At 40.0% G+C, this 141,633-nt stretch overlaps 10 protein-coding genes across 15 annotated transcripts in view; 9 read left to right on the forward strand and 1 right to left on the reverse strand.

The window, feature by feature from the left end:
* Positions 1 to 6,146, forward strand: part of syt8 (synaptotagmin VIII) — an 11,587-nt gene extending 5,441 nt beyond the window's left edge. The window contains exons 5-9 of the mRNA XM_079162819.1: positions 850 to 1,017; positions 1,576 to 1,743; positions 2,500 to 2,617; positions 4,028 to 4,161; positions 4,847 to 6,146. Coding sequence (XP_079018945.1) covers positions 850 to 1,017; positions 1,576 to 1,743; positions 2,500 to 2,617; positions 4,028 to 4,161; positions 4,847 to 5,083 — 825 coding nt within the window. The 3' untranslated portion in view covers positions 5,084 to 6,146. The remainder of the gene's footprint in view (positions 1 to 849; positions 1,018 to 1,575; positions 1,744 to 2,499; positions 2,618 to 4,027; positions 4,162 to 4,846) is intronic.
* Positions 6,147 to 12,678: 6,532 nt separating this feature from the next.
* LOC306698502 (uncharacterized protein) lies at positions 12,679 to 19,005 on the forward strand. The gene is made up of 4 exons (XM_079162820.1): positions 12,679 to 12,811; positions 13,856 to 13,939; positions 14,594 to 14,778; positions 14,889 to 19,005. The coding sequence occupies exons 1-4, from the start codon at positions 12,718 to 12,720 to the stop codon at positions 15,735 to 15,737; spliced, it is 1,212 nt and encodes a 403-aa protein (XP_079018946.1). The 5' UTR covers positions 12,679 to 12,717; the 3' UTR covers positions 15,738 to 19,005.
* A 4,047-nt stretch (positions 19,006 to 23,052) lies between these two features.
* LOC306698938 (uncharacterized protein) lies at positions 23,053 to 37,984 on the forward strand. The gene is made up of 12 exons (XM_079163439.1): positions 23,053 to 23,075; positions 23,673 to 23,709; positions 23,902 to 24,030; positions 24,471 to 24,560; positions 24,929 to 25,105; positions 25,866 to 25,955; positions 33,236 to 33,267; positions 33,504 to 33,540; positions 33,643 to 33,771; positions 34,566 to 34,655; positions 35,206 to 35,382; positions 36,709 to 37,984. The coding sequence occupies exons 1-12, from the start codon at positions 23,068 to 23,070 to the stop codon at positions 36,787 to 36,789; spliced, it is 1,077 nt and encodes a 358-aa protein (XP_079019565.1). The 5' UTR covers positions 23,053 to 23,067; the 3' UTR covers positions 36,790 to 37,984.
* Positions 37,985 to 46,591: 8,607 nt separating this feature from the next.
* Positions 46,592 to 52,897, forward strand: LOC306698524 (troponin I, fast skeletal muscle-like). 2 transcript variants are annotated; one of them, XM_079162847.1, is made up of 7 exons: positions 46,592 to 46,677; positions 48,032 to 48,066; positions 49,545 to 49,581; positions 50,952 to 51,080; positions 51,527 to 51,616; positions 52,431 to 52,604; positions 52,706 to 52,897. In XM_079162847.1, exons 2-7 carry the CDS (start codon positions 48,059 to 48,061, stop codon positions 52,781 to 52,783), a joined length of 516 nt encoding a protein of 171 aa, XP_079018973.1. In that variant the 5' UTR covers positions 46,592 to 46,677; positions 48,032 to 48,058; the 3' UTR covers positions 52,784 to 52,897. The 2 variants fall into 2 exon arrangements, with proteins under 2 accessions (XP_079018973.1, XP_079018974.1); XM_079162848.1 differs by lacking the exon at positions 46,592 to 46,677 and adding an exon at positions 46,750 to 46,817.
* A 137-nt stretch (positions 52,898 to 53,034) lies between these two features.
* Positions 53,035 to 61,032, forward strand: LOC306698522 (troponin I, fast skeletal muscle-like). Of its 2 annotated transcripts, XM_079162844.1 has the most exons (9): positions 53,035 to 54,084; positions 54,236 to 54,254; positions 55,475 to 55,738; positions 57,179 to 57,210; positions 57,306 to 57,345; positions 58,070 to 58,198; positions 58,298 to 58,387; positions 58,478 to 58,651; positions 58,738 to 58,906. In XM_079162844.1, exons 4-9 carry the CDS (start codon positions 57,203 to 57,205, stop codon positions 58,813 to 58,815), a joined length of 519 nt encoding a protein of 172 aa, XP_079018970.1. In that variant the 5' UTR covers positions 53,035 to 54,084; positions 54,236 to 54,254; positions 55,475 to 55,738; positions 57,179 to 57,202; the 3' UTR covers positions 58,816 to 58,906. The 2 variants fall into 2 exon arrangements, with proteins under 2 accessions (XP_079018970.1, XP_079018971.1); XM_079162845.1 differs by lacking the exons at positions 53,035 to 54,084; positions 54,236 to 54,254; positions 55,475 to 55,738 and having other exon boundaries at positions 55,773 to 57,210; positions 58,738 to 61,032.
* Positions 61,033 to 61,332: 300 nt separating this feature from the next.
* LOC306698525 (troponin I, fast skeletal muscle-like) lies at positions 61,333 to 69,947 on the forward strand. The gene is made up of 6 exons (XM_079162849.1): positions 61,333 to 62,264; positions 65,331 to 65,370; positions 65,477 to 65,605; positions 65,998 to 66,087; positions 68,087 to 68,260; positions 69,751 to 69,947. The coding sequence occupies exons 1-6, from the start codon at positions 62,257 to 62,259 to the stop codon at positions 69,823 to 69,825; spliced, it is 516 nt and encodes a 171-aa protein (XP_079018975.1). The 5' UTR covers positions 61,333 to 62,256; the 3' UTR covers positions 69,826 to 69,947.
* Positions 69,948 to 71,637: 1,690 nt separating this feature from the next.
* LOC306698523 (troponin I, fast skeletal muscle-like) lies at positions 71,638 to 77,541 on the forward strand. The gene is made up of 7 exons (XM_079162846.1): positions 71,638 to 71,741; positions 72,927 to 72,962; positions 73,659 to 73,695; positions 74,152 to 74,280; positions 75,368 to 75,457; positions 76,717 to 76,890; positions 77,166 to 77,541. The coding sequence occupies exons 2-7, from the start codon at positions 72,955 to 72,957 to the stop codon at positions 77,241 to 77,243; spliced, it is 516 nt and encodes a 171-aa protein (XP_079018972.1). The 5' UTR covers positions 71,638 to 71,741; positions 72,927 to 72,954; the 3' UTR covers positions 77,244 to 77,541.
* A 12,229-nt stretch (positions 77,542 to 89,770) lies between these two features.
* Positions 89,771 to 114,572, forward strand: lsp1a (lymphocyte specific protein 1 a). Of its 3 annotated transcripts, none has more exons than XM_079162783.1 (13): positions 89,771 to 90,068; positions 98,996 to 99,142; positions 101,868 to 102,261; positions 102,612 to 102,754; positions 102,866 to 103,106; positions 104,128 to 104,283; positions 105,114 to 105,157; positions 105,438 to 105,519; positions 106,262 to 106,399; positions 106,608 to 106,703; positions 107,643 to 107,729; positions 108,068 to 108,149; positions 113,822 to 114,572. In XM_079162783.1, the coding sequence occupies exons 1-13, from the start codon at positions 90,010 to 90,012 to the stop codon at positions 113,842 to 113,844; spliced, it is 1,692 nt and encodes a 563-aa protein (XP_079018909.1). In that variant the 5' UTR covers positions 89,771 to 90,009; the 3' UTR covers positions 113,845 to 114,572. The 3 variants fall into 3 exon arrangements, with proteins under 3 accessions (XP_079018909.1, XP_079018910.1, XP_079018911.1); XM_079162784.1 differs by having other exon boundaries at positions 102,869 to 103,106; XM_079162785.1 differs by lacking the exon at positions 89,771 to 90,068 and adding an exon at positions 95,770 to 95,883.
* Positions 109,780 to 118,141, reverse strand: prr33 (proline rich 33). Its single transcript, XM_079162766.1, has 3 exons — positions 118,054 to 118,141; positions 117,618 to 117,667; positions 109,780 to 113,248 (listed from the first exon to the last, which is right to left on the reverse strand). The coding sequence occupies exon 3, from the start codon at positions 113,231 to 113,233 to the stop codon at positions 110,183 to 110,185; it is 3,051 nt and encodes a 1,016-aa protein (XP_079018892.1). The 5' UTR covers positions 113,234 to 113,248; positions 117,618 to 117,667; positions 118,054 to 118,141; the 3' UTR covers positions 109,780 to 110,182.
* Positions 118,142 to 122,568: 4,427 nt separating this feature from the next.
* On the forward strand, positions 122,569 to 136,203 carry tnnt3a (troponin T type 3a (skeletal, fast)). Of its 2 annotated transcripts, XM_079162838.1 has the most exons (10): positions 122,571 to 122,652; positions 124,435 to 124,505; positions 128,589 to 128,634; positions 128,729 to 128,845; positions 129,614 to 129,691; positions 130,071 to 130,184; positions 131,071 to 131,183; positions 131,298 to 131,388; positions 132,419 to 132,459; positions 136,013 to 136,203. In XM_079162838.1, coding segments are annotated over exons 2-10 (636 nt in total). In that variant the 5' UTR covers positions 122,571 to 122,652; positions 124,435 to 124,503; the 3' UTR covers positions 136,047 to 136,203. The 2 variants fall into 2 exon arrangements, with proteins under 2 accessions (XP_079018963.1, XP_079018964.1); XM_079162837.1 differs by lacking the exons at positions 132,419 to 132,459; positions 136,013 to 136,203 and adding an exon at positions 131,468 to 131,593 and having other exon boundaries at positions 122,569 to 122,652; positions 131,298 to 131,418.
* Positions 136,204 to 141,633: the final 5,430 nt, after the last annotated feature.

Genomic DNA, 141,633 nt, shown 5'->3' on the forward strand with positions numbered 1-141,633 from the left:
CGGACGGTTTAAAACAAAAAAGAGTCGAAATCGATTGCAGCAGAATCAGAGATATCTTGTTCCACGTATTCTTCTTCCTTGTCAAAACAAGGCGCCTACATTACCCACAGTGCAACTTGTAAGTGCAGGTGTGTTGTGCTCGTTAGCGGCTAATGTAGCCTGGAGCCTGATCAGCGGCTACAGAGGTCTCACTTCTTTCTAAATCCAAACCTTCCAGATTATTTTATTTTGAAAAGACTTGTAGTCTTTAAGCGACGCTGACTCAAGTGACATCACTTGACGTTACTAAACGCCTACTTGTCTGGTTCATATCATCATCCGTGAATTTCACCGAGCTGTATTCACTGAAGCTAGTGAGCTACATCGGCTGTTTACTACAGCTGTATGAACCCAAAATAAGAAGGTTTTGCTATAATTTAATTGCATTAAACATATAAAAATGATGCCAAAATAACAACATAATAATACTAATTTGTAAAAGTCAGAATTCACGTTTTGTTAGTTTTCTCCGCAAGACGAAAAGCAAACAATTTTTAAAATGCTTGTTTTCTGAATGGAGTCTGGATCGATCGTGGCTAGGCTATGCTAACATTGTAGCTGCTCCATCAGCACTCAGAATACCGTCATATAGCCGTAAATACGGCAGAGTCGACTCTGGTTTATACAGCTACATCTTTACACATAGTTTCGACTGTACAAATATGACACAGTGTCATTCGCACCACCCAGCAAGATTTCGCGTCTTTGCCTTGACTTTGTATGAAATTGCATACAGCTTAAGACTTCCCCTTTAACTCATGGTGTCACTAAAGGTTAATCTCCTGTCTGTTTCCTGTCCGTCTGTCACAGCTCGCGGTCGGAATTAAACAAGCCGACGGCCTGAAGGCCATGGACCTCGGAGGAAGCTCGGACCCGTACGTCAAAGTCTACACCTGCCCCGACAAATCCAAAACCTTTGAGACCAAAGTGTTCAAAAACACGCTGAACCCCGCCTTCAACGAACGGTTCAGCTTCCAGGTACGAGGCGGTCGAGGAAAGTATCGGCAGGTCTGGAATCAGAATCGGTTTTTTACGCACCAGGAAGTCTTTGACGTGTTGGGGCCATTGCATCTGAAAGAGAAAAGAGTTCTCGAGCCGTAGAAGAGGGGTATTATTCAGAGAAGAAGAGAATAGACAATATCTGTTATTGTTCTTTATTCTAAATTTACCACTAAAATCTCAGCAAATATCTAAATTTGTTCTCCTTAATTTACCACTTTCATCCAAGAGAATATTCAAGTTTTTTTTCTTGTAAATTTGACCACGATAATCTCAGAGAATATCTTTTATATATATTTTAGTTTTCTCTTAATTTGACCACTTTAATCTCAGAGATTATCCAAATTCTTGTTCATAAATTTCTTTTTGAAATTTCTAAATTTGAATCTTGGAAATTCTTTAAGTTCTATTTTTGGAACTCTGTTTTTTTGGGGATATTGAACAATATCTAGCAGTCTAAGGCATCAATAAATGGTGGTGATCTGGAGTCATATTTAACCCGAGACTCTTTCTCCTCTGGGATTATTATTTCCTCAGATATCAAAGTCGTCGCTGCTGAAGTCGACGGTGGTGATGCAGATTTTTGACTTCAACAGATTCTCCAAACACAACATCATCGGTGAGCTCAGAGTCGAGCTCTGCGACGTGGACTGGAACCACGTCATCGAGGAGTGGCAGGACCTCGCCGAGCCCGCCAAGTTTGAGGTTTTTCTTTGTCGTTGTTCCCGTCGTTCACTCTAGATTGTTGTTTTGTTTTTTTTACAACCTAGTTGCTGTTTTTGTAGTTTGAATACTTTGTACTGTTATTTTCAGATCTACAGTGTTCTTCTGAAAGATTAATCTCTAGTGTTTGACAGCACCTCCTACTGTTGTGAAGGTGTTCATAGAATCCTTAAAAACTAACCGTCTGCTTCAGAAAATACTCTACTGCACATCAGAAGACATGTTTAACCTCTTTGAACTCCACTCAGACTCAGATGGTAGCCAGACGTGACTCCTTTCTGCAAAAAAAGTGAAATAACGAAGTTAAAAAGTGAAATTTAAATACCGTCTACGCCTCCACCCTCATTAATAAATCCACAATCTGTGAATATGCTAATTAATTTGTCCTCGCTTTAAAAAAGTTGCTCTGATGGCCGCGTCAAAAACTGCCATAAAATTATATATTAATAGATTAAATAGAGATTAATGGAGTCAAATCTTTTCATAAACTTCATTTTCAGAATTGTAACCGTTTGAATTCCATCTGACATAAAACAACTGCTGTATTTATATGAAAGAAAAAACAAACAGAATGTAATTAGTCTCGAGTCTCCGATATAAAATAATAGTAATAATAATTAAATAATCATAATAATGACAATAATACTAATATTCATAATAGTATTCATATTAATAAAGATATTAATTGTATTGACATAGCACCTGTAATTGCACATTTCCTTCTCATGTGTGCTGCAGGAGGAGAACCTGGGCGACATCTGCTTCTCTCTGCGTTACGTTCCCACCGCCTCCAAGCTGACCCTGGTGGTGCTGGAGGCCAAAGGCCTGAAGAGCATGGACACCGGAGGGTCTTCAGGTCAGACTTCATCCAAATCATTCAGTCCTCCAAAAGAGAAGTTTAGGGTCACTGCAAAGCTTCTTTCAGCAAGTCAGCAAGATTTATAAATTACTATTGAATATTTGAAATGAGCAAAGGATGAGGTCCGATTTCTTTTAAACGGGACGTAAGCGGCAACGGGACGTGGGGGCGACGATGGGATGAAGGCAATGACGACAGGTTGGAGGCAACGACGGGATTCAGGCGCCAACGGTTCGTAGGCAACAGCGAAAATCAGTCGGCGATCGGTCGTAGGCGACGGCGACAAGGACGACAGGTCGTAGGCGACGACGACAGGTCGTAGGCGACGTCGTAGGCGACGACGACAGGTCGTAGGCGACGACGACAGGTCGTAGGCGACGGCGACAAGGACGACAGGTCGTAGGCGACGACGACAGGTCGTAGGCGACGGCGACAGGTCGTAGGCGACGGCGACAGGTCGTAGGCGACGGCGACAGGTCGTAGGCGACGGCGACAGGTCGTAGGCGACGGCGACAGGTCGTAGGCGACGGCGACAGGTCGTAGGCGACGACGACAGGTCGTAGGCGACGACGACAGGTCGTAGGCGACGACGACAGGTCGTAGGCGACGGCGACAGGTCGTAGGCGATGACGTAGGCGGTGATGACGATGACAGTGGGACGTTGGCGTGACGCAGTTGGTGTCGTGTATAATTCTTTAACTCGTTCGCATTAATGTGGAACGAAAACTAATGGACTGAAATGTTACAATGTGACAGAAAGCAGAACCTCGGTTCACATCTGAAGGTGAGGAAAGTCGCTCTGAGCTGCTGGCGTTTGATTCTCTGATTCAGCCGTAGAGAAATGTGACATTAACAGTCTGAGTTCATTGAGCGTGAACAGAAGTCCTCAGTGCCTTTAACCAAACCTTCACCGCTGGCTAACATCATCTTCCTCCATCACATTTCTTTGTGCAATCCAGCGAATATCAATCAAACTGGTGTTGGGTTGTTTTGATGAGGTATCGATAATAAATCTTCTCTTTTTAATGGTGGAATTCAGGGATTACAATCAAACTTGGTGTTTAATCTGTTTTAATTGTCGACACATCGAAGAATAAAAACATGAATTATTACCTTCTTCAGTTGAAAATCTAAACCTGTCAATAAACAATCAATCAAATTGAGAGAAACCAAAGAATAATGAGCTTTTGGTGTAAATCCCAAAATATTTCTAATTATTTCAAAACATTGTGAGATTTTAAATCATTTACATATTTTATTAAAATGTGTATTTTCTTGTCTTTTTATTTGAGTTCCAGGCTCTATTACTCCTCAGACAAGTAAAGAGACATTTCATCTTTTTGAACAATTATTAATTCATTTCCATTTAGTTTCTACGCGTGAATCTCACGAGCTCTTCGTCTGCAGATCCGTACGTGAAGGTGCAGCTGGCTCTGGACAAGAGAAAGTGGAAGAAAAGGAAGACGTCGATTAAGAAGAAGACGCTGAACCCGTATTACAACGAGTCCTTCACCTTCGACGTGTCCTTCGACCAAATCCAGGTGAGCGTTTAGAAATACAAGCCGACAGATTTAATCATCTTTGTTTTGAACGTTTACACGTTTACACAGTCCAACGTGTTTAATAAGGATCTATTTAGTGACGAGGACCAGACATTTACTAACTTCTTCACAATAAAAATCATCCAGTTTAATGCTTTTATTGTGAAGCAGCAGGAAGTGTTGTGTTTTGCTTAATGTTGGTCACATGAATATTGTTTGAATGTCGCCTCATAGAATATTTAATATTCTTTAATATCTTCAGGTATCTGTAAGGAATTCAGCAAATATCACCCTTTTCATATATTAATAGTTTTTTACAATCTGAAAAGATTTGACCTCCTTAAAAAGCTCCTAAACATGGAATTGATCTCTTCATTTATTATTATTCATAATACCATGAATTTGCATCTTTATTTTACTCTTTAAAAAAACTTTATTCACATAAAAAATAACTTGTCATCCATTAAACATTATCTCCTTAAAATACCTTTAAAGAAATCCCGGAATTACATTTTATTTTTAGTTTACTGTTAATTCTGCTTTAAAGTGAGCTAAGTTACTCAAATCCAACGGCTGCCTGAGGAACGGAAGAACATTAAAATGAACGTATTAATAAGAAACAACCCCAGACAAACAGCTGTTTAGTGGATCTTGATCTAAAGAGACGACCTCTCCTGCTCCCCAGAGGGTGCACCTGGTGATCTCCGTGTGGGACCACGACGCCGTGTCCCGGAACGACGCCATGGGGAAGATCTTCCTGGGCTGCGACGCCTCGGGGAACCAGCTGAGGCACTGGGCCGACATGTTGTCCAACCCGCGGCGGCCGGTCGCTCAGTGGCACACCCTGCTGTCGGCCGAGCAGGTCAACTCCACCCTGACCCTGAAGAGGAAGCTGCCCCTCCAAAGTAAACTGCCCTTCTGATGCCATGAAGACGCCTCCAACGCATCAGAGCACGGAGACTGAAAACTCTCTTTAAAGATCATTTCTGCTGCTCTTCTTCAATCTATTTACACTCAAGATTAATTCAAATTAATCACATTTTAATTTTGAGCACTTCCTGTATGAATTGTATGATACAAAACAAATGTCATGCCTCAAACTTATGATGATTAGTATTATCTCACATCTCTGTGTTTCAAATCAGAATATCTTTTATGCACCTTATTTCAAATGTTTAAACTTTGAAAACTTTCTAGAAAGTTATTTTATTTTGAAGTGACGAATGTTTGTGGGGATTTTTGTATTAACTTGAATATAAAAAAAAATGTTTTGATGATAATTAATTTCTATTTTTCAGCTTTAAAAAAACATTTTTTAATCAAATGAAATCACTTCTCTGTCTTTTTAAGTGTATTTAATCCCAATATAAACAGAATACAGCTCACCTGAAATGAAAGAACCCTGAAGTGATGAAGTGATGAAGTGATGAAGTGAGGAAGTGAGGAACTGAGGAAGTGAGGAAGTGATGAAGTGATGAAGTGATGAAGTGCCCTCGTGTGGACAAAGGATAGAATTGGATCCGTTTAACACTGAGATAGAAAAAATCAATATAAATCAATAAAATGGAGAAAATCAATCAATAAAAGTCAAAAGAGTAAAATTAACACCAGAGATTAAAAATAAAGTAAAAACCAAAGATTAGATTTATAAACTAAGAACATGTATCACATAACAAAACATAACTTTAATCTGCAAAGTGACTAAAGTTTTCAGATAAATGTCGTGCAATAATAAGTACAATAGTTCAATAGATGAGTATAAATATATAGTAGCATGAAAAGAAGAGACTTAAATTAATTTGGAAATATATAAATAGTATATATATACATATAATATTTACAACATTTACAATATTTAAAACAATTTGCTTTAAATTACTTACATTTGTTTGGTATGTATATTTTTTTACAAGCATTTATTTAATTTGATAATTAATTATTTTTAACGCTTTACTTTTGTTATTCCTTGAAGGGCCGAGCTGTCAATCAACTGACTTTGGGCGGGTTTATTTGCAAAAATATATTATTAAATAAATATATAAATAAATATTCACATGAAAAAAATGAACAAATAAATGTGGAAAAAAAACTGAAAAAGCTTATAATTATTATTTTATTATTTGTCTTAAATTTGCAAATTTATTTTCTTCTTCTACAGATTTACTCTGTTTTTTGACTCCATAACACATTTATTTTTTCTGGAACGTATTCTGGAAATATTGGTACTTGAGTCATTTTAAACTTTTACCACAAACCTGCAGAGTGAGACAGTAAGAGTGAGACACTCATGTGCTGAGGTTGTGAGGTGGTGAGGAGGTTGTGGTAAGGTGGTGAGGTTGAGGTTGAGAGGTGGTGAGGTGGTGAGGTTGAGAGGTTGTGAGGTTGAGAGGTTGAGAGGAGGTGGTGAGGTGGAGAGGTGGTGAGGAGGTGGAGAGGTTGAGAGGTTGTGAGGTTGAGAGGTTGAGAGGTTGTGAGGAGGTGGAGAGGTTGAGAGGTTGAGAGGTGGTGAGGAGGTGGTGAGGTTGAGAGGTTGTGAGGTTGAGAGGTTGTGAGGAGGTGGTGAGGTGGAGAGGTGGTGAGGAGGTGGAGAGGTTGAGAGGTTGTGAGGTTGAGAGGTTGAGTGGTTGTGAGGAGGTGGAGAGGTTGAGAGGTTGAGAGGTTGTGAGGAGGTGGTGAGGTGGAGAGGTTGAGAGGTGATGAGGTTGAGAGGTTGAGAGGTGATGAGGAGGTTGAGAGGTTGTGAGGTTGAGAGGTGGTGAGGAGGTGGTGAGGTTGAGAGGTTGTGAGGAGGTGGTGAGGTGGAGAGGTTGAGAGGTTGTGAGGTTGAGAGGTGGTGAGGAGGTGGTGAGGTTGAGAGGTTGAGAGGTGATGAGGAGGTTGAGAGGTTGAGAGGTTGAGAGGTGGTGAGGAGGTGGTGAGGTGGAGAGGTTGAGAGGTTGTGAGGTTGAGAGGTTGTGAGGAGGTGGTGAGGTGGAGAGGTTGAGAGGTTGTGAGGTTGAGAGGTTGTGAGGAGGTGCAGAGGTTGAGAGGTTGTGAGGAGGTGGTGAGGTGGAGAGGTTGAGAGGTGGTGAGGAGGTGGTGAGGTTGAGAGGTTGAGAGGTGATGAGGAGGTTGAGAGGTTGAGAGGTTGAGAGGTTGTGAGGAGGTGGTGAGGTGGAGAGGTTGAGAGGTTGTGAGGTTGAGAGGTTGTGAGGAGGTGGTGAGGTGGAGAGGTTGAGAGGTTGTGAGGTTGAGAGGTTGAGAGGTTGTGAGGAGGTGGAGAGGTTGAGAGGTTGTGAGGAGGTGGTGAGGTGGAGAGGTTGAGAGGTGATGAGGTTGAGAGGTTGAGAGGTGATGAGGTTGAGAGGTTGAGAGGTGATGAGGAGGTTGAGAGGTTGTGAGGTTGAGAGGTGGTGAGGAGGTGAGGAGGTTGAGAGGTGGTGAGTTTGTGAAGTGATGAGGTGGTGAGGTTGAGAGGTGATGAGGTGGTGAGTTTGTGAAGTGGTGAGGTGGTGAGGTTGAGAGGTGGTGAGTTTGTGAAGTGGTGAGGTTGTGAGGTGGTGAGGTTGAGAGGTGGTGAGGTTGAGAGGTGGTGAGTTTGTGAAGTGGTGAGGTTGAGAGGTGGTGAGGTTGTGAGTTTGTGAAGTGGTGAGGTGGTGAGGTGGAGAGGTTGGAGCTCTGCGCTCGCTCGTCTTTCCCCAGATACACGAAGGACTTAAACCCGGACTGGAGACCAATCAAGCTGAGTTCAGCAGGCGAGTGTTCCTGCTGCTTCAGGCCTCCAGAGATCAGACTCGTTAGACGTACCTGAGCTTTGACTTTCTCTCTGCACCTGCTGCTGACACCTGATCTCCTTTCACCTGGAGGAGGAAATAAACAAGGAGACAGGAGACACACCTAGAACACTTAAATACTGGAAATAGGAAATGAGGAGCAACATTCACAAAACCAACCAAGAAACATTATTAACATACACATGAACCGTATGTCTGAACTATTCTATGATACATAAGACAGATTTTAGAGATGAATAAGACTTCTTCGTAAAAAGAGAGCAGAAATACTCAGTTGCAAGTAAAAGTGCTGCATTCACAGACTCAAGTAAAAATACAAAACGTATCGGCATCAAACTATACTTAAAGTACCAAAAGAAAAAGGACTCATTGTGCCCATTTCAGAATAATATATATTATACTATTGTATTGTAATTATTGATGCATTAATGTATTTATAATGTTCATGTTGCAGCTCATCTAATACACTTTATATACTACAAAGTTTGTGAATATCCTCCTACGATCAATAAAGTTACAAGATCATTTAATTGTTGATTATATCTTTGTATTCAGAGTCAGAATCTGGAAAGTAACAAAAATCAGACAAATGTAGTACAATAAGTACAATATGTACCTCTGAGATGTAGTACAGTAAAAAGTACAATATTTACCTCTGAGATGTAGTACAGTAAAAAGTACAATATTTACCTCTGAGATGTAGTACAGCAAAAAGTACAATATATACCTCTGAGATGTAGTACAGTAAAAAGTACAATATTTACCTCTGAGATGTAGTACAGTAAAAAGTACAATATTTACCTCTGAGATGTAGTACAGTAAAAAGTACAATATGTATCTCTGAGACGTAGTACAGCAAAAAGTACAATATATACCTCTGAGACGTAGTACAGTAAAAAGTACAATATGTACCTCTGAGACGTAGTACAGCAAAAAGTACAATATGTACCTCTGAGATGTAGTGAACTAGAAGTAGAATGTAGCAGAAAATTGAAACACTTAAATAAAGTACCTCAAAATAGTACTTAAATACAGTACTCGAGTAAATGTACTTTATTACTTTCCATCAATGCTGCCGATTCAAGTAACGACATCATCTTCTCTCTGGCGCCACCTTCAGGAAAAACTATATTTATAAAGATCACAGAGAAAAGAAAGGGAGTCTTTTCTTGTATTTAACTTTTTTTATTTGTTTGTTTTGTTTGTCGGACCCGTTCACTTCCTGCCCCGCCCACCATACGTGGTCTTTTTTTAATAATTAGTACTACATCACCAGCTCCATGCATTTAGTCCGTATATTTCTATAGACTATATATATATATATATATATATATATATATATATATATACACACTACCGTTCAAAAGTTTGGGGTCACCCAGACAAATTTTCAGTTTCTTCCCAATTTCTCTCATGGAATAGCTTCATTTCTAAGAACAAGAATAGACGGCGAGTTTCACATGAAAGTTCTCTTTTTCTGGCCATGTTGAGAGTATAATCCAACCCACAAATGTGATGCTCCAGATACTCAACTAGCTCAAAGGAAGGCTAGTTTTATAGCTTCTCTCACCAGCAGAACTGTTTTCAGCTGTGCTAACATATTTGCACAAGGGTTTTCTAATCATCAATTAGTCTTCTAAGGCGATTAGCAAACACAATGTACCATTAGAACTCTGGAGTGATAGTTGCTGGAAATGGGCCTCTATACACCGATGTAGATATTTCATTAAAAACCAGACGTTTCCACCTAGAATAGTCATTAACCACATTAACAATGTATAGAGTGTATTTCTGATTAATTTAATGTTATCTTCATTGAAAGAAACAGTGCTTTTCTTTGAGAAATAAGGACATTTCTAAGTGACCCCAAACTTTTGAACGGTAGTGTATGTAGTATAGTCTTTATTTACTCAGGCAGGTGTTTGTCAACATCACAGTTAAGGTCCAACAGGAATGAGCCGAGGAGCTCAAGGGGTCTCTTTGAAATGCAGATGTCCCGCCCATCCATCCAGCTATTCAACACATCATTTATTTAACGTTTAAATAAAAAAGGTTCACTCGTAGATAAACGGACCTTTAGATAACTATCACCTGTTTAAGGAGTTAAACCAAATAAAATAAAAGTCATCACGTAAATGTTGCCTTACGTGAAAAATGAAAACCCACATAAGATATTAATTATTTGGTTTTCACAGTTTTAATGGGTTTTACTTTGTGAAAGTAATCCATTAACAACCCTTTATTCACTATAATCCATTAATTCATCCTAATGATGATCCTCATAATTTAGACTTCTTTAAAGTGTTACAACTCATGTAATTATTCATGTAACATGATGCACTTAAAATACATCAACTGCATCATTTGAATTGATACATTTGTGGATGTTTAAGATGAAAGAAATAAGAGATTTCATTTCATATCGAGGGAAGTGAATGGAAACCAAAGGCTAAACAGTTTTAGTAAGTATAAATAATAATGTGGTAAATATAAATATAACTGCTGTATATGTCCAGATTAGGGGATCTGAATGTAAATGAGACTAAAGCTGAAACCCACAGAGTGAACGCTCGTAAAGGTAAAATAATTTGAGGCTTGATGGGAGATAATAAGCGCGTCGGTGCAGACGTGGCTCGTTGTCGCTCTTATCTCCTGTGAATTTCCCGGCCTGGTTATTGACAAAAGGCAGAGACACACACTCACACTTCATTATGAGCCGTGACATCAGCGGCTCGGTGGGTTACTAAGATACCCGGAGAGAGAACCCCGGACATCCAATTAAACACAAGAAGAAGAAACAGGCTCCAGATCAGCTCCCAGATAATTGTTCTTCAGACCTTCAGTCGGTCCGCTGACACACACACACACACACACACACACACACGGTGAGTCCTTTACTGATATCTCAGCTTTCTTTAGCTTTATTCTTTAAAGCGTTTCTTTATTCGGCAGCTTATTTAACAACTAAAGCTGAATGTGTGATGTATGTGACAGCTGTGTAGGATGCTTTGAGTATTTAAACCAGACTGTAAGTTTGTTTCTGTGCAGATTTAAGTTCACATGAATGTATAATTATTATAATATTCTCTCACAGTGGACAGTTTAACCGTTGATCTTCATAACGTTGCTCTGATGTGTTCTGTCAGTTAAGTATTTCATCAACTGACAATGACGTTTTTTGGAAATAGAGACAAATTTTGAAGTAATTTATCAAAATTTTATTTAAAATTTTTTAATTTAAAAAAATGCCAAATATTTCCTCATGTGAGGAGTTGCTGCTTTTACTCATATTTATTTTATGGGATCAGATTAAATCAACTTTTCCTGGATAACACTCAATGTGAAAGTTGTGGAAAAATGTATTTATACTCATTACTTAAGTGAAATAACTAATACAACAATATCAAAATACTCCATTACAAGTAGAACTGTGAGCGTACTCTGAGTATAAAAAGTAAAAGTACTCATTCTGCAGGACGTCTTCCTCTGTGACTGATGTATAATAAATGAGATTATTAATACTGAAGCATCGATGCTAGATCTTTTATCTACTTTAAACACATCAGATAGTTTAGTTTAGTGGGTCTAAACATAGGGGTCGGGCCCCTCCAAAGGGTCACCAGATAACTCTGAGGGGTCGTGAGACGATCAATGGAAGAGAGAAGAAGAAACTAAGCTCTGATATATCAACTGTTGTTTTATTTTTCTAACTTTTCTCTAATGTTTTTATTTGTTCGAAGAGTTATTTAAATTAAAATATTTAGAGGAGGAAACATCTCTTTGTTGGAACTGCTAACAACATATAGACGTGTGAAACATCGTATGTTTTTCATTTTAATTGTTTATTTTAAATATTACTATTTAATATATGTATGAAATACATATAATGCAGTAAAAAGTAGAACATTTCACGCTGAAATGTCATGAGTAGAAGTAAAGAAATTTAAGATATATATATAATATATAATGTATAAATATGATATTATAAAAATATTAAGAGGAAATAAAAAAATAAAAGCAAACATCTGCGAAAGTCAAGACACAAACATATAATAGAAGAATTACAATAAAATGTATTTGAAAGAATACTATAAAACTTTATCTGTAGTTTCACCTTAATATCATTACTGTAATTATATCAAATTGTGTTTTTTAATTTGCTAAATATTAGATTTAATCATTATATATATAATATCCTTGAGACGTTGAATTGTTTGAGGCGTTAGTTTTAATGTACTGTATCAGACGTTAGGGAACAAAACCGGCTCAGTTGAAATTTAATTCATTGAGAAACTGACTAACTCCGCCTTTTTCAGAGATGCCCGTATCTGTATCGAGCAACCCTACAGAGTGTTAGTTACACCGCAGAGCGAAGCCTTACAGGTTAGTTTTTCCTCTCAAGATGCGAATAACTTGTGCTTTAATTCACAAGAGCTGAACTGCAACAATATCTCGCTCCATCGTAATAACGTTAAACCTGTATTATTTGATTAGTAGTCTGTAATGAGGTTTTAACACAACCTGGGAGGCTGACTCCAGGGAAAGAATTGAACCACAATTGCTGTGGTAGTTGGTCTTTCACGCGCAGGCGCAGTAATACGCTGTTACCCGCAGAGGTAGCAGCGGACGGCGGCTAGCCATGCTAACGAGCGACGGCTAGTTAGTTAGCTCAGCTAGCTAGCTGCCGATGGGATGTGTCCGTCCGATGGAGCTGAGGTGTCGCGCGGCATGCCAAAGATGACGAACCGGGTGTGTTTGTGCCTCTGTCTGCAGGAGGAGGAACATGGAAGCCGAAGAAGAAGAGTGGAACAACAAAGACCCGGATGTACACGAGCCGCTGGATAGAAAGGTGCTCTGCAGGCAGAATGGACGGATCGGTGAGACTTGTTTATTTAGGCCTCAAAACTGTTATTTATATTAAAAATCATAATATATATTTATGATGAGCAATGTCTTCTACGTCATAAGATTCTCGTATTTTTTATTTTATTTTTTTTTATCTTAAATATTACTATTATTACTATATGTGTGGATATATATAGAAATGTCCCTTTGGTGTTTTGGTGCATTCAATACAAATATTAAGAGGAAATAAAAATAAATGAAAGCAAACATGTGCAAAAGTCAAGAAACATAAAATAGAAAAATTCCAATAAAATATATGAAAAAATACTATAAAACTATATCTGTGTAGTTTTATATGTTACTGTAATATCAAGGTGTGTTTTTGATATTTTCTGCATTTGTGTTCATCATATGTTCATCATATGTTCGTCATGTGTTTGTCATATGTTCATCATATGTTCTTCACATGTTTGTCATATGTTCGCCATATGTTTGGCATATGTTCATCATATGTTCGTGTTCGTCATATGTTCGTCATATGTTTGGCATTATGTTCGTGTTTGTCATATGTTCGTCATATGTTTGGCATATGTTCATCATATGTTCTTCATATGTTTGGCATATGTTCGTCGTATGTTTGGCATTATGTTCATCATATGTTTGGCATTATGTTCATCATATGTTTGGCATTATGTTCGTGTTCGTCATGTGTTCGTCATATGTTCATCATATGTTTGGCATTATGTTCATCATATGTTTGGCATTATGTTCGTGTTCGTCATGTGTTCGTCATATGTTCATCATATGTTTGGCATTATGTTCATCATATGTTTGGCATATGTTCGTCATATGTTTGGCATTATGTTCATCATATGTTTGGCATTATGTTCATCATATGTTTGGCATTATGTTCGTGTTCGTCATATGTTCATCATATGTTCGTCATGTGTTCGTCATATGTTTGTCATATGTTTCTATGATAAACATTTGTGTCCTCGCGTCCTCTCCTCACTGGATGAAGCTCAGCGTTGCTGTCCACTCGGCTCGGCTGCAGGCTGACTTCTCTCTCTCTGCAGGTGTAGTGAGAACTCTCCTCAGCCAGTTGAAAACCTCCCACAACACTCTGCAGATTCAGTGCATCGCCCGCTCACAATGTGCTGGTAGGTGAAGTTGATCCTCCATTAGTGTGATGCATCAGCCTCTACATAACATGTGGTCCTGAGTGAACATGTGTGTTTGTGCCTCTCATGTGTTGCATTCAAGTAACACAGCAGAGCGTCGGTTTCTATGAAGGAGACGATCTTTAACATTTGGATGAAGACGTATTTCTTCTGCTCGTGTTGAGACCTTGAGTTAAGATTCATACCGTCAAGAAGGAACTTTCATCCATTCTAGTGCTAAATAAAGTCAGCATGTAGAAGTACAGCTCTGTGTGATACGACGGCTGTGTTGTGTTCTTGTTAATACATGCTTGTTGTGGATGTTGTTGAGTCTTTGCCTGTAATGTGTTCTGGTTCTACTTGTCTGACACTGAAGGACAATAACAGAGTTTAGTTGTGATGTGAAAGTTACTGTTTCATCATCTTAAACGATGGAAAATGTTCTTCAGTGTCGACTTCATCAGACTTGCAGAGAAGTGCGTGAGGTCTGACATGGCTGGCTGCTGTAACGTTAACAGTATTGTTGCTGCGTTCTAGAATAAGTGGCGGTCCAGTGAGAGCTGTTTGTAAATGACACAAACAGGTTTAATGTGCACGTTTCTTCAGCTCTTTCCCCAAACAATCAAAGCTAAACTCCAGCTGATTCCCCCTCAGGCTCCTGTCCAAACCTGATGATGAGTAGGAGCGATCACGCCGATGTTCGGCCCCTCGCCGTGGCCCTCACCCCCCAGCTGCCCCCCCGAGCTCACCGGCCCCTCTGCATGTCGGTCTCCTCCGACAGCAGCGGACGCTTCAGAGCTCTGGAGACGCAGGAGTGGAAGAACAACCTCAAAGCTCAGGTAGGCAAACTGTGCCATGTCCAAGTATACGTGACGTCTGGACATCTGGGGTCTTTGAAATGTGGGTGAAGACGACAAACACTGTGTGTGTGTGTGTGTGTGTGTTGCAGATGGAGCAGGCCCACAGTGCGGGAGCAGCCAGCAGCACCGGATCTCTGGAGCGAGCGTCTCTGTTCTGCGCCTCGGCCTCCACCACGGCCTCCAGCCCGGTGGAGATCCTCAACAAGAGCAAGTCCTCCAGCCGCTTCTCCCTCTTCTCTCCGCCGTGGAACAGCAGCTCCGAGTCGGACTCCAACCCTCCGTCCCGCTCCGGCTCCAAGAAGCTGCGCAACTACAGCAGGAGAGCCGCCACCGGGCCGGCGGGCGCCAGGGGCCCCGACACGCCGGAGCCCAAGCCGGGCGGCGGCCCCGAACACTTCCAGTACTCCGAGCCGGTCATCTCCAAAGTGACGGACTACATCTACGTCGGGAACCTGAACGCGGCGTACAACGGGCGCACCCTGTGCCGCAACAACATCGACGGCATCATCGACATGAGCAGCGCGCCGGGAGAGCCGGGCCCCAGCCTCAACCTCGTGCCGTGCACCTGCTCGCGCGGCGCCCGCCACAGCTGGTCCCGCCTCAAGGTGGACATCGGAGACGTGCCGGAGCTGAAGCAGCGCTGCTTCGAGGACATCAACGAGTGCATCGACGCCTCCACCGAGAAGAGGAAGCGCGTCCTGGTGCACTGTCGAGACGGCTTCTCTCTGGCGCCGACGTGCGTCATCCAGTACCTGATGGTGAAGCAGAACATGAGGCTGATCGCCGCCTACGAGCTGCTGAGGGCCAAGTACCCGGTGAACATCAGGGAGTGCCACCAGAACGTGCTGGTGAGCCTGGAGAGGGCGCTGCGGCCCGGCGGCAACACCGACCCCGAGTGCTTCAAACAGGCTATTTCACGCAAGGTGGCGTGGACCTGACTCTGTACGCCCTCACCCTCCCGTGTTAGATATCTTCCTAAAGACAACCGCCCGTCCACTGGATATCATTGTCCCCACTTGAGTTCAGTGGTTGTAAAAGTTATGAATTTTGATGTATTTCCTCTTCAAAGAACCTGTAAATGTGACCCGGCTGTGACCCTATTCTCAGAAACAGGAGACGCAATAGACTTCACTGTAACATACACAGCGTGGTGGTGTAACGGTGTAACGGTGTAACGGTGTAACGGTGTGCTCGTGTTGGCTGTAGAGTTGATATAGTTCCTGCTTCAGTTGCGTGCCATGCCGTGCTGCTGGTGTGTGTTTAATCAGGGGATCTCAGGAGATTATTGATGTCATTCCAGAACAGGGTGGGACATTACTCATTAGGTTAGTGTGAGGCCTTGGTCACACCTGGCGCTGAAATGCATCTTGGGAAGCTTGTTCTTTACCTGCACCGCCAAAGTCCGCTCTAAGATCCAGAGATTAGTCGTTTAAATGATGTTTTATCAGCTGCTCAGAGCTCGCGTTAGCAAGTTAAACGAGTCATAACTTCCTCTTAAAATCTCCTTCAAACAAATATGTTTCGTCAAGTTTCTTGCCAAAAAACTAAATTTTACAAGAATACACTTGAACGCGTCGTGATGATGGTTTTGTTTACCGTAGAGTCATTTTGACTGAGCAGAGCTTGAACTCATCATCTAACTCGATGCAACCTCCGTTAGCGTTAGCCGTTAGCTCACTTAGAGCCAAGCTGGACTGTTGAGTTGTTTTAACATGTGTGTGGTACTAGTCTCTCCAACGCCATGTTGAGAGCCACATGGAGTCAATCCTACTGTCATAGATATCTATAGATCTATAGATCTAGATATGCTCAGAACCTTTAAGGATGAAGAATGAGTAAAACTCGCTGCTATACAGCATCCTATTGGACAAACCCGTATGACCTCGACAAAATCACTCACACGTGGATTTTGATCTTTTCTTCAAACACAGTTGGAACCTGTTCTTCAAAGCATTGTTCCATTAGGTTAAAGAAACCACGGTTTGTACCTTAAGTGAGTTTTTAAAGAGCTGAACCGCTCCTCGTTCCTCTGCAGCCTGAGTTCTGTCTGAACTTAAAGTGAAAGAGAAACTCTGGAGTCACAGGAGATGCATTCCTAGACGTATTTCTGATGCCAGGTGTGAACTTGCAGTTTTTCTTTCTAATATATTTTGCTGGTAAAAGCAGTTAGTTTGGATGTTGTGGTCGTTGTGGTCAGTGGGGAAACAGACTCTGTACGTTTGAGGATGTGGATCGATCACCACTGACTGGATTACACTGCTGTTGACCTGCTGTTGACCTGCGGTTGACCTGCTGTTGACCTGCTGTTGACCTGCTGTTGACCTGCTGTTGACCTGCTGTTGACCTGCTGTTGACCTGCTGTTGACCTGCTGTTGACCTGCGGTTGACCTGCTGTTGACCTGCTGTTGACCTGCGGTTGACCTGCGGTTGACCTGCTGTTGACCTGCGGTTGACCTGCGGTTGACCTGCTGTTGACCTGCTGTTGACCTGCTGTTGACCTGCTGTTGACCTGCGGTTGACCTGCGGTTGACCTGCTGTTGACCTGCTGTTGACCTGCTGTTGACCTGCTTCGACCGCTTCACGCCGGTTCTTCTCTTCTCTCTGAGTCTGACTCGGTGGAGGAGGAGCGGCCGTCCTCGTCCTCCGTGAGGACTCTGTAGCCGCGTTCCTTCTGGTTGAATCTCTTCGGTGGTGCTCAGACCGACTTTGTGACGTTGAAGCCGGCGGATGTTCGTCTCCGTGGATTATCAGTATTATTGTGTCGGTGCCACTAAACACTGCGAGAGATGATTTTGCACTCGTCACCGGGTTGTCCAAAATGCAAATGTTTGCCTTTTTATTTAGTTTGAACTCTTGTTTTTTGGGAGACGTTTACATTCTCATCACAGCAGCCGGAGGTAAAGTTCATCAAAGTGTTTCCGTGCTTCACTCTGATTACTGATAACTTTACATTAGTACAACACAAACACCACACAATCCAGATCACAACTCTCCCCAGACAATATCTCAAATCAGTGAATAATCACACAACAGTGCTATTATTAGTATTATTAGTATTGATTATTCAAAGGTCTCGTTTTGACCACAAACTCCAAAATATTCAACTTAACAGTGATATCAAACAGGAAATCAGTAAATGCATTACAGAACGTTTGGTATTCATGCTTCCATAAATAAATGCAGTTTACATTTCCAATAGAATTCATCCTGAAAACTGAATAAAACCGACGCACCGCACGTCTTAACTGCAGAATGCCACGTTCATTGGGCCTACTTTGGAACAAAAGACGGAATGTGCTTCACCAGAGTGAAATTGGTCATCTTGTGATATTACTTGTAGTTCAATGATGCGGCTGAGACTTTGATCTGAACTTTGTTCTCGAGACACTTTAGCTCAGCGTGAGTTAGCGAGTGAAGCCTCGTGATGGTTCTGTGAGGCGGCTGCGTTTAGCTATCGCTACGTCATCGCTCATCTATGGAACTTAAAAATGTTTCCCCGTAACTATTCTACTCGTGAATGAAACCTCTGCCTGCAAACATCACGCTGTTGGTCTAAAGAGGACAACGGTGACATTGCAATGGTTTGTTTTCGTTCCATTGAACTGTTTTATTTGATAGTGATCTAGTTCTGATGGGCCTCAGTGAACATCGTACAGGACGTTCGTCACGTTGGTCCATTAAAGAGCGGCACGAGGAAGAGGAAGAGGAAGAGGAAGCTAAACGTGCGCTACCTTCATCTGGTTGTCTTGTGACCGTTTTGGTGACATTTGCACACTTTCTATGACTTTTAACTCTCGATATGTCGTGAAAATGTTGAATATTTTTTTGGATGTTTTTATTTTTTGAGCAAAAAAAGTACGAACTTGACAATTGTGTAAAAAAAAGGTCTTTGCTGTAATCTATTTGTACCAGTGTTTAACTAATGCAGGCGATGAGACCGAAGAAGAGGAAATATATATATATATATATATTTCTCCACATAGTTCATAATGTGGCGCTGTAGTAGACAAACGTATCGGTATATTTTGCTTTATCTCGCTGTAAAGTCCCATCATATCAATCTGAACGGGGCTAACTCGTTCTCTCAGGTGATTTCTCAGTGGCCCAGAATGTTCTCAATGAATATGATATTCAGAAATGTGAAGCGATGTGTTTCTCATGTCATGTTTCTAAAGTCGGATATAATTTGTACTGTTGAAATATTAAAGAAAAGTATGTATTTAACGCTTGTTTGGTGCTGACTTAGCAAATGAGGGACGTGAAGGTACGAGGCAGACTGAAGGTGTTCGAAGTAGAGAAAGATATCGTATCAGCTGAACACTTTGCTCTGCCAGAGTTCAAACTGTTCCACAAACACAGTGATGGTTAACCTTCAGTCGGGTTTAATTCTCTCGGTTGTCTGCAGAGCGGTTTGTGTTCCGCTCACGTTCTAAGTAACGGAGCGTATTTGAACAGATTGCGGTTCTTTCAGGTATTTCTGTGAGATCATGTTGGTTCTAAACTTCTCTCTTTAGATCTTCACACGACGACTTCTGTCGAGATTTGTGCACAGCATGTTTAGAAACAGCTGTTTCTTAAGACGTGGTTAAGACGACATTGTAAAACGAAGTGTCCCTGTCTCTGTGATTATTGTGGTGGAACATGCTGTACCACCACAATAATCCTAAAATAAATCAAACTGGTTCAGATGAGTTTGTTTACAGGTTTCTCTGACGAGCTGCTTCTTTGGTAAGAAACTAAAAGCGTAAAGAACTCGATGTTAAACTCAGCAGTTACTGTTTAATTCACGGCCGTCGAGTTGAGATGTTTTTGAGAAGAACTCCGTAGAGTTCTGCTTTGAGTCCGTCCGTCATCACTATAATCTGCCGTCCACTTCATTGGGTGACGTCAATTCTTTCTATTTCGGCTGCGTCCTCTCACCACGTCTCTGAGACGGGACATGAAGATCTAGTCCTGTATCCTAAACCCCCCCCCCCCCCAGCAGTTTACCCCAAGAGCCACAAAGAAATACGTTGCAACCACCTGTGATGAGCAACAACTAGCTGCCTCTGCATTGGAGACGTTCATTCATCTTCTAGACCTCAACTGATCAGCTTGAGATGTTAGCTACCAATTTTAAAAGTGCAACGTCGTCAGATTTCTGGTGAAAGCACAGAGCCAACATCAGATGATCCACTTCAGTAGAACTACTTTGACTTCACGATGACCCGGTACAGTCGTGGTTGTGGTTTCAGGGTCTCGTTTGTGTATTCGTGGATTCACATGCTGCAGTTTGTCTGTCACCAGCCGCCATCACCGAACCCTCCATCTGTTAGATTCAGGCTCCCTCAGAGAGAAGCACAGAGCAGATGCTTCCCTGCGTTCACGCCCGTCAGGAAAGCATCTCGATGTTTAGAACGACGTTCACACTAAAACACAAGGTTTCTCACTTGTGCAAGCTATGGATTTATAGTTATTTATGTTCTTACTTTGAATTTTTCCCATTTTATATTGTATATTGATACTGAAGGTTACTGGTGTCCACTGTTACCACTACTGTTCGCTGTATTTCTGTCCATCAATCATCCGTCAGCGAGGAAATTCAGCCGATAACTCAAAACGATCTTCGGAGGCCAAGAGGAACTAAATGGGCCTATTTTGTAAATTGTTCAAATCTCTTAATTAATTCTGTGTAAACAAGTTTTGAGCTTAAAAAAACAATGAAACAAACTTGTCTTTTTTAATCTTGAGACCTTTTCATTCTTCTAGTTCTTTCTCTCCTGCTGCCATCGATCCGTTGTGATCTTCCTCCGTAACGTTCACGGTGAACAGCGTCCACTTAGCGCGTCTTAATGACCGCCGTGAAACTCAACACTTCCTCTCTGACCTTCCACCTGCCGTCCTCTCAGCGTTCATCACTTTCCTTCATGGAGCCCAGCCTTGTTTCTATTAGTGTTCTTATAGGATACTAGTAATCTCTTCATCTAGTCTATCTCTCTATCTAGTTAGTGTTCTTTGGCTCATGAGCAGCTTCCTTTTGGGGGGTCGGGAGGAATAATGCAATCAGTGGAACAATCTAAGAAAGGGTTATTTATAATGCTGCGATAGGGAGGAGATGTGGGGGTCGGATATAAGATTTCAGGTTGTGGTGAGCCCATTGGTCTGAGAGGAAATCCACTTCCATAAAGAGAAAGATGGGGTTTCCTTTGCGTTCGGGGAATGCAATATATACCAACTTCTAGTGGGCGAAACCGAGCTGCTTCTCAAGTCTTCTGCTTCCGTCCACGAACCAAAACGGTGAGAAATCTTTTTCTGCTGATTGTTTTTTTTCATGGACGAGCGTTTTGGATCCGTCGTCACGCAGTTCTGTAAATACGTGTTTTTGGTTGTTGTCTTTGAATGTACAAGCAGAGCAGCTTGTTAGAAACTGTTGCTGTCGGGTGGTGAAGTCCACTGAGGAGGTGTTGGTTGTTAGTGGGGTTCATACTCTGCGTTCAGGGGGTCGATGCTGCAGGTGTGATGAGGTGCGTTTGTGTAAATGGACTCTGGAGTTGTGAAGCGATAGTCTTGAGTGTTTATTAATGTGTTTGAATACATTTTAATATGTCAGAGCTCAGAATGAGTCTGTTATTAATCTGACAGCTTCATGTTTGATTCAGTTGTGCTCATTCACTGATCAAAAATCTGTCCAAGAGAATAAAAAAATAAAAAAAGCTTGGCGTAAAGTTACAAATACATAGACACATGGTTAATAATGTAAACGTAGTACAAATGTACATGTGAGCTGCTGGTCTCAAGCTACAACACAACTAATGAATGTGTTTTGCAGAATTTGGATAAAAGTCATTTTGCAATAAAAACATCTCATTTTGTATTTGTAGAAGGAACAAAACTTTAATGATGTATCAGTTTGAGTAACAGCTAAATGTATCGCAGGTTGAGGATTCACGCCAACAAAAGATTCCATTGTTTTTATTTTGGAGCTTTAGTGATTTCAGGTCATAATATTCCACATTCATCATGTTCCTCGAGAAAGTCTTCCTGCTGAAGAACAATCAGATCATCTCAGGAGGATAAAACTGTCACTGAAGTCAGAAATGTGTATTCTGGTTTTGTTTGGTGACGTTAATAACTGACAGTCTGTACAGAACCTCTTGTGTCTGTAGCTACAGTGAAAAGCTCATTATTATGTGTGTTGCCAAACAATTATGAGAAGATGAGGACTGATTATGAAAAGTTATGGCACTTAAGAAATGTACACATGACAAAGATTTACTTACGCTGACGATACTCTGCTTCAAATTGATAACTTTATGTTTGATCAGGTGTTTATGTCTGAGCAGCAAAACCTACATATGGATAATCAAGTAAAAGGTTGAAGTATAAGGAATTTAAAACCCTGTTTGAAGTTATTTCATCTTTAAATAATTGTGTATAATACAAGTCTAACAGTTATGCCTGAACATGCAAATTACAAAATATGAATGTAAAATGTTACAATACAATTAACGAGTAACAACGTAGCATCATTAGACGAATGAAACACAATCAGGCTATTATAACTCATGAAAATGTCATTTTGTAAAAACTGAGTGAGATGTTTGTGTTTGGACGACACAAAGTCTGATTTTGTAACATTGGCCCCAAAACCCCCAAAATGTTGTTTTCCTTTTAAAATTCCTCAGTCAGGAGTCGCCCCCTGGTGGACATTAGAGAGAATGCAGCTTTAACACATGAAGCTTTGACTTCACCCAGCAGAACCGGAGGTTGCCTTGTGAATGCAGCATTAGTGGAGAAATCATTGTTGTGATGTATTTTAGACATTTCGGCAAAGATTGGCGCATCTTTAGCTTTCCGTTTGGATGCAGTTGTTGTCGATCTGGATTGTTCTGCACGGTCTCTATTTGCGGAGATGTTTGCACCGACGAAGGAGGTGTCGAGTGTTTCCTGATAATCTTCCAGAGACAGACCTTTCATGACTAGGATGCCCAGGAGGGGACAACTGGACCCCAGATCCTTGTCCTGATTTAGACTCGAGGTCTTTCCCTCGGCTGAAGCCCCCTGCTGGTGTCCCGTTTCCTCTAAGTAGAGTTATTATTTCTGAGTCTGACCCCGTCTTCACCGTTTCCTATTCCCATCCGTTTGTGTCACCTGTCCGCTTCATACTTAATGACTTTTCTGTTATTTTCAAATACTATACTAATATACTGTATACTATATGTATACTAATAAACCATTTCAAATGGAAACTTGTGTTTTTCTGCAGGTTTTGAAGCCAAAAACGCCAAGATGTCGGAGTGAGTGATTCTGGGTCTCATTCATCTTTGTGTTCATGTATATATTTTAATTTGGACCAATAACACTAAAGTTAAACTTATTAAGTAATCTATACGATCTAATCAGAAGAACCATATATTGTATTTAAAACAGGATTATAGAAATGTAACAGAAATATTCAGAGAAAACAATTAGAATTCCTGAGATTAAAGTGGTAAATTCACGAGAAAGAATTCACAAATTCTATGAGAACAAAAATTCAAATGGTGTTGTTTCTTCTTCTGATGAAGACCTCACAGCAAAGTCTCTTCAAAGTCCGGATGTTTATGATCATTTGGGATCAAATCAAGAGCATTTCCTTATTGATAAATCTGATTGCAAAGTATAATTTGATGAAGTCATCCACTGCAGGAATAATACACAACCACATCTTATTGTATATGTATATGTAATATGTGAGTTTAATCTCAGAGAAAGTGTTTTCTTGTAAATTTACAATTTGAACCTTTAGAAATTGTAAATATTTTTTTATATATTCATATATTTTTTTACCTGCAATGGCCGTAACACGCTTCTGTAGAGATCCGTGATAATAAACGTTTTCTCAAACCCTTCAGGAAAAAGATGTCATCGAGTCGCAAGCATCACCTGAAGGTAAAATATCTCTCTTTAACATTTTTTACAGTGTTGTACAAAACAAATTGAAAATAATAAAAAATGGAAAAGTGGTCACTTTTTTAATTTACAGCAACTGGCAAACATGTCTTTACATTCACAAAAACAGAGAGAGGCCTCTTCCTGTTGATGTTCAGTAATATCTGATGTTGTGCTGCTGTTGTCGGGCAGAGTCTGATGCTGTCCATCGCCAAAGGTTTACTGGAGGAGGAGGAGAAGGAGCGAGAGGAGGAGAGGGGCCGGTACATGGCAGAGACCTGTCCTCCTGTGTCCATGCCGAGGAGCATGCAGGAGCTGCAGGTGAGTCCTGACAACAGACATGGAATCTATTGTAATCTATTACAACTTTTTTTTCGGGATGATATTACGTCGTTAAGTCAACAGTTAAAAACAGACATTTCCGTGTCCCTGCACACCAAACCAATAGATTGCACTTGGTTACTACCGTGATCCTGGGCTGCCTGTTATGCAGTCAGTTCTGAGCTCAGTGTCATGAGTGATCGGTTTATATCAGCAGAAGATTATTTGCAGTATTTATTCCTCCATAGAACATACAGTTAGTGTTCTTAGCTTGAGTAGATCGGTATATTAATACGGGCATTTTGTATGTGGTATTGAATTTGGCAGAAGACGTCCATAGTAGAATGAACCGGCCTTTGATTTGAGGAAACACGGGGATGTTTGTGGTCCACGGTGCGTCGTTTTGTCATCGTGACTATCTTGCTGCCGTTTGTGTTCAGGAGCTTTGCCGAGAGATCCACCACAAGATCGACGTGAGGGACGAGGAGCGATACGACCTGGATATGAAAGTTAATAAAGCCAACAAGGAGGTAGAATTATTCATCATTTCACCCCCTGCAGAACCTTCAAACTCCTGCTTGGCTACCAAACATTGTCGTAACTTTATTTTTACACCGTTTGGAGGTTCCAGAGTCTCCAAATTTTACATCTTTATCTCCATTTTTAACTGGTGAGGCTTTAAGAACTGTTCATTTTGCAGTGTAATTAAATCGTAGTTTTAAATTGTAGTAAATGGAATAAAAAAAAAACTTCATGGCCCAAAAAAGGTTGAACGTATTGAGAGTTTTTCTCGGCTGTTCTAGGTTGTTAATGTCATTTTGTAGCGTGTTCAAGGCATTTGTAGTAAATCCAGAATCAACTTTTCATCCGTGGTGGCCGCTTTGTTTCCACCTTCCAGATCGACGACCTGAAAATCAAAGTTCAGGACCTGATGGGAAAGTTCAAGAAGCCCGTCCTGAGGAAAGTCCGCATGTCGGCCGACGCCATGCTGAAGGCTCTGCTGGGCTCCAAGCACACGGTGAACATGGAGCTGAGGGCCAACCTGAAGCAGGTCAAGAAGGAGGTCAAGGAGGAGGTGAGGAAGTGGCCTCGTTTTATAAAAATATCGGAATTACTGAGACTTAGAGCTGAAAACGTGAGATGTGTGTGGAGCGATGCGGAGACCGTAACCTTCCTCACATTAATACCTGAAACAGAAATGTCATATTTCCACCATGTCCACATGGTTTTACATAGTTTGAGCTTCTGCTGGAGAATGAGCAGCAACTCACAGTAGTGATGGAAACTGTTTTCTATAGAAACCTGCAGAGTTTATTCCATTGTCTTACTTTTAATCTGATGTTTGAACCATCCGGATTAGATGAATTCTTCCTCCAATGATGTGATAGATCTTTGTAACTTCTTACACTCTGGATTTGATCTTTTTTAGACATTGTGGGAACTAAAAATCATATTTCTTCTACCGTCAATCTCAGAAACGTCTCCAGAGAAGGTTCCACATACTGTAGAGTGGTAGACCTGTTGTAATGCCTTTAACACTAGTTTAATTTTTCTGAATTAAATATATTTCTGAGAAGTCCATACAAGTGTTTGTTGTCACCCAAGAAATCAATATTTATTTGTTCCACCAACCTTCCCTAACAGTGACTTTATAGATATTATATAGCAGATTAAAACAATTATAGTTAAAAAGATGGAGTCAAGCTAAACCTAACTAGTCCTTCAGTCTAAAGTAAAGTAGGACTACTGAACCAGTTGTGTTATTCAGACCATTGCCTGTAACTTTGATAAAAGCCTCGTGGTCCAGCTCTGATTTTGGGTCTTTGGTGTTTCAGGATAAAGAACTGCGAGACGTCGGTGACTGGCGTAAAAACATTGAAGACAAAGCCGGCATGGACGGGAGGAAGAAGATGTTTGAGACCGAGGCTTAAATCAGCTCGTAACAAAGCTGCAGAATCTTAAGTCTCTGTTTTTGTATTGACCGGCAGACCGTTTAGATAGCACAAATATATTAATTATTAATAAACTAACTGTTTGAAGGAGCCCTTTTTAGTCGTGCTTATTTGTCGTAAAAGAAAACCAAATTTGACAACTGGAATCAAAATATTAAGGCAGAAATCAGAAATTAGCACTGTTAGCTATGAGCCGCCGGCTGAGCTGTCGCCATGTTGAGAGCCTTATGGAGTCAATGAGAAATGCTCTGAATTTCGTATTTAGCACCTTTTAAGGAAACTAGCTAGCTGGACCGTGATACGCTAACACATGAAACAGTCACTTAGGTGTTTGTACAATTAATATTAATTAAATCATTATTGATATATTACATCCCACATTGAGTACTTTGAATCTCCAAGTTAAATCTTAAGCATATTATATAAGTATTTAAAATTAACGTTAGCTAACGTTAGCTAGCAGCTAAATCGGAGGCGGAGAGCTCCTCTGACAACAGCATCATTTAGGGGAAGTAGTCGCCTCTTAGAAGTTGTTTTGTTTTACTAGATGATAGCTTTTTAAGTGCCATGATGATTACTTTAAAGAACAATTATTAAATAATATTAGACATAATATCAATAAATGTGTGGAGGTTTCATGGGTAATAGTTCACTGTGAGTTTAAATTGATGCACTACAAATGTAATAATTATTATTTTTTTTTTTTACAGAAGTATGTATAAATTGAATTGAATTTGTATGTATTGAATTGTAATGCTCACGATCGATAGAGCAGGTGGATGTAAGTTAACGAGTCGTGAGAGCGTTAAAAAGCAGTGAACATAACCCGAGTTAAAGTTTCTCGGTTGTTGCAGTTTCATGACGTGTAAATCCTCTCGTGGTGTCGTCTTCAACACGTCGTTGACGTGAGAAATATGACTCCAAATAATGTCATGTAAAAACATTTGTACCCTGAAAGGAACTTTGTGAAGTATATTCATCTTCCTCATGCTGACTTTAAAACACCAAACTAATCCGATCAACAAACGAGAAACAGATCTGAGGTCAGTAAGTTCTTTTAAAATCATTTTATTAATATTTTGTTTTGGTTGATTTTCACCTTTTGTCTCAACAGTTTATTTTAACCCCCTTTTTTACGATTCATAAGAAGTTTAAAAATGTATATTTATACATTATATTATTATTTAACATAATAAAATAGCTATAAGGACATATAAGCGTTTATTAATGTATTTGTGAACAACCTTAACTCAATGACTCATTAACTTTAACTTGTCTCTTTCAGAGCCGCCGCGCTGCAACAACAGCAACACTGTGAGTTCACCTTTATATTAAAGACATAATCCATAATCCACATATAATGAAAAGGGTTTTGATTTAAATACAGGGACAAACATTGATTTCATTTCTTGTTTTGTATCAGTATAGAAAATAATGAGACTAAAGTCTTATTATCAGCTTTCAGCTACATCAACGTCTTCAAAACTGTTTGAAATTCAAACAGCTTGATGTCGGTGGAATAATAATAACTAACAGATATTACTCTATAATTCAGACACCAAATGTTGTATTTACATGTGAACTAGTTTAAATGAAACGATCTAAACTCCCTCACAGAGTCACATGACAGAACAATGTTGAACTTGAATTAGTTTAATTATTGATCAGTAAATATAGATTGAAGAGGTTTAAACTGAGATTAGTTCCGCTGATGTAACTCTCGACGGATCTTCGTCTCTTTCAGTTGAACCGTTGATCGGCGTTTTGTTCTCCATCTACTAAACTAAATAACTTCTATTAGTGAAGAGACGTTCTACAAAATAAAAGCATCCTTCAGACAGAGAGTCGTCCTCTCACACGTCTGACTCTGTGGCAGCAACTTTCATTTACACTTAATATTATTAGCCTTTGATTACAAAATGCCTCTGTGGTTTAATCACTTTCCTGCGTTGTCTCCGTCAGAAGCCGGATGAAACAAGATAATACAGATAACAATCTTAAAGGGCGGGTTATTTATAATGAGGGGCCAGATGACACTGTACTGTATTTCATGACCTTGCCAGCCCATTGGTTTGACCAGTAATCCGCTTCCATAAAGAGAAAGTGGAGGATTTAGAGGGCTATCACAGATTGCAATATATACCTTCTGAACTCTCGGTCCGGTCGGGACTCGGTCTAACGAGCTGAACCCTCCGCCTGGTCTAAAGTAAGGACTCTTTCTCTGTTCTTTGTTTGCGTGCACATTCTTCTGCAGGACAGCAGGCGAACAGATGCTTCATGTGGTCGGTATACGGTTGTTAGGAATTTATGTTTCGTTTGTCCAAAAATCTAATTTTGTCCGTGAAAAAACATCCTAAATGTGACGTTTGGCTGTTCTTTGATCAAGGTGTTCAATAGCAACGGGAAAATGCAGATGTTTGATGTTTTGGGGAATTCTTTCAGAGTGTTTTAGTGATTTGCATCAATAGTTGACGTTTCACTGGCATTAGCTGACTTTAATATACTCTTTTGTGTTGACGCGATTTTAAAACGTGGAAAGTTTTTGGTTTCTTTTATTGGTCCGACCATTGTTCTTGAGATTTATTCCAGGAGTAGTTGGTTGAGCGCGGTGACGTACGGCCTGGTGACATGTCTCTCTGAAAGGCGACACCACTACAAGGCTCGAACCTGAAAGTGGACCCGTCGGTGTTTATCCTCCTGTCAGCACCGCGGGGCGTTCGGAGGAATAACCTGCTTCTAATCTGCAGCCGGCTGCCGACTTCAGTCTCTGTCTTCACTTCACACTCGTCTTTAATCCCCGCTCGCCAAATTTAGCCTGTTTTCCTCGGAAGCATTCAGACGTTAAAGTTTTATTCTACAACAACAGGATTCAAACAATAGATTTAGTTTCATTCTTCTTCTGAATGACAAAGACGGAGCTTCATGTCATTTAAAATACATTACATTCATTTGTCTTTGCTGTATCTGAAGTTTACTTTACATCTACTGATGTAACCCAATACAGTATCGAGGTACTTGTACTTCACTTGAGTTTTTCCGTTCTATTCTACTTCTACTCTACTACATCTCAGAGGAAAGTATTTTACTTTTTACTGCACTTAATAAATCTGACATCATAACGTCCTTTTAGAAATATAATATATATAGTTTGAATTAGCCATGCCAAGACATTAAACTATATATATATATGATTTACGTTTTATTTATTGTCTTTTAAAAACAAGATTCAAACACAATATAAATATAAATTTAAACTACATGACAGTATTTTAAGTTGTTAAAGTTATCCGTGACAACATTAAAGTTATATTTAAATATGTTTACGCAACAGTAACATTTTATTTTAATGTCTTTTAAGATCAAGATTCCTACAATAGAGGAGCTTTTATTTTGGTGTCCCTGAACAGCCAGATATCTGTGTTTTTCTCTGGTTGGGCTTTAAATGCCTTCGTGGCCTCTCGTCTGTATTTCTGTCTGTGTGAAGCAGATCAACTGTTCGGCCCAACAACCAGTTATTTTTTGCGGTATGCGCTAACGTCTTGTTCGTCCGAGGGATGTTCCTCGGTGTTGGGTTACCGCCAACCCGCCCAGCTAAACCCTCCAGAGACAATCCTACACACACACGCACACACACACACACGCACACACACACACACACACACACACACACTTGAGACAAAAAGAATTAGGCCCCAGATTTAACCCTGCCGATATTATTCCGTCTCCAGAGCGACCCGTTGTTTTGTTCGTGGGCCGGCGATGTGTGTTGGGATTCCTGTCTGAGGTCTTTTTAAGACGCGCCCGCTGTCATTTATTTTATTTTTTCTCCTCCATAATGAAGATGTTAGGGACAGCTGAGGCTCCAGGAATAGTATAGTCTTAATCCACCGCTCCGTCACAAGCAGCCAAACACCGTGTGGCCTCACGGTCCTCGAAAACCTGGTCCTGAAAGGGGGTCGGCTTACCCTGATGGGAGGTGTGAATGCAGATAGAACAGTATTTCCATTTGATCTCAGTTTTACTTCACTACATTTTCTGACAATCAGACTTAAGAGTTTTAAATTAAAGAAACATACGATTTATTTATAAAACACAATCCACTTCGATCAGCCAGACCACATCGCGAGGCGGTCTAGTCCTCACTGAGTTCAGATCTCAGTGAGGAGAGGGCAGCATGTGGACACAATCCAGACTATTCATCAAACCACATGGGAGTTCCTCAAAGGGAAGAGAGGAGAGGGAAACCAGGGGGCTGCTGCTTCAAAATAAAAGCTTTTAAAATACCACGTAACAGGGACTTTTATTGTGAAGAATTTTTAGTAAAATGTGTTTACTTCCTATATTAGTGTAGCTTTTGTTAGCGGCTATTTTTCAATAAAGCAAGTCAACTGAAGTTACTTTTATTTTTAATAATTTACAGGAAGTTAAATGTGTTTATCACCGAAATGGCGTAGCATTGTTCGCGGCTACTCTTTAATAAACAAGTCGACTAAAACTGCAGCGAGGAAGATTAATCAGCTAAAATAACTTCTATTGTGAAGAGTTTATAGAGAATGAAATGTGTTTATCCACTGAAAGTAAAAACATTAAAAGTAAAAACAGCTGAGTTCTGATCCGACTCATACGATCACTAAAGTCACATTAAAAAGACCGGACAAGTGTAACCGCGGCGATGGTTTAATTTCAACAACTGTTTGAGGCTCAGAGAAGAAACATGTAGAAATATCTAGTATCAGAATTTCTCTCCCTTTAATCATCTCCGGACCCCTCAGATCCATCTGGTGACCCCTCGGAGGGGCCCGACCCCTCAGGTTAGAACCCACTGGACTAAACTAAACTGTTTAATAAGTATTTAAAAGTAACTCCACTTGGAGCATTAACAACAGTAACGTATCATATCACAATGAACATTTTACTGCGATGTAGTTTGAATGCAGGACTTTGACTTGTAACTGAGTATTCGTACGTCGTAGTACCGGTACTTTGACGTAACATCAGAGGACTTAGATAGTGTTGGTTGTGTTTAACTGTATTTACTTTTAAACGTTCTGCTCGGCTCTCTGAGGTTTCTCTCAATAAAATGGTGGAGAACAAAGTTTCCTCTGAAGTGCTCAAAGCAATAAAAAAACATTTAAATAAATCATCCGTGATGCGGTTTGAAACCTGTTGTACCTGATTAGTTGTGTCTGGGTTGGAGGACTTGTTGTGCAGACTGCTTGTACTTAAACTTACTAAAAGTAATGCACTATAATTTGTATATAATATCTTATTCGTGAGCCGAGACAACCTGGGAAACAAACAAAAACAGGACTTTAAAAGTAGGGCTTTAAAAGGAAAAAGGAAAAGTTTAAAAATCGTAAAATGCGTTGGAAGGATGGTCGTGATATGTCTCTGAGTTTTGGACGAGCTGGAGACAGTAAATGGGTTTTCGGCTGAGCCCCAAATACAATAAAACTACAATAATCCACGAGGTGAGACTTTAGAATACATTACAACCCGTTGGTGGCACAAGAAGAAAAGCCAGAGAGGATCACCAAAGTCCTCATGAGTCACCCTCTGTGGATGCTAATCCGTCCAATAGCCGTGGAGGCATTTTTGCAGCGTGCCACAGGTGTCTGGACCGAGATCCCCTCAGAGCCGCGCTGCTAAAAATAGAGCGGTCCGGTCCTTCAAGGCATTAACGCGGCCTCGGTTACAAAGTTCAGTTCCACTAAATGTCCTGGAGTTAACTTTGAAGTCTTAAGATAGAACTAACATGAACATGAAACGTGAGACAGGTGAGTCTCTACCAGCAGGACGGAGCAGATTAAGTTCTTTATTTATTCATTTTATACAGTTATTTCATTTACAGTACATTTCATAAGAACACATGAAACACTAATAACAAGGACACCAATTTATAAACCAGCAAACAAAGCAAGCTTTTTAACACTGGTCAATATGTCGCAGGACTCTGTCAGCTGATTGGCTGTCGCTCACATGGTGTGTATATAAGGAGTGGACGTTGTCACCGTGACGTCACCCATTGGTTGGCGGGCTGCCGTTCTGAAGCCTGGAGTTCGGTATTTTGGCCGCCGCCATCTTGGTTTTTGCAATCAAGTTTTTACAACTGAACGCTGAATAAGATACTTTTAATTAAGGCGACCAAAATATTACAATTAACTTTAGTGAAGTAAAAACACACGGACAACTCCCAGACCAGACAACGCCGTGGTAGAGACCTGTCAATCACTGTGTAGCCCCGCCCCTAAAGCATCCCCTGCTTTATGGTCTGTGTGACTCTAAATGGACCATTATTTACTAAATGAACATCATGCTGTATTGAAGAAGACTTGAAACTAGAGATTGAGACCATAAACTCATGTTTACAATGTTTACTGAGGTAATAAATCAAGAGAGAAGTAGTCATTTTCTCATAGACGTCTATACAACCAGAGGAGTCGCCCCCTGGTGGACACTAGAGAGAATGCAGTTCACAGGGTTCCATGGTTTAGACTGAAGAAGCCCTCTGCTGTGCTTCAATCCTAAAATGAAATATGGAGCTTAATCCCAGTTAAAATGTACATTGAAGGGTCTTCCATATATTCTCTTAGGTGATTGTAATGTTGTTAAATGTGTGTATCCTTGAAATTAGCTTTTGTCGATGTCGCAAATGGCCTGAAGGACGATAAGCCGACACAAAGATCCCTCGTTTTTCTTAATACTGAACTCCTCAGAAAAAAAAGCCAACACATGACGTCCTCTGTGACTTTAAGCTGCTGCCATCAGGAAAGTGTTTCACATCGTGTTTCATACAAAACAAATAGGAGGAAGTTTGGTTTTATTGACATAGTGTGTCTCTGTGTATGTTTGCCTTGAAATGCCTTTTTGAAGTATTTAATGCATAAAATGTTGAAAGTTAATCCTGAGGGTGTCGGCACACAAAGACTGATTTTGTAAATGGAGAAGAAGAAAATTAGTGTTGTTGTTATTCTTTTCATTCATTAAATTAAATGTACTTTTGCCGTGTCGTATATATATATATATACTGTATATATATATATATATATATATATATACAGTATATATATATGCTCTTAGTGAGACCTGTATTAATAACAGGAAACAGTAAACCAGAGGGGGTCGTGTATATGATTTGTGCATCTACATTTTAAGAACTTTATCCGAAGTGTGATTTTAATTTTTTTTATCATTAATCAAAAGGTACAAATTTCATTTTAATGCTGGTTTTTAATGTTTTTTTCGTCAGATAAAATCCAGTTCCTGCTGCCAAGATGGCTACCGAGTGAGTTAACAGTTTGATATTTATCAATATGTTTATTGTTCGGTTCATATACTCGTTAACAAATGAGGAACTTTTGTACATTTTATGGACTATTCTGTAATTAACTGCAAAACTCATTTGAACAATAAAACACATGTTTCTGATTCAAAAATGTATTTTGTTGGAACAGATTTATGGATTAATTTGTAACATAACAGCTCGAAAGTCTGATTCACATCTTGTGTTTTCACCTGCAGGAAGAGACTGTCTGCGAGGCGTAAGCACACTCTGAAGGTAAGAGATGAGTGCATTTTTATTTTATTATTGATGAAGAAGAGCAGAGACGCTGTTTTGAAGTTGTATCTTAAAATATTTAAACGCCGGTGTCGTCCACAGGGATGTATGCTGCTGGTGGCCACCAACATGTTGGAGGCTGAAGCCGGGGTGAAGGTCGGGGATAGGGAGAAGTTCCTGACTGATAAATGTCCTCCTCTGGAGCTGCCGTACTCCAAAGAAGAGCTCGAGGTGAGACAGGACCAGAACCAGGACCAGAACCAGGACCGGGACAAACTGCTGTCAGCTTTATGTGATGCACTACCTATGAAAAGTGTATTTAGTTTAATAAGAACAGAGATATAAACATTATAAGTCAGACACCAGATGTTTTATTTACATTTGAAATAGTTTGAATCAAACGATCTAAACTTCCTCACAGAGTCACATGACAGAATAATGATGAACTAGTTTCATTATTGATCAGTAAATATAGATTGAAGAGGTTTAAACTGAGTTCAGCTGATGTTCCAACAGTAACTCTAGACTGTGTTTCTGTTGATATTGTGAAGTTCGAAGTTAATTGTTGTTTCCAGCTTGTTCTCGGCTGCTTTTATTGTGAAACTCTTGACAGTGAAACAGGAAGCTGTTTTTTATTTAAATCTCAGCTTCCTGTTTCTTTTACCTGCTGATTTCTTCTCTTCGTATTCAGCTGTTGATCAGAGGATCTTTGTCTCTTTCTGTTGAACCGTTGAACAGAGTTTATTTCTCCATCTACTAAACTAAATCACATCTATTAGTGAAGAGACGTTCTACAAAATAAAAGCATCATTCAGACATGTAGAGTCGTTCTCTAACACATATGACGTATATCATATTCATATGTTTTGTCAAATAACATAATTCCCGCCACACACTTCAGTCGATGTTTTTTGTCTCTGTTCTGTGGGTTTGATGAGAATATTTTAGCCCAACTATGGTTACATCAATTTGCTAAAAGTTTGCAATCAGCCATACAAATGATTAAAATCCTGTTTTCTCTTCAGGAGCTTTGCAAGAAACTCCACGATCAGATTGACATCAGTGAGGAGGAGCGATACAGCATAGAGTTCAAACTCAACCTGGTTCTCAATGAGGTGAGAAACTTTTTATTCAGGTCTGTTTGTGACGTCAGGAAGCAGCTCTATGAGGCGTTCGCCTTGATTTACTTTTGTAGATTAACTCAATTCAAAATAATACATTTGCAGAATGAAGGATGAAAATACACGATGTGCTGTTGTAGTTGTTTTTTTTAAGTTATCAGAATCACATTTATTGTACACATAACAGGAGCTGGTAGAACTCCATTTTTAAGTTTCTTTTTTTGTACCTACACATAGAACATCTACAGGACGATGGTAATAGACATTCAGCTGAACACAAGGACAACAAAAGCTAAAGAAAACACAATAAACTGAACTATTGGTAGTTTTGGAGTAAAGGTCTTGAACCCCCGGGATGTTTTTTTTTTCCTCATGCGATTGATTCGCATCTAAATGTATTTTTTCAAACTATTGTTTTTTTATTATTTATTTTAACTTTATTACTTATTTCAACCTTGACGAAGGAAAACTGTAATGACCACAATAATATATGATTATTTGACCCATAATAAAGCATATTCTTCTGTCCTGAATCCTCCTGAAGGTGAGAGACCTCAACATAAAGATCGTGGACATGAGGGGAAAGTTCAAGAGACCCCGTCTGAAGAAAGTACGCATGTCTGCTGACGCCATGCTGAAGGCTCTGCTGGGCTCCAAGCACACGGTCAACATGGACCTGAGGGCCAACCTGAAGCAGGTCAAGAAGGAGGTCAAGGAGGAGGTGAGCTGCTGCCTGCTTCATCTAAACTTCAGTCCGAAAACAACGAACATTAATATTCTACCGACTTTGTTTTACTGTAGTTTAGTTTGTTGTCTTGGTTTCTTACAGGCTACCTCCTTTGACTTGCAGCAATGGTTTAAAGATTAATCTGGTTTATTACAACTTGTATTTTTGTAGGTTTGGCCTCTATTTATGATAACACTATAGTACTCACCAAGTTTGGTACTGGAATCTGAAGTCTTAACATTTTTATATTATTGCCAATAACGCCTTGTTTTAGTACTGTTAGGTAAACGTTTTTTTCAATTCCTTGTGTTTGTAGTTCTATTTCGTACGTGCTATGGCCTCAATCGGGCGTCGTTAGTGGTTAACCCCATCGAGGCTCATGGGCACCCAATAGCAAAGCCCAAAAAGGGCTACGCACCTACTCATAGATCTGCAGTTACATCCAGTAACTACTAGTTCCCAAATGTTAAATCTTTGCAACCGTTGCCTAAATAGTTGGAGTTATTTATTTCATGAATACACATACAAATAAATAAATAAAAATAAGACATTAAATTAAAGTTTAATAAAAGATATTAAAATATTTACCAGTTTAGTATACTTACCCTTTTTACGTAGCATATTCTAACTATAGACTGTCTAAAAAAAATGGACGCAGTCACCGTGACGTCACCCGTTTTGATGCCTCGAGTTTGGCATCTTGGCCGTCGCTATCTTGGTTTTTGTCCTCACTGGAACACTCGTCCTCCTTTAGCTTATTGGAGGAGACGTGAAGTCATGTGACCGTGGTGGAGTTCCTCTATGGACTAACGTTAGCGTTTTACTTTACGCTTCAAACATCATGAAAGTGCAGTTCATTAGTGAAGATTATCTTGATGAACAAAACCTGGAAGAATCATAAACGTTTGTTTGGCACACAAATTATTTTCTGCAATAATACAAAATCCATTGGATTTTTTTGGAGGGAACCAGTGTGACACTAACTTCCTGTTGGACTACAGAAATTCGTCATCCCTGCAGAACTCTATGTTACAAGTATATTAAACTGTCTGACATTAATGTAAGTGTAATACTGGGAAACATAGGATTACGGTCCCATAGTTTTTGTGGCTTAGAGGCCAGTTTAGGACACAGTTTGAGTTTTACGCTAAATAAAAACCGATGAATTGAGTATTTTCTGAGAAAGCAGTGAACATGAAAATACAACTTGCCACCGTTTACTCGCTCTTTGTAATTTCTTGTTAAACATCTTTTTACACTCTGATTATTTCCCTCTTTTTCTGTAGTTTATCTTTAATGAAATATCATGTGTGTTCACAGGACAAGCAGCTGCGCGATGTGGGCGACTGGCGTAAGAACATTGAAGACAAGTCCGATAGGAAGAAGATGTTTGATAGTTAAAATGTGCCCCGTCGTGGATTGTTGGGCTTAAACGAATGCTTTGTAACCGAAGAGTTTTATTCCAAAATGCTGCATATCCACCGTAAACCTACCATTTACTTTTATTAAACAGATGAGGCGTGACGGTTATGTGTGAATATCTTGGACAATTTGTCAACTGAAGGTTCACATCTTAAGAAATGTTGTTGATAGTGTTTCTAAGCTTCTAGTGTGGCGCAGTAAGTGATGAACGATAATCTCCTCAGTTGGCTTGCAGGATTTTAAAAGTGATGACTGTGCAAACAAATCATTATTTTCAAACCTTTTACGTTTTAATTTAGGCTGTGAAAAGTAAAGTGTTTTATCCAAAGTTAAGATACACAGTTTTTACTTTGTAAAATCTGTAATAAATTAGTAATACATCTGCGGTAGATGCGGCAGGTTTCAGGTAGTTTTTGGATATCTTTCGTTGGAACAAAACTCCTTGAATCTAAGCTGCCTTCTGCTCTTACCTTTATTGACGCTGTACTGTGTTGTGTATTTGTACTGTGTTGTACTGATGTCAGTATTAGTACATGAGTGGTGAATCAAACCTGCTTTTGTATCGTGAAGGCTGACTCATGCTTCTGCATCCAAACATTGTGGTACCTGCGATGTAACTTCTTCAAAACCAAAAAGTTAACATGAATTGTGTTTTTTCTTATGGAGTCAAACTGAAATGCAGAAATAAAATTACTTAATTTGTGTTCACTGAAAACCCTGAGAATAAGTATTATGTTCATCTTTAAACTTAAGTGATATTATTATTATTTTTTTAACCTTTTCCACAGAAAAGACACTTGTTTGGCGAGTTTCTCACACATAAAAAAAGTAAACTAGTATTACATTTACAGTTGATCATGTAAACTATTTCAAAATGCAATCTATGAACAACCTTGTCTCATTCGTACTCTGACTGTAGATTGTCTGCACCCATTCGTGTCTCATGTTAGCGACGTTAGCTACATGTTAGTGTTACGTTAGCTAAAGCGTAGCGTTAGCATTGGTAGTGATGGATGAAATAAAGAGCGACTCCTCTACAGCAGAAGTATAATTCAGCCTTCACTCTGTTCTAACATCATGTCGTCTTTTCTAAACTGTCCAAAACAAGAAGTGTGATGTACTTTCCTCGACTTGTTGCTGTCACATTAAATAAGAAAGCTTCATGTTCATCTTGTTCATAGTCTTGTTGAATTTGTATCACGAGCCCCACAGAGCCCGTAAAGTTTTGCAGTTGAGTGTAATTTGCCCTTTATGTCTGATTGCAGTTATAATTGTATGTATAAATGTTGGCTTTGAATTCAGAGAAATAGTGAGAGAAAAGGAAAATGAGGCAAGAAATGTAACACATGACAGAGTTTAATTTATTTTTAAGTCACCACTGACTCTCTGAAGACGCCAACAATTTCAGTGTAACTGTGGTTATTAGCGCTGATCTTTGTGAAGAGGCCAATTTTACGGCAAATGTGTAAAATATATATCCTAATTTAAATGTGTGTAAATAACACAGAAGCACTAAGAAGTTACTCGCAGCTCTGTTAAGTGACCACAAGTTCATGTTCAAATGCTGTAAATTTAGATCTTAAATTAATCTTAAATTGTCTGTGTTCAGTTAAAGAACTACAACTATTTCATACTGTTGTACAGAAGCTTTAAGATAAGTACTTGTAGCAGCTATAAGACATTTATCTGACAGGTATATGTTCTTAAAATGTCTGCTTTTCTCTCCTGCAAATGATTGCGGCACTCTTTATGCAAATGTAAATTGATGCTAATCCTTAGCTAATGGGACATTTTATGATGATGATTTTAAAAGTCTTTTAAAAACGTTTGTACACTTAAATCACAGAATTTAAAACAATACTAATAATTTTTGATTTTTTTTAAGGTTTACTCACTTTAGCTTAAACTGTAGCCGATAGCTAACGGTTAGCTAACGTTTACTGTAAACGTTAACATGAACAGAGAGCTAAAGGCAGGAATTGTTTGGCTGCCTATCGGTATGCAAACTTAAGTAATTTAACAAATGTAAAATTTAAACTCTCACCTGGAAAGTAAAACAAATTAAATCTTTTTAAACGTTTGTAGTAATGAATAATTTGCCACTTGGTTTTTACAGGTGAATCCTCAATTTTGTTTCTCGAATTGGGTCAAAGTTCTTTTATATTAATATTAATCTGCTGTTGGTTTAATTAAACTTAAACGGAAAAGTTCCTTCCTTCCAGTTAGACAAGATGAGGTGAGTTATTGAATCTAGTGTCATTATTTGTAGTAAAAGTCTTAGTTTTTATTATTTGAATGATAATTACCTGATTTTCTCTTCTTTTTTTGTTCTTGCAGATAAACTTAAATGTGACCTGGTTCTGCAGAGGAAGGTTAGTTAATATTAATGTTTATGTTGTTTTAGATACGATCAGATTTAACTTAATTCATCGCAAGAGAAATTGCTGTGCAGTGGTCGCATCATTCTCGGTGGATTGCATTTATAAACCCTGTTCTATGCTCACACATATATACATTTAAAAATCATTTTTGTGGTTTTGACAGATAGTGAAATAAAACAAACAAACATAATAAAGCTGGAAAAATAATTTATGTGGATGCCAAGAGGGTGTTGGTTTCAGTTTCAGCTGTTACAGAATAAAATGACGTGTCAGCAGGAAACCAAACACTTTAAATATTGAAATATGTTAATTATGAGGTGTCTCCCTCATCTGTATGCTCCCTAATCTCCAACCTGTGGAAAAATGTGTTTTCTATTCAAATAATCTCACATCATGCATAGGGATGCTGGAAGAAAACATAGGCTTGAGTGTCCTGGTTTGTCCCATGATAATCTGGATTACGTGGTTTCATGTCTGAAATAGGCTCCTGTTTTATGGGTAAATAATCTGTATGGTTTTGTTTCACTGGTCTCCTTACAGGAAACACGTTACAGCCTCCACAATGTCTTGGGTATGGCACGTCATTCCTTAATGCCGGTTATATTTGACCTCCGCTGACAGCTGTATCATATCCTCAGATAACAGCTGCCCCGGCTCTCAGACGGGCATCAGACGGAATTAGAAAACGAGTGACAGAGTACGAGAGCCATCTGGAGAGAGGGCAGCCACGGCTGATGGCATTCTTATGATGAATACAGTAAAACTGTGGAAGACCCTCTGACTTAGTGATACAACATCTTCTCCTTCCAGGTAGGAGGTGACCTGGTATCTCATGTGTCCTGCTGAGAGCTCAGAAATGAATGAAAACTGGCATTAGGACGAACAGGTAAAAAAAAAACAGCCGACAGTTTGTCCAATCTAATCTAACTATAAAGCAAAGGAATATCTGTCCGTCTGTCTGTGTGTTCTTCCCATATCTCCAAAAGCGCTCATCTGATCCACTTCACACTTGGTGGTAGTTTAGATGGGGAGCCGAGGGATCGCCGTGTCGAATTTGGTGCAGTTTGGGATAGTTCAATATTAATAAACTTTGAATAAATAAGCCCTCTGTGTAGCGGTGGGGGCGGAGCTTCAGGGCTCTACAGTCCAACAAATCTTCTGCAGCGTGTGAACAGCGGCTCATTTGTGGCCCAGGAGGGGCCACACCCAGCCCAAAGTAAGGGCTTGGTGGGCCTCCACTGGGCTCTATTGTGGGCCCACGCCATGCCATCCCTGAGTCACACTGTGGGCATGTAGTGGGCATACTGTGGGCATACTGTATACTGTGGGCACGCATTTGAACTCCTGCACTGTTCCATGTCTTAGATTCTTATTTTTACTTGTGTGATTTTCTTTTTAATACACATTTAATGAGCGCCGTTGGAGGGAGCCAGAGATCTAATATTGTTTCTGTTCTGTAATGAATAGCTTGAGCTTGAACAGAGATCACTGACAAGTTTATTTTGTAAATGTCAAACGTTAAGCTCCGTATAAATACGTGCACCAGGTAGCAGGAAAGGTTGGTTTGAGAGGTCATCAAAATTTCCTTTTTACTCTTTGACTTTTTCAAAATGTCTCCAGACCTTCTGAGCTTGATAAGACTCCGGCATAATATTCAGTATTAGTTAAGTTTTATTTAACATAGTTTGGCCTTTAGTTTCACTGCAGCCTCAGTCCGACCTTTAGGTTTCTGTTCCAATCAAACGCTGCAGCAGCTGATTTCACTGATTCCTTCTTCCTCTCCAGACGAAGGTTGTTAATCAGTGAAATCAGCTGCTCTCAATGTCACATCCTTTTAGCGCTCCTAAATTAAACAACGTGTTGCAACAGGCTTCGGCATCAAAGCGTTGCAATGACGGTTACTGGGTGACACTTTTAATGACGGTCCAATGTGAGAAATACTTTGTGTTGGTGGTTTCCACGTCAGTTTAGGAAACACAAACAGTTCGTGATGGAGAGCAACAACTGTGTTTACATTTCAGAAAACAAGAAGAAGAAGAAGAAGAAGAAGAAGAAGAGGGAGGTTAAACAGGAGGTGAGTCTCTTCTTTTGAAGTAGGAAACTGACACCAGACACCTGCTGGGAGAACGTTGTAGTTCAGACGAGGTGTCATGAGGACACTGGTGTCCTTTAGTGTTGCAGCTCATATAATTATATCAACCGGCTTCATTGTCTCCTGATTATTAGATCTTTAGAATGAGAAAAAATGTGCTTTGCATTATTAAATTTGTTGAAGCTGAAGTATAAACCTGAAAGCAGCCACTGTCAGAAGTGATTGTGTTCAGCTGCAGCGCCTTCAGTGGCCACTAGGTGCTGCTGCGAGCTCCACACAATGTGACCGAACCCTCAACTTCACGTGTTTTCCACAACACACCAGGCTCTCAACAGACAATTTAAACTTGACCTGACGGTAAAATGAAACATGATCCTGTTGACTGTAAAATAAACCCATCACAGTCCAAACACCCAGAATAGTTCCAGGTGATGATCCCTCACACAGGTCTGGAATAACAGCTCTGAGGCTGTTTTGTGTTTGGCAAAAACATGTTAGATCCTGTCATGTATGCATTTCAGCCGGCAATAACAACTTAAATATTCAAAGGAGGATCTGCGGCTCTGCTTCTGCCAGCGGTGGTTCTGGGACTCTTCTGACAGAGGGAGGTCTAGAGGCCACTAGGGATGTGAACGTGCGCTTGGCACATGTTTTTCTTTAATTATGCATTCATATTCTACTAATAATTGGCTGAAACATAAATGAATAGGCTAAATGCATACACGTAACTGTTGGTGGTCAGTCACCTTCTGCAGAACCTTTATAGTCCAGACCGTGCGTGAGCCGGGTTTGGACTGCAGAAGCTGATCCTGACTCAAATATCTGGTTTCAGATACCAATAAATAACAATTCAGTACATTTATATCTGTTTTTATTATAGTAACAAGGCTAAGAAGAGAATCAGTCGAGCACGTCAAACTATCTTTAGACCAAAATCAGTTTCAGTGGAAGTTAAGTTACTCCATCAGAGTACTTTGTACTGTACTACATCTCAGAGTACTTTGTACTGTACAACATCTCAGAGTACTTTGTACTGTACTACATCTCAGAGGTAAATATTGTACTTTGTACATAAATATACAAAAGTCCTGCATTCAAATATTAAGTAAAAGTGCAATATATTAACATCAAAATATACTTAAAGTACCCAAGTAAAAGTACTAATAGTAGCAAGTATAAGTACCTCAAACTTAAACTACAGTACAATACTCTAGTAGATGTACTTAGTTACTTTCCTCCACTGGCAGCTGCTCAGCAGCTGATTGTCGAGTAACTGGACAGAAGTCATGAATGTTACAGTATTTCTCATAACTCTATAAGATGTGCTGAGTAAAAGCATCAGTCAAAGTGAGTGATGAGATATATATATATATATAAATATACATATATTTATTTTAGAAAAACTTTATTGACGTGCATTAAACCATCCGTGCATCACGAACACTTGGTCCACGATACAAACACAACCAGATGGTGGATGCATTAAACACACTACTACTACTACTACTACTACTACTACTACCACTACTACTACTACTACTACTACTACTACTACTACGACCACTACTACTACTACTACTACTACTACTACTACTACTACTACCACCATCAGTATTATGAATCAAACCTCATGTAAACATAAACATATAGTTATAAACGACGCCACATAGTGAGGAAAGGCCACACGCTTCTCGGACCTTCCGGTCAGAACATTCCGGAGGCTCGAGTAGGAAACACCTCCCCGTCTCTCTGACAGAACCGTGCCCCCCCCCACACGCACACACACACACACACACACACCCCCAACACACACACTCACACTCTCCACAGCTACATACCCAGCATGACTCCACCTCCATCAGCCCCGCTGTCTGCACCTCCCTCTGATCTGTCAGCACCTCCTCAGCTCTCGCTCCTATAGTCCGAGCTGCTGAATGCGTTGAGGTTTATATTTGCTGATGATCACCAGAGATCGATTACTCAGATTCTCTTGTGAATGCAGTTTTCTATTCAAACATTTTGACGTCTAACTTCTCTGTCATTGATTTATTCACTAAAGTAGGGAAAGTATCAGTTGCATGAAAACTGCATTTTCATGCTTTTTCCTTCGAACTTCCAAGCCGCTCTGGTTTTTTTCCTCTCGTTACATGTTTTTCATCTTTTTAAAATAAACTTCTATCTTCACAGAAAACAACTTATTTAGCTTGAGGCAACAAAATAATACTTAGTTAGGTTTAGGAAAATATCCTGATTTGGGTTAAAATAACTACGGAGGGGCGTTACTTTAAGTTACTACAAGGAACTTTCATTTAGTGTTGTTTCTGTCGCCCCCTGTGGACTACAGTGGTAGTGTCTCTGAGCGCCAGACTCCCTTCAGGAAACCTCATGTTACTGCAGCAGGTCTGACAGTCTGCCCCTCTCAGTCCTGGTTCTGGTTCTCCCTTCCCTTCAGCGGGTCCAGCAATTCATCCTGGGTCTCCAGCAGCGTGGTGTCGGTGTTGACTCCCAGAGAGGAGAAGCTCTGCTCCTGGAGGAGGAGGAGGAGGAGGAGACGCTGCTGCTGCTGCCGGGAGCTGAGCTCTCCTCCTCACTCCGGAGCTCCGGATCAGGGTCCGTCCACGGTGGACCGGTACTGACCATCAGGGGGCGACTCTTCTGATTGTATAGAAGTCTATGAGAAAATGACTCTACTAGGTATGCTATCATAGCAGCCCAGAGCTAGCATGTTACTAGCGAAAAGCATCTAGCTGATTGGCGCTGCAGATTGCTACGTAGCCTAATTTTCTGCAAAAATTCAACAGCGCACGAATGCGGGATTGAATTTCGTTGTGTTCTGGTATAACGAGGCGACAACTGAGTTAAAGTGATGCTTCATGTGTTAAAGCTGCATTCTCTCTAGTGTCCACCAGGGGGCGACTCCTCTGGTTGTATAGAAGTCTATGAGAAAATGACTCTACTTCTCTCTTGATTTATTACCTCAGTAAACATTGTAAACATGAGTTTATGGTCTCAATCTCTAGTTTCAAGTCTTCTTCAATACAGCATGATGTTCATTTAGTAAATGATGGTCCATTTAGAGTCAAACAGACCATAAAGCAGGGGATGCTTTAGGGGCGGGGCTACACAGTGATTGACAGGTCTCTACCAGAGACGTATACGGCGTCTCTACGTCACTCCTACGTTCCAAGTTGCATACTTTTTTTTTTATACATACTGGTGCATTCATATAAACCACTCCCTTATAACACGGCACCTTTAACTTTGACCCAACTGCAAAATGCGAACATCCTGGTATTATTTTGTCAATACTGCATTTTACATACTATGAATTGGGACGTGCTAAATATTTATACTTGATATAAGTATGGTAGTATCACCATTGGAACGCACCCGTTGTTGGATGTTCAGCAGGTGTGTTGTAGCATGCTAGCAATTGCTAATTGGTACTAAACACAAAGTATTTTAAAAAGTCATGGTAATCCAGCTGGTTTATTTCCGTCCGTAGAGCCTTCATATGGCTGAAATGAACAATCTTTACCTAACCCTTAAACAAATACTTGTTTTCATAAAGGTCCATCTGTACACACTCTTCTTGCTCTATATGTACTTTCACCCCCCCCCTCTGACAGGAATCTTTAGCAATTAAGTAAGAATTCTTTTTATGAGCGAGTCGCGATGTAACGTTACCCACATTGAAACTCTGTCTTCCTGCCCACCTGAATTCATGCCCACATATTTGTAATAGCGCGAGTGTTAATATGAGAGGACCTCATGCAGCCAGAGAAGGTCTGGAAGCCTTTCTGAAGGGCCCGGATCCACAATCCAAGATGAAACGCTAACCAAGCCAGCCGGGAGCCGTTTATATTTATAGAGGGCAGAAATGTGAGCTTGCTAAGCACTTTTTATTTGGAGCAATGAATAGTTAAAAGTGATATCAAAGTTTCTCTGTTTTGAACCCGTTTCTGAACTCAGGAAATATTCCCCAAATATTAAAATGAACTTTCTTAAAAAATGTCAATAATGTAGGAAACGCTGTGGATAGAGAGGCGAAGGACTCCTGGAACTTTGCTCTTACGTTCGGATAATCGTAAAACGTCTTGTGAAATCTAAAGATGTCTTTGTTTCTCTTTATTGTTATTCTGCTCTTCTCCAGGAAGCAAACATCCCTTTAAAGCTCTTAAATCATTGTTAATCTATCTACACATACCTACGGGTAAAGTCAGGCTGCTTAAATATGACGTGAACAGCACACGTTAACATTCAGGACTTCATTCTAGTCAAACTGCTGTAACAGTTGCTTGTTCCGCGCACGTTAAAGGTGTTTTTTGTGCGTGTATATGTCAAACAATTTAAACTCGACAGCGTTAAAGCTCCTCGTTAGCTCGCCGGCAGCTGTGGAGACGGAGGATCAAACCAGCACAGCTGAGGCGGGTGAGACGGGTGAGACGGGTGAGGCCGGGACTCGACCTCTCGCCAACTTTTAAAGGACGAGAAAATCTAATTAGTGATGAAGCGTTCGTGTTTGTGACGTGATCGCGTCCTGCAGGAGGTTGACTCGGTTAAATCCACTCGTTCCTGAAAGGGTTAAAGGTTCGTGATGCAGATTAATAGTAACGATGCAAAGTTGGCGTCTTTGCTTGTGGATCTTTTTCAAAAATGCTTTCACGTTTTTTTTTCGGCTCTCAAGTTTCACCAAAGGAGGCTTTGTGCCGCATTTAGATTTCAATAAAAATTGTATTTGTAGAGCCCAATTTCACAAATCATAGATGAGCCTTTAGAGGGCTTTACCATCTGTTCAGCATCTTTGGACCCTCGCATTGGAGAAGGAAAACCTCCCCAAAAGACCCTTTAACAGTGGGGGGGGGGATTTATCTGTTCTCATGATAAAACTGTCAAATCTTCAAACGTGTGAATTGGAAGCTGGAGCCTGAACAGAACAACTCTTTATTTGGGACACAAGGGGAGAAGTTAAGGGATCCTGACTTTGTGTCCAGACGGATGAAAGATGACTTTACATACGACTCTTTTATTCGCTCTTCATCACTGAAGCACAAAGACCCACAGAAACGACTCCAGGACTTGATCTGGTTAGAGGTCTTGGACTGGTAGGTTTTATTGCCCTATTCCTCCCTGTTTACAGCGACCCCGGTGGCCCCCAGCGGAGTCCTAAAAGGATCCGAGGCTCCTCCTCGGCGATGCCTCGTTGCTTCGACGTTGGCGAAGAGATGACGATGATATTTCAGGAGCTCACCGGCCGATTGGTCTGAGGATCCTGCATTTCCATAAACAGGAGCTCCATATCCATGTCGGAGCCCTCGTGTATATAAAGAACCCGGGGCGACGATTTCCTCCCACTGCCGCCCTCCTCCTCCTCCACTCTCTGTCTCGTCTTAGGTGAGACCAGTTTCTCTTCCTTCCTCCTCCTCTTCCTCACTAACGAAGCCTGTGAACGGATACAAAGCAGCTGAGTGGAGACAGAGTGGGGTTTTTTTGGTGGGGGGGGTCCTGTTGGTGATGAAGTCCTGATCTCTGAGGTTTGTTAGTGAAGTGAAGGGACACATGCGGTCCAGGGTGAAGGACTGCAGGATGGTTTGAGACTTCAGCTGATTTGTTTGTTTCTGACTTTTTATGTTTGTAGATTCTGAATCGTTTCGGCTTCTGAAGCTTTTGGCTGTTTTTGACTGATTCCTGTAACGTCAAGGTTTCTTGATGTTTTTTGGTCGATCTTGTGGATTTGAGAGTTATTGTTTGAGAGTATTCTGTAAAAGAGTTAGTTTGGAGTCAAATTTAGCCATCGAGACTTTCAGTTTCAGACTGAAATATTTCTCAGAGTTCAGTTTCAGAGCCTGAAAGCGAGACGAGCGACGAATGATTCAATAGTTTAAAATAACAGAAATAAGTTGAGTTTGTCGTGGAAACAAATTATCGTTTAGATTTACTCACAAAATGGCTTCATGGTATGTTTTTTACAGTTAGTGGTTTAGAACCTCTGGGCTGAGGGGCAACGAAAAGCATTAAAAATGTAAATGATTTGTTAGAATAAAGATGTTTTTTTGTTTTTTTAATAGTTGTGGTTTTAAGGCTTTTTATTTGGAAAGTTTGGAGGTTTTTAAAGTTTCTGGAAACTGAGAGATTGCTTTGATTGAAGAAGTTTTAAAATGTTTGAATTCTTAAAATCAGTCTGTTTTCATGATTTCAGCTCGTTTCTGTCGCGCTTCGTTATTCTAACTTTTAATGCGATGGAAACATAAAACCGTTATATTATTTATAGTTAAAAAATAACTCGACATCTGATTCTTTGTGCAGCTTGATTTGTTTGTGTAGTGCGTGTGTGTGTGTGCGCGTGTGTGTGTGCGCGTGTGTGTGTGTGCGCGTGTGTGTGTGCGCGTGTGTGTGTGTGCGCGTGTGTGTGTGTGTGTGTGTGTGTGTGTGTGTGTGTTGACAGACTGCCGGCAGCTGATGTGCTGCCGCAGCACATTTCCTTCTCCACGAAAGGAGTTGAAGTGTTAACTCCCGGGGGATATTCGGTTCTGAACACCTGTAAAGGAGCTTATCGCAGGCGTCAGCGCCGACATTCGACCCAAACTCCAAACTTAGCTCCTGTCAGCACTCAGCTGCTCATCAACTGTTTTATTAGATCACATTTCTTCATTCAGACGTCTCTGATATTTAAGCAGAGCGCCGGATGATAACATCGCTTCTTCTCAACGACTTCTTCTTCTTCTTCTGTTGTCTTTCTCTCCGTCAGGAGTCGTGAAGAAAAGAAACCGCCATCATGTCTGAGTAAGTGGATTATTATCATTATTATTATTATTATTATTATTATTATTAGATTATTGATATTTAGTGATTTAAAAAAAACTTTGTTTAAGAATATTTTTGTGTATATTTCATAGAACAATTGAGCCACAGTGTTAAAATATTTGATTCCAAGTAAAATGCTTTCATTGAAGTTGTATTTAAGTTCAGCAGAACTCAACGTAAAGAAAGAAAGAACTCGTAAAAAACCTGCTGATTATTAGGCTGGATCACAAAAAGAGACAGAAAGGGAAGGAAAGAGGGGAGGATGAAGGACTGAAAGAGGAAGGAAAGAGGGGAGGATGAAGGACAGAGAGGAAAGAAAAGGAAAAAAGATGGAAAGAGAGACAAGGAAAGGAGAGAAAGAATAAGGAAGGACAGAAGAAAGAACAGAGGAATCAAGGGTGAAGGAAGAAGGAAAATAATAAGCGAGACAGGGAGGAAAGAGACAATGAAGGAAGTCTGAGACAAAGAAAGGATGAATTTAAAAAGAAAGGAAGAAAGAGAACAGGACTTAAAGAAGGATGGAAAGAGAGGACAGAAGGAAGAACAGAGGAATCAAGGGTCAAGGAAGAAGGAAAGTAATAAGGGAGAAAAGGGGAAGAGAGGGAGGAAAGAGACCAAGTAAGGATGGATGTAAAAAGAAAGGAAGAAGAAAGAGAATAGGACTTAAAGAAGTGTTTCTTGATGTGAGTCGAGGGTCTGAGGACGGATTATTAAACCACTAGAAACAGATTTGTTTGTGAGAATAAACTTGAGCAGACAGACGAGTGAAGGGAAAAGAAAGAAGGGATGAAAGAAAAGAGAGAAGGATGGAAAGTAATGATGATGATTAGTAAAGTGAAATAAACACCTCCTCCACCAACATGAAACATTTATACATTTCTATCAAACACATTGTTAAATTTAGAGAAACAAATGTGATTTAACTTATATTTTATTAAACGTTAGCTACGGAAGCCCTGAGAGGAAAATTAGGAAAAAAAGAAATCTGAGTTCCTTAAGAAATAAATCATGTGTGAAACGAGTAGAAAGTGTTTATTGTTGTAGTACTGCTTTCAGCCACACGAGGCGTTAGTGCACCACCGCTCCATGTTTGAAATAAGACCGGAATCATTCAGGTTTCCTTCCAGGTGCGTTTTAATATACTAAACTGTCTCAAATACAATATATGTTCGTTGTGTTTGGATAAATTTAAACTCACCTGGAAGAAAACGCGACTTTAGAACACGGAGTAGAGGTGCACCGCTGCCTCGTGTGGCCGGAGTCCGTATTACAAAAAACACACACTTCATCCTGATGAAACCTTTTTATTCACCTGTTGAGTCATAAAACCATTTCGATCGGACTTTTCTCTCTCGTGTATTTAATCTGCTGATGATGTCGTCGTTATTTAACCGAACGTATCGAGAGATGAATGTTTTCTGTTAAAGACGCTCACGAGTTGTTTCTGATCTTCACAGTAAGAAGATGAATTCGAGCCGCCGGCATCATCTGAAGGTACGTCGCTCTGTTTCCTTCTGTCCGTCAGGTCGACTGATCGACGGGTGTTCAGATACTCATAACAGCTGATTGGTTATCAGGTTGTTAAGTAGAACATATAAAGTATCATAAAGTTTTTATTCGAGTCATTTTTAAAACACCATCATCATCTGATTGTGATTTTTCTGGAAGATATCTGGTGATTAATGAAACGCTGATCGATCAGTAATCTGAACTGTGTAGTTGCAGTAAATCAGCCGCCAGCTGTTGAAGAAGTACTTTTTTACTAAGTAGTAATACCATGGTGTAGAAATACTCTGTTACAAGTAAACGTCCTGCATCCAAAAGCTCCATTGGGCCCATTTCACAATATTATAATATTTTATTATAATTATGAACTCATGAATGAGTTCATCACTTTAATGTTGCTGCTGGTAAAGATGGAGCTCATTTAAATGACTTAATATACTGCTCGTAGTTTTTATCTGTAATAATACATTAAACGGTTTATTGTGTATTAATAATTAAATTCTGCAAAGTAACTAAATCAGTAAGTAGTCAGATTACTGTAGTAAAGTAAAGAAGTACAACACATCTCAGAGGTAGTATTGTACTTCTTAATTCTTTTCAGATTATTAATAAAGTACATGTTGATGTATTACTATAGATTAAACTAGCAGCAGTATATAAACACATTAATGCATCAATAAAAATAATTCAATTATTAAATACATATTATTCTGCAGGGAGTACTTTTACTTTTAGAGTTCAGGACTTTTCCTTGTAGAGTACTTTTACTCTGTAGTATTGTCACTTTTACTTCAGTACAATATGTGAGAGCTTCTTTCTCTTCTGCTCTGTCGTCGTGGTTTTGTTGTAGTTTGTGTTTGAAGCTTGGTGTCACGTTGCTCTCTGATGAGTTCTGGTTTGTATCAGAGTCTGATATTTGTATCATTTAACTGGTTAACTGGGATCTTCAGGACATGGCAGCTGCTCGTGGAATTGTTTTTATTAATTGTTAATAATAGTGTTTTAACCTCTACTGGTTCATATCAATGTTCATTGTTAGGTTCCAAGGTGGCTTGAATTAAATGGAGTATAATATAATATAATTTAATATAATTTATAAATGGATGGGCCGAGAATAAGGACTTGTTTATTTAATAATTTAAGCTTTGCTAAATTAATGCTAATAAATAAGCACTGTCGTATTAATTAGTTGGTTTTTTTATGTTCTTATTTGTCTTATAGGTCACATGTGAAACCTTATGAAAATTCAAACCATGCTTCTTTATATCTTCAATGTTGGAAATTGAATCACAGCAGTGATCACATGAAAAATAACTCCTGACATGAATAAAGTTTTCTTCTTCCGCTGTGTGGTGCAGAGTGTGATGCTTCAGATTGCGGCGGACTGGATCAAACAGGAGAAGAAGGACATCGAAGCCGCCAAGCTGACCTACATGGCTGAGACTTGTCCTTCACCCAATACGAGCGGAGACCAGGCCGCCCTCATGGTGAGACATCACAATCCCATCACTCCACCTTACTGGAATAAAATAACTAGCTATTGAGCCTAATCGTCCAGAAAAAGCAGCCAAAGCACATCCGAACTAGTGGAGGTGGTCATGATGGAAATCCATCCAATAACTGAGAGCAAAGTGCTGCAGACAGACCAACATGCCTATTCCCTCCACCATTTCCCTGCATTGATATTTGCCCATATAATCTATCTTTGTTCTATATATTTTCTTTATTATTTGTATTTATTATGCTAAGAACAGTACTGGAGGGGCCAACGAAGCATTTCACTGCGCAGTGACGAGATATGTTTGCCAATGAACTTCTCCAGACCACGGCTGAAAGAGAAGTGCTCATTTAATTAACAGCAGATTGAAGTCTAACGTCCACCAGTGAAGGTTTGTGATCAGTAAGTAAACATCACGCTTGTTCGTGTCTTCAGGAAACCTGCAAAAAAATGGCCGCCCTCATCGACAGAGTGGATGAAGAACGATACGACCTGCAGTCCAAAGTGGGCAAAGCTGATAAAGAGGTACAGTTCCTGCTGCCGCGCAGCCTTTGACCTTTATTTATGGGAGCATTCGCCGTAGCTGAATTTGCATAATCATGACTCTACCTGAACTTTATGCAAATGAGGTCCGTTCATCACTAGGCATCACGCGGCAACCTCCGGTTCTTTAAAGTGAATCCAAAGCTTCACGTGTTAAAGCTGCATTCTCTCTAGTGTCCACCAGGGGGCGACTCCTCTGGTTGTATAGAAGTCTATGAGAAAATGACTCTACTTCTCTCTTGATTTATTACCTCAGTAAACATTGTAAACATGAGTTTATGGTCTCAATCTCTAGTTTCAAGTCTTCTTCAATACAGCATGATGTTCATTTAGTAAATGATGGTCCATTTAGAGTCACACAGACCATAAAGCAGGGGATGCTTTAGGGGCGGGGCTACACAGTGATTGACAGGTCTCTACCAGAGACGTATACGGCGTCTCTACGTCACTCCTCCTCAGTCCAGATGTGGTCACTTCCTGTTCACTGGTTGCAAATAAAACAAGATGGCGACGGACAAAATGTCGAACTCGAGGCTTCAAAACGTCCACAAACCAACGGATGATGTCACGGCGACTACGTCCACTTCTAAATACAGTCAATGCTCAAAATCTGTTAGTAAACTATAATAAACAGTGTTGATGGTGATGAAGGAGCAGCTCGTTCATGTGTGTTTATGGAGCTCTAAGAGGATACTAGTTAGTAGATACATTCACTGCTGGTTTTCAGTCTTCTCTTCATGCGATTTAATGACACAAAGGCAGATGCATCATCAGACTTGTCCTTGGTCGCTCTCAGATTGAAGACCTGAAGATCAAAGTGGTCGATCTGGCCGGAGTGAAGAAGCCCGCTCTGAAGAGAGTGCGTATGTCCGCCGACGCCATGCTGAAGGCTCTGCTGGGCTCCAAGCACACGGTCAACATGGACCTGAGGGCCAACCTGAAGCAGGTCAAGAAGGAGGTCAAGGAGGAGGTGAGTCCACCACACTCAGCATTTAAATGACTTGTTTTTCTCTGAATATTTGTTTTGATTGAAATAAACTTGAAATAATGTTAAAAAATGCTCCTTTGCAGCCTTTAGAAGCCGCTGGCGACTGGCGTAAGAACATCGAGGACAAGGCCGACAGGAAGAAGATGTTCGAGACTTCCTAGAGACGTGACCTCCGCCGCTGTCGTCGGCCGTTTGCACTTTTTTTTGGAATTTATGAAATTTTTAATTGAATTGAAAAATATATCTTTTTTTGTTTCATTAAACTGTGAGTTTCAGCTCGGCCTGTTATTGTACATTTGTAAAGCGAGAAGTTTTAGTTTCTCGTCTCTCTCGCTCTCTAATATTAGACTTTTATTCTGAAGCGAGACATCCTGTTTCCTCCTGTGCTGCCGAGGTTCACTTTTGACAACTTCCTGCTTCATATTGTTTTTTTTGGTAATAAACGTGTTTTGCTTCTTACGTCTGCTCGTCATCGTGAGGTATTCTAGAGGAAACGCACCTTCATCCCATCAAACCGACGTTTAGCTGCTTTCCTGTTCGTTAAAGCGACGCCGACGCTTTAACAGAATCAACGCTTGTTTTTTAAATTCAGCGACCCTCAACACATTTACTGTGAGTCAAAGTTCGTATTGGCTGTAACTAAATCACAGTTACTGTTCTGAAACAAACTCTTTCATGTAATTAGAATTTTAAAAAACGGCCGCTGAGATTAAACTCTGGCTGCTTTAATCTGAATCTGAATTTGTTTGTAAGAATCTTTTGTCGGAGCGTTAACGTGTTCACGTCTCTGTGCGAGAGTTCAGGGAGCTGTGAAAAGTGAACGTTTGCTTCACAGATTCAGGAAAATACGTTCAAACAGTTTCACGTTTTAAATGAACTCAACAAAAAATACATCTCTGACCCCGTTACTTAAAAACCTAAATATGTGCTGAAGAAGGCCATGAGAGACTGCTGAAAGCTCCAGAATAATGTAGTTTAAATATAATTTGTATTAAGTAGGTCTAAACTTTTAAATTTAAATAAGTATTTAACCATAAATATGATGTAATTTAAGTCCCTTCATGTAATAAGCAGTGTATACACATTTAATTAAGGTTTTATAACACTGTTATGTATTTGTAAGCGGAGTTAGTTTTAGCTGTTTACAAATACATGAAAATACTTAAATGTGCTTACAGCTACGTTATTACATTGTAGTACTCATGTTATAGTGTTGTTGCCTCCATCGACCACCAGGTGTCAGTAGAGGACTTCCTGTTTCACACCTGTGTCTTCATCTCCGGACAGAAGAAGACTTTTAATTCCTCCAGTCAAATAATTACAATCACAAAATGTTTGGACGAATTCACATAAAAACAAAAAGCTTTTTGTGCTGAAGGAGAAACACACGGTTTGTTTTTACCTTTAGTGTTAAAAAGGTTCCTGACGGACAGAATAGATCAGAGACGGACTCCAGCAGAAGGTGAGCGTCGTCTCTTTCTAATGAGGAATTGTGTTTCCTTCATATTCCAGTGAACGTTGTTCTCTACAGTGTGAAGGTAACGTTGTTGATCTTTGTTTGAACTGTTGTTTGTGTCTCTTTGTGTTTCCGGTTGTTGTGTTTGGATCTGAAGCGCAGCAGCAACAGAGAAGGTGAGTCTTCAAAGTTTTTATCTCTTTATTCATTGTTTAATGACAATAAATCACATTTTGTTATTGTGGTTAAATAATAGAACCGTCACATCTACAAAGCCTCATTCAGACATGTTCATGTCAGAAGTACTCAGTGTAAAGTACAAATACCAGGTACTGTACTTTACTTAAGTATTTCCATTTCATGTTTACTTCTACTTGTTACTGGATCAAACACAAACAGGACTTTCACTCAGGAGACCTCTGTGAGGGTCGTGTGTAAAACAGGAACTTCTGTTCACTTTGTTTGTTTGTTGAAGTTACAAACAACAAACATAAAACGTATTTATTCACAGAAAATAACAACAACGTGTCAAACAAACGTTTCTTATGATCGTCACTAATGAACTCCGCTGTGATGATGTTTGTGTAAAGTAAGAAGCTAACGTTAGTTAAACGTTAGTTAGTTCTTAAGAAGCTAACGTTAGTTAATTCTTAAGAAGCTAACGTTAGTTAAACGATAGTTAATTCTTAAGAAGCTAACGTTAGTTAAACGTTAGTTAGTTCTTAAGAAGCTAACGTTAGTTAAACATTAGTTAGTTCTTAAGAAGCTAACGTTAGTTAAACGTTAGTTAGTTCTTAAGAAGCTAACGTTAGTTAAACATTAGTTAGTTCTTAAGAAGCTAACGTTAGTTAAACATTAGTTAGTTCTTAAGAAGCCAACGTTAGTTAAACGTTAGTTAGTTCTTAAGAAGCTAACGTTAGTTTATATATCATCAACATTTTTCTTAATTTTGTACATTTAAAAAAAATATTACAATTATTTGTTGCATTATTATTGTATTGTTGTTATTATTATTAATAATAACATCAACGTCGTTACTAAAACACTTTACAAGACAAATAGTGAACAAAAATTGTTGCAAAATGAATGAATGAATAAAAACAATTTAAAAACTCAACATTGAGCAAAACAACACGATATAATCAATCACATAAAGGTTAAGAGGAGGTGTTTGTGTATAAAACATGTTTAGATGTGACTTTAAAGATAAAAGTTCATTTAAGCCGCACATCCTGAGAAGTCCAATACAGAAGAGTATTAATAATATTATTAGTATTATTATAGTAAAAAATATTTGTCCAAACAAAGTAAACGTGTAAAGAATCGTCTTCTGTGCTGAGTTTCATATATTAGAGACAGAAGGTGTGACTATGTGAAAGTGTTTTCTCTTCTCCAGCCGTCCTCCCGGCCCACGAGGCCCACGAGGCCCTCGCTGTGGGTCAGACTTCGGTGATCAGGGATTTACGAGGCGAGCTGTTAAAGGATGAAGGTATTTCAGGACCTCATGAGTTCCCCATGGCCATAAAAGAAAAGAGGAACGTCCGAATCCTCGTCTGAGCGCATATATACCGCCGCAGATTTCACTGTTTAGCCCGAGACCCCCTCACTGAGTCCAGTCCTCCCCTCGTCCTCCCGTCGTCCTCTCCTCGTCCTCGTGAAGGTGAGAAACTCTCTTCGTGGGTTTTAAGTGACTTTAATGATTGAATCCGACCAGAATAATTAGTCTGTTTTATTATTGTGTTCATGTAATAATCATGAATCATTTGATTATCACGGGGTGTTTGAGTAGAAGTAAAGAATAAAATCTGTTTAATCTGTTTAATCCGTTCATATTCAGCAACATATTGTGTCCTGAGTGCAGATCTTCTCTTGAGAACTACAAATGTTCAACGTCCATAAAAAAACTCTTTTCCAGTTTTGAAGTGAACATTTTTAGGCCCTAGATTTAGGATTTAAGAGTTAAGTTCTTCTGATAAACGTCCTAAACCTGGTCTGCCTCCAGCTGGAGGTGGATGCTGTTGGTGTAACTTTCCTCCACAGACGTAGTGAAATCTCTCAGATTACTGCTGAGCCTTAAACTCGCTGTAGAACACTTTAAATCAGCTCATTCTGCTTTCACAGATAATCAGGGAGGAGTTAGACTGCTGACAAGACACAACAACAACAACAACAACAATAACAGCAATAACAGCAATCCTCATCATCAGAGTAAAAACATCCACATATTAAAGCGATGAGATCACGAGAAGCCTTTTAAAGTCTGCTCCCTGTGAATGCTGCATGTCGTAAATGACTTCTTTAATCAGCTGACCGTAAATAAGTGAAATCGTGAGTTTTGGTTTTTAATATATTTTGATATTTTGACTGGATGTCGACACTCAACTCTCCTGTTGCTGCTCATAAACAAGTCACCGTTGACCTTTGACATCAAGCCAGGATTAGCTCTGACCTGACACTGAAAGGGCTGAAGCTGAAGCTGCAGAGGGGCCCCCAGAGGCCCCCAGGGCCCCCCAGACCGCAGTCTGAGAAACACTGAATTTATGAATGCAAAGCGGTTTATGGATTCATTTTGTCTTTGACAGTCTGTAATCACATGAACGTGATTCGTTACGTTTTGTTTTCTTGTTAGAATATTATTATTATTATTATTATTATTATGATTATTATTATTATTATTTTTATTATTATTATTATTATGATTATTACTATTATTATTTTTATTATTATTTCGTTATTTTACAGGAAAAATAGAAAATAAAACAACTTGATAAAATGAAGATGAACATTAAAAACATGATAGTATTCTGTATATACTGTTATTCATTTAAAAAACATTTACATTTTAATATGAAGATTTTAGATACAAATTTAAATTTAAATAAAAAAAACTTCAAAAGTGATTTTAAAATAATTTTAAATTTTAAAATAATTGTTTTAGTTTGTTTGTGTGACTGACAGATAAACTGACATATTTCAACTGGTATTGAGCAGAATGACTGTAGTTTAGTATTAGAAGTACTTGCTACGTGTTCTTTGATGTGTAAAATACAATATAATATTATAACAATATATATTTGATATTGTTTCTTCTAATAAGCAGAGTCTGAACTAAGAAGAAGTCAAGATGTCTGAGTGAGTATACCTTCATGGTTTATTCTTAATGTAAAGATCAATAATGTTTAATCTGTTTAGTGTTAATAATACGTTCACTTCTTTATTGATTAAAGGGGAAAGAAGATGACATCGAGCCGCAGGCATCATCTCAAGGTAGGATTATTATAAAATAACTCGTGAATAAAGATTTGGGTCCAGCTGGACTGTAATGTTGCTCTGTGTCTGCTGGATCACATGCTAACAGCTCGTGGTCTCATGTGTCTCTCAATACTAACTGTAGTTAGTCTCTCTGTCTTTGTCCTCATGGACGGATTATAAGCCAACGGGCCTCTGGACACAGACATCCAAAAGACCACTTCCCCTACGAACCAGACTCGCAGACCCAACAGTTCTTTAGTCTCTTTGTGGTCGTCCTGTGTCTCTTTGTGGTCGTCCTGTGTCTCTTTGTGGTGGTCCTGTGTCTCTTTGTGGTGGTCCTGTGTCTCTTTGTGGTCGTCCTGTGTCTCTTTGTGGTTGTCCTGTGTCTCTTTGTGGTCGTCCTGTGTCTCTTTGTGGTCGTCCTGTGTCTCTTTGTGGTGGTTCTGCTCCTTTGTGTTGTCATTTGGTGTCTTTTTATGTTGCCATTATGTGTATCATTGTGTTCCATTTGTCTCTTCGTGGTTGTTTCGTTTCTCTTTGTGGTTCTTTTGTGTCATTTTTGTCGATGTGTTCTGTCTCTCTGTTGTCTCTTTGAGTCGCTTCCTGATTTTAAATCACTTCCTGGTTTGAACGTGTCTCTTTGAGGGACATTCTGCAGGTGAAGGCCTGTGGGGCCCCTGACTCTTTTGGGCCCCTGGGTCTTGGCTGGTTCACTAATCCCTCCGTGTTTCTCCTGCAGAGTGTGATCCTGCAGATTGCTGCTAACTGGCTGGAGCAGGAATCCATCGAAAATGTAGCCGCCAAAGAAGCTTACATGGCGGAGAGATGCTCCGCCCCCGACCTGAGCGGAGACCAGGCAGCTCTGATGGTAGAAATAAAACCCCGAAACACACAAACTTCACTCTGAGCGCCAAACACGAGCAGAAGAGACGACTTTCTTCTCTCTCTTGTTTTTTTTCATCCACAGGAATTCTGCAAAAAGCTGCACCAGGCCCTCGACAAGGTCGATGAAGAGAGATACGACTCGCTGGGCAAAGTGGAGAAGGCCGACAAAGAGGTAGAGACGTGTCTCCGTTACAGCTGCTTCAACAGGACCAGAGTTTAAACCCTTTAGTGCATCATTATACTATTATACCGTGTCTCTCAGATCAACGATCTGAAGATGAAGGTGGTGGAGCTGAGCGGGGTGAAGAAGCCGGCCCTGAAGAAGGTCCGCATGTCTGCCGACAGCATGCTGCAGGCTCTGCTGGGAGGGAAGCACAAGGTGACCATGGACCTGAGGGCCAACCTGAAGCAGGTCAAGAAGGAGGTCAAGGAGGAGGTGAGTCTCGCCGACGCCGTCGTCGTCGTCTCGGTAAATGTGGAGTCGGTGTTGGAAACTCTGTGCTCGATCTGTCCGTCCTGCAGGCCGGCGAGGCGGTCGGCGACTGGCGTAAGAACATCGAGGACAAAGCCGACAGGAAGAAGATGTTCGAGACTTCCTAAAGACTTTCACTTCCTCGTTGTTGCTTCTCACCTTTTTTCATGGAATTGGAGAAACTCGTGCCATTAAATTGTTTTTTTGGAATAAGGCAACGATGTCGAATACAATTCTTTAACAGACGACGTCTGGAAGTTCTTTACTCGCTGAGATTTTATTTCTTTAACTTTACTGAAGGAGAGTTTATTTACTTCTACTAAACCAGATAGAAGTTACAGTTTTACACAGAAATGGAGAATTCAAGTCTCGAGCATCGAGAAGTCGTTTGAGCTTTTATTTATTAAACACGTAAATATTGAGTGTTGTGTTCAGGATGAACCACCAGATGTCAGCAGAGAGTCTCTCTCTCTCTCTCTGTCTCTCTCTGTCTCTGTCTCTCTCTCTCTCTGTCTCTCTCTGTCTCTCTCTCTCTCTCTCTGTCTCTCTCTCTCTCTCTCTCTCTCTCTCTCTCTATCTCTCTCCCCCTCCCTCCCTCCCACATCGTCTCTTCTTCTCTCATGTAAAAAGTAACGTCTCGCTAAATTTGATGAAAATCTTCTTCTGCATCACAAGACGAAGCTGCAGCAGCATGAAGTTCATGAAGTTCTACAGACGGTGAGTGTTTCTCTCTTTACTTTGCATGAACGTTGGTTCCTTAAACTCTTCACGTCTCCACATCTTCTAGAACACAAACAGCATTTATTCATCTTTCACGTTATTATCACGTTATTATCACGTTGTTATCACGTTATTATCACGTTATTATCACACAGTCTGCTGCTGTAACGATGTTATTGTGTTTAATAACCTTTAATGTTTCTAATGTGATTTAAGAGCCGCGGGGTTATTGACTCGATCACATGTATATTCTGAACATGATATCAATGTTAATCTCAGATATCAGGGTTATTGTTTACGCTGAATCACGACGTTCATCTGAGACTTCAGATCAAATCAACACGTCTTTCAACGTGTTTGTAGTAGAAACAGTGAATTTACTCAAACACAGATAAAAAGCGTCTGTTTATCTTCCATAACTCGTCTTCTCTCAGACCAGAGGAAATAAAACTTTGATTTTATTACTTTGTCTGTTTAACGTCTGTAGATTTCTACCGTTACATAATGCCTCATTTGCATATTTAAACACAACATGTCAGTAAACGTGTAACACAGTAAATCCTCTTCTTGATGTGATGAAGAGGTGAAGCTTCATGATCTCTATGAGTTCATGTTTTATTCTAAATGTGTGTACCTGAACTAAACGTCTCTTTAAAGGACGTTTTCTCTGATGATGATAAATCTTCAGCAGCTCTGAACACCAACGTTAACGTTCACACAGCACTCACACACTCATCTATACGTTAGATTATGAATAAAAACATGCAGGAAATAGCTTTGAATGGATGTTGACGGTATTTTCTGATTTCTCTAGTGATTGAAAGTGATATTAAACATTAAAGCTTTGACTCTAACATGTCAACAGATGAAGCGATAACGTTGAACCAACGTCTTCATCGATGTTCAGATTTCTGTTCTGGAAATGTACGAAGATGACGACATTTAACGAGATGACACGTTAGCGTCAGTAATCAGCTGGAGAAGATTCATGTTGATGTCGTTAGTCAACATTTGGTTCGTCTTGAGTTTTCGTTGGGTAACAATGCTTCCTCCTCCTCTTCCTCCCGGCTCTCCTCTCGGTGGGAGGAAACCCGATAGCGTCCGTTCATCGTCCAGTCCGTCGAGGAGAGAAATTTACGAGGTTCCTCGGGAGAGTTGAGGTATTTCTGGAGCCTGCTGGCCCATTGGTCTGAAGTGGCTCTGCTACCATAAAGAGGTTTGTGTTCCTGCTGAGCCAGCACTTCACACCCTATATACCCTGTTTAATCCTTACTGTTCAGGACTTGGCAGCGTCTCCCCCCTTCTTCTTCTTCTTCTTCTACTTCTTCTGCTCCGTCCTCCTCGTCCTCACGTCCAGCAGGTGAGCGTCTCTGCAGTCGACACAGACAAAGAGGGTTCTTCTCCACAGGTGGGACTTTGACTGGATTTGTTTAAAAAGGTGCGGCTGCAGGTGTGACCTCTGACCTCTGAGGCCGCGTTCACTGAGCCGAATGACTTCGGGACGTTCAGGATAACGTTTGGTGTGAAAGTGAAACATTTAGTTCCGACCCTCAGGATGCTCTTTGAACTTGCACGGTGTTGGTATTTAAGATAATATCACGTTAATGTTTCATATTTAAGATAATATCACGTTAATGTTTCATATTTAAGATAATATCACGTTAATGTTTCATATTTAAGATAATATCACGTTAATGTTTCATATTTAAGATAATATCACGTTAATGTTTCATATTTAAGATAATATCACGTTAATGTTTCATATTTAAGATAATATCACGTTAATGTTTCATATTTAAGATAATATCACGTTAATGTTTCATATTTAAGATAATATCACGTTAATGTTTCATATTTAAGATAATATCACGTTAATGTTTCATATTTAAGATAATATCACGTTAATGTTTCATATTTAAGATAATATCACGTTAATGTTTCATATTTAAGATAATATCACGTTAATGTTTCATATTTAAGATAATATCACGTTAATGTTTAATCACACTTCAGACAAACACAGTAAATGTTTGAAGGACAAAGCTTTGTTTAAACGACGTAGATATTCCTCTTTTCATTCTGACATTGTTTGCTTGTTTCATCTAAAATGTTTGAGAAGTGCAGTAAATGAACACTGAAATTATGTAAATTATGTCTCAGAAAAAAATCCCGACTGAATAATTTTGTTATAAATTTTATGAAATGATATAAAAAATGATGCGGTAGAGCTTTGTTATGTTTCTCATGAATTAGAATGGATTTAGTCTTTGTGATAACAGCTTTGGGTTTTAATGCATCTTGTTCTTTATTTCTTGCCATGACTCAGTGTTTGGTATAAATATAAAAATGTGTGAAGAAAACTAGATTTAAAATCTTGCCAAGAAGAGCTTTTGTGCTTCGGTTCGTGTCTGTGACCTCCAGGCTTCCTCTGGACGTTCTTGAGCGCGTTGCACGTCTTGTGATTCTTCACATTGTGATCTGAAGCGGGTTTCCGGACACCTCGCGCTGTCAGCCGGCGGTTCGCGTGCCTGCAGGATGCCGGCATTAGCGGCGCCGGTGTTAACGGCTCTCGCGACGTGCTCGGCGCCACATTTGGTTCCTCGGCTCGGTGGCATTTGGAGGAAACAGAAGTTCAATTCCAGGCAGAAATGTCTTCGGCATCCGAGCCCCTCGTGGTCCAGAATTAGTCGGTGTGTGAGCGCCGGCTGCCGGTTCTCCGCGGCGGCGGAGCGGATCGCGTTTCCTGCTGGAGGTCAAAGGGTCGCTGATCAATAACGTGTTCGGCTTCATGTCGACTCAAGATTTACTGTTTCTGTCTCTCAACAGGCTGAAGACTCCAAACCAGCAGCATGTCTGAGTGAGTACACGTCTACTACTTCTTCTTCCTCGTCTCCTCCTCCTCCTCCTCCTCCACTCCTTCTTCTTCTTCCTCGTCTTCTCCTTCTTCTGCTTCTTCTTGTTTGTCTCCTTCTTCCTCTCCTCCTTCTCTTCCTCCTCCTCCTCTCCCCCTTCGTCTTCTTCTTCTCCTCCTTCCTCATTTTTTCTTCTCCTCCTTATGCTTCTCATGCACTCCTTCATCTTCTCCTCCTCTTCCTCCTCCTTCCTCAACATCTCCTCCTCCTCCTTCCTCTTCTTCTTTGGTAACTTCTAGTTTAATGAGAACCAGGTTTACATGGGACCCAGAGATGTTGAATTGAGTCTTTAATTAGATTTTATTTGAAGATTCTCACCATCATTGTATTTCCAGCTTTGAACAGGTATATATATATATATATATATATATATATATATATATATATATATATATATATACATATATCTGTATCTGATCTGTATCGGCTCTTTGTTTGTGTTTATTTATTTGCGTTGGTGAGCTTTTCCTCCGGCTCAGCCTTCCTTTACGGCTCTTTAAGTTCCTGATAATCTGGTGGAAGTCTTGGATTTAAACACCAGACGGAGTTTCAGAGCGCTGACACAGAGATTAATATCACAGAGATTAATATCACAGATTAATATCACAGAGATTAATATCACAGATTAATATCACAGATTAATATCACAGATTAATATCACAGATTAATATCACAGATTAATATCACAGATTAATATCACAGAGATTAATATCACAGATTAATATCACAGAGATTAATATCACAGATTAATATCACAGATTAATATCACAGATTAATATCACAGAGATTAATATCACAGAGATTAATATCACAGATTAATATCACAGATTAATATCACAGATTAATATCACAGAGATTAATATCACAGATTAATATCACAGATTAATATCACAGATTAATATCACAGAGATTAATATCACAGAGATTAATATCACAGATTAATATCACAGATTAATATCACAGAGATTAATATCACAGATTAATATCACAGATTAATATCACAGATTAATATCACAGATTAATATCACAGATTAATATCACAGATTAATATCACAGATTAATATCACAGAGATTAATATCACAGATTAATATCACAGATTAATATCACAGATTAATATCACAGAGATTAATATCACAGATTAATATCACAGTCTGTTCCTCTTCCAGGACTTTGCAGGTGTGAATATTTGATCTATTAGTTATTTAAGTGTTGGAAATAGAGACGAAGCTCTGAAACTGATTTTAATTGAAATTCAGTTGTTTTTGTTTGTCAGACGTTTGTTATCTGAGAAGAACTAAAGAAATATTCATTCATCATTCACTGTTTTACTTTTGTTTATAATTCATTGAATTCTTTTCAGCTTGTAGAGAAAAATCATATGTTTCATGTGCATTAATGATTAAGAACCAAACTAGAATAAATTGTTGTTTTTATGATCATATCACTTAATACACAAACACCTTCATACAAATACATGAACACATCGGATCCATTTAAATCTTTGTCTGTTTCATTGTCTCATAAAGACAATAATAAGAGACGAGAATGATTCATAGAATTTAGATCTTCATCATCTTCCTCATCGTGTCGGTTGTCTCCGTGTCGGACGGACAGAATGTGTGACGGGCTTCAGATGACAGCAGCTGTTTGAGTGAAACACGAGTCTCCTTTATGTTCTACAAGTATATTTATTAATACATTTTAAAATGTGTTTCAGTTTGTCTTCTCTCCTTCAGTGAGATTAGTGTCAGAACTTAAACTAAACTAAAAAGGATTTGATGAGGATTATTTATTGTGTGAGGAATAATAGTATTAAAATAGTAACATAAGTGAACTGCATGAATTCTCAATTTTAGCATCTTTTTTCCTCCTTTTATTTACCGACGTGTGCGACCAAGTTTTTATATTAGACGCGCTAACAACGACAACAACAGAACATAAAAGTCTAATAGTTTGAATAAAAAGTGAATTTAATTTCAAGAAGAAAAGGAGAAAAACGAAAGCGAGAGGGAGAAAAGAAATACAAATAAACGATTTTAGCATCTTTTAAAATAATGTTTCTTTGTTGAAACGAGTGACAAGAATATTTGTCAGTTATTTAATTTCTCTCGATACGAGCGTCTTAAAACATGTTTATTTATTCATGTTGCTCATTTTACAGGAACAGTTTATTTATTTAACTTTAATTTCTGGCATAGAGTTAATGAGAAGGTCGACACTACTGTACGATAAATATAAATAAAAGTATATATAAAAATTACTGCCAGTTAGCTTAGCTTAGCATAAAGACTGGAAGCGGGGGGGGGGGACAGCTAGCATGGTTTATTTAATCCAAACAACAACAAACGTAACATGACAATTTGCTGTTTACAGGTAAACATGGCGTCATGTAAATAACGTTATTGTTGTTTTTAATTACATATAACGTGTTAACTAGGGAGATCAATTAGATCACTGTTTCCCTTTTTTTGTGGGGACCCACTTTTTAAACGTTCTTCATCACCTTCATTTATTTGTAGTCATTCAGAAGAGAGATCAGAACTTAGTTGTATGCATGAGTCATTGAAAACATATACACGTTAAATACTTTATATATGAGAGCTAAGCTGAGTTAAGCTGCTATCTTTCTTTGTTTTCTAACAAACAGAATTCATATTAGATTTAATGTTATAACTAGAATCCAACCATCAGAACAATATGAACGCTCAGGCTCCCTCATGTGGCCCAAAAGTGAACTGCAGATAACAATGTTCAGCTAAAGACAAAGGAAGAAATCATTTATTCAGCGACTCAAATACAATCTCAGGGTCAAGACCGCGACTTTAGGAATAGAGGTATAGAGTCAGAGTCAGGCTAGCCGTTTCCCCCTGTTTCCACTCGTTATGCTAAGCTAACGCTAACCAGCTGCTGTCTGTAGCTTCATATTTATCAGGAAAGGGGTGTCAATCTGAACAGATTTCCAATCTTTCAGACTAACTGACTGAACGTCTTTTTATCTCTTGTGTCACAGGGTAAAGAAAATGACGTCCAGCCGCCGGCATCACCTGAAGGTGAGAACGAGTCCTTCTCTTCCTTCTTGCTGACGTCTTGTTGAAGTTTCAGTGGAGCTTCATGGAGAACTTTGAATGTACATGTTCTTCTTCTCACCTCCCTCAGAGTGTGATGCTGCAGATTGCCGCCAGCTTGATCGAGCAGGAGAAGAAGGACCTCGTGGAGGCGAAGGAGACGTACATGTCTGACAACTGCCCCGCCCCCGACATGAGCGGAGACCAGGCCATCCTCATGGTGAGACACAGTATAAGTACTACTCTGTTACAGTACTAATACCACAGTGGAGGAATACTCTGTTACAGTACTAATACCACAGTGGAGGAATACTCTGCCACAAAGTTCTAATAGCACAATGTCCAACTACTGTGGTACAGTTAAAGTACTAATACCACATTGTACAATTACTTTGTTACAGTAATGGTACTAATACCATGTTGTTTAATTTAAATACTCTGTGACAGTAAAATTAATTAAACATTCGTCATATTTTTGCAGGATTAAAGAAAATGTACTAAAGTTAAAGTCGTGTAAAGTCATTAAACTTCTGTAAAAGTAAAACACTTTTAGCAGCAAATTGTACTTAAATGATCAATTTAAATTATTATTATTGTTTTGTGTCTTGACAGGAACTCTGTAGGAAGCTCCAGCAGGCCATCGACAAGATCGACGAGGAGCGGTACGACGCCGCATCCAAAGTCGGCAAGAGCGACTCAGAGGTGAGACAAACAATGAGCTGATGGTCTCAGGTGAGAGTCAGACAACGGGGGGAAGTTTCTTAGATCTAAATATCTATATAAACTTGAGGAGCAGCCTTTTTTGACGTTTTTGGTTACTGCAAGTGGCGTCACAAAAACCAAAGTGGCGTCGGACAAAATACAAAGTGAAGTCGGACAAAAACACAAGTTGTGTCAGACAAAAATCGAATTGGCGTCAAACAAAAACCAAAGTGGCGTCGCACAAAAGACAAAGTGGCGTCGCACAAAAGACAAAGTGGCGTCAGACAAAAGACAAAGTGAAGTCGGACAAAAACGCAAGTTGTGTCAGACAAAAGACAAAGTGGCGTCGCACAAAAGACAAAGTGGCGTGAGACAAAAGACAAAGTGGCGTCAGACAAAATACAAAGTGGCGTCAGACAAAAGACAAAGTGGCGTGAGACAAAAGACAAAGTGGCATCAGACAAAATACAAAGTGGCGTGAGACAAAAGACAAAGTGGCGTGAGACAAAAGACAAAGTGGCGTGAGACAAAAGACAAAGTGGCGTGAGACAAAAGACAAAGTGCCGTCGCACAAAAGACAAAGTGGCGTCAGACAAAAGACAAAGTGGCGTGAGACAAAAGACAAAGTGCCGTCGCACAAAAGACAAAGTGGCGTCAGACAAAAGACAAAGTGGCGTGAGACAAAAGACAAAGTGGCGTGAGACAAAAGACAAAGTGGCGTGAGACAAAAGACAAAGTGGCGTGAGACAAAAGACAAAGTGGCGTGACACAAAAGACAAAGTGGCGTCGCACAAAAGACAAAGTGGCGTCAGACAAAAGACAAAGTGAAGTCGGACAAAAACGCAAGTTGTGTCAGACAAAAGACAAAGTGGCGTGAGACAAAAGACAAAGTGGCGTCAGACAAAATACAAAGTGGCGTCAGACAAAAGACAAAGTGGCGTGAGACAAAAGACAAAGTGGCGTGAGACAAAATACAAAGTGGCGTCAGACAAAATACAAAGTGGCGTGAGACAAAAGACAAAGTGGCGTGAGACAAAAGACAAAGTGGCGTGAGACAAAAGACAAAGTGGTGTGAGACAAAAGACAAAGTGGCGTGAGACAAAAGACAAAGTGCCGTCGCACAAAAGACAAAGTGGCGTAAGACAAAAGACAAAGTGGCGTGAGACAAAAGACAAAGTGGCGTGAGACAAAAGACAAAGTGGCGTGAGACAAAAGACAAAGTGGCGTGAGACAAAAGACAAAGTGGCGTGAGACAAAAGACAAAGTGCCGTCGCACAAAAGACAAAGTGGCGTCAGACAAAATACAAAGTGGCGTGAGACAAAAGACAAAGTGGCGTGAGACAAAAGACAAAGTGGCGTCAGACAAAATACAAAGTGGCGTGAGACAAAAGACAAAGTGGCGTCGGACAAAAACACAAAGTGGCGTCGGACAAAATATATGTGGTATCAGACGCCGAGCGCCACTTAACCGAAGTCAGTATTTGACAAGTTTGGAGTGAGAACCAGTTGCAATAAATAAATACCCAAAATCGAAATATACACAATGCCAAAAATACAAACAACGACAATTGTAAACAACAAGCTGCTCTTCATTGGTGGATTTTGCATCTTGGATTCAGTGAATTCATCCTTTCTTTTTACCATCTTTTCTTTGTTCGATCTGAAAATGAATTCACGCTCGTCAGGTCCTGGTTGGTTTACAGAAAGTCTCTTTCAGTTTGAGTCCAACATTTTGTACTTGTATTCTAGTGTTGTAGTTGTTGTAGTTGAATTACGTTAGCATGTTTTTACCACTTTTTATTGGTCCTGGTGACGTCTCTGTACTCCATGAAAACAACTCCTGTCGTGTTAAACAGCTGCTCCAGAGTTTACAGACATTAGATCCTTCTGTTCTTTACATCAGACGTATATTTAGCATCAGAAGTCATCATTAGTCCCTCCGACCGGTTGCTTCCACAACGTGTGGACCAACACATCGTGATGGTTTTTCTGCCTCCAGATCGACGATCTGAAGATGAAGGTGGTGGAGTTGGCCGGAGTGAAGAAGCCGGCCCTGAAGAAGGTCCGCATGTCGGCCGACGCCATGCTGCAGGCTCTGCTGGGAGGGAAACACAAGGTCACCATGGACCTGAGGGCCAACCTGAAGCAGGTCAAGAAGGAGGTCAAGGAAGAGGTGAGGAATCACAGAGGAGTCAGGAGAAGTTTCACTCTTCTTCAACATAAAAGCATCATGGGTCCGCTGGTATTAAGGTTTCATGGTTGAAGTCAGAATCATGCAGCTTAATTGAGATCTTTATTCTTTAGAAAGAGTTTCACTTTGTTCCAGGTTTGCTCAGCGATGGAAGAAGTATTCGTAGAAATACCACAACGTAGAAATGCAAAACATACCTAAAGTATCAAAGTAAAAGTACTCTTTGTGCAGTAAAATGTCTCTTGTGACATTATTAGGTTATAAATACTGATCATCAGTGACTACATTTATATGAACCAAATGATCTGTTTTGGGCCGTTATTCCAAAAAAAGACAAAAATGTTTACGTGGCTAACAAAACATCATATTCAAATAATAACCCCGTTACCATGAAGGCGTACGTACTCTGAGTAACGTAAAGTTTAGTGTTGCGATATGTGTGCATATCCAAAGACCTGTTAATGTGAAAGTAGGTGTGTTTCTCCTTCTGATCAGGAATGTGGGCTTTTCTTTTGGGCATCTCTGCAAACTGTCGGCTACTCGGTTTGTGTTCGACGCACAGCTGACTGTAAACAAGCTGTGATACATATGCTGAATATGCTACATACATGTTAAAAAAATGCACTTTAAACCTGAATAATATCGGCATATCCCACGTCTTAATCTGAACATTTTGAATATAATTACATTTTTAAAATCCAAACAGAATATGCTGTTTTGTTTTCAGGTTGGTCTCATCCAACATTCGTTGCCATAGCTACGGAAAAGAGTTTACGATAATTCTACATATCCCACAAAATGTAATTGTATGTTAGTAAAGTATACAGGTCAAACAAAAACACGTATTTCACATCAACATCTTTTACTAAACCTAACTTAGTATCTGTGAAGACAGGAGTTTATTTTGAAAATACTTTATTTGCGTGATAATTGGAAATTGACACGTGTTGCTGGACTTTCGTAGTAAAATGCACGGAAAATGTACTTTTCGTAAGAAATGATATAAAATGTTGCATATCTGACCCGTATCAAATTCAGACTATTGTCTTATTCGGAAGAAATGTGGAATATTAGTGTGCCTGTAAAACAAAGTATTCAGCAGCATGTTATAGTTTAGTTTAACTGGATAGAAGAAGAAGAAACTATGGTCTGATACACAAATCTGTTTTTACTTTTCAAACTTTTCTTACATTTTTGCTTTCTGGTGAAATATCGGACTTTTCTTTGCATATCAAGTACGCTGTTTTCCTCTGAGTACGTAAAGTACATTACAGGACAAAAATGTAGATTTCTGTATCTAAAGCAGTTTAAAGTCCTTGCTGCTGTTTTATACTTTAGTGAATGAATGGAAACCAACGGCTGCCTGGAAAGAGTTCAAATCACAGGACAAAGGACGACATTTAATAGAAATGTGTTAAAACATAAAAAGTCTGATCTCCTGATAACGTTGTTGATGTTTTTTGTGTCTGCAGTCGACAGAGGCGGGCGACTGGCGTAAGAACATCGAGGATAAGGCCGACAGGAAGAAGATGTTCGAGACTTCCTAAAAACCCTCTTGAGGTGTCGACGTCTCCGTCAGCTAAGACACTTTTTGTTGTTGTTGTTGTTTTTGGTTGTTTTTGTGATATCGAGAGACTGAGTCAACATGTACGCAGTTAAAAACGTCAAAATGTACAAAATGTACAGGTTTCCATAGAGTCATTCGAAATAAATGTTTGGAAATAATGATTCATTTGTCTGTTACATTTATCCACTGAATCGTTCTTTATATAGTTTTTTTACACCAAACAGAGACTTCGATTTTGAATTCTTTACGCGATGCAATATTTAGACTTTTAGCTTAAAGTCTTTACTTCGATAAAATGTACTTTCTGTTCAAAATATGACTCAGGAGAGTCGTCCGTCTGTCACACCAGAGAAGTCGTTAGATGTGGTTGAAAGCTTCAGAAATAAATCGAGTAAGTGGAAAAACGCTCTCCAAAGAGAGGTACAAAGAGAGGTACAAAGAGAGGTACAAATAGAGGTACAAAGAGAGGTACAAAGAGAGGTACAAATAGAGGTACAAAGAGAGGTACAAAGAGAGGTACAAAGAGAGGTACAAAGAGAGGTACAAAGAGAGGTACAAATAGAGGTACAAAGAGAGGTACAAAGAGAGGTACAAATAGAGGTATAAATAGAAGTACAAAGAGAGGTACAAATAGAAGTACAAATAGAGGTATAAAGAGAGGTACAAAGAGAGGTACAAATAGAGGTACAAATAGAGGTACAAAGAGAGGTACAAAGAGAGGTACAAAGAGAGGTACAAAGAGAGGTACAAATAGAGGTACAAAGAGAGGTACAAAGAGAGGTACAAATAGAGGTATAAATAGAAGTACAAAGAGAGGTACAAAGAGAGGTACAAATAGAAGTACAAATAGAGGTATAAAGAGAGGTACAAAGAGAGGTACAAAGAGAGGTACAAATAGAAGTACAAAGAGAGGTATAAAGAGAGGTACAAAGAGAGGTACAAAGAGAGGTACAAATAGAAGTATAAATAGAGGTACAAATAGAGGTACAAATAGAAGTATAAATAGAGGTACAAAGAGAGGTATAAATAAAACAAGTGATCAACGAATCAAATGGTCAATGAAATCTTTTTCAGGACATCTTAAGAATTATTATTACTTTGTTTATTAAATGCCAATAATATAAATAAAAGTCAGAAAACATCATCATTTTTTAAATATTTATCTCAATGTATAAACTTCAGAAAACAGCACTAAAGCTACTTAAAGGGCCAGTGTGAAGGATCTAGTGACATCTAGTGACATCAGATTACAACCAACAAAATACCCAGGTTGTGTCTACGGTGGCCTTAAGGTGACATATTCTCTCTGTAGGTCCAGTGTTTGTCTGTTCTGGGCTACTGTAGAAACATGGCGGTGCAACAAAAACACTGATTATTTTTATTACATATCTTCTAATAGATCCATTAAATGCTACACGCCGGCCCTTTAAGGGATATTTTCAGGTTGAAAACAGAAAGTTGTTTTTCTAGTCCTGGTTCCAAGAACCCTGGGGGGTTACATAGGGCCCCCGCGTACACACACACACACCCCACCCACCCACCCACACCCACACACCCACACACACACCCCACCCACACCCACACACACACACACACACACACACACACACACACACATACTCCCTTGTGTGCATCTGCATCTTGAAGCTTGAAGTCGACTCATGGGGATGGAGGGGGGGTGTTGGAGGAGCGGGGCTGGGTCTGGTGTATTTCAGGAGCTCGTCGGCTCATTGGTCTGCTCGGGATCCATTTCCATAAAGAGGATCTGAGCGCTTTGCTGAGGCATCGCTATCCGCCATATAAACCCTATTTCCTTTTTCACTGTGTGTCTTTGGCAGTGTCTCCTTTTCATCCACAAGTGTGTCGTGGATCCCTTCTTCTTCCTCCTGTCGATAGGTGAGAATTTACATTTTTAATTTTGTCTCTTGTTTTTGAGCTTCTCTGGGAGCAGCATCTTTTTTATTTAATCCGAGCAGCCACACGTCCACCAGACTGTTTCTAAAATCCCTGGTTTGAGAGGTTGAGATGATGGCTGTTGGTTTCTCCTCCGCTGACCCTTCCTGACGTTCCTGAACTCACTTTCTACATGTTTGCTGCCGACTTTTGACCTTTTCCTGACAAGACTTAAATTTATGGGAGCCGTTCAGCTGCACCGAGAGGTGTTTTATGGTCCTGAAGCTGTTTGCAGCTCGCTGGTAGAAAGTCACTGCGATCCCACAGAGTCTTCAGACTGCGGCGCTCAGACGGCTAGAATACCGTCCTGTCAGTCGGCTGAATCATGGTTAAGCTGTTATTCTTTAAAAAGGTTTGGAGTGAGACAAATATCATGAGAAAGAATTTGACAAAACATGTTTTTGAATAAGAGCAAATTTATTTGTTTGAATACCGGATATCTTTTAAGTTTTACTTATTTTTGACATGGGACGTGAACATATTTGTAGTGTTTTATGACAACAACTGGTCATTCATTTTCAATGAATTGCTCGTTAATACAGATTATTAATCATGGTTAATAAGTTAATGTATTCCTCTGCAGGATTTAGCGGCTGGTTGTATCATTTCTTGGACTTTATTTCTTTTATTTTTTGTGTAAAAATCTGAGTTAAAAGAAACTCAGAAAAAATTTAAATTGTACAACTTTTAAAGATGTTAAAATCACTGATAAGTCACTGAGTGAAAAGCTGAATTTTTAATGTGAACTTCCATTCCGCCTGATTTGGAGCCAGTATTTTAACATTCAAAGTAAGTTAAAGGTGCCGGAGATGAACTTAAGTTAACGATATTCCACTGGAGAATTTCTTTAAATTAACTCTTCATCCTATCCGGTCGCAAACCGTCCAGACCGGACACCGGATCCCGACCGTCCCAGTTTAGTTCAGTCGACGTCGCTGCTCTTCAGCTGTGGTTTGGGATCTCGTTACGGCTCAAATATTCCCGACATCCATCGGAGCAGCAGAACCTGCTGATCTCAGAGAACCTCACACTGACATCCTGATCTGAGACGCTACGGCGGTCAGCAGAGGTCAAAAAGACCCAAATGTTTCCTCCGCTCACTGTCTTCTCATGTGTGTCTTCATGCAGGTCGTGAACCGCAGAACAAAACGCCAAGATGTCTGAGTAAGTGTGAACGTCACCTTCTCTGATCGGACCCACCAAGTTTAGATCAGCTTTAGTGCAAACACAGTTCTCAGGAAATCACTGTGGAAAGACAAAACACATTGTTGGAGAAAGTTTTGTTTTGTTTTTACGACAGAAATCTGCCTTTTTCACAATCCATTAAAGTGACACTTCAGACACAGATGTAGTGATGTCGGTCTGTTTATCTTCCATAACTCGTCTTCTTTCAGACCAGAGGAAATACAACATTTATTTTACTACTTTGTCTGTTTAACGTCTGTAGATTTCGACCATCACATAATACCTCATTTGCATATTTAAACACAACATGTCAGTAAACGTGTAACACAGTAAATCCTCCTCTTGATGTGATGAAGAGGTGAAGCTTCATGATCTCTATGAGTTCATGTTTTATTCTAAATGTCTGTAACTGAACTAAACGTCTCTTTAAAGGACGTTTTCTCTAAATGATGATAAATCTCCACTTCAGCAGCTCTCACACACCAACGTTAACGTTCACTGCTCTCTGTGTGCTGCAGGTTCACACAGTAGAATAAATAATTCTCTTTAGGGAAGTTTCATGGTGATATCTATTTATACATATTTATTATTATCAAGATGGATGTGTTCACTTGTTCTAAGAAAAGCATGATTGATGATGATGATGATGATGATGATGATCTCACTCTCAAACAGGAAAAAGATGAATTCCAGCCGCAGGCATCACCTGAAGGTAATTATCACGGCATTTTATTACAGTCCTGCTTAAAAAATGAGGTGTTCATGATAATATAAGCTCATTATATGATCTGAATTATTGTTAAAAAGTGATAAAAAATATATATTTTTGAATATTTATATGAAATCGTTAACATTTTTGTTAATTTGTGTTAAATGTAATAGTTTAAAGCTTATTGTTTGCATTCTATGACATCAACTTGCCATTAATTGTCAATGAATTGGTCATTAATACAGATATTAAGCTGATATTATTTATAGATAATGAGTTAATTTGGTGAACACGTGAATCTCTTTTCAGCAGCACATTAATCAGTATTTGGTGTTCATCCTTTAAAAAGTGTTTCAGATCCTGTTTTTATTTAAGTTTAATTCTTTTGTGGCGTTTTGAGTTCTCAGCGTGTGAAATAATAATAATAATAATAATGAAATGATGCCGTTTGTCCTGCAGAGTGTGATCCTGTCGATCGCTCAGAAATGGCTGGACCAGGAGAAAATTGACGACGCGGCGGCTAAAGCGGCCTACATGAGTGAACACTGCCCCGCCCCCGAGATGAGCGGAGACCACGACGCCCTGATGGTGAGACCAGCATCCACCAAAACCCCCTCAGAGCCTCAGAGCCTCAGAGCCACAGAGCCTCACAGCCTCACAGCCTCAGAGCCTCACAGCCTCAGAGCCACAAAGCCTCAGAGCCTCACAGCCTCAGAGCCACAGAGCCTCACAGCCTCAGAGCCACAAAGCCTCAGAGCCTCAGAGCCTCACAGCCTCAGAGCCACAAAGCCTCAGAGCCACAGAGCCACAGAGCCACAGAGCCTCACAGCCTCAGAGCCACAAAGCCTCACAGCCTCAGAGCCTCAGAGCCACAGAGCCTCAGAGCCACAAAGCCTCACAGCCTCAGAGCCACAGAGCCTCAGAGCCACAGAGCCTCAGAGCCTCACAGCCTCACAGCCTCAGAGCCACAGAGCCTCAGAGCCTGAATTCAAAGTATTACTTAAAGTATAAACCTCAAAATATACTCAGAGAACCAAAAGCAGAAGTACTTCTGCTGCAGAAGGAACACAGGTTATTTACATTAAATACATATTATCGATGCATTTATGTAAGCAGCATTCTAAAGTCAATGTCCAGCTACTTATACTCATTAATATACTCTTCTTATTTTCTTTAATTAATGGGAATGCATCAGATTTTTTACATGTATCTTTACATGTAAAAAATGGTTAAGTAACTAAGGCTGACAGATACATGTACTACAGTAAAAAAGTACAATATGTACCTCTGAGATGTAGTACAGTAAAAAGTACAATGTGTACCTCTGAGATGTAGTACAGTAAAAAGTACAATGTGTACCTCTGAGATAGTACAGTAAAAAGTACAATGTGTACCTCTGAGATAGTACAGTAAAAATTACAATGTGTACCTCTGAGATGGAGTGAAGGAGAAGTAGGAAGTAGCATAAAAGGGAAATACTCAAGTAAAGTACCTCAAATACAAGTACCTCAAAATTGTACTTTATCTTCGGGTATTAATTCACATTGGACACATGTCAGCTCACCTGTGGTTTCATGTACAGGTGTATATAAATACACCTGTACATGCTACAGGTGTGCAGGGGAATGTACATGTGTGTAACACGAGAACTGTGTGTGTGTGCTTGTTTCAACAGGAATACTGCAAGAAGCTGAACGCTATCATTGACAGGATCGACGAGGAGAGGTACGACATCCACTCCAAAGTTCAGAAGGCCGACAAAGAGGTGAACGCTCTGACATCACTAACAACAACTAAACAAAACTTTATTTCAATTTAAAACGCTGTTAAACAGGCTTTTCTTTCTTTCTTTCTTTCTTCCCTTTTCCAAGTATGACTGCCCGGCTATGGAGTCTTACGAGCGCCATAAAAGGAAATATATATTTTTAAAGAGGAATAAATAAAATGATTGATAGCTAAATAAACGAGTAGGAATACATAGAGCAAAACACTTAAACATAATAAAACATGTGGAAATAGGAATACAAATAAAGTAGTCGCAATTATAAACGTTTTATTTATTAAATTGTATTTAATATATATTTATATTTCTTCCACTTAAATTACTTGTTTTTCTCTGTATATTTTTTTGATTTATTTATTTTTTTATATTACAATATGTTTAATATTTTAGCTCTTTACTTTCACTTGTTTTGTTCCCGATTGCTTTTGCTTTTCTCTATTGATATTAATATTCCGTGAAGGGCCAACACATATACTGTAGTTTAAATTAAATAAAAAATGTATACAGAAATATATACAGAAATAAATGAACAAGAAAATAAATGAAAATACGTATGATTATTCTTTCATATGTTTTTATTTGTCCTATTCTTTTACCGATTCATTCTTGTTATGGCGCTCCTATGACTCCATACATCAAGATAACAACGTAACAGCAGCGTTGTAGAATCAGCTCCATCTATATTTGCAGTTTTTATGTCATTGATTTCATTTCCTCCAATTTACATTTACAGTTTGTTTGTCAATGAGTGAAAGTATTCGTCGTTCATATCTTTGGTGTTTTCCCCGTTATATTTTGGGATGGTTCTCCAAGTGAAAACAGTAGGATGGCAATCTTCATTATTTTTTCAATCTTATTTCCAAATAATCCCTCCAGAGCTGCACAGTCCCAGATCTGTGAATCATTTCCTCCAACATGAAGCGACTGATGCTGAACCTTTATCAAATATTGAAGCGATCAATGGAGGCCTGAGAAATCTAGTTTTTACCTTCAAATCAAATCTTTCCACAGATGACTTTTAATATCATTGTGGCTACTCGTACAGATATCTTCTCAGGTATCCTCCTCAATAATTAGATTTCATTCTAACTGTAGTTTTTGTTTAGCAGGAGTTCTGATATTACCATAATAACATGTGGTTTGGTCTCTTTTAATGTCTTGATTTAGGTATCGTGACTGATCATTTGTGATGTGAGTGTTAACAACGACCCTTTCTATCGTTGTTTTCCTTCTTCTCTCAGATTGAAGACCTGAACATCAAAGTGGTGGACCTGAGAGGAGTGAAGAAACCCGCTCTGAGGAAAGTGCGCATGTCCGCCGACACCATGCTGAAGGCTCTGCTGGGCTCCAAGCACACGGTGAACATGGACCTGAGGGCCAACCTGAAGCAGGTCAAGAAGGAGGTCAAGGAGGAGGTGAGTCCACCACACTCAGTGATATACTGAAGCAACACACTCACAAGAATAGAAACATGTAAAAAGGAATAAAAATAACTAACAATAATAGCATTATAAACATTTCATCTACTAAATTATATTTCTTTTTTATTTACGTCCGTATCCATTCAATTATATATGTTTTGAAAACATGCAATTTATTTCTTTTTTTGCATTTAAATGACTTGTTTTTCTCTGAATATTTGTTTTGATTGAAATAACTTGAAATAATGTTAAAAAATGCTCCTTTGCAGCCGGTAGAAGCCGCTGGCGACTGGCGTAAGAACATCGAGGACAAGGCCGACAGGAAGAAGATGTTCGAGACTTCCTAAAGGAACGCGTTGCTGCTGTTCGTCTTTGTTTTTATGAACTCCACGTGTCTTATTTGTGTTGGTTTGAACCAGACGGTGCTGAACTGCAGCAGCTTAGCAAGTCTGAGAGGAGTCGCTCTGCGTTTGAGGATTTCGTTTTTAATTTGTTTGTTTGTCTGGATGGAAGTTTTTTTTGGGGGGGAGGAGGTTCACACACCAACACACAACAGCAGGTCTTAAACTCCACACATTCAGGACAACATTCACAGCAACATGAACCATGTTGAAGAGAAACAATAAAGTCAAATGTGGAAGAAAAGATATTTTGGTGTCTTTATTTGCATTGTTCAGCAGCAGAAATGTTTTATCTGGCACCAAAGATAAAGTCTCTGTAGTTTGTGAGTGTAAAATAATATTGTATTAATTCACCTTCTTTTATTATACAAACACAAAGGTCTAAATCCGGATTCAAAGCCTTCAACAGGAATTACTGGATTTTTAAATTGTATTTATTTATTTTTGTGATTTGTCTCCAAAATATTTTATATAATTTGAAAATATTTTCCACTTTAGAGAAGAAAAAGCAGAATTTGAATAAAATGTTATTTTTATATATTTTTTATTTTTATTCTATGATTTATTTAGTCAAAATATCTGTGAAAAATAAATGGATATTTTTTTTTAAGTTGTAGTAGAAAGTTGTACGACATCATTTGACTTCCATACGGTTTGAAATGAAAACGGTAGTTCAGTTATAAAATCATTATTTTTAATAGTGTCTGTATGAAAACTACCAACAAACACTGAACATGTCTTTTATTCCTCATTAGTGATGATGATGATGATGATGATGATGATGATGATGATGATGAAATAAGATGAGCTATGACTTAATTTATCCTGATGGAAATTGTTGTGCATCAGTAAATATATGTAATATATGTACAGTAAATTTAGGAGTAGGGTGAAAATATTAAATATAAAAAAATATATATATTTGAATGCTGTTGGAATACTTTGAGAAAATCAAACTCAAATTCAAATAATATATAAATATATTGAAATAAATGTTACTTCAGACATTTTGTCACAACTAATTGTTATGTATGAGATTGTGTATACAAGTATACAGTAAATATGTATGTATCTACATATATATAAATACATTATGTAAATGTAAAATTATAATTTTAAACATGGATAGTAAAAAGTCCAAAAAAGGACTATATATATATATTATTATTTATTATATTATTATTTCCCCTGTATCTTATCATACTTTAAATATTAAAACTGCTTTAAAATATTATTATATTTATATATTTATGGATGCCGTGATAAGTTCAGCTGAACTCCAGACGTTTTATACTAAATTTAAACCTCAGTCTGAAGACTGACAGAGAGAGAACGCATCTTCTTGGTGAAGTCACATGATCCAAATTTAACTCTGAGGCGCCCCCCCCCCCCCCCCCCCTTACAGAACGACAGGATAAAGTTAGAAACTAAGGAAACCTTAGAGGCCGGAGAGCTCAGAGCTCCATACAAGGAGTGTGACAGCATGTAAGTGTGTGCGTATGTGTGTGTGTGTGTGTGGTAAATTTATGAAACCAGCAGTGAGTTACACACAACAGATGTCAACAAAACTGTACAACATACAATGCAGCAAAAGAATAATTTACAACAATTTATTTGTGATAAACTGAAGGATGAAGTGTTTGTTTATGTGTTGATGTTGAATGTTTGTGATAAACTGAAGGATGAAGTGTTCCTTTATGTGTTGATGTTGAATGTTTGTGATAAACTGAAGGATGAAGTGTTCCTTTATGTGTTGATGTTGAATGTTTGTGATAAACTGAAGGATGAAGTGTTCCTTTACGTGTTGATGATGAATGTTTGTGATAAACTGAAGGATGAAGTGTTACTTTATGTGTTGATGTTGAATGTTTGTGATAAACTGAAGGATGAAGTGTTACTTTATGTGTTGATGTTGAATGTTTGTGATAAACTGAAGGATGAAGTGTTCCTTTACGTGTTGATGTTGAATGTTTGTGATAAACTGAAGGATGAAGTGTTCCTTTATGTGTTGATGATGAATGTTTGTGATAAACTGAAGGATGAAGTGTTCCTTTATGTGTTGATGTTGAATGTTTGTGATAAACTGAAGGATGAAGTGTTCCTTTATGTGTTGATGTTGAATGTTTGTGATAAACTGAAGGATGAAGTGTTCCTTTATGTGTTGATGTTGAATGTTTGTGATAAACTGAAGGATGAAGTGTTCCTTTATGTGTTGATGTTGAATGTTTGTGATAAACTGAAGGATGAAGTGTTCCTTTATGTGTTGATGTTGAATGTTTGTGATAAACTGAAGGATGAAGTGTTCCTTTATGTGTTGATGTTGAATGTTTGTGATAAACTGGAGGATGAAGTGTTCCTTTATGTGTTGATGATGAATGTTTGTGATAAACTGGAGGATGAAGTGTTCCTTTATGTGTTGATGTTGAATGTTTGTGATAAACTGAACCTTTTGTGTCCTGGAGCTTTTCAGGACAAAATACAAATGTGTTCTGAACACATGAGGAACGTCATTAAAAGTGTAAAGCCTCGCTGGTTTCTCCTGCAGGAAGACGAGCTGAAACAGACCTCAGATCAGCTGTTTGAGGTCGTCCTGCAGGTTCACGACCACTAGGTGGCGTGTTTGTTCCGTTTTCAGCTCTGAACAGAAGCTCAAGTTGATTTTAGAGGATTGTGTACAAGTCAAGTGCAATATATTGTAGTTATTGTTGTGCTTTTTAAAATATTTGTAATGATTGTATAAGAGAATAAAGAGGAACAGTGATGTTTCTTCATTTCAATATCTTCTGTCTGGATCTGGTGATGTGGGGCTTTCTCTTGTGCAGAAACAGCTGAAGTTGATGTGCAGCACTTCTTAGTCACATAACAGGACAGGCTGGTCTCATCCAGCCGTTTGTAGATATAGCTACGATAAATAACGTAATCATGAGCGAGGAAGTATAAAGACCGCGAGAAGTCCACACAGCGTGGGAGAGGAGTTGGATGTGTCTAACAACCAGCGATCCTTTAACCAGGAGGCCGATGTTCAGGCACTTCTGTAGTCATTTTAACCCAAAACCGTAATCTTTTCCTAAACATAACTCAGTAGTTTTGTTGTCGAAACCTAACTGAGTTGTTTCCTGTGAAGTCGGAAGTTTATTTTGAAAAGACTGGATGTCCAAAAGTCTTTGGAGGAAAACGCACACAAAATGTGAGTATTTCTTGTAAGATATTATATGAATTGTTATATATTTTGAAGAGAAACAGCTGATAAAACATTTTGTAGCTGCCCCTTTTTTGAGGGGAAATGATTTGATGGAAAGTTTGAGGCGATTCGTTTTTGGTGCATATTTAAGAATCTTTTTAAATATTTGTATTGGATTGTGCCGTCTTGTTGTTCTCTGGTTTAACTTCAGCCTCACGGTCCAAAGCTCCTCCGTGCCCTCTCTCTTTCTTCCACCACTTCATATTTTACTCTTTGTTCGTTCATATTTTCCATCACCTCACTCTGCTGACTCAGATATTTATCGCTCTGTCCTGCCGTCTCTCTGCAGACCTCGTGAACATAACCCAAGCACGTCCTCATAACCGACCCAGGCTGTAAAGTCATTCAGGGTTATTATGTCCAGCCCGCTGGAGGTCGTCGTTAAAGTTCAAGGGGTGCCATAACATTTAGTGCCTGCTCAAAATCTCATTAACTTCCCCCCTATTTGTCCCATATGGTTTCACTTTCAGCTCACAGGCTGGTGGAGCCTCTCTGCACGCTTGTTGTCAAATCTGGATAGGTGATTTATTTGTTTTCTGAATTCTGCATTCCACCAAAAGCCCACGCTCCTCTGCAGAGAGCGCTGGTTTCGTTACCAGGAACCTGGCGGGCTCTTGAACACGACCCAACCTGCAGGGGTTGCACATCGGAGACCAGGTTTCAAACAGCGCTGTCACCTTCCAGAGAGCTGCAGCTGTAGATACAAGACGTCCCCGAAACTGAATCCTATAAGACGACTGATAGTAGAGGCTGCAGAACCCGTCTTCTTCCCTCTCTGTTCAGTTCTTCTAACCCCGACGTTTAGTGTGTGGTCATCTGTGTGCAAACATCTTTGGTTTCTCCAACATCAAACATGAAGTGAGTGAACAATGAAAAAATAGATTGAATGCTGCGTCTTACTTAGAAAACCCACAAACAAACTCAGTGACTTAATGCTCATCGTGTTGGACCTGAACCGTCCTAAAATAAGACTTTCTCAAGTTTCCTGCTCTTACAAAGAGAGCTGAGAGAGTTCACACAATCTTATTAGTGTTTTTATAGTTATTTGATTACAAATGTTCTGCTTCAGGATTCAGGATCCAGACCTGCAGTCATCTTTGTGTTGCTACACGTCGATCCTGTTACCTGATAAATAATCCTCAACCACTGATGACTCAACAAAACACCAGCTGAGTCTCTCTGGTCCACAAAGAGCAGCGTGGATCAAGTGACCAGAATAAGGTTTATAATTAACAGAACAGCACGTTAACTCAGGGTGGCTGGAAAGCATTTGAATCTTTATTCATATTAAAGAAGTAAACTAATATTTACAGGACTTTTGGTTTCACAGGAGACACAAACATCGGTCTCCTCGGTGAAAGTCCATGTTTGACCTCCATCCACTCAGACTTCCCAACTGTTGATCTAAATTCATCCAAAAGCATCTGCTCAGCAAAGCGATGTTTGTCTGACTAATCTCTGAGCCTCACAAGCTTCTGCAGCAAACGTTTGATATCGGTTTACGTCCGTCAGTCTTTTCAAAATAAACTATCGTCTTTACAGGAAACAACTCAACAAAACTACTTATTTATTCTTTAGTAAAATAATAACTAAAGAAGTATCGTAACTGAAGTTACGTGACAAATAACTCAACATTGACTTCTTGTTGAACGAACATTGGTCTCCTGGAGGAAAGATCCATCCATCTCCCTACCGTTTGAGATTCAGTAGATAACATAGGAAATGATTTCATAGCATATATATATATATATATATATATATATATATATTTTTCTTCGGTATAGTAGGAACTGGATCTGTATGTGACCAGCCTGGAGGGGCCCACATTGATTCATTAGCAAAGAGAAACAAAATGAAAGGATCTGCAGTCACCCTGTAGGACGGGAGGAGGTTTGGATTCTGCGTGATTCTCCGCCGCGCTGCTGTGACGTCCGGTTAGTTTACGTCTGTGGAGTCGGTCTCGATGGATTTTCTCAGGGACTTTGAAATTCCGACTGGAACAACCGTTCCGTTGCAGTTGTCAGTGTCTTTTTGTTCTGAGAGTTCAAAGGATCGCAGCATCAGCGGCGGTCCGACGGAAAACGCTTCCCGGAGAGGAGAATGATGAAGAAGGTTGTGTGGTCTGCACGAGGCTTCAGAGAAACACTGAAAGCTGAATAATGTTTTAGTGAAGATGCTTTTACTACATTTAGTTTGATCTGTCTTTGTGTTTGGTTTAAAACGTCTTTTTTTGTATTCAAACATTGCACTGGAACGAGTCGTTTCAGTTTGAACTCTGCATTTTGTGGTTGCATCCTATTAAAGGTGTCTGGGATGTTTTATCTGCTTCCTGCGTTACCTCACTCTGCAGGAATGCGTCGTTGCTGCTCTCTCTGCTGCTTTTAATGAGCCCACATTCCTCCACCTGAACGTGGGCTCATCGGCTCATCGGCGCTGCGTCGCTCCCTCGGTGCAGACGTCCTGACCGGAGCTCATGAACACCTGGTGGAGCGTGAAGGAACAGCGAACACAGCTCGAGTTTTACGGTTCTCCAGCTACGTGTTTACTTCAGTGCTCTGAAACTTGAGCATCAACGTCAGAAAAATCCCTCAAGATTCCACGACGACAACTAAAGTCTCAACACTCTTCGTTCCAAATCAGTTGACTTTACTAGAGTCTTGCGTGGAAACCCGTCGCCTCATTTAGGTTTTTACACACGGAGAAACTAAACGGGTCAAATTGTGTTAGAAAAAGTCCACATTAGTCAACTTTACTCAAAATCATTAGTTCACTGAAATGATTTCTTTTCTTGAGTCTAAGTTGAATGTCACACACCTGAAGCTGTTTGTTGGAACAAGTAAAAACACTGATCGTGGTCCCAGAGTGTACTACACGCGTGTACTTTGTTTTAGCAGTAATACTCGTGTTTAGAGGATTTCCAGCGTTGGATATTCAGAAGTAGATTAAGAGTGACGAACGTTATCAGACATGAAACAGTGAATTATTTCTCTCTCTGATGAGTTGAATCGTGAGTCAGCTGCGTGATTCTCTGTCAACAGCTGAGTTCAATGAACCTTCAATCAGAGCTCTGGTGATTCTGAACCAGATCCACATGAAGAAGGTTTGAAGTGGACTCTGCTGATTCAGCTTCACGTCTGTTTTCTTCTTCTGCAGATATTTTAAGGTTAGTAAATCACTCTATGTCCAGTTCATTAAACACATTGATAATTACATTAACAAACATTTGTAAATCGTGTAAAATCATTTTGTTTGATTCTCTCCAGCGATGGAAAGTAACTAAGTACTTTATTTCTTATTAATGTTATTTACTAAATCTGTTCAAGTGCTGCACGTTTACAATGTACATATATAAATATATTTTATTGTTCATATACTTCAAAATGTATTACTTTTTACTGACAGCTTCAGATTGTTCATATAATAATAATAATAATAATAATAATATTCTGATGATGATGTGGCTCAAAGGGTTTTACATTTTAAAATAAATCAAAACAGAAAACCTTAAATAAAACAAATTTAAAATAAAAATAAAAAGTGCTTCTTGAAAATGTCAAAAATGTCTTTATTAAAACCAAATAAAATAATAAATAATGATGAAATATTATAGACTAAACTACCAGCACTATATAAAGTCATTAAAATGAGCTTCAATAATTATAATATACATTAGATTCTTCTGAGTACTTTCACTTTGATGCTTTTGTACTTTTACTTGAGTAATATTTTGAATGCAGTACTTTTACTTGTAACAGAGTATTCCTACACTGTAGTATTACTTCTTTAAGTGTAGTGATGTGAGTACTTCTTCCACCTCTGATTCTCTCCAGTATTTCATGAGTTACAGACTTAAACAAAAAAACTGCTCATGCAGACGTGAGAAACCAGCGTTGTGTCCTGAGAAGGTTTCATCACGAGTCCGGTGTCAGCGGATCTTTGTTGCCATGGCAGCCGGTCTTTATTTACCGCCTCGGGCAGAAAACAACAAAGTGATCATGTTGTTGAAGAAAAGCCCTGACGGACGAAAATCAGCATGAAATAAGTGAATTACTGTCGTTGTGTTTTCAGTACACACATCGCTCTTTTACCTCGTCAGCTCCTTTATCCTCGTTTTTAATCATCCGAAGTGAAACTGAATCCTTCAGATACTCAGCTGACACTCTGTTGTTCCTCCAACATTAAAGAGATGAACACATTAATGCATCAATAACAGGCGGCAACCTTTGGTTCTTCACGTGTTAAAGCTGCATTCTCTCTAGTGTCCACCAGGGGGCGACTCCTCTGGTTGTATAGAAATCTATGAGAAAATGACTCTACTTCTCTCTTGATTTATTACCTCAGTAAACATTGTAAACATGAGTTTATGGTCTCAATCTCTAGTTTCAAGTCTTCTTCAATACAGCATGATGTTCATTTAGTAGATGATGGTCCATTTAGAGTCACACAGACCATAAAGCAGGGGATGCTTTAGGGGCGGGGCTACACAGTGATTGACAGGTCGACACCATGACTTTGTCTGAGAGATGTCTGTGTTTTCATCTTACAACTTTAACTCTTTCACGTTGTGTTTTCACTTCATGAAAGTTGGCAGTAACATTTTGGTCGCCTATGACTTGTATGTCTTATTCAGCGTTCAGTTGTTTTGCAACCCTGGTGTCACTTCTGGCTGCAAAAAAACAAAATGGCGACGGCCAAATGACGAATTTGAGGCTTCATAAAATCAGTCCACAAACCTATGGATGACATCAAGACGACTACGTCCACTTCTTATATAAAGTCTGATTATCAATCGTAATCCAATAGTATGAAAATATATTATTCTGCATAATGAATACTTTTGTACTTTACCTAATATTGAGTGTAGGACTTTTACTTCTAACAGAGTATTTTTTACAGTGTAGTATTGCTATTTTACGGAACATGTGAGTACTTCTACCACGTCTGTCTCCTAAACAGTTACCGGCTTGGATAGCCTCTTGACCTCTGACCTCTACAGACACTTCACCGTCTTTACAGACGTCTTTATGAACTTCTTCCATCTTCTCTTCACACGGGACGGTCGGCTCAAACATGACGAGGTTCCTCGTAGTTTGACGGGATTTTACAGATCGAATAAGAACCGCTCCTGAAATAAGAAAATAAAATGATTTCCAGATATATATATATATATATATATATATATATATATATATTTACATATATTTTTTAAAGATATATTTATTAATTTTTTACATTTTAATTACATATTTTTGTATATTTTTAAATATATCTGTAAATTTATAGAAAATATAATTTTAAGTAGAAAATAGAGTAATTTATATGTAAAAATATTAAATGCATGTTTTTTTATATATATACATACATAAATGAATAATTTGAACATTCATCTTCTTATTGTTTTACAGAGTTAATCTTTTTTTAATGCCACTCTTTTGACTCCATAGACCGTATTGTTGAATTGTCTGTAAATGCTGAAATAATAATTTACACAAACCGTCGGATGAAGACGCCAAAACAGAGAAATACACTAAGTTCTGATACACAAACTAATTCTTCAATCTTGGCGTTATTGTAAAATAATTTTAGCCTCTTTGGGCTTCAAAGAGTTATTAAAATAAAACCATGTGAGAAGTTTAGAGTTTTCTATATTAATCTATGAAGTAATCAGTAGCTTCGGCTGTAAATCTCCCTCTGAACTGTAGTAGAATAGAAGTATCAATGAGAATATTCAAGTATAGTACTTCAGTAAATGTACTTAGTTACTTTCCACCAACAACACGAGGTACACACGTTTGTTTGAAGCACACTGAGAGTTTTCTGGTGATTTAATGAACTTGTCATCTGATCACAAGAATAGAAAGAGAAATATTTCTGTTCTCAGATGTCGTCGTGTTATAAAGTCTTTCTGCACAAACGAGCTGTGACTTTAACTCCTTGAATACAGCTGAGACCTGAAAGACTCTGAACTGTCCCACAGCAGCGGCCTGATGGAGGCCTGATGGAGGCCTGATGGAGGCCTGATGGAGGCCGGGTGTTTTGCATCCTGACCTCCGCTGATAAGCAGAAAACCAAACCAGCTGTTTGTTTTGAGCTGAAAGCGAAGCGACAGACGGAGAGCGTCGTCTCCGCTGATGGACGGAGACGTTTGTTCTCCAGCAGAGAAGCTGGAGGAGATAAAAACAGACGTCTGTGACGTTACAAAGGGAGTCGAGTTCAGGGCTGCAAATCATTATTTACAGGATTAACAATAAGAAGAACAATTGATAATTAAATCTATAGAATTTCGACACTAACATGCAATCAGAGAGCAACAGGCTTCTTCATTCAGACTGAGGAGGAAATAAACCGCGTCGTGTTGGGGAAACACCTGGTCAGTGAACGCCTCACGAGAGTTTATTAATGCCTCCTCTTCCTCCAGTGAGCTCTGCTGTCAACATGAATGTATGAATCCATGAATAAAAGAATTACAGCTCATTAGCATTAAATCTACATGTTCATTTGTATTATTATTATTTATCGGTAATTGACTTAAAATAGATTTCTAATAATAAACTAGTTTTTAATAACAGTAGTTTATAGTGATGAAGTATTCAGATCCTTTACTTCTGTAAAAGTACTCAGTTACAGTGAAAGCACTAATAAAACACAGTAAAACTACTATTACAGTAAAAATACTCTAACACCACACATTAAAAATACTCTGTTACATTAAACGCATGAATACCACACAGTAAAACTACATTGTTACAGTAAGTAAAATACTAATACCACACTGTATACTACTCTGTCACAGTAAAAGACCGTATACTACACTGTAAAAAATATGTACTCTCAACTCAACTTACAGTTGTAACTTCAGCGTGGCGGCTTCACCGTTTTCACCTGAAGGCAGCAGAGCCGTGTCTTCATCACATCATCATATCTGGGTTTCTTTCTTAGACAAACGTTGGTTGTAAATATATGACGATGAGTTTGTGTTTAGTGAGCGTAGCTGGAGGAAGTTCAGCTGTTTGTTTCCTGAGTGTCGAGGTTGTGTTCAGGTCAGCTCGTGTTTGCTGGAAACCGCAGTTCTGTTTTTATGAGCACGAGCAAGAAGGGCATCCGAGCCATGAATTCCTTCCCAGAATGCCCTTTTGTGTGTTGACGTGCCAGCGAGCGAGGCTTACCAACACTCCAGGGGTGAGTGGCTCTGAGTGGGTTACTGTGGTAACCGTGTTGTGTCTGAGTGCTGAGGGCTTCAGGGAGCGAAGAGACAAAGACGTGACGGGCCGGAGGTCACGCGTCCAGATTAAAGAGCATCTTTATTACTTCAGAGGCGACATTGTTTTACATTATTAAAATAAATATTGTTCTGCTTTTTATGGCTGCACAGTCCCATCAAATATAAATATTCAAGAAATGTATACTATCCCATAATACATATTATGTTTGATCTGTCACTACAATTTAAAATAAAGTTCTATAAATCTGAGCAACATTTGGCTGAACAGCCCAAATGAGGAAACATTCCTGAACAGTAATATTTGTCGAGTAAAACTATGACGAAAGCAATTTATCCTCTTACGGTTCTAATATCTCACGAAAAAGTTATTCCTCTTTTTTTTGTGCGTTTCCCTAAAGTCCAGCGACACGTCAATATCCACTCGTTAGCTGAATAGTGAAATACTTAGGTTTATGAAAAGATCGTAAAATACTTAGTTAGGTTTATGAAAAGATCGTAAAATACTTAGTTAGGTTTGTGAAAAGATCGTAAAATACTTAGTTAGGTTTGTGAAAAGATCATAAAATACTTAGTTAGGTTTATGAAAAGATCATAAAATACTTAGTTAGGTTTGTGAAAAGATCGTAAAATATGAAAAGATCGTGAAATACTTCGTTAGGTTTATGAAAAGATTGTAAAATACTTTGTTAGGTTTATGAAAAGATCGTGAAATATGAAAAGATCGTGAAATACTTAGTTAGGTTTGTGAAAAGATCGTAAAATACTTAGTTAGGTTTATGAAAAGATCGTAAAATACTTAGTTAGGTTTGTGAAAAGATCGTAAAATACTTAGTTAGGTTTGTGAAAAGATCGTAAAATACTTAGTTAGGTTTGTGAAAAGATCGTGAAATATTTAGTTAGGTTTGTGAAAAGATCGTAAAATACTTCGTTAGGTTTATGAAAAGATCGTGAAATATGAAAAGATCGTGAAATACTTAGTTAGGTTTATGAAAAGATCGTAAAATACTTAGTTAGGTTTGTGAAAAGATTGTAAAATACTTAGTTAGGTTTGTGAAAAGATCGTGAAATATTTAGTTAGGTTTGTGAAAAGATCGTAAAATACTTAGTTAGGTTTGTGAAAAGATCGTAAAATACTTCGTTAGGTTTATGAAAAGATCGTGAAATATGAAAAGATCGTAAAATACTTGGTTAGGTTTGTGAAAAGATCGTAAAATACTTGGTTAGGTTTATGAAAAGATCGTGAAATACTTAGGTTTATGAAAAGATCGTGAAATATTTAGTTCGGAAAAGATCCTTGTTTGGGTTAAAATAACTACAGAAGTGTCTTTACGCATGTACGCATGTTCGTTTGTTATAAGTAACGAAACAGACGACAAAATTAAGAGAGAAAAATGTTGACGAAGATCAATGACTAAAAATAAGAGCCGAGCTTATTTCCTCCAAACCAGTTGATGGAATCAAACCCAATTTAATTAATTATTTTTCATACATTTCAAAAGTTTTCTTAAAATTAACTTGACAGTTGAATAGAAACAAACATGACAGTTGATACGTGTATTATTAATGAATGGAGAGAAATAACAAACAGACGTCTTCTGATAATCTGCTGCTTTGGCAAATGTTGACAAGGAGTTGTTGTATATCGTCTTTCATTCCCCCTCAGGGGAGAAGACCACATGACCCGGCAGAACAGAGAGAGGCAGCAAAGAAAGAAACAGAGAGATGTCGGGCCTCTGAGCTCCTCAATGAAAACCACATGTAGGACAGAGGGTGTGTGTGTGTGTGTGTGTGTGTGTGTGTGAGAGAGTGAGGAGGGGGGGTCGGTGTAATGACTAGAAACCCAGCCTCCAAAAGAGGAGGGAGTCTCTCTGAGCACCACTGACATTCCCAACCAGTTTTGCAGGGGAGGTGTGTGTGTGTGTGTGTGTGTGTGTGTGTGTGTGTGTGTGTAAAGAGTGTGTGTGCGTGTGTGTGTGTGTGAAACCAGCAGAGCAGTCTTTAACAGTGAAACACACACACACTCTCTCCTCAGTCTGAGCTCTGGGCTTCGGTGCGGCTGCAGGACAGAAAAGCTGCCTTCAGTGTCGACTTGGAAACGGAATAGAAGAAGAAGAAGTTGATCTGTTTTTGTTTCTACCAGAAGGAGACGAGAAGAAGAAGAGCTAGAAGAAGAAGAAGAAGAAGAAGAAGAAGAAGAAGAAGAAGAAGAAGAAGAAGAAGAAGAAGAAGAAGAAGAAGAAGAGGTCAACATGTCCAACGCTCTGCTGAGGAGAAACTCCAGCAAACAAGGTTTACAAAACCTGATGAGGTATGTGATCGACCCGTTCTCTGTTCACACAAAGACAGAAGTTAATATTTAAACTCAGCTAAACATCCTTTATTTTATTATTATTTTATCTAGAAGAAATGAATTCTCTCCTGAGATCTGGAGAACAACAACAAAGCATTTCATGTGTGCGCGTTAGGATGAGGAGTGTTTTCATGTGTGTGTGTTTCGTCTTAATGGGAACAGTGGGATTACTGGGAGTGTTTTGGGTCACGCAGGGTTTTGTGTGTGGGGGGGGATTTTAATCGACTTAACCTCCTCTCACATGAAATAATCATAACAAAAGAACTCTATTAATAATCCATTTCCAGCTGGGTAATCTTTAATTGTTTTCTAAATGTATTAGCGGTTAAAGTAAAGCTGGACGCCCGAGGCTGGTTTCACAGAGAGGGAAGTGGTGTCGGTGACCTGTGTCAGAGGTGAAAGGTCACCTGAGTCACTCTTTTGTTTTTCGGGTGGCGACCCGTCCTGTCTCTTTTATTTCATCCTGTGTCGGGTTCCAGTGGTTTGTGAAGAGATAACAGAGTAACGCGGGGATGACGTCAGTCCTCCTGAGCCGTCTGCGCTCTGATTTGTCGACTTCCACCAAACAAGAAGTCGTAAAAGAACACGTTTGTCTTTTCGCAACAAATCTTTTTAAAATGTTTCGTATGATCCTCAGTCCAAATATGGTCGCTTCCTGTTCACTGGTTGCGAAAAACGACAACATGGCGACGGCCGTAATCCAAGATGGCGACGGCGAAATCGCCGAACTCGAGGCTTCCACAAACAAACGAGTGCATCGCGATGACGACGTCCTCTTCTTATAGACGGTCTGTGCGTTTTCCTCCTAAAGTCCAACAACACGTGTCCATAGCTGCTCGTTACATGAACACAGTCTTTTCCTAATAAACGTCCGTCTTCACAGGAAACAACTCGGTTAACTTTAGCTAACAAAACTTCTTAGTTAGGTTTCGGATAAAATCGTATTTGGGTTGAAATAACTAAGAGCCGTTACTGAAGTACGCAAGTTAAGTTACAAATAAATCGACTTTGACGTGTAAATGGACCCTGTGTCGCAGCGTTTTACTTCCTCATTCATGATTACGTCGATAAAATACTAAATCATTTCGTGGGATATCTACTAATTCCAGCACGTTTTTTTTCTCGTAGGAATAGCTATGAATGCTCGATGAAACCAGCCTGCTTTTGTTTTTGAGGCGTCTGTCATATTTTGGTTCCCGTCGCTTGACGTGGAGACCGGACGTCTCGCACCAAACGGTGTTTAAATGACTTTAACGTGAAATAACGACGCCGCGTAGTCAGTACTGAATGTAACCGCGTACACGTAAATATACTACGCTGAGGGGCAGAGACGTAGCATTACAAGTGAGAAAGACTACTTTTATACTTATAATATTAGTATTATCGTTTTACTTTCACACATAATATACGTGTTAAAGATTGGTGCTCCAATGTCTCAAACTGTTTTGGTTATTTTGAAGTGACGGTAGTGATGTTTCCTCAGAGGATGAACCTCAATGACTTTAACAATCCTCAACTTTTCATTTTTTCCTCACAGCGAGTCAATATTTCCACTTGTTAAAGCCCTTCAGGTCGTTTAAAGGATTCCTCTCAAACTAAAGATACGTTTCCACAGCTGATCTTTGATATCGATGGGAAGTGTCGTCCATAATAATTAGTTTTAGGGTTGATTGTTTTGGATTAGTTTGTTTTTCAAGTCTCTTATTTTGAAAATTGATTTATGAACGTCTGAGTTATTGTTGGGTTTCCTTCTCGTCTACATTTACTCTCATAAAACGATTTAGTTCCAGTCGATCTTTGTGTGACTTGAACCTAAAACTAGAGTCGGTGTAACGTTTCTCCACGCAGACCTTCTGGGTTGAGCGTTTGTGAAGTGTTGCAATGAGTCACAGCGAGGTCTATGAAGCCGATAACAGCTGGAGGAGGCAGCGTCTCGCTGTGATTCATCAACTCAGCAGATGGCGTCGGTCTGGAGGATCGACGGTGACATCATCCTAAAAACATGACGTGTTTGAACATCAGACGGCGTGATTCATTCACCGGTTTTAACCTTAAGCACACGAAGGAGTTTAGTTTGATGCTGCAGGATGCTTCCTGTTGGTTTTCAGCTGCTTAGAAACTTTTTTAATTACAGACAATTAGTTTAATTATTGTCATTAGAAAATTACCCTTTTATAGTTTTTATAGTTATTTATACTTTGGACCTTTTACTTTACAGCTTTCTGCTAAATAATGTAAATTAATCTGGTGGAAAAGTTGAATGTTTTGTGGACTGTTTAAGGCATGTTTTTACTATTTATTTTTAGTTGTATTAAAGTATCTCAGTCTGCACCACTTCAGCTAAAGTTCCTTTTCAGATTAAGAACAGCATTAAAGCCACTCGAGGTGATGAACGAGAGGCGTTTGATTTTCACACCCTGATAGCCTTGACGTCTCATTTGAGCTCATTGATTCGACCAGATTTCTTCTCCTAGAACAGCTGCACTACAACCTGCCTTTGTTGTGGACATATTTTAGGGATGTGGTTAAGTCACATGACCAGTTTTGTTGTCTGTTGATGCTGAGCATCTGAAACAGCTGCAGCACTGTAGCTGTATTTTCAGTGGTTGAATGATAATAAGTACATTTGCTAAAATACTGTACTTGTACATGAGTATTTTCATACTTTCTACTTCTCCTCCACATCTGAGGTAAATATTGTACTTTATAACATGTATAAAAGTAAAACATTTTACTGATCAATCAATACTTTTACTAAACTCAGGTTTTGAACTCATGACGTTATCTTTGCAGTGTGGTATTAGTACTTTAACTTCAGTAAAGGAGTACTTCTCCCACACTGATACTGCTGTATTGTCATCTTTACAGTATCACAGTATCTAAAACATGCTGTTATCAGATGGTAGCGTTCATGCCGGCGGTTCAAGGCCGGCTGCTTTTAATCAGCTCTCTGTGGGTGATGTCATCAGGAGGCAAACCTGCTTCAAAACAAGCTAACTGCTGCGACCTCTGACCCCTGACTCCCCCCCACACATGGCCGGGTGTCCTCGGTGTTTATGATACGGGAGATAAGAGGCTGAGGAATGTTTTTGGGGTGGTGGGGGGGTGTAGTTAGCTGATGAGTGATGGGGGCAACCCATGAACCCCCCCCCCCCCCGGAGGGAAAGTCAACAGAGTGGGGCTTCCTGTCTGTAAACAGAAACTACAGAAACTCTTCTCTGGTTCTGTTCATCTTCTGACGAAATGATTTCTCAATCATCACGCTACAGTGACACTCGTTACCCGGAGAGGTCTGAAGGAGATTTACGTTTCTAAAACATTTTGTTTCTACCTAAAAACCCGTGGAGCTAACATTAGCAGAATACGTTAGTACATCATTAACTAGCGTTAGCACATCTATGCTACGCTACGCTTGTGCTTTGAATTGCAGACCCTCCAACGAGGAAACACCCAAAATATGAGTCAACTGAAGATGATCTGTTTGGCTTTCGTTCTTATTTTTACGCCACCGATAGAAACACGTTTTCTGTGATCATAGATTTTAGGACTGTGAGTGCTACAGGCTACGATTTCTACGTATTGGGTGAACTATTCATTCATTACTAATGTGGGAACTGCATCCAACCATGAACCAGAAGACTTCAAGGGAAACGTTCGGGGCGCTCACCTCTCCACCTTTTCGCTCGCTTGTCATTTTTTTGACATCTTAAAAGAAAAATAAAGCTTCAGGTTCAATCTGATTCAAAGTTTGTTTTCTTTTGGACTTCCCAGAGGACGATGCCCTCGGTTATCATCTGCCCAACTTCTTCTAAACTTCTCTCCATCTAAAAAAAAAAAAAACCTGTTTTGTTTGTCGTCCTTTTTGGAATGAGGTCATCCGTGTTTGTCAGGTCATTCTGACTGCGCGTCGCTTCCTGTCCCTCAAAGCTGAAGTCAAACAAACCTGCAGGGTTCCCGGACTTCAGGGATCTGGAGCCCTTGTTGTGCTCTGCATGGGGGGTCAGACACCCAGACATGCAGCCATAACAGGGGGGTTACCGTCTGCCTGAAGTCTCTGGGGGGTTTGTTGGACTCCTGGTCATTACAGCTAGAGTCTGACTGCTTTTGTGCTGTAATGTAGCAATATAATGACTATTGCATTACTTCTTTCCCTCATCATGATCAGTTTCCTCTGCTGTCGCTGAAAAGAAGAAAATCTGTAATACTTGTTATTAAATCTGCCAATTATTACCAATGAACTGATCAGAATCTCTTATATTCTGAACTAAAGACGCTTTTTAAACATCTCGGAGAAGTCTACAGATTGTGTCATTCAGAAAAATTCCTCCTCCGCTAAGCCCCGCCTCCTGAACACAGACTGGCCAATCACGGGGTCCGACAACTATCTGCTCTGCCCCACAGACTCTGGTCACCGGTTTCAGATGTTCTTCATGTTCTTCATGTTGGTTTAGTGGATTGGGAGCTTGTCATGGTTAAACGTTGTGTAATAGTGATACTCGTTACCCAAAGAGACGAGATACGCGTTTCTAAAACGTATTTCTAAATAAAGTTCATTGCAAGTAAAAGGGAATTTGCTGGAATTGCAGATTAGCACTAAACTAGTACAGCTGTGACTGATGGGAACGTCTCCAGTTCTGAACAAAATCAGAGGGATTCGTCATCTGGGAACCACTAATGTCTGTAAGACATTTAATGGCAATCAATCAAATAGTTGTTGAGACATTTCACTCAAAAACAAAACCATCAATGCGATGCACGTTTTTTTGTTATAGCACCATTTAGCAACAAGGCAATTCAAATCTGTTTTGCATAAAACATCAAAAGCATCAAACCTACACAAGAAGGAAAAGTCAGGGGATGAACAAAATCTGTGGGGTTCGTCATCTGGGAACCATGACTCATATGAAATGTATGGCAATCAATCAAATGAGACATTTCCCTTTAAACAAACAAACAGTCAACCTTCCGGTGACGCTGGAGGAATAAGTCAGAGGATGTCCAAATTCGGTGGGGTTCGTCATCTTCGACCATGAATGTCTGTATGTAATTTAATGGAAATATATAAAATATTTCAGTATAGACCAACGCTGGACCTGCATGCTAAAAACCTGTTGTTCATTTTAAACGCAGCTACAGAACCTGTGAGACGTATTCATTTACCTCTAACAGCAGTTTGACTCTATCTGCTCTCACTCGTCCGCTGACTTGTCGTCTTTTTGTCGTTTTATTCTGTGAAAGTCATCCAGTGAATCTGAATCGCTGCCCCGACTTGTCTCAACACAACGGTGACTTCATCTCACAAACGTCTTCCCACCGTCCTCGTCTGTCCCCCCGGCTGAAAGCGAGCCGTGTTATTATTGTGTCATTCAACCGAGTCATCGCTCCGCTGACAGCATGTGTACTCACAAAAGAGCAGCTAATACTTTTCACCTTTTTTTCTCCTCCCGACAGTGAATCTCTCTTTCACTCTTCAGACGTCGGTGGAAAACAATAAAGCCGAAAGTCTGAACAAGTGCAGACAGAGGGAGGAGCGCGGTGTGTGGTTGAGGTGGTGTGTTGGCAGGTGGTGCAGCTCTTTTATCCGGTTTGTGTGTCGTGTTTCTGGTGGTTTCTTCTGATGTCGGTGGTCACAGAACGGAGTTATTGAAGGCTTTGTGGCTGCAAATGTGCCGGCAACCAGCCGTGTCTCCGAAACACTGGAAGGCTGTTTGTTACTTTATAAAAACAGACTTTTTAGGGTCTTAAAGTCGGACGTGGGGGCACCAAAATAAATGTAAGGCCTTTTTTTTTACATTAAATCTCGACTTCTCTCGTCTCTTTGCTCCCTCGCGTTGACTCCTCGGCTCAGGCGACGGTCTGAACTTTCATGTCAATCACTCTGACCTCCGGGGCTCAAGGGCACGTCGTCAGCCTTTAATCTGAGGACGTGTTGGGGGTGCTGGTAGGCAGCGTGTTCGGTCTCGCCTCTGGTGTCAGTTTACATAGAGACATAAAACCGGCTTGACTCCCGCTGAGGAAGTGAAAGTGTTCTGTGCGTGTCGTTAATTGTCTCTTTTCTGACGATTGGACGACTCGAGCGAGAAAGATGTTGATGAAACGCAGGACGGTGAGGAAGTACAGCTGGCGGTTTTCCTGGTACTTTGAAAATCAGAAGGGGGGTTAATGGTTTAGTCTGAATCGGATGTTTGAGTCGAGAGGCCGAGCTTTGACAGAATCCTCCAGCGCTGATTACAGAACGGAAACAGAACGAGAGTTCAATCAGTCTGCTGGCTCGACGCCCGACAGCTTCTAACACCCAGAGGGTAAACTAACCAGAGGCCGCTTCTACACACCGTACGCGCCGCTGTCTCACATAGGAGCACCACATAATACATAATATGGAAAATGTACAATACAAGAGAAAAACACCTCCACAACCTCGACCGTAGTGTCTCTGAGCACCAGAGTCCCTTCAGAAAAGCTCTCATGTTACTGCAGCAGGTCTGACAGTCTGCCCCTCTCAGTCCTGGTTCTGGTTCTCCCGTGCCTCTCTTCCACCACTAAACAAATCTTAGACGTGCGTTACCTGAGAAGAAGCTTTTATTTTGAAAGTCAGCTGTCTGTAGCTGCACATCCCGTCCTGACGTGGTGGCCGCTGCCTCTCTGCTGCTCCCGTCCTCCATCACAGAGTTTCTGACCCTCATCCAGCTGTCCTCCGGCCTCTCCACCTCCGTCTCTTCATTCGTTTCCTCTCAGGAAGGACGGAGACACATGGAGGAGGAAGTGATGCTGATGCTGACAAAGTGGTCTTGTTATCAGCAGCAGACCTCTGAGCTCTTTCAGAGGGTCTAACAGCGATCCGGTCCCGTTTCATATCTCTAACGTCTCCTCCTTCACCAGCTGCAGAACTAAACCTGGACTTTACTTGGTGCTCGTTTCTGCAACAATTGTCATGTTTAGTTCAGAATAATTACTTTGAAAATACAAAAGAAATGGAGAAAAATGTTAAAATGTGATAAAAGCCGTCAACTGTGAGGAGCTGCAGGAGGTGATGAGTTTTGTCACTTATGAATCTGGTGATGAGGGTCTGAGGTCAGCGTGTGTCCGACCTTCCTCCATCCCCCTCTTAAAGAAAGTGGAGGACCAGATGGAGCCATTAGGGATCTGTTGGTGACCCAGAAGCCAAATGTGAGTCCAGTAACTGGACACCTGAGCGTCCAGATGGATCTTATTGAGCCGTTAGTCCTGAAAGCGTCTCCACTGAGGAACACAAGCCACAGACCGGCTCGTTGACTTATTAATCACGTGACTTCTGAACTTAAGTAACGTCACTTCCACACTTATTTCAACCCAAACTACAATATTTTCCTAAACCTAATTCAGTAGTTTTGTTGCCTAAACCTAACCAAGGTGTTTCCTGTGACGACGGAAGTTTATTTTGAAAATACTGCATGCATGTAACAGGTGGGAATTGACACTTTTTGCTGGAATTTTTTATTTATTACCAAAAATCGTAAAAATCAGAAATCCTCTTTTTATTTCCAAAAGTCCCAACTCCATATGTAGATTTTAATTATCAAAGAAACATTCAAATGTTTTAAAGTGAAGGAGAAACTGCTTCACGTCTCCATGTGTACTGATGTGTGTTTGGACTCGAGCTGTCGTAGTTAGAGGATCGATCGATGTGAGTCATCACGTTTGGTACGTTTCCTCTGGATGAACACAGATGAACAGTGTTTGTAATAAATACTGTGGAGCGACGCTGCGTTTATCCTGCAGATAAACATTTGGCAGATGTTGTTCTGAGCCGCCTCTGGACTTCACCGAGTCTTTGTTGAGACCGAGTGTCGAGTGTGATTCCTCATAAATGTTTCTCGTTCGAAGCTTTTATAGTTTCCCACAAACCACAACGGAAAAGTGCTCATTACAAGTAAAAGTCAGAAATTAAGTGATGAGATTTTGGGGGATTTTGGGGGATTGCGTCATCGAGCTGAGAGACAAATTATATTTGCCTGTTTTCTGAGTTTTTACAGTAAAAAAACTACATTCTGCTGAGAAATGATGGTAGATATTGTAAAAAGTTGATAATTGATTAATTTTTTTTAAGCAACAGCAACAATCTTTATGCTTCTTAAATGTGATTGTTGTTGCTTTATATCACTGTAAACTGAATATTTTAATACATTTCTGCTCGTTACATGAATACAGTCTTTAAAAAAAACCTTCAACAACTTAGTCATTAGACAACAAAACGACTCGGTTAGTTTTAAGGTTAGAAGGACTACAGAAGTACAGAAGTACAGAAGTTACGTGACGGATAACGAGCTGAATGAAGAGCTGAAAGATCAGGTTTTGACTCCTCGATGTCTACTTGAGTGAGAAGTCAAACTAACCAACGTATCTTCACTCAACGGTTCTTATGACATCTTATCAAAAGTTTCTCCTCATTTTTCGTGTGTTTTCCTACGAAAGTCCAGCAACACGCGTCAAAGCCGCTCGTTACACGAATACAGTCTTTTAAAAAGTTATTTCTTCACAGGAAACCGAGTTAGGTTTAAAAAAACATTATACTTTAACTACGGAGGTACGCTTGATGAAGCCAAACATGAACAAACAGGACTTTCACTCAGGAGGCTGCTGATTGTGTAAAAGTGTTGAGTTACATTTGTGAGGTGTTTTCTCTACTTAAGTTACAATGCTCATGCATGATAGTGGAGCGGAAAGTCCCAACAAATATTCTCTTAATGTAAAATCTGTAATCACAAAAAATGTAGAAACCAAGAATCCAATATTTTGCTCAGAAATATGGAAAAACTATATATTCAGAAACATGTTAGTGTTACTTGTGTGCAGCCCTGGATTAGAGCTGGTTTTCTAAACCTCACTGTGTCCTCTTGTGTCTGCAGGCTGACGGCTCAGAGGAGCGTTGAGGACGCTGAGGAGGTGGAGCGGGAGCAGCGCCGAAGAGCTCGGGAAGCGTCGCGCTGGTCCAACGGTGGATCGCAACCCGGAGAGTCGTCACTGGAGGACAGGACGCCGGCAGAGGACGGCATGTACGTACAGACCAGGCATGTGAAGTGTCTTAAAAAGCTGCATTCTCTCTAGTGTCCACCAGGGGGCGACTCCTCTGGTTGTATAGAAGTCTATGAGAAAATGACTCTACTTCTCTCTTGATTTATTACCTCAGTAAACATTGTAAACATGAGTTTATGGTCTCAATCTCTAGTTTCAAGTCTTCTTCAATACAGCATGATGTTCATTTAGTAAATGATGGTCCATTTAGAGTCACACAGACCATAAAGCAGGGGATGCTTTAGGGGCGGGGCTACACGGTGATTGACAGGTCTCTGCGTCACTCCTCCTCAGTCTAAATATGGTCACTTCCTGTTGACTGGCTTCAAAACGTCCACAAACCAACGGGTGACGTCAGGATGACTACGTCCACTTCTTATATACAGTCTATGGTAAAAACAAACAAACTCCCACTCACAAGTTTACACAGTCTACAAAGTAATTAATGATAATTAACTTTAATCACTTCAAGACAAAGGTGAAAAAAAGCTTTACGAGGTTGAACCAGGACGATTTCGTGTTTTCTCTGTCTGAAAATGAAAATGTAAACGCTAAAGAAGCTGAATTCCATGTTGTTATAATCATGTTATTAAGTGCAGAACATCATTCACTCACTCGCCTCACGTCCAACGACTTCCTGTACCAGCTGCTAGCTGTGTGACTGTTCTTCTTTCTGCTGACGACTGCCGGTGTTTAAAGAGTTTGTCGTCACGTTTCGCAGCTGTGAAACTCGAAGCTCCTCATCGTCGCCCGCTCGCTCGGTTCACGCAGGTTTCCCGTTAAAAACAAAATGTTTCCACTGGGAGAAGCTGCAAAACAACCTCTTCCCTCCCGCTGATCTGAAGACGAACACACAGCTGCTTTCTCATTACACCACCGCAGAGGAATGTTTACTACAAAGCGACTCCCGCCGTGTCAAAGCTTGTAGCCGGCTTTGACTTTAACGACGGTTTTCTCCTCCATCACATCACTGGGTTTAGCTGGTTTTCAGGCTGCGGTGACTCGGCTTTGAGGCGGCTGCTCTGGAGCCTGTAATTGAAAGCTTTTCTGTACAAGATGCAGCAGTGATGTAACGCTGCGTTGAAATCCCCTTTTTGATGCATGATTTGCGGAATCCGAGGAGGTCAGTGGTCAAGTTCTGGCAGAGCTTGAACCAGGCGGCAACCTCCAGTTCTGCTGAGTGAAAAGCTGCATTCTCTCTAATGTCCAGCAGGGGGCGACTCCTCTGGTTGTATTGAAGTCTATGAGAAAATGACTCTACTTCTCTCTTGACATTTGTACACAACTGGAGTCGGGACATCGTTAGCTTAGCTTAGCTTAGCTTAGCATAAAGACCGGAAGTAGGGGAAAAACGTGGAAGTCATGGTTTGTGGTTTAGCTGCAGTTTCTCAACAAATGCTCGAGAAAAAGACAAACATTTAACATGAAATGTTTTGTTTCCAGCGAAAATATAAAATCTAACATTATATGCTACATATTCTGTTATCGTTAAGCACATTATGTTCTCACTTTGACCTCAATGACAGAAATCTGAGGAGAATAATAAGGTCAAACGGAGAAGGCGGACATGTTTCCTGACGGACGTGTCTCGACCTCGACTCACTCACTGCGGCTCAGGAATCCGTTCAGGTGTCACAGACACAGAGACGTCGCTGCTCGTTGAGGCTGATTAGCTGCTGAGAGACTCCCATCATGCAGCGGGGGCCGTCTTAATCATCCGGGGAATGCTGAGTGAATTCCTTTCCGCCAGCTCCTGGAAACACAAAACACACTTTCATTACTTTTACTCAGCGGGGGGGGAAGCAGCTGGAGATGTTGAGCTAATTGTTGAGAATGTGTCCAATCACAAGTTCACTTAATCAATACTTGATTAATATTCAACACTTAAATTAAAGGTCAAATGTTATTCATAAATATTATACTGCGTTTTGCAGTGTTTTTTTCCCTGCAGGGTCCAGAGTTGATGGATGATTTCTCCAAACATCCTCAGATCAACGTGGATCGGTACTGAACCGCCACAGAGTAGCTGCAGGTTTAAACATGTGATGAGCTCAAATGTTCCAGATAGAAAATAAGCCTCCGGTCCAAAATCGATTAGGTTTAGGAAAAGATTGTGTTTTGGGGTAAAACCCTAGACTGTATATAAGTGGACTTAGTCATCGTGATGTCACTCATTGGTTTGTGGACTTGTTGTTTTGAAGCCTCAAATTTGGAAATTTTGCTGTCGCAACCTTGGATTGAGGCCGTTGCCATGTTTTCGGCAACCAATAAAGGGAAGTGACCCTATCTGGACTGAGGAGGAGTGACGTAGAGACGCCGTATACGTCTCTGGTAGAGACCTGTCAATCACTGTGTAGCCCCGCCCCTAAAGCATCCCCTGCTTTATGGTCTGTTTGACTCTAAATGGACCATCATTTACTAAATGAACATCATGCTGTATTGAAGAAGACTTGAAACTAGAGATTGAGACCATAAACTCATGTTTACAATGTTTACTGAGGTAATAAATCAAGAGAGAAGTAGAGTCATTTTCTCATAGACTTCTATACAACCAGAGGAGTCGCCCCCTGGTGGACACTAGAGAGAATGCAGCTTTTAAGACTTCCGGAGGTTGCCACCTGGTGGTTCCTCATTAAGTCTGGTTCAGCTTGTTTTTGTTTTTGTTTGAAACCTTGACCACCTGCTCCTCGCCCGTCTCGTCCTCAGGTACAACAGCGACCTGAAGCCGAGCAGCTCTCTGGCTCTGGAGGAGGACGAGGGCTTCAGCGACTGGACTCAGCGTCGAGAGAGACAGAGGCAGCAGCGCCTGCAGGAGCTCAGCCAGGGAGGCGAGGAGGACGAGGACGAAGAGGAGGACAGGATAAACAAACCCGTTCCCCTTAAGACCGTCAAGACCGTCCGGGCCTCGGTCACGTCCTCCGGCCGACTCCAGAGACAGGAGCACCTCAAAGAAGACGGGGTGGAGACGGAGAGGAAGAAGGAGCGCGATGAGAAGAAGATTCAAACTGAGAGGGTGAGGAGGGAGGAAGAGGAGGACAAGAGGAAGAGAGAGGAGGTGATGAACGGGAGGAAGGAGGAGATTCAAAGGCTGAATACAGAGGTAAGAGTTTGTCTCCAAACAAGTGTGATTTTATTCCAGTCAAGTCATCTGATACAAGACTCGGTCTTATTTCATGTCATCTGAGACAAGTCCAAGTCAGGTTTCTGATTCTAGAAAGGTTAGACTGAAGTCATTCATAACGAGTCTCAAATCAACTCTCAAGGCGTTGAAGACGAGTCACGTTTCACAACAATTATTTGAGACGAGTCTAATTTCTATTTCATGTTATTTTAGTCCAAGTCAGATAAAGTCTTTATAAGCAAATTACAAGTCAGCATTCAGGTTTCTGTGGCAGCTGACTTGAAATGACCCAAAATGTAACTGAAGAGGAGATCTGTTGAACTCTTCAGGTGGAGAAAAGAAAAGAGGTTCAAATCTCCTACACGTCCAAGGTTTTCCTTCACCAAGAGCCAAAACCCACAAACGCCAACGGAGACGCAACCAAAGAGGAAGTGACGTCGTACAAGAACAACAAGACGAAAAGGGCCACCAGGTGTGTAGTGCGTTTTATGGCTGTAGATAACCATTTATTTGGGAATATTCACACACATTCAGAGTATAACAGCAGATCCTCGTATCTAATAAACCTCCCCGGCGTTTGCAGCAGAGCCGTGGAGCCGGAGGAGGCGGAGACCATCCTGGAGACGGAGCAGCGGCTGGAGAAGATCCGGCAGAGCCTCCAGCAGAAGGGGAGCCAGGAGCTGGAGCAGCTCAGACACCGACAGGTGGAGGCCGAGCAGGAGCTGGAGGAGCTGAAGAGGAGGAGGGAGGAGAGGCGTCGGGCCCGGGTGGAAGAGGAGCGTCGGAGGGAGGAGGAGGAGCAGCAACGGCTGGCCAAAGAGGAGGTAAGCAGGCTTGTTGCCGCTGCGGGTTAAACCTCACGACTCAGATTATTTTGAGTGAACTATAAAAGGATAAAAGCATCCTCGAGTCATAATGTCTGCATAACAATCTAAAGCTGCTAAACTAGTGGATGTAGAGTTTATGAGCCACAAGTGGCCCATTGAAGATCAACTCTTTTATTTTGTAGCAGCTCTTCCTCCAATGTTTGAGACTGAAAACATTGACGTGAGCGGTGAAGTATTTATTCAAACAGCCAGGATAGTGTGTCTTTGACCAAAAGCACAGGTTCAATTTAATTCAATCTATTTTTGTACAGCCCAAAATCACAAATTTGCCTCAGCGTGCAGTCAATATTTTTACAACGTAACAACGCGACGCAACAAGGTATCGCAACAACGCAATGCAACAATGCAACGCAACAAGGTATCGCAACAATGTAAAGTAACAACGTAACTAGTTCAAATAAATGGCAATCCAACTAAGCTAATTTTCTGACGTAACTCCTACGTAACAAGCGTAACAACTGTACCAAAGAAAAGCGTAAAGTCAGCTTTTGGTCTCAGCAGACCACATGAACAGCTGTCTGCTTGGTGGAAGTGTGTTTGTTTGACCCGTCCTCCATCGCTCTCATCCACCCTGAAGGGACTTTCTCGCTTGTTATTTTCATTATTATAAGACGTAATGGTCGCTCTATGTGACGCTTCACTTGCTCTTCGTGACGCTCGTTTCTCTGATCAAATGCAAAAACTTTTACTTTAAACTTTGTTTTGCAAAAATGTACGACGACAACATCTTCTTCCTGGCGACTGAGCTGAGATGTCTAAACAGCACACTGCTGCTAACGAGCATATAATAAGAGAACGTGTGTGTTTTAGCTGGATGTAGAGCTCATCTGCCCTCTAGTGGTCAAAAAGATTCTTATTTTCTATATTTTAGAGGCTCTTTTTCTGCAGCATTGACCGCTGATCAGACTCATGCAGTTGATGTAGAAGTGTGGAGTTTAACTTGTGATGTGACTCCCAGGAGGAGAGGAGGCGCATGAAGGAGGACATCGAGAGGAGGAGGACGGAGGCAGCAGAGAGGATGAAGAGCCTGAGTACGTCCGGCGTGGACGGGGACGAGGCGTTCAGTCCGTTCAGTCCCAAAACTCCCAAAACTCCCAAAACTCCCACTCACAAGGTAAAGATCAGGAGACAGAAGATTCCACTACATTCATGTGAGATGTTCGAGATACGAATGGTTTCTGTCATCTGTAAAATGATGTTTATAGTGGAGAGCAGAGGCCAGACAGGAAGTGACATCATGACTTTGGCTCTCCGTGAGGATGTAAACTGGGATGATTTTTAAATCAAGTCTGATGACATCACATCACAGGAAACACTCGTTCAACGAGGACTCGATCCGTTCAGCATCGTTACTGATCGACTTCTGCAGAATGATGTCACTTTAGTAAACAACATAACTGTGTGTTATCTTCACAGCCGATGGGTTCAGGCTCAGCTCGTAAGTTGCATGTGTGTGTGTGTGCGTGTGTGTGTGTGTGTGAGCTCCCCACAGTGTTGCAGGTGGACTCTTACTTCCTTCACTGATGAACAATTCATATTTTCTCATCTTGTGCACAAGTTCAGGACAATAATAATAATAAACACCTTTTTATGTTGCACTCACGAGATGTCAAGACAACACAACGTGTCTCTTCATGTCTGATGAATGATGTGTTCAGGTGCAGCTTGAAATACAAAATGCAAAAATGGGATGAATTAAAAACCTAACTTGCTTAATTTAAAACACTGACAACAAGCTGAGAAACAGTGAAATCGTGCACCAGTCTCTTGCTCTGTTTCCCATCATGCTTTGCTTCGACAGCTGCTGCGATGACTCGTACAGTTTGATGGAGGCCAGAAGACTCGGCTCTGTTTGTGTTGGGCCGAGTCGTTGGCCGAGTCTGTAATTAACAAACGAGGCGGCGACATGAAAATAAATTTCTTCTTCTTCTTCTTCTTCTTCAGATCTCAGAGAGAACTGAGTCGCTGAACCGCTCGCTGAAGAAAAGGTGAATATCTTCATCAATCGTTCTCCTCTTCCTAACAGGAAGTCTGCAGCGCTCAAGAGTTGTGCTTTTATTCTGAAATGTGTTCAGAGGAGGAAGTTGAACCAGCAGCGTTAGTGCCTCGTTCTCATCTCTGGTCACTTAAATATCATTTAATACAGTTTACATTTTAAATTAAAAAGATATTAAACTTACTCTGGGTCTTGTGGACTCTATCCACAGTCACCGATCTGATCCTGAATCTGTTTTAACGGTTTCTTTCATGTTGTCTTGACTGAATCAGTAACAGCTTTAAGAAGACGCCGACTCTCGTCCTGCTGCCAAAGATCGACGACAAGCTGGAGCAGTACGCACACGCTGTGGAGGTCAGCGCACACACACACACACACACACACACACACTCTGAAATACGCTAAAACACACTAAAACATAGTAGAGACCTGTCAATCACTGTGTAGCCCCGCCCCTAAAGCATCCCCTGCTTTATGGTCTGTGTGACTCTAAATGGACCATCATGTACTAAATGAACATCATGCTGTATTGAAGAAGACTTGAAACTAGAGATTGAGACCATAAACTCATGTTTACAATGTTTACTGAGGTAATAAATCAAGAGAGAAGTAGAGTCATTTTCTCATAGACTTCTATACAACCAGAGGAGTCGCCCCCTGGTGGACACTAGAGAGAATGCAGCTTTAATACATGAAGCTTTGGCTTTACTCTTCAGAAGAAAGAGGCACGTAAACTGTAATAGTGCCAATCGTCATGTTCACACTTTTAATAAGTCGGATATAACTCATTAACTATGAGCTTCATGCTAAGCTAAGCTAAGCTAACAGGCTGCTGGTTGTAGTCTTCTATTTAATGGACTGACATCATCATTAGATTTAGTTTCCTCTTGAACCCTCTCTGGTGTTTTGAGCTGCTGGTGAGCTTTCGGACTCTCCATTGTTTAAAACCAGCCGAAGGTTAAAGAGCTGCTCCGACCTTTTTTGTGTCGAGGTCGCTCGTCTCCGTCAGCGCCGGGTCGATGACGTCGCAGCGCTCTGTTGTTATCTCAGACAGAAATATATATAAATACGATATCCGGTCCCTGTTGTTGTGCAGAACTCCCAGGAGGTTTGGGCAGTGAAGGCATCACTGGCCGACCTGCCCAGCTCACCTGAGGTCGTCACCTCCAAGAAAACCCTGTTTGAGGCCGGTGACGCCTGGAGTCAGAGTCCCACCAAGGGAGCCACCTGCAAGGTAAGCCCCCCCCCCCCCCCCCCCCCCCACACACACACACACACACCAAACTTGTTAATATTCAAAAGAAAACAGAAATCACATTTATTTGGAAGCCATCTTTCGTTTCACCTGACACAAGATATTTAGGCATCACATTGATTTACGGGGTTTTGTTTTACTGTCGGTAATGAGCTTCCGTAGTTTAACCGACACTTTTCTGAACCAGGACGCTGAGGGGCTGAAGGTGGGCGTGGCCAACCGGATCACTCAGTGGGTGAAGGGTCCGTCTGACGGCAGCAGACAGTCGGCCTGCAGACCGACAGTGAGTCACAAACACAACGTGACAATAAATGTGTATGAAGTAGTTAAAAGTCTTCACATGCTTTCACATTGATGCTTCAGAATAAATAATCTAATGATGTCACATAGAATCAGATATCAGTCACAGGAGACCTTTAACTGCACAATGAGTACTTCTGCTGGTACTCTAGGTATGTTTTGGTTTTCATGGTATCGGATCCAACACCACTGACTGACTGGCTGTGATGTGTTCAGGTGCAGCTTAAAAGTCTGTAATATGAGATTTCCCTCTTGTGGAGGAAACGAGATACAACAACGTCAAAACAAAAGTCTTCCTCTGCGTCAACTCTGAAGGATTTCTCTTCCTTCTCTTATTTGAGAAATAGTTCATTTATTTTGTAAAGTGGACCAGAAACAGACTTCAGTCTAAATATTTTAAAATGTATAGAAAAACATTGCGAAACCGTTAAAAAAGTAAAAGTTGCTTTTAGGTCTGAAAAATATCCTTTTTAACTTAAATACACACGTATGTATCTTGCATGTTACTACTACATAGTGAAAGATGGAAACTAAATCTAATCTGTACGCTGGAACTATTTCTTGACAAACAGTGTATCCCTTTATTTTCAAATTAATAATTTAGACTTTTGTTTCTGCATTGCCTACTTTATTTTTCATTTATTTATTGAGTCATTTTATTTCTTCATTTAATAACCTTAATCCTCTCTAGAATGAAGCAGAGCCAGGCTAGCTGTTTCCCCCTGCATCCAGTCTTTATGCTAAGCTAGGCTAAGCTAAGCTAAGCTAAGCTAAGCGCGTCCTGACTTCGGATCTGATCTGACTTCCCAAAGACGTTGAACTATTCCTTCCTTTCTTTTATATATTGTTTAGTTGTGTCTTCTGAACACAGAATGTTGACGTGTTTGTATTGATTATTGATTATTGATGATCGATCTGTCAGGATGTGAGGCCCGGAGATGTGATGCAGAAGAAGAACATGTGGGAGGTTATCGGAGACTCGACAGGAGGGCCGGGCCAAAGAGACAAGGTGAGAGAGGTTACAAACACATAATAGTATTTGATTACATCACAATTCAATAATCGGAATACAGTTTTTCATCGCTACATTTTATTAAAGTCATTTTTTAATGTTTTTTTTTATTCACACTTTTCATCTGTGATCCTCTTTAATTATTGACATCATGATTTGATCTGATTTGATTGATTCATTGACTCTTGAGTTGCTATAAAAAGTAGATTTCCGTGGTACAGGATGAATAAAGTTCTTATCTTGATGCAGAGTTCTACTCTACAGTCGTTACAGGATGATTCATAAGTGATAACACATTGAAGTGAACTGAAATAATTGATCTTCTCTCCCTTTAGAGCTCAGCAGCTGGTAAAAAGTACAAGTTTGTGGTCACCGGTCACGGAAAATACGAGAAGATCCCCACGGACGGAGAGTCTGGTGAGAACGTAGGAAACGTGTTTTTATCAATGAAATCATGTCAACGCTTGAAGATAATTTAAGTTTTATTCCTCTTGTGGGGTTTCATAACTACAGCAGTTCAATAAATGAAGAGTCATAATTGAACTTTTCATCCTTTCTGTCCTGCTGATCAGGATATCTGAGGACGAGAAAGTGTCCGAATCAAAGTAAAGTGTCCGATAGAGACGGAATGTGACGAGTTATGAAAGGAAAATAGAACAAAATCTGTCCTTGAAGGTATAATGACGAGGGGTTGTGTGATATATTTCATTTAGATAAAATCACAGATCAATGAAAGTAAATTAAATTGATCTGTGAGAGGCCAGAGTGCAGCTTTAATCAGCTGATCACTCTCTGAGCCTCGACTCGTTCACCAGGTGAATCTGATCTTCATCGTTTGAACTGAAGCACAAACTGAAACAGAGAAACGTTGAATCAAAGTCAAACTTTATTCTGTAGCACGTTTTGTTTTTGAGTGTTTCACATGAGAAAACAATACAGTTCAAAGTGCTTCACTTCAAATAAAAGACGACTCAAACGCATTAATCACAGCTAGTAAAATACACCTTCAGCAGGATTTCATGGTGCAGATGGACTGTAAGGCTCATCAGTTTTATTTATGATTTTTAATAATTTTAAGGTTTTTTTGTTTTTGTTTCTTGACAGATGAATGTAAAGTTTTATTTTAAAAAAGTACTAGTTTTTAAAATGTTCTACTGGACCGTGAGATTTTTTTTATTTTTAATATTTTTTTAGTCCAACTTTGTGAGCTAGAAAACTTTGTGTGTGTGTGTGTGTGTGTGTGTGTGTGGGGGGGGGGGCAACAAAACAAAGTAACAAATCTCAAATGTTTCATTGATCTGACATTTCACCCATCGCACACATTAGAGACATTAGAGACAAAGAACATTCAAAAATAAAACTAGAAGAATAAACTTCATGTTTTTCCCGCGCTGCTTCACAGTCAACTAATTATAAATATCTTGACCTTTGACCCCACAGTTCACCGTCATTCTGCTCTTCATCGTTCTTCTTCTAACAACGTACGTTAACTTTAAGTCAGTCGGCTCCTCGAGTCACAGTGAAATCAAACATTTTGTTAGCGGCTGATTTTTCATTCTATTTCTAAATTGGAGAGAAGTTTTAGGGAAACTTAAAGAGTGCACTTTATTTACAGTCTTCCATTTTATATGTTTACATTATAGATTAACGTGATTGTGTGTGAGAGGACACTAATGCATTCATATATATTTTCATGCAGAAATTGCCAACAAAATTGCCGTTCTCTCTCTCTTTGTGTCTCACTGGCTCTAATTGTTTCGTTTCTTTTTCTTCTTTAATTGATCTGCGTTATTTTGTCGAAGGCACATTGTTGGAACAGGAAGAAGGGAAAATTATGACGCTGCCAAATTGTTGTTTTCATTGCGACGTTAAAGTTCAATCACAAAACTATAACCACCTACAGCCTAAAAATAATATTTCAAGAATCACGTTTCCTACGTATGAGGTTTTCACCCTGAGGTGAGTAGCACCGTTTAGAATGTTCCTCTATCACAAAAAATACTTGTTTTCCACTAATACAAATACAGACATTTTAAAGAAATGTAAATTATTCGAAATCTATAACTTTAATCTGTATTTTATTGTGAACATGAAAGAAACAAGAAGCTCTGATTTTACTGAAAACATTGTTTTGTAACGTTTTAATCTTAAATGTGACGTCTGAATGACTTTAAGACAAATGTTGCTATCTCTCTCTTTCTCTTTTTTTTCCAGCTAATCCACAAATACAAACACTTAACATCCAGACAACCAGTCACACAAATGCAACACAAAGCATTTGTGAAGTATAAAGTTCAAAGCCGACTTTTTCTACAAACACAAACGTCATTCGTTTAAGACAGAGACTAAGATTTCTGCAACTGTACATTGAACATATATCTTTTTTTCCTTTACATTTTCATCTTGGCTGTTATATATTATATATATATATATATATATATTATATTAGCTTAAGTAGCGGCAAACCCCCTCGCTTTTCGATTAAAGTCTTTTGGTTCCTCGTCTTTACCTTTGCGCCCAATCAGACCCATTTCAAAAACAGTTGAAATTTTCGTCACCGGCCTCGACGCCGCCTCTTTGAGCCTTTTAGCGTCAAACTTTGGACTAAAAAGCAGCAGAGGCAGCCGGTGCGCAAACGAAGGTATCTCTTTCGACTCGTCCTTTTGCCCTTCCTCCTTCTCCTCCTTCTCGCTTTTGTTCAGCTTGATCTGGTGCATGATGTTCTCTTTGGAGGAAAACATTTGGAAGAGCATGGCGTTCCACATCTTTGCTGCTACGGGAGCGTCTTTGGTTTCGTTCTCTTCCTGAGTGCCGGGCTTGTCGTCGGCCTTTTGTGCCTCGCTCTGGCCCGGCCCAGTGGCCTCCTTCTGAGCGCTTATCTCTGGAAATGTTGGCGCCTCTTGCTCCACAACCATGTGCTTCTTGAGTCGGGACCAACCGCTCACTTTAGATTTCATGCCCTTTGGTTTTTGTATGACCTTAAGAAGTGGTTCGGCCGGGAGGGATTCATTGCCTTCCTTTTTCTCAGGTGTAGATTTAACTGCCGAAGCTGATTCTGCTTTCTTATCTTTGCCTTCACTTCCTGTTGGCTCAACTGCAGATGTCGTAACAGGAAGAGCGGGCGCTGCAGTGCTTTGCTTGGAGCCTTCGGCTTTAGTCTTGGTGGCGGCCGCAGGTTTCGCCGGCTCTTTTTGATCTGAGACGTCAGCTTTTGTCTCATTTCCAGATTTCTGGACTTTATCTCTGCCTAAAAGTTTTCTTACTGCCTTCAAAGGATCCTGATCGTTACTTTTGGGCAGAGGATGTTTGGTTTCCGAAGGTTTCGCCTTTGGTTTGGCGACTTCTTGAACTTGTGTTTCGGCTTTTTGTTTCTCAAGAGATTTCCCCTCTACTGTTGGAGGTATAGCCTTTGGTGTTTCTTGAATCACCGTTTTTTCTTGCTTTGCTGCAACCCGACAGGTTACCGTACTTGTCTCTTGTGTTGACGTTGTTCCTGAGGTGTCAAATGCTTCCGAAACAATAATAGTAGGGATTGAAGGGGTGATGGCAACTTTTTTATCTCCCACATGGGGTTTATCTACATCTTTGGGGGTTTCTTTGGGTTTAGAAACCTCGGAAGTTTTCACAGATGGTTCTTGGCTGGTTGTCTTACATTCTGCTGATTCCTCTATTGTAGCTTTAGCCTCCTCCTCAGTTTGCATCTTGGAACCGGAGATACCAAATGCTGGAGAGTAAGTTCTTATTCCGCCATAAGCAGCATATTCAGCTGGTGTCAATCCACGGTAGCCAGACTTTGACTTTTGAGCCACTTGGGTTGGGGTTTTAGGTCTCTGAAAGGCTACAGGGGATACACCAGAAGGTGATGTCCCATATGTTGGTGTCTTTGGTCTTTTAAAGCCAGGTGACGTGGTCATAAGTCGGGATGCTTCGTATGTTGGAGTCTTGGGCCTCTGATTACTGTATGAAGTCACTACCAGTGTTGTCGGCTCAGATGTTGGAGTTTTAGGTGTTTGAGAGTCAGCTGGAGCAGTTCCTCTTGTCAGATCAGGCTCTGATTTGGACTTTGTGATGCTTTGTTGGATTGGTTTTACAGCAGGAGTGATGTCCGAATGAATGTCCCCATTCAGTATCGTTTCAGTAGGCTTAGGTTCAATAGTCTTGACACTTTGGGAAGCAGACTCACTTCCCATAGCAGGAACAGTTTTGGGCGTTCTTGACCTCTCTGGTTCTACTGTGATTGGCGACACTGCAAATAAGAGAGGATTGGTTCTTGAGACTTCAAAGACAGGCGTTGTAGAGCAAGACAAGTGGTGTGCCGGGGTTCTAGGTCGTCCTGCTGAAGTTCGTGATGTTTGAAACTCAAAAGTTGGTGTTTTAACTCTGATTTCAGCTGATGGAGTAGCTCTTTTGATTTCAGCGGTTGGGGTTGCTGTTTTGATTTCAGCTGTTGGAGTTATGATTGTATTCGTCTCTGCTGTTACTGTAATGCCTCTTTTAGTTTCTGAAGTTGGTGTTTTCCTCTGGGGATCCGTGCCCATTAAAGGAAGCTGAGCCGTCGGTGTCGTACCTCTTCTGACCTCAGATGCTGAAGTCAAATCTAGTTTTATTTCTGTTGGGGTTTTACTACGAGGCACTGTGCTGCCAATAGCCATTAATCCAGCTGTGTCATACACCGGTGGGGTCCTGGATAACTCGTAAAACGATGTGCTAGCTGTGTACATCCTAATTTTAGGGACATCAAACATCGGTTTGGGCGATCTAGAATGTTCGGTTGCTCTAAATGTGGGCCGTGGACTTTTGGATCTGCCGTGCATGGTCAACACAGTGAGAGGACGATTCACAGCTGTTGCTGAATAAGGAGTCAGACCTGGACTTTTTGTCTTTAGGGTTTCTCCAGCTGCAGCAGGTCTCACACCGGCATGAGTTTCAGCTAACGTGCTAAAAGCTGGCTTTTTCACTTCAGCAGCTGGTACTGTTGCCTCAGATACAAAAGAGGCTGGCAGAGATATTTTGGGAACCACCAACTCTGCAACTGGTCCTGGAACTGCGTCTCCAGGAAGGTGGGTCGATGCAGAATATGAGGAAACCGTGGTAACATGCTGCGAGTACGACGGGATTCCCACCGCCTGAGGTGAGAACCTCCCTCCTCTACCGTAAGCTGCACGCTGCGGGTAAGGGGACGCCACGTGTTGATACAGCGGCCTGACGGTGAACCGTGGAGGCTGCTGATCACTGTAGAGGCTGAACGGCGTCTCTGGAGTCTTGGGCGGGGTGGAGTGGTCGCTGTGCTCGAGGTCAGTGCTCGCTTCGTTCACGGGGGAAAGGTTGGAGCGGAAAAGCGCGGCGGGCTGCGATGCCTGAGCGGAGGTCTTTTTCTTGGAGCTTCTCTTGAGGAACTTCTGAAGCCGAACATTGTCCTTTCCAGGCTTTGGCAGCAGGGGTGGGGGGTAATGCTGGGAAAGCAGGCCCGGCTGGGCGAGGGCACTGTATGCGACCGCCATGAGCACTTCAGCACCCTGTGGAGGAAAAAAACAACAACTGTCAGAATAAATAAAGAATATAATAAGTTCAGGCCAAATTGTCTGACTTCCAAGACTAAATCTCTGGACCTGTACTTCGTTTTTGCTGCTAAGATCACTGCAGCTGTACTAATATATGTTTACATTATTTATATTTGTATTATTTGCATGTCATGTCATGTTAGCAGTGAATTTTTCATTTTAATATTCTATATATATTTATATTATTTGCATGTCACTTTGGCAGGGAATTTCTCCAGTTTCAAAAGGTTTTAAAATGTCTGTGAACTTTTTCTCTGGCGCAAAAGTAAACCAGTCTTGCAGCCTTTCAGTGGGTTGAAAGTTGCTTTTCTAGCTTCAGACGTTTTTTTAAAGATCATATTGGGAAACATCCCAAAATGTGTTAACAGGAAATGCAACAATACTCTTTCAAAGGGTCTCAAATCTTAATTGATAAAACCTTTATGAACCAATACAACCTGAAACTTAAAAAAAGGTAACTAAACTGACATTTGGACCACTTCATAACATCTGCATATTTAACTATTTTTCTTTTTGTGTCTTTTGCAGATTTATATCATGATGACTACTGAGGAGGCGTCGTCTCTTCAGCTCTGTCAGTAGCAGCAAGACTCAATATTTCATTTATATCCAATAAATCACTTTCTCTGACTCTGTTGGACGACTACAAACCAACAGCTCAAGTGCAAAAGATTTGATTGTCAAATGTCTATTTGTTAAATTTCCTCTTTGTATTTTCTGACATTCAGTTTTTATTATGATGTATATATCTGACTGAGCTTTAATGTCTCTGTATTCTTCTCCTCTACAGTGTTTAGCTGAACCTTAATATCCGGTCGATCCTTGTATGATGGTGTGTAGGGAAACCTAAAAGTCTTTTGAATAGAAAAAGTTTACATTTTCCAGTCATGTATTTCATGGATCACAATTGTTTATATATTCTGTTCTGCACTTAAAACTTTTGGCTTAAGAACAATCTGAATGGTTGATTTCGGGAGTGACATACTTTGTCCAAACCTGTTACAGCAGAGTTTTTACTGATGATAATGATAACACTGAAAGTATGAAAACTGAGATTTTAATGTCTTGGCTCACTTGTTGCAGCCCAAAAATAGACATTGATTTGGTATCTGTTACATTTCAACATTTAATACCTGATCTATACAAACTATTTCTTGATTATGTTTTTGTCAACTTTGTCTCTGTACTACTGCAGACGTTTCTCACTTTTAATATCCATGTACTGAGATTTCTGATTGTTTGTTTTTAATCCCTTTTCTTAAATAAATAAAAAAATATTTTCTAATGTAGCTTTGACCTCCATTTTGTTTTTATATGTTTAACTATCAACTGCAGCCTGAACACAAGATTATACCCTCTACATCTGAAAAGTTTTGTCCAGAGCAAAAAATCCTCAACAACTGGCTGAATATCCATTAAAGCATCTATTCATGGTCCCCAAAGGATGATTTTTAATAATGTTGGTGACCCATTGAACTTTCCTGTAGCGCCACTATCGGGCTAAAATTCCCTTTACTACACAAGAAATATCAAAGTGTAATATTTTGTTATTACATTCGTGCTCCACAGAGGATGAACCCTTCATGTGTAATGACTCCATGACACAACTGTAGCCATTGATTTAAGCTGAAAACGTCATCAATGAGAAATCCTTCCTGATCAACTCAGAGAATTCCAGGTCTAACACTGGCAATAATTGTATTTTGTCTTTCTGTTGGAGATAACATTCAGATCAGTCCACATTTAAGGAATTAACATTATTCATAATATTTAACCGAGCACTAACTTTATTCTGGGTCCTTTTCCTTTTTCTCCACATCCAACTAAGATGACCACTTATCTTGAGGAATCGCCTTTTTGTTTTCTAAAGAATTGACATGAATTAACCCGTTATGAGCAAACAAGCTTTGTTATCTCAAGATAATGGCATTAAATAAAATTATAGCAAGCACAGATGTTCATTGCTTCCGCACTTTGTCCACCAAACGGCTTTGTTTTTCAGCCTGGTGATGCTAAAATTCTTCGAAAAACAAGTTATTAAGGGCTTTACAAGAAATTTGATAAAATCAAATTAAATGCATTTTTTTAGTTTAAGTAATCAAATGCAGTAAAAGCACAGAATAAATACAAATTAAGTTTACAAAACATCTGTCCTATGAACTCCGATGCACTGAGGATGACTCGTGTTTGTTTAAGGTGTTGATTATTAAAGCCAGAGATCAGCAGGAGAATCGAGCTGAACTCTTCCTGGATGATGTTACCGCCTCACAGCTGATCCTGTGAAGCTTTGCACTCGGACTAATTTTAGTTTGAGGAGTCGCGGCCAATCACCTGCTTGGCTTTTTTTAAGACTCTTGGCATTTCACAGGTCGCATCACTTTCCCCGAAAACACAATAAATCAGAATGCTGTGAAGCAGATCAGATGGAGGCAGGCAATCAGAAACAAGCTCCACGTAAGAGGAGTACTGTGAAAGACGAGGGTAAAATAAATGATATCATATTTCAGCATCAACTGCAGTCAACGTTTATTGTTATGAGTGCAGCATCTTTCCGGTATGTTCTCAAGTAGGCAGATTTGCTTCCATTTAGAGTTATGATCAATGCTCAAAATTGATTAAACAATGAAGGTTTTAGGTTTAATTTTGGGTGACAATGCCCAACAAATGGTAAGAAAATTTCAATTCGTAACATTAAAAATGTGTAACTTCAGTTGTCTTTGCCCAAATCAAATATGGAACAGAAGAAACATTTTGGTGATTTATCTGTTCCTGGAGCCTTAACCAGTAGTGGAGCTAAAGATGTTAAGTATTTTGCTAAAGGCGTTGCTAGAATAAAAGCACTAAAATCTAAATTGTTCATCCTATGGGGAGCTGGAATACGGTTAGAAAGTTTTATATTTGTATGTTTTTTTGTGTTAAAGCTTGTTTGTTCATTTATTTGTGTTGCAGGGACAATGCACACCAATCAACAGTTGAACTGTAAGTGAGCCAGAGAGGCTAATTTTCATCAGCTGTCCCCGGCCAGATGTTTGAAGGCAGCCGAAAATTACAAAGTTTCAACTGAAAATGGAATTAAAATTCAAAGACAAACAGACAGCAACGTATAGACAGAACCAATACCGATATAAGCAAAGTGGAAAACTATCCTGATGATAGTGGTAGATGAGTGAGAGGAGGTAAACAAAATCCTCAAGATTCATCTTCTGGGACCAAGAACATCCAGATCTAGATCTTTATAAGGATGCTTAAGAAAAAGTAGTTAAAATCAAAATGGTTCATCCTCTGCGGGGCTGGAACATGATAAAACTTTTCGAGCCAATCTGCAAGTTTTTATTTTCATATTTTTTGGATAGTGGAAAATGTGACCTGATACTACAGGAAAGAAAGGAGGTCAACAAAAACCATTAGGGTCCATCCTCTGGGGACTATGAATGTCCAGATCCAATTGTATTTCATGGTTAATTTAATGGAAATCTGGCTAATATTCCATCCCTCGCCTATAGTTCCTAAACCTTAAATGTGTTGTGCTATTTGTTTCTAAAGAGGTAATGTTTTATCTATATTAAACGTTTGATATTATATATCAGCACTTTGTAGGCTGTGAGGTTGCAGGTTTATTTTCACGGCTGGCATTCAGCTTCGTCAGGACCCTCTGGTTTCTCTCCCCACATAAACCCACTCATTTAGATGTGTGTGTGTATATATATCTGCTGAGGGGTGAAAGTGAATGCAGAGCATGTGACCTCGTGACATCACAGCCCGGCGACACTGGTCAAACATTGAGTAATACCCAATCACACGAGAGGACAAGAATTTAACGTTCAAGGATGGAGAAACTGAGAAATTTGGTGGAACTTTTCTGTTTTAGTTTTTATTTCCAACCCCGCTGAGAATGTCCTTTATATAAAAATAACATTTGTGCAATCAGGATTCAGATATATGTTTATGATAATAACTGACCATGCAGTCTGTACAAAAACAACTGTTTAATGTCCTCAGTTTATTCTGTGTGTCACCTCAGTGAAATGTAGGCCAGAGCTGGTTGTGTTTTTAAGCCTCCAATCCTCCCACCTCCCTTCCTGAACCTGATGCCATCCGACACATGAGAGCCCGCCCCTCCTTTTAAGGCTCTGGTAGGTTCGGTATTTAGACCGCCTTCAGGATGCAAGTTCAAAAGAGGAAAGGGTAATAATAGCCCTGTAAGAAAAAACCAAGCTAGCTCACAATGGCCTCCTTAAGTGAATAAATCGACCCCAAAAGCGGACGAAAGTTAAGAGGCTTCACAACACACAAACAGTTTTAGATGGAAGAAGAAGGAACCTACCAGGTAAAAACACTTGTTGTCGATGTTCAAAGCGCTCCAGGCAGGTTCCCCTTGAAAGGACAGGAGAGAACATTCAGCTTCAATGAGAGAATATCAAAGTTTTATTCTTCACAATTACACAGCAGGAAGTTTACAACTCAAAGTATCAGTCGTGCCTCATTCCAGATAAATGAGAAAGTGTGTTGTGGAGCCACAGGGAGAAAAAACGAGTGCGAGGCTAACACTTAGCACAAAACACCCAGACACATGTCAGATCTCTGGCTGCAGAGGTCGGGGGGCCGACAGGGGGGGGGGGGGTTCTGCATTCAACGCCAGCTGCCCCCCCCCCCCCCCCCCCTCCCCCCGACCCACACACACACACACACACACACACACTTTCCCAACGCTGCTAACAGCTTTATCTGGAGAATAAAAGGTGTAATAACGGTGTGTTTACCTGTGCGACTGCTGCCCGGGGTCTGCCGGCCCGGCTGCTGCCTGCTTGTCCCAGCCTGGAGTGTCAGAGCGGCAAGTTCATGTTGAGCCATCTCGACCCCCCCCCCCCCCCCCCCCCCCTCCCCCTCCCCCTACAAATGGAAGGAACGGACGCCATGGTTGTCCAAAAATAAATCCTGAGCCTTGTGAGCCGCTCAGAGTGACAGCAGGATCGAGGCGAGACGCTGCACGGACAGGCCACTGGACCTTAGGTTTCACCACCTCAGGGTTCTAAAAGTAGGGGTCCCAGGGCCACCCGGGGTCCATAGAGGATGTACTGGGGATACGGCAGTGGGGGCTCCAGAAAATGAATTTCACATCATTTGAATTCTGTGGAAATAGTGGATTTTGCAGCCCAGTATCATAGCAGGTTGTAAAATAGTCACAAAATGCAATCTATTGGTTTCACAGGGACACAAATTGTCTGGTTTCTTTGTGTGAAAATAATGCCAATGGAGAGTCAATTAGGAGCCGTGCTGGTGGTGGGCACAAACTAAATGCATCCATGTCACTAAGCAACAGTAAGAGCAAGTGACCTACCTTGGACTCCACAAGACCGGTGTTCAACACCACGTTATAGTTTCATGGAAGTGGTTTTGTTGACTAAACCTAACTGTTACTAGTTTTGTTGACTAAACCTGTTTTTAGTTTTGTTGCCTAAACCTAACTGTTTGTAGTTTTGTTGCCTAAACCTAACTGTTTGTAGTTTTGTTGACTAAACCTGTTTGTAGTTTTGTTGCCTAAACCTGTTTGTAGTTTTGTTGACTAAACCTAACTGTTTGTAGTTTTGTTGACTAAACCTAACTGTTTGTAGTTTTGTTGCCTAAACCTGTTTGTAGTTTTGTTGACTAAACCTAACTGTTTGTAGTTTTGTTGACTAAACCTAACTGTTTGTAGTTTTGTTGACTAAACCTAACTGTTTGTAGTTTTGTTGACTAAACCTAACTGTTTGTAGTTTTGTTGACTAAACCTGTTTGTAGTTTTGTTGCCTAAACCTAACTGTTTGTAGTTTTGTTGACTAAACCTAACTGTTTGTAGTTTTGTTGACTAAACCTGTTTGTAGTTTTGTTGCCTAAACCTAACTGTTTGTAGTTTTGTTGTCTAAACCTAACTGTTTGTAGTTTTGTTGTCTAAACCTAACTGTTTGTAGTTTTGTTGTCTAAACCTAACTGTTTGTAGTTTTGTTGACTAAACCTGTTTGTAGTTTTGTTGTCTAAACCTAACTGTTTGTAGTTTTGTTGACTAAACCTGTTTGTAGTTTTGTTGTCTAAACCTAACTGTTTGTTGTTTTGTTGTCGAAACATAACTGTTTGTAGTTTTGTTGTCTAAACCTAACTGTTTGTAGTTTTGTTGACTAAACCTGTTTGTAGTTTTGTTGTCTAAACCTAACTGTTTGTAGTTTTGTTGACTAAACCTGTTTGTAGTTTTGTTGCCTAAACCTAACTGTTTGTAGTTTTGTTGACTAAACCTGTTTGTAGTTTTGTTGCCTAAACCTAACTGTTTGTAGTTTTGTTGTCTAAACCTAACTGTTTTTAGTTTTGTTGTCTAAACCTAACTGTTTGTTGTTTTGTTGTCGAAACATAACTGTTTTAACGTGATGTGCTCCCGGAAAAAAAACTCATACAGAGGGAGACAAAAAATATGGACAATTAATTTCCAATTAAAATAAATTGTTTTTATTTTGTGACTATTTCACAAACTGAATCTTGATTTCTGAGGTGCGTTCCACACATACAGGTGGGTTGTAGGTGTGAGTTAGGGTTATGATGGTGGTGAGGTGTTCTTCAAGGACTACCAAGAATATTTGAGTGGGTTCTAGGTATTCTTGGGGGCGGTCTGAGGGTCCTTTTCAGGGGTACTTGATGGGATTTTAAGAGTATTTGAGTCCTATTTGAATGTCAGGCATCACTGACGTGATTCTAAAGAAATAACGGGGCTCTAAGTGTTGCGTTCATGTCCTCGAGGAGGGAAGGTTAGAGTTGGCTGTGTGAGGATTTAAATACTATGCATTTACATACATTTTTAACAATACCACATAGTAAAAATACTCTATCATGGCTAGTCTATTTAAGTAAAAGCATATACATATTACCAGCAGTGAACCAATGTACTTGTATGTATGTCTCGGTAAAATGTCCCATTTCAGAGTGTTAAATTATGGAGCCTTCAAGGTCCAGAAAGATTATATATAAATGTGTTTTAAGCATATACGACAATAATACACATAATGTATTATCAGAAGATAAAAATACTTTTTATGACTTCGGTGGCTCTCTTAGTTTTTATTTTTGTTGGGCCAATTTATTTTATTCATTTAATTGTTTTAGCATTTTTTTTGGCAGCATTTTAATCCTCACAAAACCAACTCTGTTATCAAACCATCGTCTTGATTATGTGACCTCGTTGAAATCTACCATCCATCCCTTTATAACTTTCAAGGGCCCTTTATGGGTTCTTCAGGAGGTTCTAGGTTTCTTTAAGGTTTCAGGGGGGTTCTATCCACTAGAACCCATCCCTATTTGAAGTGAGTGACAATGACACCCAGGGATCCATGGTCCAGGAGACATTCATCGGGCTGTTATGTTGTGGATCCAGGAGTCAATGAGAGAGTTCCAGGGCATCCTTAGGGACTGTTCACACATTGCGTGCCTGAAAAAACCCATAAAATGGGCGTGACAATAAATGCGGCATGTGTTCTTAAAGGGGTTTTATGTGACCCCTTGAAAGAGGAACCTCGGGGTGCTGGGTTGGCGATTCAAACCCAGACTCGTTACTGCATGTGGAAGTGTCGTTGAGCAAGACACTGAACCCCAAGTTGCTCCCCGGGAGCTTCAAAGCAGCTCACTGCTCCAAAATGTTTCAGATGGGTTAAATGTAGAGTCAAGTTTCATGTATAAACCTGAATGTTTATGACGACTGTAGTAAAGATTACGTTGTAGAGGTATTGGACCGATGTACCGAGGGGGGTACCTGAATTCTTTGACGAATAGTCCTTTTGTTCAGGAGGTCCTCGTAGGGGTTATGAGGTCCTTGAGATGTTCAGGTACTCCAACAGAAGGTTTTAAGGATCCTTCATGGGGTTGCAAGGATCTTCGGGGGTTTTCTGGAGTCATTTTAGATGATTTATGGGGCTCAGGAGAGCTTTCAGGAGGCCTTGTTTGATTTCCAGGTGTCCTCAAGAGGATTTTAGGAGCCTTTTTATGGTTTCTATCGGCAGGTCTGGAGCAGGTCATTCCTTAATGGGGCTCAAATTGTGTTTGAGGAGGTGTAAGGTTAAGTTCCCTTTCCTTGTGCAGTCTGGCAGAGTGCATGCACTGCAGTGTACTACTGTTTCAGTGGTTTGTCTCTTGAGCGTAGACAGGTCAACTATGAATCAGCAACAGCTCAATCAAACAGGAGCTCTTTGTCTATTTGTGTTTTGAAACTCCCAACATGTAGGAGCCCCAAGACTCTCTGCTCGTTATTCTGTAATTGCAGCACCCCCTGCAGGAAAATCATGGGGGTTCATTCAGGATCCCTGAGACGGTTCAAGACCGACACTGGACTCACAGATCCTGCTTGTAAATCAAGCCGAGGAGTTTGCTGAATGATTCGTGCTGCAGCTTCTTTAGACTTGCAGCTAAAGTGAAAGACATTAGCAACAGATCAGACTGATCCTCCATCAGGCAGGGGGTTGATTTCTGGAAGAATATTCTCTGCCAGAGTTCATTACAATTAAATACAATCTTTAATGAGGCATTTTTAATGACAAAAAACTACCTAAACATAAACTACAAACATTAACTAGTAAATACCTCACATATTAAATAACTAAAAGACACAGATACGTTTATATGTTTGCTATTAAAAGTATACTATATATACTATAAAAGGTTTGATCTCATCGCATTGGAGCATATGTTTCCTTTAATTTCTCATAAAAACTGAGGCTGATAGCAGGTGTGTGAACCGTTCTCAGATGTCATTTAATGCTGTTTTTGCTAATTTTTTGAAGACCTAGATGGAGTAAAACAGTCTGAAGTAGATCCAATGGTTTCTTGGGGGACCAGGGAGTCAAAGAAAACAAGTGGATCAGAGGGATCATCATGATGTTTTTGCAGCTTGGATAGACACATTCTTCAGCTTCTTACCTCCTCTGATACATTATGTGTATGCGTCCCAGACTTCTTCAGGAGGTTCAGGATCACCACCTGCCTCGGTCCCTGACGTCGTCATCTCGGTCCCCACATGAAATTTGCTTGCCTTAAAATGCAGCCGCCCCAGAATAGCAACCTAAGAGGGGCGTCTTGGCTGCCCCCCCCACCTTCCCCAAATTTGAGCCTCCCACCTTAGCATTCTACCCTTCCATCTCCTTATTGAGTGCCAGCGGTGGGAGGAGGGGGCACCGAAAGTCGTGGACCCTGCCTGGCCCCGCCCCCGGGACGTCTCTCCAGCCAATGGGGAGGCCGAGCGGATCGCGTGTCACTATAACAGAAGGACATAATCAGCGCGGTAAGTTTGCAGAACCTTACAGCCAGTCTCGGCCAACAGCGGGACGCTCACTTCTTTCAGCTTTTCAGAGGTAAGACAGTGAGTGAGTGAGTGTGTGAGTGAGTGAGTGAGTGAGTGTGTGGCAGGAGAAGGAAGCTCAAGTGCAATATTCCCCCACCCAAAAACAATGTCCACCCAATCTGAGGACAGCTGAGTCCACATGTGTTAAAATCACTGCCACGACTAGAAGAGGCTGAGGGTCAGGGGGTGAGACGGGAACAGGCCAGAGAGAGTGTGATGCTTCTGGGTTTGAGCTCGGCGGTGATTTTATCGAATTTGGTGTTCGATTGCAGAAAGGGGCGCCTGAGAAGCTGTTTTTTTACACCTCGTAGTGTTTTTGTATCTCCAAAATGAGATTGTTTATAATTTTTGGGGAGTTTTTAAATTTACCGTTAAAATATTTTTAAAAAATCATCGGGTTTAAAAAGTTCTGACATTCTTGCTGGACATCCGCTGTTATGTTTTTGGGCTTTTTGTTGTTGTTTCCGTGCCGGTTTTGGTTCGAGTCCAGCGACCGCAGGCGGAGGTTCATACCTGAAGGATTTACAGATGGCTTAAAGCCTTTGAAGCAGCTTTCCGCTTCAGGAGACGATACTAATGAGTTATGCAACATCATCCGGCGGTGAATGGTGTTGTTATTTCTGACATTTAAATTCAGGGGGCTGGGGGGGGGTCACTTTGTTTTGCTTTGCTGGCTGGTATGTTTGATATTGTTGCTGATGTCCACTGATGAAGCTGTAAATTGGGAGTGGCATGCGTACATTTGGGCCGCACATAGCCTGAGGATAAACACTTTAACATCTTGAACAGGAGCCAAAAAACCCTCCCCGACTTCCAATATTACACCGTGGTGTAAACACAAATTTGGAATTTACGACATCCAAAGAGAAAATACGAGGAAGCCTTTAGCATTAGCCCTTTAGCCTTCACGGAGGCCTTTCAGGGTTTATTTTAATTCCTGAGCAAAAGTGGCCTCAGTCAGCAGGGAGCCTCGGTGGAAAAATGATTGAAGGAACCATGTGAGCGCGAGAAGGCCAGATAAGGAGATGAAGGTGGAATTATGGCTAGAGGGGTCCAGGGGAAGGAACCCAATCTTTCGGGTTCCCCCCCCTCTGAAACCGGATCTGGGAAACTGCGCAGCTGACAGTTGGAAATAGTTGCGATGTTGGGACGGCATTCATGGTGGCCTCACGCTAATTTGACTAAAGGGGCAACTAATCCGACATCTAATCACTCGATTGATTAAATTACGAAGACATTCGGGTCGTGTGTGTTTATCATTGATCAGATCCAGTCTGGTAGTGATTACAGACGGGATCAGAAGAGCGATTCTAAAGATAAAGAAGTGCAGAGTGATGGGATGGGGTGCCCCCCCCCCCCCCCCCCCCCCCCTCCCCATTTTAACATTAAACTCTTCCATCAGCAGTTGAAAACGCACCGTTGGCATAAATCTAAGTTTGGCTCCCTACTCACTTATCGTCAAAGAAGCAGATTCATGGCCGAGGATCGAATTTCAGCCCAAAGTTTTACCGCTAATAATAAACCGATTTTTGGGGGATTTGACAAATTTGGAAAATCCCAAAACATCCTCCAAATGATGACGATGAAAAACATTTCGGGATACAGATTTTAGTTTTTATTTATTTTTGGGAGGGGGTTAAATATGTGAGGGCAGCAGGGCGGGGTCGGCAGCAGATATTTAAGACATCTGCAACTTAATCCCGAGCTATAAATAAACACAGCGGGGCTGCTCGCTCGCTCCTTGCAGACAGACTTTAAGTCTCCTTCTCTTCTCTTCTTTTTTTGCCTCCAGGTTGCAAAGTCCACTGTCACCATGTCTGACACTGAGGAAGTGTAAGTCCTTTCACAATTACCTTCACACATGTGTGGTTTGTCAACTCAAGGCCCACAGAGATATAGTTCAAAGCTCTGAGGAAAGAAGCTACAAAGCAGGACCTTGAGTTGAAGATTATTTCGTCAAACTACTGTGCACATTGTCAAGCATGAATTTTCTATTATTTTGAATATTAATCAGAATTTCTTTGCCCCTCTTTCTTACAGTGGGGTCGAGGGTAAGTCGCATCATTTATTCCCTCTGTTTTAAAAATAAATAGATGAATAAAATCCCCCCCACAAATTAGGTTTGCAGGTACAGTCCGGAGTTCCATGCTAAATGAATCTTTGCCTAACTGATTTTACATTCCCTGTAGAGAAGTATTTGCACTGGACAAATCCGTATGATTACAGGTTTGGCTTGACTCCCTCCAGATTCAAGTTGTGCAATAATGCTCTCTCCTTTTTTTTTTAAGCAAATCTGCTCAGATTTATATTACCGTCTACCGCTGTTGCATGGTTGCAGGCACCAATGCTGGCCCATCAGGACAGTGTCTAAAATTTAAATTAAATAATAAATAAAACTGCACTGACCTGTTTGGACAACAAGTCCTGCAGCTCTGCATGACAATCCTGCAACAGCACAGTCCTCCTGAGCTGACCAGCGTCTCAGACTGAAAAGGACACTGGTGACAAGGACATTAAAAAGCCACTTTTGAGGTCCCGTGTGCTCCGCTCTGATCAGCCCAGGAGGACGGTGTTGTGTTTGCTTAGCATGGATCCCTAGTGTACCCACATTTTTGAATCTATTCTGTCAAAAAATGGGTACAAACTTGGGATCTTCTTAAATGTTCTTCTGCTCCTTTCTTTCTCGGATGGACGTGAAGAATACGATGGTAAGACGTAAAATCTAATGATACTAATTTGTCGGTCGTTTTTTTTTTCTCTCGTTAAAACGTGTGTTTTTTTTCGTAGCCTACTTTCCACATGAACCTTAATGTGGCATGCTGGTTAACACTAACTGAGATACATTTTTAAAAAGACCCAGGGACGTCGTTTGCATCAGGGTAGAATTTGTCTCTTTTTTTTGTCTTCGACCACGTCGAGTTGTCTTCAGGAATCAATCCCATCTCATCCATCAATGACTGACCTTTTCCCTCCTGTAACTGCTTGCTGTCTCACATGCTTTAGCGCCATCCGGTGGCAGTTTCACCCCCCAAACTGCCACTCCATCAACCCCCCCCCCCCCCGAACCACCTCTCTCCCTGTTTCCTCCCTTTTCTCTACTTGCTTCCATTAACCATCTCATCGCCCTTCCTCTCCCCTGGTGACTCGCTGCATGTTGTGTAGCTGTACAAGAAGAGGTAGTAGAGGAAGTAGAGGTGGCCCCTGAGGCGGCCCCTGAGGAGGCCCCTGAGGAGGCCCCTGAGGAGGCCCCTGAGGCGGCCCCTGAGCCAGAGCCAGAACCAGAACCAGAGCCAGAGCCAGAACCAGTGGTAGAACCAGAGCCAGAGCCAGAACCAGAACCAGAGCCTGAGCCTGAGTATGAAGGTATGTGGTATGGAAATGGGGGAAGGGGGTATTCTATCATCCTTTCCCAGGTGCGCTCCGAAGGCTGCAGCCAGCCAGACAGACCTCACTAATCCTGACTCCGCACACATGCTCATCATGTCTGCTAATGCTAACGCTACCTTCCTTTCATCGCTTGACAAATTCAGACGGCCCCGTTTAGGCAGTGCTCAAATAGGGGTACGATTTGGGATGCGAAGACGTCTTATATCGATACAAACATGTGTTGAGATGATCATACCCAAAGCATTTTACAGTTACTGTATGACTAATATTTGAAAGTCTATATTTGTTGCACTAAAGCTCATGATTTAGGCTGATATGAAGAGCCAAAGTCCTGCACCACTATATACGTGAGCGTATGTACCTTTAGCTTTTGTCTAATTAGCTCTTGTTCCATTAGCTTTTTTCCCGTTAGCTTTTGCTACGCTAGCTCTTATTCCATTAGCTTTTGTTGAATTAGTTTTTGTTCCGTTAGCTTTTAAACTATTAGCTTATGTCCTGTTTTACAAGTCCTGCAAATAAATAAAAACAATCTCAGGCTGCTAGTAAATGACTTAGCCTAGCATACCGTATGCTAAAATGTTGGCATTCGTAGTGGACAAAGATATCGACTGCAAACAGAGAATATTTGAGGGTTTAAATTCTTAAAAAGGACTAATATTGGCCTCTTTTATCAGTCTAATCCCACTTCTACTACTGTTCCACATGTACTCTAAGTACTTTTATTTAGCGTACATGGTTGCTTTCTCATAATTTGACTTCTAATGAAGTTTAACATCAGATTAAAGACTGCTTCTCTTAAGATGGTGTCTCAGGTTTCATTCTTATATAAATTTTCCACTGTCGCACCATCTTATATTAAACTCACATGCTGGTGGAAAGTCGGTGTTGCATTCACATGTTGTTTTGTTGAAAAATTGCATTAAAAAAGAAAACGTGTTTGATTTAATGCCACTAAATATTTGGTTTAATGCCAAACTCTTGACACCTATAAGGTGTAATTTGCTGCCATGTTCCAAACTATTACTGCATCCTACATGTCTACCCCGACTTTCCAGCTTTAGTTTGACATTTCTGAAGTTGCATGTGAATTCAGGTGTGATCGTTAAAGGAATCATACTTGTTGAACTGTTAGAAGGTGAAACTGTGGCTTCAAAATAATTTTTCTTTGGTAAATTCTCAAATATTGGCCTTTTATTTACCTAAAACTGCAACGAGACCTTCATTTGAAACAGTCTTATATTACAGGCTTTTACTCCAAAACGTCCATATTTTATACGTATATTTTGACACATTTTAGCTTCCCTATCTTTCCCAGTTGCTTCTAATCTCTGTTAAACTATCATTAACTTATAAGCAACTTCCGAAGTTTTAAAAGCCTTCATTTGTTCGTGCTGGCCTCTTAATATCGCTCATTATTTGAGAATTTACAGTTGTTACATTTTGTAGTTTCTCTGTGTTAAACTGATGTGCTGCTCTCAGAGCTCTTGCTAATGCTTTCTGTCTATTCTGCTCTTTCGTTTTGGATGCTTGCTGCATGCAGAGACCTTGGAAGAGGAAGGTATGTTGATTTGGAAAAACACAAATTCTGACGAATCTGTAATCTGTCATTCTGGTTTTGGGAGGACCACGGTGTCCAGGTCTGACGTCTGTACCTCGGGGGAACGCCTGCTGTTCACAAAAATGTCTGTCAAAAAAATCCAGGAGCGCTGCCCAATTGGCACTGAAAGTTTTGAAATTCTGAACAAAAAAAACAGAAAACACAATTTTTAAAACCTTATGGAAGAAGTTTTGAGATTAAAGCTGCTAGTGGAGAAAAAGGGTGAAAGAATATGAGATGCTAACACGTGCTTTACTGCGCAGCGACCCCACCGTTAAACTCTTTGCTATGCCACTCGTCTTCTGCATGGCATGGAGCGCCAGAATCTGGGTGTAAAGACAAGAATGAACCGGGGGGTGGGGGGGGGGGGGGACTTTGTGTTGCTTGTGTAAAATGGTTTTGGGGTCAAGCCAAATAAAAACATGACACATATCGTACGGTACATAAATGTCACAATTTATTTAGATAAATGAGGCTCTTTTTTTAAAGAAAACTCTTTCTTTGTAGTAATTCAACACTGTGTTTCTGTAACTTCACTCACAGCAAGATGGTTCTTTGATATCCACAAATCTTCTTTAATTTGAAAGTGAAGTTTTCAATTGTTTGCTCTTACAGTGTTTACCTGTTGTTCTAACCCTGATTTAAACACTAATTTAAACACGCAATATCCATTTTTTTAATCTTATTTTTTTTAAACATGCAGTTTAATCCTTGTAATGCCTGAGAGAAAGTGAAATAATCGGCTTTGTTTCTAACCCCATGACATGTACTTGTCCCCTCTTCGTTTCCTAACCCTGCAGAGGAGAAGCCAAAGTTCAAGTAAGTTTCCTTCTCGTGCACTTCAAAATGATTTCTGCAGACATTTCCACCCGAGACGTTTGGCTGAAAAAAAAAAAAAAAAAAGAAGCATTAAAGCAATATCAAAATCAGTGCACTTAAGGTGAGAACTCTCCCTCCTTTAGGCCCAGCGCTCCTAAAATCCCCGATGGTGAGAAAGTGGACTTTGACGTAAGTGGACCTGAAGTGATGGATTGAAGGGTTTCTGTCCGACGTTTGACGTGTTTTTGGCTGAAGGTTTGTTTTCTCTACTTCTGACCTGCAGGACATCCAGAAGAAACGTCAGAACAAGGACCTGGTGGAGCTGCAGGGTCTGATCGATGCTCACTTTGAGAGCAGGAAGAAGGAGGAAGAGGAGCTGATCAGCCTCAAGGACAGGATTGTGAGTCTTCAGCGAGAGCCTTTTTAATTAAACCCGGCTAATAATGAAGTCTGCTCTCCTGAAAATGACATCACAGTGAAATAAAACTGAATTGTCAATCATGTTTCAAGAGGATCATATTTCAGCCCAGTAGCATGGCAGCTGGTGAAATAGTCACGAAATGCAATCTATTAGTTTCATGTGCAACTGTTGGTTTAGTTGTCTAAACCTAACTGTTGGTTTAGTTGTCTAAACCTAACTGTTGGTTTAGTTGTCTAAACCTAACTGTTGGTTTAGTTGTTTAAACCTAACTGTTGGTTTAGTTGTTTAAACCTAACTGTTGGTGTTGTTGCCTAAACCTAACTGTTGGTTTAGTTGTTTAAAGCTAACTGTTGGTGTTGTTGTCTAAACCTAACTGTTGGTTTTGTTGTCTAAACCTAACTGTTGGTTTAGTTGTTTAAACCTAACTGTTGGTTATTTTTAAGGCCAACCATTATGTTTTTTCGTTAAGCTAACGAAGTGGTTTTGTTGCCTTAACTTAACTTTCGGGACGCAAAAGCTGACAATTTGGGTCCCTGAACACGAAACCACAACAGTTCGGGACTATTTCACAAACTGCCATGAGACTGTTTTTCTTTCACCCAGGAGACCTCTGTTAGTGTCCCATGTGAAAACCCAAAGTCTTTAATAATGTAACAAAAACGTCCTTATTTTAGGGCCAATACCGGGATGCTTTTACCTGCAAACAATACAACTAAATTGAACAATATTTACATATTTTGTTTGCAGGAGAAGCGTCGTGCTGAGAGAGCCGAGCAGCAGAGAATCCGTTCTGAGAAGGACAAGGAGCGCCAGGCCAAACGAGAGGTTTGTGGTTTTATCTTCTTCTTCAACCATTAAACCCTCAGGGGGGGGGGGGGGCACCAAAGACCACACGGGGTGCGCCGGGATCTGTCTGTTCTGAGGTTGTCAAAAATTTGATTTGCACTTGTATAAGTTAAATCCTAATAACACACTCACTGGATGATTTATATAAAAGTGTGTATATAAAACTATTTAAAAAGATGTATTTGTACTTAGTCAAAACTGTAATTGTTCACAGTATCAGATAAAGATTAGTATTAGTATGAGGTTGTGAACTTCTGGCCTGAATAACGTTTTAATAATCATATTCATGGTCTCGTGGAGGGTCGGACTCGGAGGTCTCACTCTGACTCGTTTTCTTTTTCTTTTTGGTGTGAACCAGGAGGAGAGGCGGATCAGGGAGGAGAAAGACCAACAGAAGAAGTCGGATGAAGAAGCAAAGAAGAAGTCGGCTCTGTCCAGCATGGGCTCCAACTACAGCAGCCACCTGCAGAAGGTCAGTACACAGTAACACCGCCTGCTAGTAGACGTAGCGTATCTGCACAGCAGTGGTTCACAGTCACTAAGTTACTCGAGTATTTTAAGTATCTTATGGACGGAAGCTTGATTTAATTTGCCGTTATCTTACGATCAGAAGTTAGTTATATGGTCATCTTTGCTATCCAACAAAGCTTTTTTCCTCGTGTATTCATGTCTGTTTAAGGCTTCCGTACTTATGTTGCTTTATACTTTGATTCCACTATTTCAGAGGTTTATATTGTATTTTCTTTTATCTGACAGCTTTAGTTCCTTTTCAGATTAGCATATTAAAAAGATATACTGACAGGATAAATAAAATGAGGAAAACTAACTTAATGTCAGTCGGCTGCATATTTACAATAGTATAACTTGTAAAAATGACAACGTATAATCAGTAGTTTTACTTTAAATGCACTCATAATACTTACATGCTTTTATTGAAATGTTAGGAATGCACTTTACTTAAGTAAAAGTAGAAATACCATCTTTGAATACTCCATTGCAAGCAAAAGTCCTGAATTGAAGTATTATCAACTAAATGTACTTTAAGTATTAAAAGTAAAAGTACTCATTGTGCCGAAAAAGCTAATTTATTATGTATATATTACTCTTCAGCTTTGATCACGTTTTAATGTAGTAGTTCATCAATGTGGAGCCAATTTGAGATATTATGTATACTACAAATACTGCGTCATATCATGTCAGCATATATGTAAAAAGTAACTGAAAGTGTCAAATGAATGTAGAGAAGTATAAAGTAGCATAACATTGAAATACTCAAATCCAAGTATGTCTAGATTGTACTTCAGTACTTTTCCTTTGAGATGAAAGTACTGCTGTTGACCTGTAAAAACCCTGAACAGGCTGACCAGAAGAGAGGAGGAAAGAAAGAGACTGAGAGAGAGAAGAAGAAGAAGATCCTGGCCGCCAGACGCAAGCAGCTCAACATCGACCACCTGAACGAAGACAAGCTGAAGTACGACTCAAGACTCAGTGTTCACGTTTTTAGAGCATCACAGGGCGATGAAACGAACTTTAAAAGTGGTGTTTTTATTTATCTTACGTCCGTGTGTTCTCGTGCTTCCTGCAGGGATAAGGTCAAGGAGCTGCACGACTGGATGACCGAGCTGGAGTCTGAGAAGTTCGACCACATGGAAAGACTGAAGAGGCAGAAATACGAGGTGAGACCCCCCCCCTGCTGGGGTAATTATAATGAATATGTTTATTGTTCGTGCTGGAGCTTCTCAGCCTGATGTCAGGTCCCTCTATGGGTCACTGGATGGGAACAAAGGGGGGACGTTTCTATGCGTCATCAATTGTTTGTTTTATTTGATTTATTTAACATATTTGTTGTTAAAATCTACAATATAAATAACAAAATCAGGGGAATTATTGGGGCTAAAAGCAGAATTATTGGTTGGAAGAGGTTGAGAAATCAACTGCATTGCTAAAAGGTCGTTTTTTTTTTGTCTTTCACTCTTTACTTCCCCATTACAGATATTTAGTGAAACAAAAAGTGTTGTTATTGAAGAGTTTATCCTGCTAATGATATATTACAATTTAAGTTTTGATACTTCAATATCTTTATTTTTTTAAGAATGTCTTTATTGCAGGTAATTGTTGAATGCAGTCTATGTTACTACAGCAATCTTACATTTTCTTAAAGGAACTATTTTAAAACGGCGCTAAAGAACGTACAATTACAATTATTTGGCGAATTTTATATAAATCAAGAGGCTATTTTATTATTTTAATAGGGGCTATTTTGAAAAGACGACTTTAAAAATGTTCTTTTAGTCATTTTATATCATCTAGACTGGATATTTAAATTCCTTATTTATAGTTGTTGTTTTTGTTTAATAAAGCACAAAATCGAGGGGGATTGTGAGTTGTAGCGGTTGATTGAGTATTTGAAAACTTTGGCTTCTTTTGCTAAAAAATAATACAGAAGAAATGTTTTGCTTTGTCAGGTATCGTATCGATACTCAGCCTTAAATGCTCTTAATCAACATATTCCTCCACAGATTTGTCCTCGGTATGTACTCTGATCTACACATTTAAAACCCACGAATCCACACTTTTCCCAGACTGTACCAGCTATCTGTTGTTGTTGTGGTTGTTGTTGTTGTTGTTGTTGTTAATGACGGTGAGCATCCAGCCGAGCGAAACCTCCGGGTTTGAACCCTCGATATGCTCTTTGATTCCCTCCAGGTTACAACCCTGCGTAAGAGAGTGGAGGAGCTCAGTAAATTGTAAGTAGAGCTGAGCAGCAGGCAGGTTTTAAAGGCTCGCTGCATGTTAGCATGAAGAGTCATGAAGAACCAGAGCGCCCCCCGCTGGCCGAGAGAGGACACGAAACACCACCAGGAGGGAAAGAAACTGAACGAGGGAACTGAAGAGTTTGTTTTCCAAAAGTGACACCTGAACATCCGCTATGGCAAAAGATAGTCAAACGGTTAAATTCCCTTTATCTTATTTATTTTAAAGAAAGCACCACAACTTTAGTTTCACTTTGCTTTAAGTAAACAACACCACATATGAGTCAGTCTCCAAATGTCCAATTGTTGCTTAACAAAAAAATGACTTTAGTTCAAATGTAAGGAAACTCTTTGCTTCTATTCACATATTTTAGAAGTATTGCATTAGAAAAGCTATATGCAAACAGTAAAAATCTATAAAACGTCCTCAATCGTGACCAAAACAAATCTTTCTATTCTCTCGTAGAAGGTTAGATGGTGGATTCCATCCTTTCCAAAGGTCTATTTATATATATTTTCTTTATTGTCGTTTAATTAACAATGTCATTTTGGAATCAAACTCTTCAGTTAAAAGCAGACGAATGATCTAAAGTGGGCGTAGAAATGGTGTTGAGCTCCTCCACATTCTGCCCAGGTCTGGATGTTTAGCATCACAGAGCTTTGGGTTCAGGTGTGTGAGCGAGCGGTCCAACAGGTAAGTCGGACTTTCAGAGTCTCTCTAAACTATCCAGGTTTCTTTTTTTTTGTCGGGGAAACCACGACGGGCGTTTCAAGGCAACAACGATCAGACGGTTTATAATCAACAATAGTTTGATCAGGAAGTTATGTAAGTCCCAGATTTGAGCATTGATAGCATTCAGTGCTCTTTCAGGACATTCTACAATTACAAATCACATAAACGTGAACACCAAGGAAACACTGATCACATGCATTGGCCCCCCATCTTGGTTTCCCATGATGCCTCAGCCCATGGAGCCGGTTGAAGGAGAGCAGAGGGAAGTCCTTCTTCTCGGAGGTAAATGTGTTAAAGCTGGTGCTGTGTCGTTTTTCAGGTGGTCACGTTCAGGAACCGCATTGATGAGTTACAGAAGCAGTAAGTACTAGAATTGCCGGGTTTTTCTGACACCCGGTGGGCTAATCCTCAACTCCCAACTGTCTGCGTGAACCTTCCGTTAGCCGGACATAAGTGTCATGACCTTTCATGGCAGTTTATGGCAGAAAACATTCCCTTAGTAGAGACTGTTTTATGTTTTTTTGTTTGATGTAAACTGGATATTGAAAAGGCAGATGTTTGCATGTTCGAGAAGATTTGTAGCTTCAGTCTATAAAACAGTTTTGTTTAGTTGAGTTTCAACATAATAGCCCAAAATATGAACTCAGAGGTCATGTGGTCATGTCACGCGTGTCTCCACTACTGTGATGACGTTAGCTATTTAGGAATATTATATTTCTGCAGCACGTTGACTATTAAGTCATTAATATGAACAGGCTAATACGCTGCAGTTAACTAGTTTAGCAGGCTAGCTGACCAGCTAATATAGCTGACTAATATGGTTAGATTGATAATGACTCACTAGCTAACGTAGAAAATGTAGCATAAATGCAATTATTTAAAGGGTTTGTAAAAGTCAAAAGTTAAAACAAACATGTAACTTAAGTAATTTCAAAATTGTAGAAGTCTAGCTCACCAACTTATATAGCTGAAGGCTAATATGGCCAGCTACGCTAACTAGAAACAAACATTTTACTTTCGCCATTTTGAACATTCAGCAGGCTAGCTGACCAGCTAATATAGCTGAAGGCTAGTATGGCTAGCTTGATCATGGAAAGTCAGCTAGGCTAACTAGCTAATGTAGAAAACTTAGAAAGTATAACTAAACTGAATTGTTTAAAACTAATAGTAGCGTTTCATAATATTGGCTTTACGTCTTGTTTTTTCTCTAGACCTCAGTTTGATTTTACTCTCCTGAAATTAAACATTTGTTGACTAAAATGCTAATCTTGTACGTCTTCACGGAGACACTGTTATGTTCATGTGGTAGAAAAGACAAATTGTGGAATTTCATGCAAATGATTTGCTAAATCGACTGAAGATTAAAATATATGTGTATTATTAATTTGTTAGCTTGATTTAGCAAACTGTGTGCATATTTTTACATTTTCTTTTCCTAAAATATGTAATGTCCCAAACATATTATGTGTTATATATCTTTTGTTTCCATTCATAACTGTTAACATACTGGTATTATCCAGTGTCGGTTATGTGAGGAGTGTTCCCTGGCATTCTCTGAGAACGGATAAACCTCTCAACAATTATTGTTCAATAAAATGTAGATAGTGGAAACTCTTTTGAAAAAATGTAATTATTAAGTGCAATTATGACCCAAAATGGTGCATCCTTTTTTCAGTGTAAATGTCAGGGCGCTCCTCTTCATACTGACCCCTTTACTTCTTTGTATGTGAGAGACATTACAACAGTAACTGTAAAGGTAATCACAGTAAGTTAGTGTTGGACTTGGTCATGATTCATTGAAAGGTAAGTGTTGCACGAGTTTTTTCTTCTTTTTTTTCTGCTTGAACCATAGAGACGTCTGACTGTAATGTTGTAGACTGGAAATTTTGCAATTTTTTTGCCATTTTGCATGTGGTTTTTAAGTCATTTTAAAAAAGTCACGCATGTAAAAATGACATTGTTTTAGTCCTTGAGAACTAAAATAGTATTATTTCGTGATCTAGACTGTATTTTGTTCCATTAAATGAAATGTATTTTCATCGTTCATTTACTTTTTTTAATTGACTGTGGCAAGTAAACGTTAGCCGTGCAGGAACGAGTCATTAGCTACGTTAGCTACCCACGATCGGATAAATATACAAACAAAACCTGTTACATGCAAACAAGACAGAAAACTGAAGAATTTATACTCATATCGAGCTGACGGAATATATGTGAACAAGAGGGAGAGCGAGGGTTGTAGCTGCTTTCTGTGCCCGTTAGCATTCCGTTAGCATTCCGTTAGCGAACGGTGTCGGACATGTGAACAAACTTGACTTTAGTGTTTAATTAAAACGTTGCAACATCAGCCGTGAGACTTATGTTTTGTCTCAGACCTTTTCCGCTCCATATTTTCCCTTTTTGGGCCCTGAAGTATTCATTTATTTAGAATTTTACTCTCTCTTGATTTCATTTGACTATTTCCTGCTTGACCTCCGACATTACGTGGACGGATCCACTTTGAAGGGCACCTTCCGTATATATAGCTTATTGACAATTATTACATTTATTTGTATTATTGTTGTTTTATATCGTTAACTTGCTTCTTTTTGATCCTGCAAACTAAATTATGATTTATTTAACAGAGAAAGGGAAAGAAAGTATATTTTCTGAGAGGATTTTGGACGACATTCTAGCAGACGTGCTAATCAACTGCGCATAAAATATCCACCTGCGTTTCCACGTATAGTTTATCTGTTTCCTGATTTGCTGCTCTACAAATTGTTAAAAGCACCCCAGATTTCTGACATTTTGTTGTTTCTTTCCGTATTACAGCAGCAAGAAGGGAGCCGCCCGCCGCAGAAAGTAGACCATCTCAGAAAGCCAACTGCGATCGTCTCGGACACACGCCTGATGAAACAACGCACACGGCGGCGACGAAGGTCGTAGCTCAGAAGAAGAAGAAGCCGGCAACGCTGAGGTGGACTTCAACCCACGTCCTGATACACGCAACCAGGAGCCTTTAGCTGCTGTTCAATAGGAATTAAAACAAAAAAAAGAAAAACTTGTTCGCTCTCAGGCTTCCTCACCCTCAGCTGTTTGGTTCTCAGAATTTTTGTAAATAAAGTGTGACACTTCAAGCCATGTCTGTAGAGCTGTTGTCATTCAGAAATCAATAAAGTTCAGTATTTTTCAGACAGTCATTTGTTCAACACTGTTTTCTGACTGCAGAGATGAAGCAGGATTTTTGGAGGCTCTGCATTTAAATAACTAGCGCAAAGTCTCAAAACGTCTTTATTTTATCCAAATGCTCTCAGCAGTAAAAGTAAAGAATAATGTTTTTAGGGCTTTATAATTTTGTTTTCAGTATTAAAACGTACAAACTCTGCAAAAAATATATATTTAAAAAAGAACAAAACTACAAAAACAAAGATTCATCAGATGTTGGTCATAAAACTCACTTCATGGACTGATTAATAAGATTGCGTCATTATTTCTTATTTCATGTATTTTTTAGAGGCTTGAATCCAATAATTGCCTCTCGTTACTCACCACCTGACTGAGACAACAGGAAACAGGTGTGTGATGGCTGACTGTGCTCACCTGTGTTCAGGTGAGTCTATAAAGCTCAGCAGAGTTCAGAGTAACAGAAACCTCTGAACGTTGAGCTCGTTTTCACGTCGGTTTGGTTGCTGTGATGATTTTAGTTGGGAAGTGATTTGAGAAAGAGTCGGACAATTTAGAAAGAAGCTTTTTTAAATCAAGAATCAACCTTTGCTGTTTTTATTGTTCAGTTTTGATACAACCAACACGTTTCACTGAGCTGACTGAGCGACATCTTCATTTCTACAGCCTCCAACATCACAGCTCCGGTTACACTGAGCATGTTTCGTACTCAGCCTTCATTCAATAGGACAATACCAACCAGGAAGAGACTCCTAATGACCACACAGAAACATCAACTACTCAGAGACACAGACACCAAAACAACTAACAAGAGATGCAGAACGGCTTCAGAGTGATGCAGAGACTCTCAATGACTGAAGGAGCAAAATGGCCACAAAGAGAGAAATGGCTTCGAAGAGTTGATAGTTGACTCAAAACCACTCAGAAGAAGGGCTGAACAGCCACCAAAACATAAAACGACAAAAACTACACCGAGACATAAAACAACTACAAAATGACCAAAATGAAACATAAAAGAACTACGAAGAGACACAAAGATGACAAAGCTACTAAAAAGAGATGCAAAACAGCTTTAAAGTGACACAAATAGACTCATGGCTGTGAAAAAGGGAAAAGGAATCTTTTGTTTTGTTTTGCAATATTTAAACATTTTCTGAATTCCTGGTGTTTCCAAACTAAAACATGTTAAAAACAAAAGCTGTCTTGGCTCACTGGGACACTTACACATCATTCATGTTGTTAACATCTGAGCTTTTATTGTGATGGGGAAAAAATGTCTCCTGGGAAAAAAAGGTTTATTCTGAAAGGTTTAACAGTCTTAAAAATCATTAGCTCATGTGATGATGATGATGATGATGATGTTGCATTGCTTCCTGTACGATCAACTCTGAAGGCAAACATGGCAACAACAAAAAAAGCAGAAAACATTCCTGTGAACGCTGTGAGGTTGACTCCAGCTGTGGTGTCACAAACTCAGGGAACAGAAATACATTCAAACAAGAGAAATCAACCTTTTGCAAATGGCACCATTATTCAAAATCTGACAACTATTTGCTTCCAAAAGGTCATATTAGTCGTAGTTACTTGTGGGAGCCTCTTTGCAAGCGACAGACCTTTGTGAAACGTTCTGCCACTAACCGACTAAAACTCCTCAAAATACAATTCTACCAAGTACCGGCTCGCCTCCAGCCCCAAACAAGGTGGAAATCTGAATTCTACATCAACGAGTTTGGTCCTGATGTAGTGAGCGGCTACAGGTGACTGTAGACATCTGGTGTCTCATGAGCCTGATTTGATAAAGATTCACAATTAAAAGTACAATATTCACATGTATGTAGACGAAACCCAGAAGCGATAAACCTGAGAGGGAAACAAAGAGGAAATCTGAATGTTGGATTCACGTTGAGTTTTTTCTCACCTGCGTTCCTTGTTGTCCAGCTTCACCTTTCTGTCCTTGCTCTCCTTGACCTCCCTGCAGATAAAAAATATACCTTTTTTCTGATTGTACGGATATTATATAAAAAAATACTGTGTTTTTCACATATTTAGAATTTGAATGGCGTCTGTAAAAATGACTATGAATAGCAAACATGAACATTTATTTTCAAAATAAAAGCATATAGAAATAAATGGAGAAAGTCCAAGTTATCTATTCGAGTGGGAGACTGAGAACCAGGTGTGTGTTAGTCTTACTGGGGGTCCTATGATGGAGCGTCCACTGTGTCCCTGTAGTCCTTGGGGTCCCTGAGGTCCTGGTACACCTGCATCACCTACTGGACCAGTCGGGCCCTGGAGACAGACGGAGGCAGAGAACGTGTTAAAGACGTGTTTCGGCTTGTTTAAACCTGAGAGGACGACACCGACCTAAAGACTTGCTGCTGATTGGCTAACCTCAACAGTTCAACACTCAACTTTATTCATATAGAACCTTTCACACTAACAATCAGCCCAAAGTGCTTCACAGAGCAAGATCAAAACGCCACGGATATAAAATAGAATTTTGCAAGACTAAAAATGACAAAAATAAAGGTCACTAGAATAAGAATTGCAACTTTACAGATTAGTGGTCCACGAGCTAAAGAGAGAGAGAGTCTTATCTCTACAGGCTTCCTTCATTTCATCTCGTCACGGTACTGACGATAACAGAATCAGTCCGCAGCAAACATTTGAGTCAAAGTCCACATGGCTTCAGGATGTTAAAAACAATCTTTTCTGATTAAGTTCTGTGTGTGATGACTCAGTGTTTGTATTCCCTCACTTGATGCTGCTGCTTTTTGATTAAATGTTTACGTCTCTTCTGTCTGATTTTTTAAACGTCCTTATCTCTGAACAATCCTAATTCTGCGAACACTTGTAGGTGCTTTTTTTAGCAGACGAACCACAGATCACATGTCACACCTCTGATAGCAGCTGTCAAACGTGAATATTACGATGTTATGAGATCAAAAGAAGATTGAAAGAAACCCGTAATCGGCCAGTTGATTGAGCTGTTTTTTACCGTACGGTGATGAAAATGTGTCAAAGAGCGTTTTCCTGCGACTACCGCAACATGTCTGTGAACGTGCAACATGTCTGTGAACGTGCAACATGTCTGTGAACGTGCAACATGCCTGTGCAACATGCCTGTGCACGTGCAACATGCACGTGCAACATGCACGTGCAACATGCCTGTTTGCCATTTCCATACAGCTTTTCTATCGCAGTACTTCACAATGTGCATGAAAAGACGTGGCTGGAAACACGGCTATTGAATGATATGACATCTTTTTTTAAACACTTAAGAGAAGTGGTGTCCTGAAGGATGGAGGAGATTTGGATGCAGTTGTTACTTTAAATCTAATGAGAGGAAAACTTGGCATGGAAGCAGAGATGACTGTCAACAGAAAGGAGCAGATCTGGTGGTGATCAACAACAAAGAGGAACAGGAGAGTGTGTTTGTTCATGAGTGACTGATCTTGGAAGTAACTGCCAGTGACCTGCTACTTGTGTTTTCGACCTGCTTTGTTCTGCCAAAGTCCCGCCCTTTTCAGTGTCCCCCCCCCCCCCCCCCCCCCCCCCCCCCCCCCCCCCCCCCCCATGGGACATTGTTTCAAAAACAATTTGAAGACAATTTGAAGACAACAATTTTATGTGCAAAAAATTATCTTTTAAACTGACAAACATCAGATGTGTAATTCATGGCACAATTCATACAGGATCAAAATATATTTATTTTCTTTTGCCGTTGAGCACCGTACATATTTTTTCCAAAATAAGATGCCATGGTGGTCAACTGGAAGGGGCGGGACTTCGCCTCTCTATTGATTGCAGTAAAGTTCCTGTAATCCAACCAGCTTTATCTCTGTGTCCTGTTTACACCTCTGGGTCCACTTCCCTGTTGCTTCTGTCCATGAGCTTTAACACAATGTTGTTATTTTCACCTGTCAGATTGTGCTAAACTTAAGGCTTCGATTTACAATTAAGAGTAAAATGTGGTTGATGAATATGGAAGAGGACGACATACAGACTAGACATTTCCTAATATTCTTGTTTGATAAAAATTGAAGACTTGAATGAACACGGAAGAACCTGAAGGTCTGATCTCAGTTCTTTTGACGAGCAACTTTTTTTTTTAGAACCAACATTGAAGTCAGGAATTAAGGAATTTGCGGGAACGTTTGATTCATTCAAAGACGTCTGCATAGAATCCTAAGAGGTAGAGGATTTATAGAAACAAGACATAAGAAAAACCCTCGTAACTTGTTTAAATGTTTATTTTTCTATTCTTTAATTTATTCTGATAAATGTAAATGTTAGCTTCATGCTGTTGTGTCCATTACTACTGCATGGTGTACAAGTGGATCCTTCTTTGATTCCTCTCATTATTGTCTCTGGTCTACGAGTCGTGAAGGAAATATGGAATAAAATAAGCTCGAGACGGCAATGGGTGGACAGATCACCGCAGACACGTGAGACATTTTGAAGGTTTTGGTTTTCCATCACGATTCCATCAAATGTACTGTTTGTCACTAAAATACAGCTTCATGCTAGGTCAAAGCTACATGAAGGACTGTCTCTTTTTATTCTTCCCTGTTGGTATTACAAGTTAAGGAAGTCATAAACTATAACAATTTAACATTTTTAAAACTTTCAGAGACCTGCAAAGCTACTGTATGATGATGAAATATAATGTGTGACTGCTGGGCTAAACCACAGAACGATGAACGGAAAACAAGTGCTACCTTGTTTTTTTTTACAAATCACTGATTGGCAGCCCTTACAAAGTACAAATCTGGTTTACATTTTACAGATGATAAAAACATTATAAATGACGTCAAATTAAAAAAATAATCACAAATGTTTAAAACGACATTTTGTTTGTCCGACAGGTTCTGGGCAACAGGATTGCCACACTATGACAGAAACAATGAGGCTGCGACATGTTGCAATCAACAAGGACAATGGAGAGAAGGAAACTCTGTTTATAAGAAGTGGATCTGTGAGAAATAGATCTCCTGGAATCTTTGATGAAGAGATCTTACATCTGTTGGTTTGTTTATTCTTTGTTTTATGCTAAATAACCTGGAATACACAGAATGTTCCTCTGCCTGTCATAGTCTGCATTAGAAGTCATCAACACAACTACATGTGCACCAACTCTGTCGTCCTACTGTTATAATGAAAGTAAAATAAAAACATGAAATTGCAGGTTGTCTTTACTTTGGTTGTCGTAGATGATTAATACGTCTGAATTCAGTCAGTTTGAAGTGTTTCCTTTGATTCACCGGCTG

This window comes from Pholis gunnellus (genome assembly GCF_910591455.1).
Source record: "Pholis gunnellus genome assembly, chromosome: 7".
In the NCBI taxonomy this organism is placed as follows: Eukaryota; Metazoa; Chordata; class Actinopteri; order Perciformes; family Pholidae; genus Pholis; species Pholis gunnellus.

Excerpts from the sequence above, each read along its gene's own strand:
- LOC306698502 (XM_079162820.1), top strand. The coding sequence starts at position 12,718 with ATGGAAGCCGAAGAAGAAGAGTGGAACAACAAAGACCCGGATGTACAC. Across the intron at positions 12,812-13,855 it reads CAGGCAGAATGGACGGATCG|GTGTAGTGAGAACTCTCCTC; the intron begins GTGAGACTTGTT and ends CTCTCTCTGCAG. Across the intron at positions 13,940-14,593 it reads CGCCCGCTCACAATGTGCTG|GCTCCTGTCCAAACCTGATG; the intron begins GTAGGTGAAGTT and ends ATTCCCCCTCAG.
- tnnt3a (XM_079162837.1), top strand. Across the intron at positions 129,692-130,070 it reads AGCGCCAGGCCAAACGAGAG|GAGGAGAGGCGGATCAGGGA; the intron begins GTTTGTGGTTTT and ends GGTGTGAACCAG. Across the intron at positions 131,419-131,467 it reads CCCCCTGCTGGGGTAATTAT|TCCCTCTATGGGTCACTGGA; the intron begins AATGAATATGTT and ends CCTGATGTCAGG.
- LOC306698938 (XM_079163439.1), top strand. Across the intron at positions 24,031-24,470 it reads GGAGCATGCAGGAGCTGCAG|GAGCTTTGCCGAGAGATCCA; the intron begins GTGAGTCCTGAC and ends GTTTGTGTTCAG. Across the intron at positions 33,541-33,642 it reads GGCGTAAGCACACTCTGAAG|GGATGTATGCTGCTGGTGGC; the intron begins GTAAGAGATGAG and ends TGTCGTCCACAG.
- LOC306698524 (XM_079162847.1), top strand. Across the intron at positions 51,081-51,526 it reads GAGACCAGGCCGCCCTCATG|GAAACCTGCAAAAAAATGGC; the intron begins GTGAGACATCAC and ends TCGTGTCTTCAG. Across the intron at positions 51,617-52,430 it reads TGGGCAAAGCTGATAAAGAG|ATTGAAGACCTGAAGATCAA; the intron begins GTACAGTTCCTG and ends GGTCGCTCTCAG.
- lsp1a (XM_079162783.1), top strand. The coding sequence starts at position 90,010 with ATGTCCAACGCTCTGCTGAGGAGAAACTCCAGCAAACAAGGTTTACAA. Across the intron at positions 90,069-98,995 it reads GGTTTACAAAACCTGATGAG|GCTGACGGCTCAGAGGAGCG; the intron begins GTATGTGATCGA and ends TTGTGTCTGCAG. Across the intron at positions 102,262-102,611 it reads TTCAAAGGCTGAATACAGAG|GTGGAGAAAAGAAAAGAGGT; the intron begins GTAAGAGTTTGT and ends TGAACTCTTCAG.
- LOC306698525 (XM_079162849.1), top strand. Across the intron at positions 66,088-68,086 it reads TCGGCAAGAGCGACTCAGAG|ATCGACGATCTGAAGATGAA; the intron begins GTGAGACAAACA and ends TTCTGCCTCCAG. Across the intron at positions 68,261-69,750 it reads AGAAGGAGGTCAAGGAAGAG|TCGACAGAGGCGGGCGACTG; the intron begins GTGAGGAATCAC and ends TTGTGTCTGCAG.
- LOC306698522 (XM_079162844.1), top strand. Across the intron at positions 58,199-58,297 it reads GAGACCAGGCAGCTCTGATG|GAATTCTGCAAAAAGCTGCA; the intron begins GTAGAAATAAAA and ends TTTCATCCACAG. Across the intron at positions 58,388-58,477 it reads TGGAGAAGGCCGACAAAGAG|ATCAACGATCTGAAGATGAA; the intron begins GTAGAGACGTGT and ends CGTGTCTCTCAG.
- LOC306698523 (XM_079162846.1), top strand. Across the intron at positions 75,458-76,716 it reads TTCAGAAGGCCGACAAAGAG|ATTGAAGACCTGAACATCAA; the intron begins GTGAACGCTCTG and ends TTCTTCTCTCAG. Across the intron at positions 76,891-77,165 it reads AGAAGGAGGTCAAGGAGGAG|CCGGTAGAAGCCGCTGGCGA; the intron begins GTGAGTCCACCA and ends GCTCCTTTGCAG.
- prr33 (XM_079162766.1), bottom strand. The coding sequence starts at position 113,233 with ATGGCGGTCGCATACAGTGCCCTCGCCCAGCCGGGCCTGCTTTCCCAG.